This window comes from Martes martes, assembly GCF_963455335.1.
Source record: "Martes martes genome assembly, chromosome: 6".
Classification (NCBI taxonomy): Eukaryota; Metazoa; Chordata; class Mammalia; order Carnivora; family Mustelidae; genus Martes; species Martes martes.
Genome location: NC_137893.1, coordinates 83,394,328 through 83,535,373, shown reverse-complemented (window position 1 = coordinate 83,535,373; position 141,046 = coordinate 83,394,328). Strand labels below are relative to the sequence as shown.

The window sequence follows — 141,046 nt, the reverse complement described above, 5'->3', positions numbered from 1 at the left end:
TGACAGAGTTTCAGAAGTAAGGTGAGGGGAGCTCCCCTCCCAGCCCACTCCCCCACTTCTCCCCATCCAGAGCCTGACTTCCAGGTGGGGAGTTAGTGTGCTGCTGTGATGTTACCTAAGGCTGTGAATGAACCTGATTTTAAGGTTTCTGTTAAGAAAGCTAAATCCGAATCCAGGCAAAGGGAAGTCATTTAGGGTGCTCCTGAGAGCTAAAGGTAGGTTTGATGAAAGTTGTGTTTGAAGAGGAAAATGTGTAACTTGTAAGGCTACAAAGCTTTGTAGTGATTGAGACCAGAAAAGGCCTGGGTAAGAGAGCCCAAGGAGGGGAGAGAGGAAGGGAGGGACGCAGATGGGCAGGATTTGGATGTTGGTAATGTATAGAGTAATGATTGTCAGGAGTGGCAAGGGGGGAGATGGCTTTTTAGGGGAAAAGGTACGAAGAGAGTCAGAGCAGCCTGCAGGAAGCCTGGACCAAGGGGTCAGAAGGCATACCTCTATTCTAAAGAACCTTCCCACGAAGAAGAACACAGAGTAAGTGCCAGATGCCCCACTGCTGTGTCCTTGCAGACTCTGGGATACTCAATTTTTTCCCATATGAACGTTTACTGAGAACCTCCTCTACCAGCAGGGTTGTTGGGGCTGAGAGTGGGCATGATTACAAACAGGGACAGGGTACTTGCTGTAATAAATACCTTCCTCGCAGGGCTATCACGGGGATCTTTTTTTTTTTTTTTTTTAAAGTAGTCTCCACACCCACCATGGAACCTATCGGGGCTGGAACTCACGACCCTGAGATCCAAACCTCAGCGGAGATCAAGGGTCAAGAGCGGGAGGCCTAATCGACTGAGGCACCCAAGGGCCCCCTCCACGATCGTTCTTGAGTTAACGTGTTGCAAAGCACTTCAACATGCCTGGCATATAGTGAGTGTGAGTTGAAGGACAGTTATCATTACCCATTTAAATATTAGACTTTTGTTGCCTAGCTCAGTGCCTGTGTATTCTCCCATTTAAAGATGGATTAAAACCCTCACCCCGTAGTGAGGGAGATACTCAAATACTTTAGGGCAAAATACTTTCCTAACCGTGGGCTCTAAGGAACGTTCAGCTACAAAAGAGGGAGACAACAGTAGCTAAAGGGCTCCTAAATTTGGCACAGTGGGGAGGATAAAGGGGTAAGACAAGACTGGAGAGCGCGGAGGAGCTCAGACTGTGGGAGGAGGCCTCGAAGGCATCAGGGCCTGGGCTCCGGCCCGCAAAGGGGCGGGCCTAGAACTGCGGAGAAAATTCACCAAGCCGGGGAGGGGGCTTGGAAGCGCCTCAGACCGTACTGGGGGCGTCTGGCTGGCACAGCCGTTGAGCCCCGCCCCCGCCGCCTTCGGGGGGGGGTTCCCGGGGGAGCGGCTCGGCAGGCGGCAGGCTTCACACTTCCGGAACCCCCGGCCCGGGCCGCCCGCGACCACTTGAGCCCCGGCCTGCAACCCAGCGTGGGGTCAGTCCCCAATCGCGCCCGAAGGCCACATCCGGCGTGTACCACTAGCCGCGCCACACACCCGCGCTCCCCCGCAATCGCGAGTGGTGCGGCCCCGCCCCGCCCCCTGACGCCTGCTAGGGGCGGGGCGCCCTTCCGTCACGTGACGGGGAGTGACCTCGCCGCCCCGCGCCATGGGGGCTTCGGACCCGGAAGTGGCGCGCTGGGCTCGCGGCGGTGCCGCGGGGATGGCGGGAGCCGGAGCAGGAGCTGGAGCTCGCGGTGGAGCGGCGGCGGGGGTCGAGGCTCGGGCTCGCGATCCGCCGCCTGCACACCGTGCACACCCCCGCCACCCTCGGCCTGCGGCACAGCCCTCCGCCCGCAGGATGGACGGCGCGTCCGGGGGCCTGGGCTCCGGGGACAACGCCCCGACCACCGAGGCTCTTTTCGTGGCGCTGGGAGCGGGCGTGACGGCGCTCAGCCACCCGCTGCTCTACGTGAAGCTGCTTATCCAGGTGCGCGGCCAGGGCGCCGCAGGGAGGTGGGGGCTGATGTGAAGGTGACAGGCCGGGATCTGGAAGAGGATGGGGGCAAGGAATCTATGGCGAAGGATTTGGGGATGGGGCGAGGTCGGCAGGTTTAGTAGGTTGAAGGAGTGAGAGAGAAAGGAAGCGTTGAGGGACTTGGGGGTGCAGGAAAGGGGGCGAAGGGGTGGAAGCGACAGATTTGGGAGAGAATGGAAGGAACAAGGACTTTGGTGGGTGCAGGGGAGGGATCGAAGGAATGGGGAGAGGGATTTGGAGGATGAAGGAACGGAGGCCATGAATTTAGGAGGGAAGGGGCAGCATTTTAGGGCGAGTAAAGAAGCAACAGAAATGGGGGGAGGGGCGGGAAGTTTTGGCGAATGGGCGGGGAGGAGGATTGGGGGCCAAGACAGAGTATTTAGATGAAGAGCGCATACTTAAGGGGGAGGGTAGCAGGAGCTTGGGATTTGATAGAGATGGATTTAAAGCTGTTTGAGGGGACAAAGGACTGGAGGCCAGGGCCAAAAATTTAGGAGAGAAGAAAGGGCATCAGACTCGGGGAAGCGGGGGCGATGGGGGGGAGACGGTGGATTTAATGGTAAGGGGATTTAGTGGGAAAGGGCGAAGGCAAAGGATTAAGCAGGGAAGAGCTATGCGTTTGCAGAAGGGGGCTCTGGATTTGATGGCGACGACAGATTTGGTAGGAGGAGGGGGCTGGGTGACGCGTTTTGAGGGAGGGGAACAGATAGAGCGACGCAGTGGGGGAGGGGTATGATGGCGATTTGTCTGGAGAGGAGACCGAGGAGGAGGAGGCTTTTAGGGGGAAAGGGATGACGCATTTGGAAGAGAAAATGAAAGTCACAGCTGGGGTGGAGAGATGGGACTTACAGTCCTTGTATGGGGGGGAAAGGGTTATGGAGTTTTGGAATTGGGCAGAAGGGGCCGGTGGGACATACTGTGCCAGGATAGGTAGAGGCTGGCAGAAACTGAGGCCAAGGTAGGGACGACTCTGGAATGGAGCCATGCAGGGGCCCTTGGCGTATGGTGGTGGCCGGCAAGGCTTGCAGGTGAAGTGGGCTGCTTGAGAAAGGGAGAGATTGAGCTGGAAGGATGCCGGGTGGAAGGAGTGCGTTTGGCAGAATTAGGTGGACAAGACTGAGATGGGCACTGTTTAGATAGGGGTGGTTCCAGCCGGGACTGATAACTGAAGATTTCGCCTAGAATTTTCTAGTGAGGAAGGGAGGGAATAGGGAGGGTAAAAATTGACATGGAGGCCAACCAAGATTTGAGGTTGGAGTTGAAGCGAATGGGCGCCAGATTTACTGTCTTTGTAACAGGACCGAGAGAGTGGTAGATACAGTTGGCATGGGAGCAGTTGAAATCTGGGGTCCGAGGAATGGGGCAGTAGATTTTTAGGTGTGACTGGGAATATGACAAGGAATGAGGAGATTCAGTCAGGGACACGAAGATGCCTGACTGGCATGTCATGGTGACTGAGATTTGGAAATGGCTGGTGGGGGAAGATTGAGACTGGCATTTGGTTATGACTTGGGAGCTGATTTTCTTAAGGAATTAGGGCTGCGTTTTCAGCAGTAGAGATTACAGACTTGGGAGAGAAAGTGGGGGCTTTGGAACTGATGTTACCTGAGAAGCAAGGGTACCAGGAGCTGAGTTTTTCATCTGACAGAGCAAGATGGGGTGAGGGCTGGGTTTTTAGGGTGGCAGCTAGGAGGATCTCTGGGATAGAGGATGCTGCAGTACATCAGGAATTGGTGGGAGCAGGGAGGGGGTTTCACAGGAACGAAATGAGGAGCGGCTTCATGGTGGATTTGGTGTACAGTGAGAAGAGCATTGAAATAAGAGTGATTTGAAGAGGGAATTGGGCATGAGGGAGACTAGAGGGTGAAAAGAACTAGATGGGTAAAGATGGTGCCCCCAGTCGGGGTGACAGAGGTCGTCTTTGTGATCTGAACCCAGCTGGTGCTGAGTGTAACATGTTTCAAGGTGAAATCTTAATTACGTATACTTTGGGAATCAGCCATAGTTTGCAGAATGGCAGCTCCCAGTCCGGGGGCGGGCAGGTGGCAGGATTGGAGTGGCAGATTTGGGGGTTGGCTAGATCAAGTGGACAAGAACATGGAGTCTCGGATCGGGGTTCGTCCAAGTCAAGTTTCAGGAGTTGAAGGTTTGAGGGTGAGGAACTGGCTCTGCCAGTGTCAGGTGCAGAGCCGCAGCTCTGGCTGGGGGAGGACTGGCTTAAAAGATCTGGGGATGAACTAGGCTGCATGTGACTTGGGCACAAAGAAGGGAAACTTGAGGATGAGGGGAATGGGGCTGAGATATGTGCCTTTGATAACCCCAGGTGGAAGTTAAATAGACTCAGCAGATTTGGGGGCTCTAGGGTGAAGGGACACAGCAGATTTAAAGGTGCGGGTGGAATCGCTAGGACCCCCAGATGGTGACTAGACTGAGTGAGACAGCAACAGAACAGTAGTAGCTCAGACTTGGAGTTGAGGGTGTAAAGAGAATAGCACCTATGGAATGGAACAAAATCAAAACTAAAGGTTTTCCAGTGAGGAGGGGAGGGAATAGGGGATTCTGACACCTTCGAGCATTTGTCCCAGAAGGGGAAAGGTCTAGAGGGGGAGGGCTAACAGCTTGGGTCAGATGGCTCATCCCTTTCCTTCAACTCCCCTGGGCTACAATTTCATTTTTTTGAAAAGAAAGTGGCCATCATGGAGGGGTTTCTTCATGTACAGTCAGTGATCTGTCATTAGCTCAGAATGACGTCCCCAAGTGACAGCCAGAACTTTCAAAAACACTTGACTAAGGTGAGGAAGAGAGGAAATTGGACCAGGAAAACGCTAGAAGCATACCTAGTCCAGTTTTTAAGGCAGAGCTCCCCAACCTTGCCATTTCTGCTCCCTGCTACATCCAAAAGGAGCTGTTCTGGTCCAGGGGCTTGACTGCCTTCCTTAGAGGGACAGGGCTTGTGTCCTGGCCCACTGCCCAGGAAGGGGACTTCTCGCACCCCACTTAGGTGCTGGTCTAGATACCTTGCCTCCTGCCTGGCCATAGAGTCTCTCTCCTGATCAGTTGGCAGCATCATAAATGGCCTCACCCCTCAGGAGAGACACCCCCGCCCCCAAGGGGTGTGGGTGTCTGTGTCCTCTCCTCTCCCCCATGAGTTTAACGGGCACTATAATTATAACCAGCATCTATACAGCAAGAATTACGATAGCCCTACAGAAATGAAGGGGTCATTGTGTCACAGGGATATGAAAGTAATCAAGATTAGAACACAGATGAAGAATTGTTTGAGGAGCGTCCGGGACTGGAGGTAACAGTTTGCTCTGCCTGGGAGCCAGAGGGACAGACTTGTCCGCCTCTCCAGTGGGGGCAGTCAGGAACTTGAGTGTGGGGTGCACCCTGGGGTGGCTTACTAGGAGGTGGGCCATCTGAAGTTCGGGACTGAGATGGGGGTGTAATGTGTTTGGGTGTTGGTGCCTTTGGGATTGAGATCGGACTGAAATGTTAGCCCAGAGATGGGAATTACCTGAGATTTATTCTGAGTTGAGCGCAGGGTTCAAAGTACATAAAAGGGGGTGGGGGCTTTCTGCACTGGAAATGTCTGGAATTTAAAGGTGAGAATGTTGGGGGACAGGGTGACTTGGATTGTGGTAGGGGTGGGGTCTGGGACTAGACATTTCCATTGGTTGGGAGCCTGTGTGATGCTGATGGTTCTAGACTGCCGATGACATTTCTAGTACCTTTTGCCATGGAGAACACCCAACAGGAGCGCCGTTGGAATGTGTGGGCGAAGAGGCAAAGGCCTGGGGGCATGAGCAGCTGTGAGCCGGATCAACAGTGGAATCTGACCTTCCTTCTTGTGTTTGTTGATTCTGAAGGTGGGTCATGAGCCAATGCCCCCCACCATTGGGACCAATGTGCTGGGGAGGAAGGTCCTCTATCTGCCGAGCTTCTTCACCTATGGTGAGTCTGCTTCCCAGGCTGGAAAGCCCACACAGACGAAACGTCAGCCGGGAGCAGGCCCAGCTGGCCCCGGGGCACACGCAGGGGAGCATGACCCTGTGTCCGACGGGTGAGGGGGGCGGAAGGGTTTGAAGTGTGCCCATCGACAGCGAGTCGCTAGGGTGGAAGCAGGTGAACAAGACAGCTTTGGCCCAACTCCACCTCCTGCAGTTCCTGGACACTGGCCCCTGTTATCCCTGCCACCCCAAGTTGTGCCTGAAAATGGGGGTCCAGAGAGGTTTCCCTCTGCTTTCCTAGCATTCTGGCCCTGTTACCAGTGTTTCTGCTTTGCTGCTACGCCAGCAGGAGGCCTTTTCCAGCAGCTTCCTGGGTTCTTTCCCTTCCTCCTCTTTCCCCTGCATTCCCCAGGCGGTGGGGCCCCCTCGAGCATCTTCCCACACTAGGCACAGAGCAGCCAGTGCCTAGGGTGTCGCGGTTCACCTCCGGCCTGCCCTGAGTGGCCGCTGGAGCTTGGCAGATTGTTTTGCTGGCCCCTGCGCTCCTGGTCCGCGAAGCCGTGGCAGCTTCTTTATCCAGGCCCTTCGTGCAAGCACCCCACAGTTCCTACTGTGGCTCTGCTGGCTAGGAGGTCTCTCCCCAGAAGCCCACCCGGGGGAGCTCGGCCTGGGCTGCTGAGCCCACCTGGCTGCCTCTTACTGCTCATGCCCAGGCCTCCAGGCGCCGGCTGGCTCAGGCCATCCCAGTGTACCATCAGTGTCTCCCAGTGCCCACCCTCACTGGACTTCTCTAAATGTGCCCTCGTTCTCCATGTTCACAGTCAGGCTGATGCCCCACCCACCCCACCCCAGGCTTCCTCCACTTCTGCTCTTCATACCTGTTCGGTCAGTCCAGAATGATCTCTGGAAATCTCTCTGCCGAATAACCTGGGGCTTTGCCTCCTGTCACCCTTCTTTTTTTTTTTTTAAGTTTTTTTTTTTTTAACTTTGTATTTTTTCCTTATTTGAAGGAGAATGAGAGCTGGGGAGAGAGCGTGAGCACACACACAGGGCGAAGGAGAAGCAGGCTCCCTGCTGACTAGAAAACCCTACGCAGGACCCTGGGAGCATGACCTGAGCCAAAGGCAGACGTTTAACTGACTGAGCCACCCAGGCGCCCCCTCCCCGCCCCCTGCCATTTTCTTTTTAATTCCACACACTGTTGGCAGAATCTGATGTCATGGCTCTCTTCCATTTTTGCCACCACAGTGTTGAGGAGCCCATGGCCAGGCCAGACATGTCATTTTGTGGGAAAGTGTGTTCACGTTTGATTTTATTTAGAAACAGTCTGGGAAGGGGAGGGGGGGTCACAGAAGTGGGCGGGTGCCCTGACTCGCATGGAGAAGCTATAGGGTACAGAGTAAACACGGGGTTTGTGGGAAGCTGGGGCAGCGAGCTGCCAGCCTCTCCTGGTGGCTTCTGTGCGTGCTCTGGCCATACGAGGGACCAAGGGTCAGAACCCAGACTGCCTTTCCTCGTGTCACACAGTGATTCCCAAAAGCACTCAGGGTGAAGGGATCTTGACCCACATCTTGCATCTTGCAGAGATGAGCAGAGTTCTGTGCCCCCACTCACCCTGAGTGGAGAAATGTTGTTTCCATCCAGATGTAAACAGACAGCCGTTGGGCAGTTGAACATAACCGTGCCTGCTCTCATGTGAGCAAGGGGGCTCAGCTGTCTCCTATCTAGACAATATCTACTCCTCTCCAGGTCGTGATGGAAAGTGCCACAGCTGTCATGATGTTCTTTGGTGTAACAGCCTGGAGAGTTTTTTCCAGGGACTGCAGAGAGACTGTGGAATGACTGAGCCCTGGCTGGGCCATAGGGATATTTTATACCTTTCTCTGCTCTTACTTATTCCTACATCACCTCTGAGATGAAGGGGAAAGGGGTCCTTACTCCTTTTTTTTCTTTTTTAAGATTTTATTAATTTATTTGACAGCAAGAGACAGAGCCAGAGAGCACAAGAGGGGGGAACAGCAGAAGGAGCAGGAGAAGCAGACTTCCCGCTGAGCAGGGAGCCCAATGCGGGGCTCTATCTCAGGACCCCGGGGATCATGTCCTGAGCCGAAGGCAGATGCCTAACTGATTCAGTCACCCAGGCACCCCATCCTTTCTCCTTTTTTACTGGTGGGCAAATCGGATAGAAAGAGGCTAAGTGACTCACTCTTGGTCACACTGAGGCTTTATCCTGCCTGCCTCTCTCGCTGCCTGGAGCTCCCCTCCCCCAAAACAAACCTTCCTCCTGCCTGTTCACTCTGTGAAGCAGGGCACCCTGCCATGTCACCCAGTGTCTGGTCCCCTCCTATTCCTCTCTTTCCAGCCCCACCCTCATCTCAGAAAGCCACATATGCAGGGAACAGGTGCTCTCCGGCCCCACTGAAAGCCTGTTCTAGCAGTGACATTGAATTTGTTGGGTTGGCGGACATGTTGCCTTGGAGAGAAAGGCACTTTTGCTGGTTCCTGCCACTGCGTGGTGCTAAGGAGCTGAAGTTGGGTCTGGGAGGGGAGCAAGGTATCTGGGAGAAAGTTCTGCTAGCTTCTATTCTAGGTATGCAGGTTTATAAGAATACATCACTTTGGGGCGCCTGGGTGGCTCAGTGGGTTAAAGCCTCTGCCTTTGGCTCAGGTCATGATCTCAGGGTCCTGGGATTGAGCCGGCATCGGGCTCTCTGCTCAGCGGGGAGCCTGCTTCCCTTCCTCTCTGCCTGCCTCTCTGCCTACTTGTGATCTCTGTCTGTCAAATAAATAAATAAAATCTTAAAAAAAAAAAAAAGAATACATCACCTTTTTGAACGTAGTTCAAAAGTTTATATTAAAATAATAGAACTTTGGATAGAGCATGTGATTGGCTCAGTTGGTAAAGCACGTGACTCGATCTTGGGGTTAGAAGTTCGAGGCCCACATTGGGTGCAGAGGTTACTTAAAAAAAAATAAAATCTTTAGAGGCACCTGGGTGGCTCAGATGGTTAAGCTTGGTTTTGGCTCAAGTCATGATCTCCAGTTCTGGGATCAACGTGACTTTGGGCTCTAGGCTCAGTGCAGTCTACTTGTCCTTCCTCTGCTTGTCGCCCCCATCTGTTCCCCCTACCCCTCACGTGATCTCACTTTCTGTCTCAAATAAATAAATCTTAAAAAGAAAGAAAAAAAGCACTGACTCATTCAGGTAGGGTCCAACTTTCCTGACTGCTTATGTTTTTCTCTATAGAACAGTTCACTGGTGCCTGTTTTGGTTACTTCTCCACTAGCTGTGTCCCATCCCCCCACCCCCACCTACTCTCCCCACCCCCTGCTGAGATTCATAAATGCTAATGTGTACCAGGTGGGAGCCTGGGCGCAGCACAGGACAGTGACAGGATGAGGACGGCCTTCTCCGTGGTGTGCTCAGGGAATGTTCTTTCTTCCTTTTTCCCTTTCTTCCTCCCTTAGGTTGCAAACTTCATCGTTGCCTGTGGGCACTCTCTGCCTTTTTCCTTTTTTTCTTGCCCCCAAGGAAAACATTTTTTAAAAAATTAATTTATTTTTCCAGTGTGGGGCTTGAACACATGATGCCGAGATCAAGCGCTGAATGCTCCCCTGACCGAGCCAGCCAGGCGCCCCAAGAGAAACATTTTTTATGAGCAACAGAAGTGGTTTCTGGGTTGTAGTACTGAAGTTGCTGAGTTAAAATACCATATCCCAGCTTGCCAAATATTTCTTCAAAGTTAAAATATGTGACTTTGTTGGTTGAAAATACATTCTGAAGGTTTTACCCAGAGAAATGGGCTAGAGAAGACTTTGGAGTTGGGGCCCAATTGCTTCTGGAGTTTTGGATAGAAAGCTGCTCCTTCCGTGACTGAGGGACAGGACACATTTGGTCTGGGAGTGAGTGTGACCTGGAGTGAGTTCGTCTGGCCCCGGACGTGATGCGGCCATCTCTGCTTTCTTATAGCCAAGTACATCGTGCAGGTGGATGGGAAGATAGGGCTCTTCCGAGGCCTTAGCCCCCGACTGATGTCCAACGCCCTCTCCACTGTGACCCGGGGCAGTATGAAGAAGGTGAGCCTGGGGCGAAGCCAGGAGCAGTTGCCTGAGGTTCTCCTCAGCTCCCCGCCAGCCCCAGAGGTGGCTGTGTGCGCCGTAGCCAGGGCTCTGCACCCTGGCGGCCCAGGACTGTGTCTCCTTGATTGGGAGGTATCCTGCCCTGTAGTCCTCCTGCTTGCCCACAACTGTGACACCGTGCCAGCAGGGTCTCTCCCCCAACCCCTGGAGCTCCAGCCCTGGAGTTACTGGAGGTGGACCCAGCTGCAGGGAAGATTGCAGGAGATGGTTCCTGCTATCCCTGTCTCTTAAGTATGACATTTAAAAGATATAGCTATACTTTGCTTTTGGCCCTCCTTTGTTTTATTTTGTTTTGTTTTTAATTAAGTAAGCGTGACGCCCGTTTGGGGCTTGAGCTCGAACTCACAACCCTGAGATTGAGAATTGCATGCTGTCCGACGGAGCCAGCCATGGGCCCCACTCCTTTGTTTTTTGTATCTCAGGTTTTTCCTCCAGATGAGATCGAGCAGGTTTCCAACAAGGATGACATGAAGACTTCTCTGAAGAAAGTAGTGAAAGAGGTGGGTATCTAGAGCTGGGAGAGGGAGGGGCCCTAGGAGGGCAGTCTGATTATTTCTCACTGCAGAGTGGGCTGGGTCATTGAAGAGACACAGATTTGGCTCCTCGTGTGTGTGTGTGTGTGTGTGTGTGTGTGTGTGCGCGCGCACGCGTGCGCACGCACGCGTACACTCACACACGTGGCTAGGGTAGGACATGGAAGGAACCCTGTCTGCATACCGTAAAGAATACCAGAAAGCCTCTTGGTTATCAGGGGGTCTAGTGCAAGACTCAGTAGCACTCCTCGGTGGAGGGAAGGGGGGTTGGCTGATAAGTGGGGTGATCCCAGGTTGTCTGACCCCACCGGGAGCTGTGGGATCCCAGTTTTTCCCTTGTAAGAGCTTGTGGTTCCCCGGGAGTGCCAGGTCCCGAGAGAGGGCAGACCGAGTCCTCACCCTCTGCTTTCTTCCAGACCTCCTACGAGATGATGATGCAGTGTGTGTCCCGCATGCTGGCCCACCCCCTGCATGGTGAGCCACCCCAGGGGAGACGGCTTCTCCGCTGTGGGGTAACCCCTCGTGGGCTGTAGCCAGGCAGGCGGTGGTGGATCACCGGGAAGTACAGTCGTGTGGGGGTCCTTTCCTGGAACCGCACTGAGGAGAGATTGGCGGGGAGTCCTGTCCAGAGGGAGCCAGGGCCCTTCCTGGGCAGAAGAAACGGGATGCCATGGTCATGGGGTGTGATGGGAATCCCTGAGGCCCTCCTGCCCTCCTGCGCTGACACAGGTCATGCACGGTGGCCACGGCAGCAGGCAACCGCCCCCCCTCCACACACACACTGGGTTGCCCTGTGCTTTGGCCACCATGTCACCCTTGTGTGTTTCTTTTTCCTCAGTCATCTCAATGCGCTGCATGGTCCAATTTGTGGGACGGGAGGCCAAGTACAGGTGGGTAATTCTTCAGAACTGGCAGGAGCGGCCACTCAGAGTCTGCTGGGACAGGCCTCGCTGGGGTCAGGTGCTGTCCCTCTTCTGCCCTCGGTCTCATGCTGGCTTCAGGGGAACATGGCAGGGGCTGCTATGGTCGATGTCCCGGGCCTTTGCTCCTCTCCATCGCATGTCCAGGGCTGCCCTGGCTGATTCTGGCAGCCCTGCAGAGGGGGTGAGTGGGAGCGGAGTTGGCTCAGATTGTGCCCCTCGGGACTGAGCGAGGGTTCTCTCCTGGACCCTCCGTTATGCCCTAAACCATTTAGCTCATTTCGTTTTCTGCTAAGAGGCTTTCCCCCTGTGGGCGTGGGCCTGTCCCCTCAGTGGTTCACCGGTAATCACCCAGCATCTGTTGTGCCCGGCCCTGAGCTGGGAGCTGTGGGTACGTAGCTGTGGGGCCATAGCCATGGGGCCGCTTCCCTCCCCTGTGGCAGTTCTGCCCTCCCTGGGCCCCTAAAGCTCAGTGTAGGACAGTGGGTGGAGGCTAAAGGCACATGGCAGGAGGACAGTCTCTGGGACCCTTCCTAAGACTCTCAGTTCCTGGCTTCTGTTGTTTCTATAGCCGTCCTGTGGTTCCACTGCCATGGCCCCATTTGGGTTCACTAGTGGGAAACTGGCCTATTGTCCCAAACTGAAATGTAATGGTGGTAGACAGGAGCCGGAGGGGAGGATGCGGCTCAGAACCCCGGTGGGCCAAGCTGCATTCAGGAAGAAGGGCTGTGGGGCCTGGCAGGGCAGGGGCCTGGGAGCAGCCTAGCACTAGGGCTTTGGCTCCCACCATCTCCAGCTTTCTTTTAGGTTTCCCCTGCTGCCTAGGCTTTGGAGGAGGTCCACGTAGGACAGGCTGCTCGGCATCACTAGCCCCAGGTCCCAGAGATGGCTCTTGAACCTCTTTTGCATTTCATACCTAAGGCGGCAGCCTGTCCTTGGATCTCTGAGCTTCTGCTGGGGGTGGGGGGCGGGGGCTGTGTCTTTTCCCAGGCTGCATCTGGGCTGTCTGGTTCCAGCATCTCCTGCAGGGCCCCCTGTTCCTTCTCTGCCCCATGGGCAGGTGGGTCCCCACTTGCTACCCCTCCTGCTGTCCCGCTGTTGGGCATGCAGGCCTTCTCTGCCGGAAGGCTGCTTCAGACAGAAGGGCTGTTGCCTTTGCAGTAGCCCAGACTGGAAGCCTAATGGCCAAATTCCACCAGATCCCCAGAAAGTAGCAGCAGGGAACCACTAGGCTTCTCCTGGGGTGAGGGCTTTCCCATCTCTGTAAACTGTAAATACCCCTCACCCCGAGACAAGCGCCCTCTCGTCTTCGCTGCTTGGGTTCTGCCTGGTAACAGAGCCTTCCCCCCAACCCACCTACGTCCCCATCCAAGCCAGGACTAGCCGGCTCAGTTCTAAGCAGGATGGTGGGCTCCCCTCTTCACCAGGGGCTGAGCTCCAAGGTGACCGGGGTACCTCATATTCCTGTCTTCCCTTCTTCACAGTGGTGTGCTGAGCTCCATCGGGAAGATTTTCAAAGAGGAGGGTCTGCTGGGATTCTTTGTGTACGTGAGTTTCTGTACCCCATAGCTGGCCTCTTGGCATGGCTCTACTAACAGACACCTTCTCGACTTCTCAGGCCATAGCCGCCAGGCTCAGACTAACCATGGGGCTCTGCCCCTCCCGCGCAGCTGCATTCTGGCTCCGTAGAGCTCCGTGGCATGTGTGAGCCACGGATTACCGGGACCAAAGCTGCTCGGCCCTTTGCAGATCACAGCTCGCACAGACATGGTACTGTTTGTCCAGCACACGGGGTTGGAGGGGGCAGGGGGCGGGGAGACAGACTGACTGGCCCTCTGCCAGACCATGTCCCTTGGTGCTGGGGATGGGAGCGGGCGGATCTTGCTGAGCTGGGCTACCATGTTTAACATGGCAGGTGTTGCACGAAACGATCTGATCTCTGGCTTCTGGAAAGTCAGGACACATGACTCTGCTGGGCCTGTCTTTGTGCCAAGCAGCCAGCAGCAGGGGCCTGTTGCCTCCTGAGGCCCACAGACCCCCACCCTCCTGGGTGTCTCACGCCCACCTTAGGTCACCTATAAAACAGAAAGCTTATACTGAAAAGACCGTGTCCAGATGGAATAAACCACAAGCAGACCTCAGAGCCACGCCGGACAGCTGTCTTTTGTTTTTGCCTTGTTAAGGTCTGGGCTGGGACCGACACGCTGTTATGTACGTAACATACTGGATAATGGGGTTCCCTGTTCATTCACTGTGGTTTGTAGTTGGTCAGGGGTTTCTATGTAGGGTCTCACTTAACCAAGAAATGACCATGTAGGTGCACACGTGTGTATATGGTTCTCACCAGGAGGGGGTTTTGCCCCCAGGAGATGCTTGAAATGTCTAGAGATGGCTTTTGGTTGTCACAATTGGCAGCTGGTGGGTAGAGGCCCCAGATGCTGTTAGCCATCCTGCAGTGCAGAGGTCAGCCCCCCACAGTGAGGCACTATCTGGTCCTCCATGTCGGGAGTGCTAGGACCGCCAGGCCTTGATAAATACACACACACACACGCACACACACTCACACTTAGGTTTTTAAGATTTGATTTATTTGACAGACAGAGATCACAAGTAGGCAGAGAGGCAGGCAGAGAAAGAGAGGGGGAAGCAGGCTCCCTGCTGAGCAGAGAGCTCGATGTGGGGCTCAATCCCAGGACCCTGGGGTCATGACCTGAACCGAAGGCAGAGGCTTTAACCCACTGCGCCACCCAGGTGCCCCTACACTCACACTCTTATATTCATGCACATACATGTACACATACGTATGCATACGTATAAGCCTATGTGAATAAGTATGTGTTTGCATAAAGGGTACATCAGAACATAAAACGACATGTCACCACCTCTGGTCGTTTTCACACTCACTGTATAGAGCCCTCTTTCCGGGTATGAAGGGATTCTGACTCGACACATGCCTGCTTGTCGGGTTCTGTTGTGCTTCACATGTGTGCGGTCCGGGTGACACCTGTACGTGTTACCACACCAAGAAGGCCCCAGAACGCGTGTGAGTGGTTAGTCTGAGCACAGGTGGAGGCATCAAGATTGGCGATGGCATTTGCGAAGTTTCAGTTTCTTCATATCCCTTATCACCTCGATGTGTGGCGCATATTCTTTTTTTATTAATTATTTTTATTAACATATAATGTATTATTTGCCCCAGGGGTACAGGTCTGTGAATCACCAGGTTTACACACTTCACAGCACTCACCGTAGCACATACCTTTCCCAATGTCCATAACCCAACCACCCTCTCCCTACCCCCCACCCCTGGCCACCTTCTGTTTGTTTCCTGAGATAAGAGTCTCTTATGGTTTGTCTCCCTGCCTGGTCCCATCTTGTTTCGTTTTTTCCTCCCCTACCCCCCAGACCCCCTACCCTGCCTCTCAAATTCCTCATATCAGAGAGATCATATCAGAGATGATGATTGTCTTTCTCTGACTGACATATTTCGCTCAGCATCATACCCTCTAGTTCCATCATGGTGCATATTCTTTTGAACTCTTCAAATATTTTGAAATAAGAGTTTTGCATATTCAGAACTCTCTGCCACACCTCCCAAGAGATAGCCATTCTTCTCCTGGAGAGTTTTCCAGGTCGCTCTGTATCTAAACAAGCAAATAAACACATTGAAAGAAACAGCAGCAGCACGTGGGACTCATTGATCTCCGTCTGGCCTTTTGCCTGTATTTTTGGGGTCTTTTGCAGCAATTTGGAGGGCTGTTTCTTCTGAAGGCCATCTCTTTTAACAGTCAGCCCTCCTTGCAGAAGCTTGTATGGAATGTCTTCAGTGGAACATTCTAGGGGTGAAGACAACAGATGCATCAAGCCAAGTGCTTTGTGGGAGTGGATTAGGTAGAGTCCAGGAGAAAATATAAATGTGTAGACCCTATTTCCTAATCTGCATTTGAAAATCCCAGATTTAGCAACATTCATATCTCTGTGGTTGGAAAACCACTTGTGAGACTTTAATTTGTGGCTTCAGATGTGGCCTGCGACAACCCCCCCCCCCATGGAGAAAAGAACCCCTCTCTTCCTGGTGTGGCTAGCTGCCGGCCCACATGGCCCCTGGAGGCTGTTTTCCTGAGGCTGTACTTTGGATATGCTGATGTTTTGAGCTTGGAACATCCTTATCTCCTTCCTGGGCATGGAGCCCCCAAGAAATGGTCCCCTCCCTCCCCCTGCTTATCTTTGCTCACCTTGTTTTTTAGCGGCTTAATCCCTCACCTCCTGGGAGATGTGGTATTCTTGTGGGGCTGTAACCTGCTGGCCCACTTCATCAATGCCTACCTGGTGGATGACAGCGTGAGTGACACCCCAGGGGGGCTGGGAAACGACCAGAATCCAGGTTCCCAGGTTGGTTGGAACAAGGACTTGTCAATTTTCCATGTACTGCTGATACCCAGGGTCTGGGGTAGATTCAGGACCCTGCGATCCTTAGCACCAGGCCCTCAGGGCTAGAGAGGGTCTCTGGGGAGTAGTCCAAGAGGACACCCTTTATTTTTTTTTAAAGATTTATTTTAGAGAGAGAGAGAGCGCGCGCGCGTGCGCGCGCACCCACGAGTTGGGGGAGGGGCAGAGGGAGAAGGAGTCCCAAGCAGATTCCCCACTGAGCTCGGAGCCCGACATGGGGCTCGATTCCCAGGACACTTGAGATCGTGGCCTGAGCTGAAATAAGAATTGGACACTTAACCAACTGAGCCACCCAGGCGCCCCCTAAAAGGACCTCTTGTGCTGGGATCAGCTTTGCCTCTGAGGAGAGTGGGCTCAAGAGAGAGGAGATTCAAGATCCGTAACCAGACCTGGAGGAGTTCATGGAGTGCCCCTCTTGGGCAGCTTTAGAAATAAAACAGACCCCAGCTTTTCCAAGGTGATGACCCAACAGTGAATCCGGAAGTCAGGACACAGACTAGCTCATAACCCTTTAACTTTTGCTTGATGTTTTATGCTTATGTGAACATTACGACATTTGATCCCAACAGCACCCCAGTTGTGAAGGGAACAGTGCAGGTGTAATGTCCCAATTTAGTGGTAAAAAGTTGAGACCCAGAGATTGAAAGGCTCTCCTGAAGCACTTGGCTAGGAATCGACAGGGTTGGGACTAGGTCTTTCCCTGTCCCGGGCCAGGGGCTCCTTGCCCGGCCTTGAGGCTTTCTAGGTTGCCTGGGAAGTGTCCCTGCAGATGTACCCCACTATTTCGGTAGCATTGGTCTATCTATACAGCCTGGTCTGCACAGTCCTTAGCAGCCTGGGTCAGGCACAGGGAAGCGTTAGTTTTGAGATGCTAAAAGGTGCTTGTTTAAGAAAGGTATCTAGAGACCTGATGGATTGAGTGGCTCGGCCTGAGCCAGGATGAGTTGGGAGCAGTGATGGGCGGGAGATTTTTGGGAGCCAGACATTCTAACAGCGTGATTGCAAGCCCCAGGAGGATAAGCAAGCTGGGGACCTGTCTGTCAGAGTTACCTCGTGGGGTGGGGTGGGGGCTCATGGTCTGTGTGCGTCTGTGTCTGGGTATGTGTCTGTGTGGTGAGGAATGTCCCCACCCCAACTGAGAGCCCTCTGCTCAGCGGGAAGTTGGGTCTGGTCATTTGACGTGGGTAGGTGAGTCCTGTTGGCCTTTCAGTGTCAGCAAATTCAACTGGTTCCTTGGAGACCAGCTCCCACATACCTGGGGTCTGCCGCTTTCTTAGGGCCTTGTGGATGGGGGAGCTGCTGCCATCACATACACAGCAAGGCTGGGGCCCTGGGGGTTGTGGTGTCCCACAGCTGATTGGCTTTCTCTAGCTTTATGGAAAGGGGTTTTCAGGTGCTCTTCTCTGTGTGGCTTAAAGGCTCAGATGAGGCTGCCGTTCCCACAGAGGGCTGGGCAAGGCCGTGTCCGAGGTTGCAGGGTATCCGCCTGCTGGGATGGCCACGTGGCACGAGGCTGAGGCACAGGGAGGTCCCCCTTCCTAGTGAGGGGCTGTTTTCTAGGCAAAGTAGGATTCAGATTTTGGGGTCCAAAGGGGGTGAGAGCTTGGTAAGGTAGGGGATGGCCACAAGTTGAGAGTTTCCCCTCTCCTTTTGCTGCAGGACCAGGATTCTGCATCTGGGGAGTTGGGTGGGTATCTGTTTTCTCACTCAGTAAGCACTTACTGAGCACCAAGTGTGTGCTGAGACCTGGACACTGATCAAGGCAGACACAGGCCAGACCTTTGGAACTCACAGCTTGGTGGGATGCACAGGCCAGCAGCTGGTATGATCCTACTTAACGGGGTCTTCACCTCTGCTCCTCACCATCCCAGGCTGGGTCTCGGGAGTCCTATTATTATACTCCCCCTGCTTCTGCCTTTCAGGGGTTCTCTTGGCTCTGGCTCCGGCTCCAAGGCCACCAAAGCCACTGGCAGACCCTAGAAGGGAACACCGTATCTGCTGTGGTGTGAGGGGACCCAAGCCCAGATGGGGTGTGAGGCCAGTGTATGGGGTCAGGCTGGGGGGCCCCAGACCAGGCAGCGTGGGGCCAGAGTGCTTCTCTGAAGGGCCGCCCGCAGTGCCTGTAACAAACTGGTCTTCCTTTCTGTCTCCAGTTCAGCCAGGCCCTGGCCATCCGGAGCTATACCAAATTTGTGATGGGGGTAAGTCAAGCCAGCGGCTCAGCCAGCTGCCCTTTCTCCTTCCCTGCGGGCCCGAGTGGGGCATGGGAGGCTGGCTCTGGTGATAGCTAGAGGCAGGCCCGGGTGTAGGGTATTGGCACAGTATGCCCTTGCTCCCTGAGTCGGGAATGGTGGTCGTGGCGTCACTGCCACTCCGGTCTCCCTGGGTTTCAGATTGCAGTGAGCATGCTGACCTACCCCTTCCTGCTGGTCGGTGACCTCATGGCTGTGAACAACTGCGGGTAGGTGTGCGCCCCTCCTCCAGGCAACCTGCCGGGGCTGTGGGGGGCAGGGCGTCCAGTTCAGCCTGTCCCCGGCGCTCTGCTTTCTCCTGCCTGGTCTGTGCGTAGGCTGGCCACCCCCACCACCCGCCAGGTACCCCAGCATCCTCTGGGATTCACTGCGCCCCCACCCCAGGCTGCGTCCGTGATTTGGGGATGTGGGTGGTGGCAGCTCCAAGACGTTCCTTGAGCTCTCCTTCTCCTTGGCTGAGCCATCTCCCCCCGTTCAGTGGGTCTGATGTGCTCTCCTTCCTGGGTAGGCTGCAGGCCGGGCTTCCCCCGTACTCCCCCGTGTTCAAGTCTTGGATCCACTGTTGGAAATACCTGAGTGTGCAGGTAAGCAAGCTCCCAACAGAGGCGTGTCTCCCCCCCACCCCCACCCGCCATTCTTCCCCCACACCAGTCAGGTCAGTTGGTTTTGAGGGCTTTGCATTGTGCAGAAAGATGAGAGATTGTCTCGGGGCCCGATGTTGTCATAGGGTGCATTAAGAATACAGACGCCTGGTTTAAGGCATTTTCGTTAAATTTTCACTTGATTTTAGAAAGGATGGGAGAGCGCTAGATCTGAATTTCCTTACTGATTTTGTGAAAGAGTCTCCCTTTCTTCAACTCTTAAAGATTCTGAGAAGGAGAACTCTGAGGGAGCCCACGGAGTAGGTGCTAAAGCCCAATATCTTAGCCCTTGAGTAACATCGCTGCCGTGTCTGAGGCCAACCCCTCGCTTCCGCAAGACATCCCCACTGCCCGGGAGAACCTGAGGCTTGAGCTGGGCCACGTGGCGTGGGTGCCAGTCTTGGGATTTTGTGTTCTCTGCCCAAGCACTCTCCTGCCGGCCTGGAGCCCTTGGTCCCAGAGATCACGGATGCAGGCGTCTGGCGCAGGGCAGACCCTTGCCTTGGCCTAGCCTTGGTTTGCCTTGAAGTCAAACCAGCACCCCGACAGGCCTCAGGGCTGAGAAGTGGATGGATGGGAGGGAAGCAGTGGGGGCAAGAGGCAGACCCCGTTCTTCACAGCAGCTTGAGTCAGGCCTCCCTCCTTCACGTCCTATGGGCATTAGGGAGTCCCAGAAGTCTCTGAAGCCAGAAGGGCAACGAGTCTCCTCTTAGCTCCAGCAACACTGGACGCACTTCGACAGGAACCGAACTGCCCCCTCGTGCTTCAGTACAGGGCATATTCTGACCTTGCCCTTTAGGACTGCCAGCCTACGCCCCCCACCCCCGATCCTGGGGTCTCTGAGCCGCTGGTCCCCTCCTTTGGCTCCTGCTGGCCTTGCCCTGGGGCGGGACGAGAAGTGTGACCTCCCTGGTCACTGACCCACCTGTTCCTTCCAATCCAGGGCCAGCTTTTCCGAGGCTCCAGCTTGCTTTTCCGCCGGGTGTCCTCAGGATCGTGCTTTGCCCTGGAGTAACCTGAAGCCCCTGAAAAAAACACAGTGTCTCAGCCTGGCCACCGCAGGTGGGGCGTGGTCATCTTGGGCACCTGTCAGATGAGTCCGACCTAGCAACACCTCGTTGTGCTCCGGCTAGCGGGGTTTTGGTTTCCACGTTTGCCGTGTGTCTATCCAGAAGGGGAGGTTGAGGGGGGAGCCTGCCCCCAGGGGATGGGTTACCCGTTAGACCTGGGAAGGTGCGGGTGAGGCTGGAGAACTGAGGCAGAACCCCCTTCCTTCACAGATTTGCCGAGTCTGCCCTGCGCAAGGGGCCAGAGAGTGGCTCACAGAGGCCCAGCTAGGATGGGAAAAGGCTCACTGGGTCAGATCCCACCCCCCACCCCACTCATACCCACGACAGCCCCAGCCATCATCCTGCAGCTCAGCTGCGAGCACTGCTCTTCTGCTTTGTAAATAGGGCCTGGGCCCCTTGCACGAGGCCATCATTATGTCCAGGCCTGTGCTTGGAAGCTCCCACTAGGTACTGCCTTCATGTTTCTCAACACTACTCCTCTGACACGAAGGTGGCACCTTCCGAAAGGAAATCATGTGACTTCTCTGAATGTGTCTCCCTCCTCAAACGCTCCTCTGGTCAGTTCCATGGTGAGGACTTAGGTGTGGGATCTGCTTCCCTGCGTGCTTGTCAATGCCCGGAAGTTAGGCAGGCCGCGGTCTTTCATACTATTTGGTTTAAAAGTTCCCGATAAGATTTGACCTTGTCTCCCTCCCTCAAATAAAATGTATTGGTGGTGATTTGGAGTTTGGTGGGGAGTGTGTTATTTTTATGACCGTAGCAGCTGTCTGCGGGGTCCTCCTCGGCCGCTGTGCTTGTGTGAGAAAGGGTCACAGGTGGCTCAGCCTGGGGATGAGAAGTGCTGGGCCTTGGCATAGATCAGCCGTGGGGGAGGCCAGTGGCATAGATCAGCTGTGGGGGAGGCCATTGGAGGATCCCGTGAATTAGACAAGGTCAAGGTGCCAGGTTACAGAGCAACAGCGAGGCCATAGACCTACGAGCAGGAAGGCAGTGCCTGTGATGCCCTCCCATGCATCAGAAACTTCCACCCACACCCCTCCTGGTGTCAGAAAGTTCTCCCAGCACCCCTGTTGGCTCAGCCCCGCTTGCCCATGACAGTCTCAGGTTGTGCCAAGAGTTGTTTGGCATAGTGGTCGTGGGGTTACAGCAGAAGGGGGAGAGTGGGCCCAGCCAAAGACTGAGCTCTCCCTTCTCTGGAAAAGGCACAGCTCCTTTAATTTGCTTCTGCCCAACACCCAGGTTTGTAAAACCGGCAGAACTTACAGATGGAACTCCTCTGGCGACCTCAGGTTTTCCATCTAATGGGGACTGAGTACCAGTTGGGGTCCAGCTGGGTTCCTGGAGTGTTTCTCTGCCCTTGCTCTAGGGGAGTGGTTTCGGAGAGCTGGGGGTCTGGTGACTTTGGGCTGGGTCACCCCCAGGGAAGGCCCCCCCCCACGTGCTTTGGCTAAACCAGTTTTCCCCAGGGGCCCTAGTAGCCATTGACTTGAGGGCAGTTTCCTTTGTGTATCCTTGGTCCCTGGGGGTGCAGGAGCATGCCTGTGTGGGCATCCTGTGAGGGACCACTGGTTGAAGCCTCTGAGGTCCCATTCTCACTTCAGATGGCTGAATTGCCAAGGGAAGGGGGTAGCACAGGTGAGCTAGGTGAGCGGGCCGGGCCTGGCTGGCACCATTTCTTTAGAGAAGGAAGGCCCTTCAGAGGCATGTCTGCCTCCCAGCATGTGACCTTTCTCCAGCCCACTGTGGTTTCCCCCCAGCACTGACCACTGGTGGGGGGTGGGGCAACTTTTCTTCCTGTTGCTCTGCCCTTGCATCCTGTTTTATCCATTGATTCCTTCCTGTGGTTCCCCCAGATGTAGGGCACTCTGGAACGTGAGCTGGGCTGGTGCTGAAGAGCCCCTCTGACAGCCATCCCCTCAGACATTTGGAGAGGCTGCCTCTGGTCAAGAGTGCGCCATGGGTGGGCGTGGCAGGTCACCCTGAGCAGAACCAGCGCTGCTACCAAGTAGTCCCTGGGGACTTGCAAATCAGAACGGCGAGAACCAGAACCAGAAATGGCAAGAAAATCCCTTTGATGCTCTGTCTCAGTTTTTAGTTGAGCAAAGTACAGGTTTTACCCCTGATGTTTTTCAGGCCTATATTCAGATGTGGGTATTGTGCGTGTTAAATGCCCCCTTTGCCAGACCCTTCTGTGTTTGAGGGCTGAGATCTCACCTACCGTTGGAGCACCTGGTATTTCACTGTCAAGTCCTGGAAACTAGAGTGGCAGGGTTTTTAGCTGAGAAAGGAGAGGAGTTGAACTGGGGTGGGAAGGGAGCTGAGCCGTCAGCAAAAGGAGGGGTGACAGGAGTGGGAATGTCCTCGTGGGCAATTAGTCTCCATCCACTCCTCCTGGAAAAAGCAATTCTGATGGACAAAACTGGGGAGTCCTCTGGTAAGCCTTTTGGGGCCCCCTGTGGTGAAGCCTGCATTGGTAGTGGTGGCCTTTGCTGGGTCCTAGTGTAGCCCTTGTTGCTTTGCCAGTCCCCAGATGCCTGAGAGCTGTGTGGCAGAGTGCTGGAGCAGAGTGCTCCCCACTGTGGTCCTTGAAGCCTCAAAGTGCCAGCCACCCTCCCCTCTGAACGTGCCCTCCTATTTACCATGGGCTTGTGCTGACATGTCCCCTCTCTGCCCATTTGTCACAGCCTTGCCTGACAACAAGACATGGTACACCATGTCTTGTTTCCCCAAAAATGAACTTCCAAAGAGGTCCCTACTTCTGGTCTTAGGTGGGTTCTCTTCAAGTGACGGTGTCCTGAGGGCTGGCTACAGATGCTCTTGCTTTTCAGGAGGCAAGCAGAGCTCACCCCAAAACCAGAAAAGATGGGTTTGGCCTTTCACAGGCCTGCTCTGCTCAGAGGCAGCCTCCCCTGACTCCCTCCCATGACCTACGGCTAGCTTGAGAAAACAGGCCCAGGAAGGGAGGGACCCCTGTGCTCAGGATCTTAAGTTGGGTCATCCTCTGAAAAACATAATACTCTATATTTAGAAGAAGAAGAAGCAAAAGTATATGACCATCTCAATAGACACAGAAAAAGTATTCGACAAAATTCAACACCCCTTCATGACAACAACATTCAAAAACCCAAGAATATAACTTCCTCACCTGGATAAATGGCATCTCCAAAAGACCCATGATTAACATTAGACTGAATGATGAACACCCTAATTTTTTCCCTCTAAGATCAAGAGCAAGACAAGGAGGTCTGGTCTTGCCATTGCTCAGCATTGTCCTGGAGGGTCCAGCCAGGGCAGTCAGGCAAGAAAATGAAATAAAATTTATCAGGGTTAGAAAGGAAGAAGTAAAACTATTTCTGCAGATGACATGATCTCGTAGATAGAAAATTCTGGGGCACCTGGGTGGCTCAGTTAAGCTTCTGCCTTTGGCTTAGGTAATGCTCTCAGGGTCCTGGGACTGAACCCCATATGGGGCTCCCTGCTCAGCGGGGAGCCTGCTTCTCTCTCTCCCTCTGCCCCTCCTCCCTGCTCATTCTCTCTCTCTCTCAAATAAATAATGTTTTTTAAAAAATCCTAAAGAATCCACTAAAAATACTGTTGTAACTAATAAATGAATTCAGCAAGGGCATAGAATATAAAATTGATAACACAAAAATCAATCATACTTTACATTCACAGATGAACAAAGTAAAGAATAAAATTAATAAAACAATTTCATTTATAATAGCATCAAAAATAAAATATGAACAAATATAACAAAAAGCCCACACAGTTTATACCTTGAAAACTACAGAATATTGTTAAACAAAAGTAAAGACATAAATAAATGGGAAGATAACCCTTGTTCATGGACTGGAAGACCTAGGTGGCAGAATACATAGTTTCCTGTCAAAATCTCAGCTGACTTCTTTGCAGAAATTTGACAAGCTGGCACTAAAATTCAAATGGAAATTCAAGGGATCCAAAATAGCCTAAACAATGTTGAAAAAGAAGAACAAAATTGGAGGACACACACTTCACAATTTCAAAATGTCTTACAAAGTTACAATAATCAAGATGGTGTGATACTGGCATAAGATAGACATAGAGATCAATGCGACAGGATTAAGAGTCCAGAAATAAACTTTCACATTTAAGGTCAATTGATTGTGGACAAAGGCAACAAGACAAGTGGATGGAGGAAGAATCACCTTCAACAAAAAGTGCTTGGACAACTGGATATTCACATGCATTAAGAATGAACTTGGGGGGGGGGGCCTGAGTGGCTCAGTGGGTTAAAGCCTCTGCCTTCGGCTCAGGTCATGGTCTCAGGGTCCTGGGATCGAGCCCCAAATCAGACTGCTCAGCGGGGAGCCTGCTTCCCCCCACCTCTCTCTGCCTGCCTCTCTGCCTACTTGTGATCTCTCTCTGTGTCAAATAAATAAATAAAATCTTAAAAAAAAAAAGAATGAACTTGCACAACTACCTAACACCGCATATGAAAATCATCTAAGAATGGATCAAAGGCATAAAGACAAGAATTGAAACTATTATAAAACTCTTAGAAAAAGCATAGGCTCAAATCTCTGTGACCTCAGATTGGGCAATGGTTTCTTAGATGTAACACCAGAAAGTACAGTAACAAAAGAACAAATAAATTGGATATCATCAAAATTGAAGACTGCGTTCAGAGGACATCCTAAAGAAAAATTGAGAAGACAACTCACAGAATGAGAAAATGTTTTAAAATTACGTATCTGGGGGCACCTGGGTGGCTCAGTGGGTTAAAGCCTCTGCCTTCGGCTCAGGTCATGATCCCAGGGTCCTGGGATCGAGCCCCGCATGCTGAGCTCTCTGCTCAGCAGGGAGCCTGCTTCCTCATCTCTCTCTACCTGCCTCTCTACCTACTTGTGATCTCTGTCTGTCAAATAAATAAATAAAATCTTAAAAAAAAAGTTTAAAAAAATTACATATCTGATAAGGGACTTGTATTTAGACTACATAAAGAATTCCTGCAACTCATAATAATAAGACAAGTATCCCAGTTAAAAAATGGCAAAAAGGGGCACCTGGGTGGCTCAGTGGGTTAAAGCCTCTGCCTTCGGCTCAGGTCATGATCTCAGGGTCCTGGGATTGAGCCCCACAGTGGGCTCTCTGCTCAGCAGGGAGCCTGCTTCCTCCTCTCTCTCTCTGCCTGCCTGTCTACTTGCAATTTCTGTCTGTCAAATAAATAAAATCTTAAAAAAAAAAAATGGGCAAAAGACTTGAATAGATCTCTCTCCATAGACAGAAGGCCAATAAAAAAGCACGTGGAAAGATGCGCTTGGCATCATTAGCCATCAGGGAAGTGAAAATCAAAAAGCACAATGAGATACTACTTCACACTCAACTAGGATGGCTATAATTTTAAGAAGACAGATAATGAGTGTTTGCGAAGATGTGGAGAAATGGAAACTGTGCATTGCTGGTGCGCATGTGCAATGGTGCAGCCACTTTGGAAAGAAGTCTGGCAGTTCTAAAAAAATGTTCACCGGGACGCCTGGGTGGCTCAGTTGGTTAAGCAGCTGCCTTCAGCTCAGGTCATGATCCCAGCGTCCTGGGATCGAGTCCCACATCGGGCTCCTTGCTCCGCAGGGAGCCTGCTTCTACCTCTGCCTCTGCCTACCACTCTGTCTGCCTGTGCTCGCTCTCTCTCTCTCTCTCTAACAAATAAATAAATTTAAAAAAAAAAAATGTTCACCACAGAGTGACCGTAGGATCCGCAGTTACCCTATGATACTGACAAATGGATAAATAAAATGTATTCTATACAAGGGAATAAGGAATAAAGTACCGTCATGTGCTACCTAATGGATAAATCTAGAAAAGATTATGCTAAGTGAAAGAAGCCAGACAGAAAAGGCTGCCTACTCTATGATCCCATTTATACAACATGTCAGAACAGACAACTCCGTAGAGACACTAGATTAGTGGTTGTTTCCGGCTTGGGGTGGAAGGGGAACAGAGAGGGTCTGCTAATGGGGATGGGGTTTCTTTTCGGGCTGTTGGAATGTTCTAAAACTGCTGGTGCTTGCACCATCCTAAAAACCATTGAATGGTACGCTTTAAATGGGTGAATTTTACATGAGTTATATCCTAATTTATATCATTAGGTTGTCTCTTAGTACGTTATGTCACACACACAAACTCTCTCTCTCTCTCTCTCTCTCTCTCTCACACACACACACACACACTGGTGCTTTCCCACCCTGCAGCACCCTGCACAGTCCTGTGCTCCCCTAGGGGAGTGTGTCTGGGACTCCAGAACCCTTCCTCAGGACACCTCCAAGCACCCAGGGCGGGCAAAGTCTCTGGCTTGGTGTACCAGCTGGGCCTGGGCAGCAGCACCCTGTAAAAAGGCTGTGTGCCCCTCCTTGATTTGGGGTCTAAAACCCAATGAAGCCTCCACCAGTGACCCCAGGAGATGGGGGAGTCAGCCCTTGGCCCTCACTCTTTCCTGCTGGCTGCCTGAAGTTTTGAGTTGGGGAGGGGGGCAGTTTAAAGGAAGGAAAAGAAAGGTGCCCCAAAGGACTAGGTGGAGGGTGTAGGGAGAGGAGGTGGGTGGAAGATGGAGCAGGTGCTGGGGGCTGGAAGGGAACCTCTTCAGGGCCTCCCCAAGAGCCCCCCTTCACCCACCAGTCTTCATAAGCACAGACACTCGGTAGGCTTCCAGAGGCTTTATTTGGGAGTCAGGGACTGCTTCCCTTCCCTGGTCCTTGCCTGCCCACCCCCCCGCTGCCTCCATGTAGAACCCCATTCAGTTGGGGCTTGTCCTTCTGCCCCTCATAATCCCCCTCCCCAGCTACACCAGCAAGTAGGGGGAGGGGGCACTCAGGGAGAACCAGCTACCTGCAGAGGCAGAGTCCCAAGCCTGGTAGGCAAGGATCTCCCCTGAATCCCCATCCACCTGGGGAATGAGATGGGAGGGGCAGGAGGGGTCTGGGCCAGGTGGCTGGCCTCATGCCCCCACGGTGTGTCTGCAGTCGAGGCACAGGCCCTGCAGCCTTGCCCATCCAGAGGGCCTTCAGCCAAGAAGCATCTTTGGTGGTGAGGCAGGGTGGTGGGGAGACGACAGCAGGAAGACAGCTGACCTCTTCAGCCTGGGAAGGCAGGAGGTACTCCTGGGAACAGCCCCAGACTCCGATGGCTTAAGGAAGAAGCCAGGGGACGAGGAGGGGTCAAGGGATTTCAGGGAAGCACTGAGATCTTCTGTCCCTGGAAGAGCAGAACCAGGGCCACAGGACAACTGGAGATTGAGCACAAGTGGCCGCAGGAACACTGCCCAGAACAATCTGCAGCTAGCTGAGGCCTGGACCTCCACAGAGGCAGAGGCACTCCTGGGACAGTGCCAGGAATGGGCATTACAGAGGCCTCCGGAGGGGACGAGGTCACTGGCCTGGAGTCTGGCCAGAAGCTGGGGTCAAGGGGGGGCTCCTGGGCCACAGAGCAGGACCTGCCCAGGAGCTCTGTGGAAACTGTGGCCTCTTACTTGGAGAAGAGATAATCCAGAGTGGGCATGAGGCCAGGGTCTCCCCACCAGCCCTTGCCTTTGAGTGGTGACTCCTTCAGAAGATTCCAGCCAGCACCAGGGAAGGCAGCAGCAGCAGTCCCAGAAGGGGCCCCCCGATGTGACCAGGGCCGGAGTTCAGCCCTGAATTGATGCTAGGCTCTGCACCTGTGGGGAGGGAGAGGCTTTGTCTCAGCATGGACACAGTTCTGCCTGACCTCCCGCCCTCCCTGCTAGGCGTGCAAGTGGGGGCCCAGCAGCCAGGGAGGAAGCTCTTATTCAGTGGGTACAACCCACAACACTGATGCTGGGGGCAGGATGATGACCTTCTGGCGACAAGGAGGGAAGGTGGGACGACACTACATGCCTTACCAGGCAAAGATGACTGCAGAGCCAGGGTGCGCCCACCCACAGCCTTAGCAGTGGCAGAGGCATTGGGGGACTTGGAGGAAGTGTGTCCCATGTGGTCCAGTGTGGCCGGCAGCTCTCTTGTCTTGTCCTGGCCTGGAAAAACTGAGGCCAAGACCTCACTGGAAGGAGGCAACTCGGCCTCAGCCTTGCCCGCCTTCTGGGAGTGGGGCAGTGGCTCCTGTGTCCCTGTCAAGAACATCTTGGGGTGCAGAGAACTGTCTGGGCTCTTGGAGGGCACTATTGTCCTGCTGGCCTCTTTGTCTGCCAATTTGAAGATGGGATCATGGGTCGATTTGGGGAAGGTAGCTGGCCCCTCATCCAGGGAGAACAGGCTGTGAGTTGCCAAGAAGGAAGGGACCTCAGTTGTTAAGGAAGGTGGAGCCTCTGTTGCCATGGAGAGGGAATCTTCCGTTGCTAAGGAAGGTGGGGCCTCGGTTTCTGCAGCAGGTAGAGCCTTGGTTGCCAGGGGGCCTGAGACCTCTGTTACCAAGGAGAATGGAGTTTCCGTTGCCAGGAAAGAAGGGACACTGCTTTTCCCAGAGCCTGAAGCTTGGGTTGCCTGGGAAGCTGGGGCCTCGGTTACCGGGTGAGGCAAATCCTGAGCCTCTTCTGGGCCTGTGATGGGTTCTGACAAGAAACAAGGCCCTGCCTTAGTGCTACAGCGGAACTCCACCTCCCTCACCCCACCACAGTCAAGGCGAGGCGACCAAATGTCCTACTATGACAAGCAAACACACATCCCCTCCAGCGACTATGTCCTTCATTGGTAATATTATTTTACTATAATGTTGTTATTTTATTGTAGCATTAAAACAATGTCTCCTCTATCCACCTCCTTGTCCAAATCTTCCTCTCGGCAGTCACACAACCACTTTTTCAGGGGACTCTCCAGCTAGATGCCTGTGCCTATGAAGTCCACCGCTTCCCTTGCTTGCCCCCTTCAAGGACACTTGGCCACGCCCACCATCAGCCCCCCACCCCGGGGGAGCCCTATCCTCTGGCCACGCCCACCTCGCCCGCCGCTTGAGGGCCTCTGTCCTCTACCCTCCGCTCCGAGGATTGAAATCCGGTCACTTTGAATGACTGGGCGCCAAAGTGACTGCGCAAGAAAGGCGAAGTGGCCTTGGGAACTCGGAGAAAGTGGGCCCGCAAAGGGTCCCCGAGGGACAAGTCTCGCCAGCCCTCCCCTTCCCCTTCTTCCCCCTTCCCCGCCCCAGCCGGTGCACCGGCTGCGGGAGTCCTTGGAGGCTCTAAGTCCCTTGCGGCCCCTTCCTACTCCTCCCCACCCCACCCCCAACTCACCACAGAGGGAGTTCTCGCAGCGGTAGCCGGAGGGACATAGTGAGCACGGAGTCCCTTCCTGGTAGGGTCTCTTTCCCTTCACGTTCCCCCTGCGGGAGGCGAGGACGATGCTGGGGGCGGGGCAGTTCCCACAGACCCCTGTCCCGATCCCTCATACACATACCTAGGTCGGAAGTACCCCTGGGTCTTGCTCCCAACTAGCTTGTCGGGCCGATGAGAGTAGACCGCCATCGGTTCCCTCACAGCTCCCCCAAGAGTATGGGGTTCAGGCCCCAGATTAGCCCCCTCCCACATTGTTAGACTGCCCAGCTCAACCCTCCCCTTGGCTGTTCCCATCCTCTACCCGCAGGGCTCCCTGGGCACTCACGGGGGCTCATAGTTGCAAACCAGCAACTGGATATTGATCTCCTCAACACCCTGGAGCTTTTCACAGAAGTGGGAGCCACAGCCAATCCTCTCCGTCTTGGCCCAGACCACCTGAAGAAGGGCAAACCCGACAGTTTAGCCTGGGTGGGACACCAGTCTTGTATGGGTGGGGAGGGGAGGATCCCTACAACCAGTCAGATCCAAGTCTCTGAGGACACACAGCTGCAGGCACAACTGTGAACAGGCAGTTTGGGAAGAATTTGTCCTGAACCACACACAATATTTCACCAGGCTTTTCTCTGAAAAAAATTCCCTTTGTATATACCCTCATGAATTCCTCTTGTGATTTTTTTTTTTTACAACTTCCTGTGCATTTTAAACAAGGGGTATATCCAAAGGAATGGATCTCAAATGCGAGAATCTTAGATATCAGCAACAAACAAAATCCAAGGAAGAGAACAGAAGGAACCATTTTGAACATAGAACTTCCTCCCGCTTCACAAGTGAGCAGGGGTCTGCTCTGCTGTTTCTAAGTCTGGGTCTCCTACCTGCTAGAACGAATTCTGTCTTAAGTATAAAATTTAAAAATCAAAACAGCCTTTGTGCACCACCATGGACCGATACCAGCAGCCTCTCCTTGCTATTTCTAGCCGGGTCTGCTCAGGAGTCACTCAAACGGAGGCAAGTTTTTGTTGTGAGATCTGGCTCCAGCTACTAATTCTGCATACATCCCCCAGACTGGTTTTTTTTCCTGCTTAAGTTAGCTGAGGATACACCACTGTTGAGCATGCCAGGCGCTGACAGCAATCTTTGCAGGAGGACGTGTGTGTGTGTGTGTGTGTGTGTGTGTGTGTTTTGGGGGTGGTAGGGGGTGTGAGAGGTGGCAGGGTATGGAGGGGAGGGGACAGGGAAGGGCTGCTGGGCCCTCACAACTTCTTCATCTGGATGGATGATGTCAGGATTTCCTTCCCCAAAGATTAGCACTAAAAATACCACTCAAAAGAAGCACTGGAAAGTGGAATTGGTGGATATGGGTGGGAAGAAGGTTGATCTTCCTTTTTCTTTTTTTAAAAAAATGTTCTGTTATTGTTTGAACAATAAGCATTGGGTGGAGAAGAACAAGAATTCAATAACACTACTGTTAATTCCCCTACACGTATATACAACCCTACAGCACCCGCACCCAGCATCTCTTATCTGGAAACTCCAACTTTCAAAGTGCAGTGAGAACCCTGACATAAGCAAGAAGTGACTTCGAGGGGCAGAGAATGATCTCGAAGGCTCCCTGAAACCTTCACTGGGTGACGATTTGCTCTTATTTTACACATGGCTTTTAAAAGCAGAAGAAAATTTAAACACACACAATTGTCTATTTGCTTTATCGGTCCCTGGCAGGTTAGAAGCAGACACCATGAGAAATGACGGAAGAGGGGCAGTGAGAGAAGCCAGAAGTCGGGGGCAGTTACCGCGGGGCAAACAGCCCTGCTTGAGGGCAGCTTAGAGGTCGGTCAGTATTGCCTAGCACAATAATCATCCACGACACTGGCTCTGCGAAACCTAACTCAGGTCCCTTCAGTAGGAGGAGGCCGAGAGGGGCCACCTAGATTTTCAAACGATTGTGTTTCTTCAAGAGTCACCTGAAAACCGTTTAGGCAGTTTGAGAAGCAGGCTTCGTCAGAGGCCTGGACAACACAGGAGCTCCTGTCGAAACTTCTACGAAGGGTCTCGGGGGCTTAGAGCGGGGGCTACCTGTACTTGGAGCCCGGAAAGGGAGAGGCAGTCCTTACCCCACCCCGCCCACGGCCCGTGCGGCCCCGCCCACTCGTTGTGTAGCCCCGCCCACCCGGCGGCCACGCACCTGCGTGTAGTGGCCGCACATCTGGCCCTGGTCGCAGGTGGCCGCGCTGAGGTTGTAGTGCTCACGCTCGTGGTGCCACTCCTCCATGGCCAGCGGCACGTCCATGCCCTCTTCCGTGATGGCGAACAGGTTCTCGCCGCGCCGCCCGCGCTCCTTGTTGTGGCCCCACACGCACTGCTGCGCGTAGGCCTTGGCGAAGGCGGCCAGCTCCTCGTCCCACCTCTGCGGGACAGGTCGGAGAGGTGAGCAACGCCTGGCCTCGGCTCGGTGGAGACGGTGGGGGTGGGTGGGAGAGGGAGGTGGGGATGCCCCCAGCTCTGGGGATTAAAGAAGAAGCTTGAAGGTGTCCTGGGGGCCTTTGGAGGCCGGAGACCCTCCCTTCCTGCTGGGTAACTCTTGGCCATGATCGGGAACAGGCCTATGCTCCTGGTGAGCTTCTGCGGGGGAGCTGGGAGGGTTCCACCCCAGGCCATGGAGTTGGCTAAACTTGGGACCATTTACCAGCTGTGTGATTTTAGACAGATTGCCTAACCTTTCTGAACTCTCATGGGGCTTTGTGAAGAATAAATTAGATGATGTTTGTGACAGTGTTATTATTAATTAATATTAATATCCCTCTATATGAGAGGAGGGCAGCTGTGCCCTGCCTACCTCCCAGGGCCACCTGACTGCTCTGAAGACCTCAGAATTTCCAGTGAGATGTTCAAGGGCTGTATTGTTTATCCTGCTATCCTCCACCCCCTTACCCACACACACCATAAATATGACTTGGGGGGGGGCAGGATTCCCCTCTCAGGGGAAGTGGAGGGCTTCCCTCCTTCTCCTTCCTTCCTTCTCCCTTTGGGGTCGCCCAGCCCCCCATGGCTTTACCATTTCCACACTTCCCTCCCATGTGCTCTCAACTCTTCTCAGCTGAAAAACCCTTTCCCCAAGAAGATTGTGTCTCTGCGTGACCCTCACTGAGAGGCCTATTTTCAGAGCCTTGGTGTCTCAAGGAGCTGTCAGTTCCCAAAGGCAGTGTTCTCCAGGGGGGACCTCAGGTGAGGCAGCAGGAGGGAGCATGTTAGGTTAAGGGACCTCTGAGGTTCTGTGTGTCCCTGGCTGGGAGGACAGGCCTAGTGTGGGTGGGAAGAAGGATTAACAAAGGATTGACGAGAAAGGCCTGGATCCCATTAAGCTCTGTCCCTGGCCTCTCCTAGAGAAATGGATGGCCTGGCAACAACTCTTGCTCCACCCTCTGGCGGCCCAGCCAGCTGTGGGAGCCAGACAGCCTCCAGAGCGCCAGGAGCTTGGGTGACCGTGAGAGGAGGGGATAGTGTGGCTCCTCACCCACACACGGTTGTCGGGAACAGTTGCCTGGCGGTGCGGATGGGAACATAGGGCTGGGACCGCCCCACTTTGTGACAGCGGTGAATCCCTTTCCCTCCCTGGGTGTTTTGTCACTGTTCCCTGAAGTTCTCTGGTAGTAAGCGGGTTTGGGGAGTGGGAGCAGGCTGTGGGGGACTAGGATCGGGGGGTCCGGGATGACCTGCAGGGCTCCAGACTGCACCGTGAGCTCCTTTGGGGTAAGACAGTGATGTGGTCCCAGTGTCTGGCACAGTGCTGGTGTATAGCAGGTGCTCTGTAGACATTTGTCAGATGTTGATGACTGAGACAGACTCTGCTTTAAGCGGTCTCCCTTACAGAGCCCGGCTGGGATTCCTATTCCGACTGGATGCATGGAGTTCCACCAGGAGAGTCATTCCTGTGGGTCTCAAGGCTTCTCAGTCTTCCAGAAACCACAGGGGTTTTTGAGAGTCACGGCACCCACCCACACTGGCCACATGGTCACTATCTGAAAACAAGTCCATCCATTCACTCACTCATTCAGCAGTCCGGGGCAATGTGCTAGCCCAGAGCTAAGAGAAAGGACCGAGAAGCCCCAGTTCACATGGCCGTTAACTGCTGATTGGGCCACGATGTGGTCAATGACAGATTTGCAATGGGTGGTGTAGAGGCACTGAGGAGGGCCATTTAGCCCAACCTGACGGTGGAGAAGGAGGCACTAAGCTAAGTGTTGTAACTGCAGCATTAGTCAGGTGGAGGGAACAGAAGGCACAGCATGAGCAAAGGCACAGAAGCGAGAGACAGTGTTTTGGCTGGGGAAGGACAAGCTGTTGAGGTTATGGAGGGAGAAACTGAGCAGGAGAGGAGGCTGGAGGCGTCAGCAGGGGCCAGACACACAGAGAGAGCCTTCTCAGAAGCTGGGGCTTTATCCTGAGGCTGTCAGGAGCCAGTGGGAGCTATTGAAGAGTGTTGAGCAAGGTCAAGCCTGTGTATTGGGTTGTTCATTTGGGGCAGCTAAGGCCAGAGGCTGAGGAAGCAGGTAGTGGCTCTTCTAGGAGTCCTTGGGAGAAGTAATGAAAGTTGTATCTAGGGACAAGGATGGGGGAGTAGGGTTCAAGGAAAATGGAACCTTCTGGAAGGTAAAGGTTGTGACGATTAGATGTGATAGCTAAGGGAGAGAAAAGAGTTCATGATAACTGCCCGGCCTCACCCTGGATCCATTCCCTCTTTTGTTAATCAAATACTGTATAATACTTACTGCATGCCACACACTGTTCTAAATGCTTTCTACATATTCACTCATTTAACCCTCACAACCATCCTACAAGGGACTTACTATGTTGTCATCATTTTCAATTTACAGATGAGGAAGCTGATGCACAGAGAAGTTAAGTAACTTAGCAAAGGTCATGCAGCTAATAAATGGTAGAATCAAGATTTGAACGAAGCCACCTGGCCCCAGAGTTTCTGTATTTACCACTCCTGAGGTTGAAGCTGAGGCTTGTTCCATATTTGTCCCAGTGTCCCAGTCTGTCCCCTCCTCCCATCACTTCCCACCAGACCGCAGCATAACCCCCGAGTATCCAAACTGCTTCCCAGAATTTCACCTCACCACCCGGGTCCACCTCTGTCCCCAAAGCAGCTCCTGGGTGGGTAACCCCCAGCCTCAGCCAACAAGACTGAAGGGCATCAGGGACCTACAAATGGGGAAACTGAGGCTCAGTACTGTATTCCAGGCCTCAGTCAGGGAGCTGTTGGCAGAGCTGGTACCAGCATCCAGTGCTCCGGGTCTGTTGTCCGCAGTTCCTGGTTGCCAGGCAACAGGGCTTGAATGGTGGTGCTGAGTGTGTTTCTAGAGGCCTTTCTTGATCTTTCTGTCTGACTCTCAGCATAGAGATTGCCAGTCCCAAGTGCTAGGTCAGGAAATGGAAGCCTTTGAAGTTAAAAGGAGCCACCCAGAGTCACTTGGCCAGATTGAGCTGAGCTACTGGAACTCCAATCCTGGACCCTCAGGCACGCTGCTGTATTCCCAGGTGTGACCTTGCTCTGGGGCACTAGCTATGGGGTCCCTGGACCTTGTTCCTGAACCTCCCAGGGCACCTGAGTGTGACTAGAGAGGATGGGCTGGCTCAGCCCTCAGGGAGAGCAGGAAGGAAGTTAATTTCTGATTCTCTCTCTCTCTTTTTTTCAAAGATTCTATTTATTTGAGAGAGCAAGAGAGACCGGGAGAGAGAGAGAGAGAGGGAGCGAGAGTGTACGAGCGGCGTGAGGGGCAGAGGGAGAGGGAGAAGCAGGCTCCCCGCTGAGCAGGGAGCCTGATGTGGTGCTGGATCCCAGGACCCTGGGATCATGACCTGATCCGAAGGCAGTCACTTAACCGACTGAGTCACCCAGGCACCCTTTCTTTCTTTTCATCTTGAGCCTAAACATCCCATCCTAACCCTACTGTCAAATAACTCTCCCTCTCGACAGAGGTAACTACCACCCCAAATCTGGCTTCCGTCACCTGTAAGCATGGCTCTGTATTTTTATTACATTTGCATGTGTCCCCACAAGTATGCAGGAGTAGTTTTTTTTTTAATAGTTTTATTCCTTTTTTTTTTAAAGATTTTATTTATTTGACAGATAGCGATCACAAGTAGACAGAGAGGCAGGCAGAGAGAGAGAGAGGAGGAAGCAGGCTCCCCGCCGAGCAGAGAGCCCGATGTGGGGCTCGATCCCAGGACCCTGGGATCATGACCCGAGCTGAAGGCAGAGGCTTTAACCCACTGAGCCACCCAGGTGCCCCTGCAGGAGTAGTTTTTAACCTGTTTTTAAACCTTATATAAATGTGCCCTCCTGTACATATTTCTTGAGATTTCATCCCCGGGCCCCATCAGTGTTCTTTCTGGGAGATTCAATCCTTGTTGCCATATATGTAGCTCTAATGGTGACCCATTTTACAGATGCAGAACTGACAGTCCTTACTAGGTTAAGGGACCCACCCCAAATCGCAGGTCTTGTTGTATGACCGAGACAGAATGGCAGCTGTGTGATGCTGAGCCCTCTCTGCTTCTGATTCCTGTTCTCTCCCACCTCCTTATACATCCCTCCTACCCTCATGCCAGGACCCCTCCTACTCCTCTTGTTTCCTCTCCTCGTTGCCTTGGAAGGCATCTGAAAGACCGTCTTCACCAAGGTGTTAGGAATTTCCTATGTCCCCCCTATGAGGTGCATCGGCATTTTAGGAAGTGCTGGGGAAGGAGCCATTGAGTGGGAAGCTGGGGGCTCCCAGGCCTGGCTCTACCAGCTGTGTGACTTGGAGGGAGCAGTAAGTCCCTCTGGGCCTCAGTTTCCTGATCTGTAGAATGGGGCTGCTTCTGGGAACCTGTGAATTACATAATGTCTCTGTCACTGATCAGAGAGGTGAGTCTTGGAGATAGCTTCAGCTTGGGGATGGGAGGAATTGGGGGACCTAGCCCAGCACCCCATCAGTCCCGGCAGGTGAGTGGCCCCTGGCCACCACACTCACCATATGCAGCATGTCCGCAGCGGGTGGGGACACCTGGGCCCGGTAGAGGTTGTGCAGCTCCACCAATGCGCGCTTCTCATCATCACTGAGGGCGCCGGTGGGACTCACGGTGGCGGCCAGCAGCAGCAGCAGCAGTGGACTGCAGGAGCTGTGCATGGTGGCCAGTCCTCCCAGCCTCTCCCGGCCAGGGGTCTGGCAGCTGGATTTAAAGTCCTTCCCACACAAGCACCACCCTGGCTGGAGACGGCGGGGAGGGGCCGTCTGCAGGCCTGGCCTGGCTCACACAGCGTCTCCAGGAGGGCTGGGTGCTTGGGTCCTGACCAGCGCTGAGTCCACTCCCAGCATTTATCTCCCCTCGGAGTCCTTGGCGAAAGCCTCCTTTCTCTTGGTAACAGGGGCTCAGGCCCAGTGCTGTGTGCATTCCCCAGTCCCTCCTGAGTTGTGGACAGGTCCTCAGGGGCAAAATAGAGTAACCCAGGTCGCACCCACTAGATACTGTGGACAAGTATGAGGACAGAAACCACGTGGACCCTACCCCTGAGGATTGAGCAGGTTGAAGGAGCTGGAGTTGGCTTATGGAAGGATGGGGGAAGACAGGATGTATTTGCTAAAAAAGATGGGCCAACCAAAACCTGAATCCTGGTTCTGCTCCTTTGCTGACTGGGTTTTTGCCAGTTTTCTTAATCAGATCAGTGGAGTAATAGTACCTACCTCACAGGGGTGAAGGAGGATTAAGTGAGGTCAAATGCATGTAAGGTGCCCAGGACAGTACTTGCCACTCAGAAACAGTAGACAACAACTACCCACAGGGCATGGCCTTGGCCAGCTCCCAGTCCCAGGGGAGGAAGGACTCCTGCCCACAGGAGAAGAGACTGCAGTGTTTCCCACTCTAGTTGTATCCTGGAATAGGGCTTTTTGCTATGGATAAAATGTTAGCTTCTGCATACCCTTTGTGAATGCATTGGCTTGGAGTGCTCTTTTGGAAGTGGGACACTGGGATCTTTCCTGCTCTGAATATCTAGGAAATAGAATGTATCTCTTTTTGAAATCAAGAGAGAACAGAAAAGCAGAGGGATGAGTGAGCACTTATCCCTCTGCGGCAGGAGTTCTGAGGGGAGTGTATTAGAAGGGAAGTAGGCCCAGGGGCAAGGACTTCCTCTGTAATGATCATGAAGGGCAGGGACCAAGTTCCTGGCCTTCATGAGGCAGGAAGTTGAAACCAGTACTCTTGGGGCACCTGGGTGGCTCAGTCAGTTAAGCATCTGCCTTCGGCTTGGGTCATAATCCCAGGGTCCTGGATCCAGCCCCAAGTCAGTCTCCCTGCTTGGTGGGGAGTCTGTTTCTCCCTCTACCTCCCCCTCTCCACTTGCCCTTTTGTGCTCTCACTCTGTTTCAAATGCTTTCTTTCTCTCTCTCAAATAAAGAAATAAAATCTTAAAAAGAGAAGGGAAGAGAAGAGAAGAAAAGGAAAGGAAAGGAAAGGAGCCAGTACTCTTGGGTTGAGCTGGGATCCTTAGAGCCTGAGCTCTCAGTGAACAGGGACCTAGAAAAAGCCTACTCACTGGCTTTGAAAGTGGCAGGAAAACTTGTTTCTGTTCAGATCTCTGGGTAAAAACAAAAACAACTCGGATCATACACAACACACACATACACACACACACACACACACACACACCTGTTAGAACTAACAATGAATGGCTCAAAAAGCAAATTAAGGGAACAACCCCATTTACAATAGCAATAAAAAGAATAAAATACTTCGGAGTAAACTTAACCAAGGAGGCAAAAGACTTGCACATTTAAAACTAGAAAACATTGCTGAAAGAAATTAAAGAAGATACAAATAAATGAAAAGACATCCCATGTTCATGGATTAGAAGTCTTAATACTACTGAAAGCAATCTACAGGGTCAGTGCAATCCTTATCAAAATCCCAATGATGTATTTGCAGAAATAAAAAAATCCATCCCAAGAAATCATATGGAATCTTGAAGGACTCCAAACAATCTTGAGAAAGAGAAACAAAGTTGGAGGTCTCACATTTCCCGATTTTAAAACTTACTTCAAAGCTACAGTAATCAAAATAGTGTGGTATTGACATAAAAACAGTCATAGCCCAATGGAATAGACTACAGATCCCAGTAATAAACTCTTGATATATGATCAAATGATTTTTGACAAGGGTGTCAAGACCATTTAAAGGGGAAAGGGCAGTCTTTTCAACAAACTGTGCTGGGGAAACTGGATAGCCACATGCAAAAGAAAGAAATTGGACCTTTACTTTGCACTTTATACAAAAATCAACACAAAATGGATCAGAGACCTATGTATAAGAGCTAAAACTACAAAACAAGAGACGAAAACATAAGGGGAAAACTTCATGATATTGGATTTGGCAAGGATTTTTTTTGGGTGTGACACTAAAATAAAGGCAACAACAGAAAATATAGACAAATTTCATCTCAAAGGATGAAATCAATGGAGTGAAAAGGGAACCCATGGAATAGGAGAAAATGTTATCAAATTATATATCTGATAAGGGATTAATATATACAAAGGACTCCTACAATTCAAGAATAAAACAACCCAAACAATCTGATTTAAAAATGGACAAAGGGGGGCACCTGGGTGGCTCAGTGGGTTAAGCCTTTGCCTTCAGCTCAGGTCATGATCTCAGGGTCCTGGGATCGAGCCCCGCATCGGGCTCTCTGCTCAGCAGGGAGCCTGCTTCCTTCTCTCTCTCTGCCTGCCTCTCTGCCTACTTGTGATCTCTCTCTGTGACAAATAAATAGATAAAATCTTTTAAAAAAATGGACAAACAACTTGGAACAGACATTTCTCCAAAGAAGATATACAAGTGAGCGAAAAGCATGTGAAAAGTGACCAGTCATTAGGGAAATGCAAATCAAAACCACAATAAGATATCACTTCATACCCATTAGGATGGCTATTATAAAAACAACGCTCCCCCCAAAATAGCAAGTGTTGGCAAATATGCAGTGAAATTGACACACTTGTGCATTGCTGCTGAAAATGTAAAATGGTGCAACCACTCTGGAAGATAGCATGGTGGTTACTGAGAAAAACTAAACAGAGTGACATTACGATCCAACAAGTCCACTTCTCGATATATATCCAAAAGAAGTTAAAGCAGAGAGTGACACACCAATGTTTATAGCAGCACTATTCGTAATAGCTAAAAGGTGGAAAGGACCCAAATGGCCATCAATGAACACTGGATAAACAAAATGTGATCCTTGCATACAATGAAATATTATTCAGCCTTAAAAAAGGAAGGGAATCCTGTCACAGGCTACAACATGGATGATCTCTGAAGACATTCTGCTAAGTGAAATAAGCCAGACACGAAAAAGACAAATATTGTATTATTCCACTTATATGAGGGACACAGAGGAGTCAGATTCATAGAGACAGAAAGTAGAATGGTAGTTTCCAGGGGCTGGAGGAGAGGGAGATGAAGAGTCATTTTTTAATGGGTACAGTTTCAGTTTGGGAAGATGAAAAAGTTCTGGAACCAGATGTGGTGAAGCTTCACAACAAGGTGAAGGTAGTTAATGCCACTGAAATCTATGCATAAAAATGGGTAAGATAGTAAATTTTATGGTGTGCATTTTTTACCACAGACAAACCTTGGGAATTCTTTTTTTTTTTTTTAAGATTTTATTTATTTGAGAGAGAATGCATGTAGGCAGGGGAGGGGCAGAGGGAGAGGGTGAAACAGGCTCCCCACTGATCAGGAAACCTGATGCAGGGCTCGATCCCAGGACCCTGGGATCATGACCTGAGCCAAAGGCAGATGCTTAACTGACTGAGCCATCCAGGCTCCCCAAAATTTGGGAATTCTTAAATTGGTCTGGAGTGGGATGGATAGTGAGTAGTGGTGGGGGTGATGGTGGGAGTAGTCTCAGGAGAAATAAGGTAAAATCATGTCTGGAGGGAAATTTCATGACCCAGGCCACTTGGGCCATCCATGAGGGAAACAGCCCCCAGCTTAAGCACACAATCAGAAATTATAAAACACGTGAGGAGCTGGATTCCTGTGAGCAGCATCTTACAACACAAGTGGGAGGATTTGTGTCTCCCAGCTTTGAGAAAATAGAACAATCTGGAAGACTTTCAAATAACTATATTAATGATAATGAAGGAAATAAATAGGTAGCTGGAAAAGGAAGCAGGGAGATTTAGGAGGTAGAGTGGAGCTTGATAGGGAGAGAATTTGAAGAGTTCAGGAAAATGGGTTAATCTGTGGCGAAGAGGAGACCCTTCAGGGTAAAGTTCGAGCAGAGGAGAGAAGGGTAAGAGCGACCAGATCCCAGCACGGCCCAGCCTGCAGGGTCTGCTTTCCCAGCGTGATTAGCTGATGAGCTTCGAGGTGGATATATTTCTCTAGGGACAGGAGAAGGTGGCAAGTGCCTGACAGCAGCTTGGGCTTGAGAGAGAAAGAAGGAAACTTAGAAGAAAATTTCCCAGGGTGAAGTGCTGAGACCCAGCCTGGAAGGGGCAGGACAGAGGTGGGAAGGACAAGGTTCTCAGTTGCCTCCTGGGCAGCAGCAGGCAGGGTGCTCAGTCTGCCCTGTGTGGCCACCCCCAAGACCTCTGCCTGGCCCCTCGATGGCAGGGAAGAGCAGGTTTGTAGGCTCATGACACTGGGCAGCCTTCACTTGCTCCTCATTGATTCAGTCAGCAAAGATTCCCAGAGCTGCTGGGCTGTGCCAGGCACTGAGCCGGGTAAGGTAGAGCAGGTCCCCACTGCCATGGAGGAGGAGACCTGCCAGGAAACACGGGTAGCGTTGTGAAGAGGGTGGGGCTCTCTAGCTAGTTGGCCTTGGGCAAACTATTTCCCTGCTTGCTGGCCTCAGTTTCTTCATCTGTAAATTGGGCTTAGAACAGAACCCACCCCATAGGATGGTTGGGAGCACTAAATGAATTAATACACAGGTAGGTCTTGGGATAGTGTCTGGCACCTTCTAAGTGCTCACTGAGTTAGCCAGTATGAATGTATTCATTACTACTACTACTACTACTACTACAAGTGGGAGAATTAACAGGGCCTCAAGTTGTAGCAGAGAGAAAAAACAACAACAACTAGAGCAGCCTTGCTCACCTTTTCCCCTGGGCAGCTGGAAGAACAGGACACACATAACTCTGAGGGGCCGGGTGAGTTAGGGTTGGGGGGGGCAGAGAAGGAGGAGCCTGGTTTCCCTGAGAGGGAAGGGTGAGTTGGGAACAAAGACTTGGGAGGTTGACCACAGCTAGTCTCCGTTCCTGGGGGACAAGGGCGTGCTGCCAGAAAGGCCTACTCTGCACGTGCACATTCCCGAGAGGTTCTCAGAGCCCTTGACACGTGGGTGATCTCATTGACTCCTCATGTGGCAGCTCTGAGGTGGGTCTCATCATCACCACACACTAGGAAACCTGCTCAGAGAGGTTCTGTCCCTGGTGTTGGGGGCGGGTGGGACAAGAGCCCAGGACCTGCCACTAGGTGGAGGAGGAGAGCGGGAGGTGGTGGGCCTACAGCCCAGGGAGAGAGAAGGGGCGGGGAGGGTGGGAGGTGAAGTTAGGGGAAGGGGAGAGGGAAGGAGGGGGAGGGAAGGGTGACAGAACCAGGCACACTGAGGGCCGGCTGTGGTTTACATCAACTGTGTTTTTAATCTATAAACCAGCATTGGAAAAAAAAATAAACCAGCATTGGGAGGAAATAAATATTTTATTAAAATTTAAAAATAAAATAATAATAAATATATTACAATGATGATGATGATGATGATGATGATGGAGTTATTATCAATACATATTTTAAATCAAGTTTCATTTCGAACAGCAGTATATCTCCACCACAAAATAATTAAGCCAAAGAAGGGAAAACATTCCACCTCTAGTATTTTCTTATCTCTGAGCAGGTGCTCCTCCAAGTGTGGTCTGTGGCCTGGTGCCATTGTGCCAGATGTTCATTACTGCCAGATGTTCGTTACTGCCCCTCGGCACAGCAGGTGCAGAAAACGTTGAGAAACTCCTGCCAGAACCCAGCATAGTTGTTCTGCATCTGTGGAATCTGTGATTTATAAATCGGTGATTGTCTTTTGCAAATCAGCTTTTCATTTCATTTTCCTAATACTTAATTTTTTAACTTTTTATTTTGAAATAATCATAGACTCACAGAAAGCTACAAAAATAACACAGCATTCCATGACTCTTTTGCCGAGTTTCTCCTTACAGGGACATCTTCTGTAACCATGGCCCGATATAAAAATCTGGAAATTGATGTTGGTTCCATACTCGTACTGTTAACTGGATGATGGACTAGCCATGTATGTGTGTGTGCATGCAGGTGTCCGTGTGTGTCCTTCCGTGCAGTTTGCTCTCAGATCCTGTAGGCCTCACAATAACCAAGACACAGAACTTAAAACGGCTCTCTGCTGCTACCCCTAAAAGTCTTGTACGCCACCCCTAACACTGTCCCTGGCAACCATGACTTTGTTCTCCATAGCTAAAGTTTTATCATTTTAAGAAGTCATGTAAATGGGGGCATCTGGGGGGCTCAGTTTGTTAAGCATCTGCCCTCACCTCAGGTCATGGTCCCAGAGTCCCCAGATTGAGCCCTGCGTTGGGCTCCCTGCTTGGTGGGGAGCCTGCTTCTCCCTCTTCCTCCCTCCTCCTGCTCATGCTCTCTCTCACTCTCAAATAAGTAAAAGCAAAATCTTTAAAAGGGGGAGGGAATTCATGTAAATGGAATCACATAGCACGTAGTCTTTTGAGACTGGCTTTTTCACTGAACCTAAGTGTCCTGGAGATCCAGCCAGGTTGTGACAGGTGTCAGCATCTCCCTCCTTCCTGTGGCCAAGCACTAGTCCATGGTAGAGATGCGCCCCGTTTGTTTAACCCTTTTACTGCCCGAGAGACCTTCGAGTGGCTTCCGTGTCTCGTTTACTAGGAATGAAGCTGCTACGAGCATCTCGTGCAGATTTTTGTGTGCACCTGAATTTCCGTTTCTCTGAGAGAAACGCGCAAGACCGTGATCGCTGAGATGTACGGTAAGTACGTATTTAGTTTTATAAGAACCTTCAGATTCTTCTCCAGCTGCAGGGCACGAAGGATCTAGTTCTTCACGTCCTTGTTAGCATTTGTGGTTGACTCTATTTTGTATTCCAGCCACTGTTGTGGGTTGAATTGTGCGTGGCCCCCTCAAAGGTATGTTCAGCTCCTAACCTCCGGTACCTGTGAGTGTGAGCTTGGGTGGGAATAAGGTCTTCGAGGACGCAGTCAAATTAAGGAGAAGTCATCTGGGATTAGGGTGTGCCCAAAATCTAGTGACTGGTGTGCTTCCAAGAAGGCCGTGGGAGGGCACAGACACACAGGGAAGAAGGCCATGTGACAACAGGCAGGGAGACACAGCCTCAAGCCAAGGAACGGGAGGATTGCTAGCAGCCACAGGAGGCTGGAAAAGCCAGGAAGAATTCTTCCCTCGCCTTCACAGGGAGCTGGGCCCTGCCAGCACTTTGATCTCAGTCCTCTAGCTTCCAGAACTGTGAGAGAATACATTTCTGTTGTTTGAAGCCACCCAGTTTGTGGTAATTTGCTATGCAGCCCTAGGAACCTGTTGCAGCCCCCCCCCCTTTTTTAAAGATGTTATTTATTTATTTGAGCCAGAGAGAGAAAGAAAGCACAAGCAGGGGGAGAGGCAGAGGGAGAGGGAGAAGCAGGCTTGATCTCAGGGTCCTGGGATCTCAGGGCTCGATCTCAGGGTTCTAGGATCATGACCTGAGCCAAAGGCAGACGCCTAACTGACTGAACCACCCAGCGCCCCTCGCTGCAGCCCTTCTGATAGATGCGTAGTGAGGCCTCATGAGGTTTTCATTTGCATTTCCCAGTAGAGAAGGGGAGTGAACATGATTTTATTTGCTTATGTGCCATCCTCTTTGGTGAAGGGTTTGTTCGTGTCCAATGCCCATTTCTCGTTGGATTGTTTCGGTGTTTTTCCACTGTTGAATTTTGAGTTTTTATTAGTTTATTTTTCAAGGTTAATTTATTTATTTGAGAGAGAGATCAAGAGACAGTCCTAAGCAGACTCTGCATTGACAAGGAGCTCAATCCCACGATCCTGAAATCATCACCGGAGCTGAAACCAAGAGTCGGACACTCAACCCATTGTGCCACCCACACTCCCCTTGAGAGTTTTTATTTTATTTTTATTTATTTTTTAAAAAGATTTTATTTATTTACGAGGGAGAGAATAAGAGAGAGAGAGCAAGCATGAGGGGGAAGGACAGAGGGAGAAGCAGACTCCCCACCGAGCAGGGAGCCCGAATCGGGACTCGATCCCAGGACTCCAGGATCATGACCTGAGCCGAAGGCAGTTGCCCAACCGACTGAACCACTCAGGCACCAGCCCCCCCACCCGCCTTGAGAGTTTTTAAAAAGACCAGTCCTGGGGCGCCTGGGTGGCTCAGTGGGTTAGGGCCTCTGCCTTTGGCTCAGGTCATGATCCCGGCGTCCTGGGATCGAGCCCCACATCGGGCTCTCTGCTCAGCAGGGAGCAGGGAGCCTGCTTCCTCCCTTCTCTCTCTGCCTGCCTCTCTGCCTACTTGTGATCTGTCAAACAAATAAATAAAATCTTTAAAAATAAAATAAAATAAAATAAAAAGACCAGTCCTTTGACTGGTAATAAAAATAAGTGACAAACACACATCAGTGTTTGTCACTTATTTTTACCGTATTTTACCAAACTGTTGGTTTGTGATGGATGGAAATGTTATAAAAACAAACCAGTCCTTTGCCTCTGATAGTTTCAGAAGTACAGTCCTAGTATGTTTCTCTCCTTTCCTTTTTTTTTTTTTTTTAAGATTTTACTTATTTATTTGAGAGAGAGCACAAGGCGGGGTTGGTCAGAGGGAGAAGCAGACTTCGTGCTGAGCGGACACGATCCTGGGACTCAATGCTGGGACCCTGGGAACATGACCTGAGCTGAAGGCAGTCACTTAACCAACTGAGCCACCCAGGCACCTCTCCCTCTTCTTTCCTTAATGCAACAGTAGCACCCGGACCTTGTTGGCTCTTGACATTTGTCCCTCAGATAGTTTGTTGTAAATAATTTCTCCAACTTGCTTCATATCTTTCTAACCACCACTCATAGTGTTTGCCCCGTATGCCAGAGAAGGGCTGTGTATAGCTTCCTCGGCCAGTCCTCAAGGTCAGACATCAGCCTATTAACCCCTGGTAGATGTAGGGACAAGGGTGACTCACTGGCCTTTGGGCACAAAGCCTTTGGGCCTTTTCTTGTATTTTGAATGTTATCTTTTAGTTCCCATTCTCACCATTGTAACTCAGCTTGCTCTTTTATTAGGGTTCCGGTGTCAGAGTCAGGCTAGCCTGGCACTTTTTTTTGGTAGATTTTATTTATTTATTTGACACACAGAGAGAGAGGGAGCACAAGCAGGGGGAGCAGCAGGCAGAGGGAGAATCAGGCTCCCCTCTGAGCAGGGAGCCTGATGTGGGACTCGATCCCAGGACCCTGAGATCATGACCTGAGCTGAAGGCAGACCCTTAACTGATTGAGACACCCAGGCGCCCAGGTTGGCACATTCATTCTTTGCATGGAAATAAAAGGCCACTGGTGCTGAATGACGACACCCCTCCCCACCCCATCCCAGCCACTCGATGGTACAGCGACAGTGAAACTTTACTTTCATTCCATCACAGTGAATCCAAAGTAGGAAGAGCAGATGGTGAGAAAAACAGAGATCCTTTTAAAGGACAGGCAAGGGTCTCAGAGAGCATCAGAGAACGATATCCAAGGGTGGGAGCCAGTCTGCTCAAAATATTTGAAGGCGGCGGTCCTGAATTAGGGGGTCACAGAGAAGAAAATGCCAGGCCTCCTTCCATCACACCCATTCGATTTGTGCTTCTTCCCCTGTCCCCAGGCCACCAGCTCATGTGGAAAGCAGAGTCCTGGTTTTTCAGACCCATGGGTTGGGCAGCTTCAAACATGCTTTCCCCCCAATTCCCCCTTTGTCCTGAATCAAAGTATTGCCTCTCTTCTGGTTTCCCTTATCTTGTTTCTTACTCTCTTCATCCCAGAGTAAGGCATGCGAGATCTGCAGCTTGTCATGGACCACCTGGGCAGTCCACCCGAACCCCTCCACACCCCCTCTGCCCAGCGTTGTTGGGGAGTGAACGGGTGGGGATGGGCTCCCCCAGGGCTAGTCACTACTCTCCTTATGTGGCTTCTGTGGTGGTGGTGGGGTTGCTCAGGAGACTAGAAGCCTCTCTTATTCCCCTGCCCCTACAGTACCTGGCACTTGCCCAATTTGTGGAGTAGCTCCCTGCCTTTACCTCCCCTTACCCCCAAATCCTGGGCCCCAACACCTCCTTCCTGTCATTCCTGCCTCAAACTAAGTGATACTTGTGTATGGGAACCTTGCCAGCCCCTTAGAGTTCTTCCTTTCTGAAGGAGTTTCAAGACCCCTCTCTTCAGTCTTCCCAAGATGGTGCGGTGTGTGTGGGGTGTCCCCAGGGAAGGGATCCACCATGGAAGGGTCACCTGGCTCCTGGGAGCTGGCAGGCCTGAGTTCCTGAGGGCATGTCCTTCACTCACCTGGAAACCACCGCACCTGCACCTCCAGGCCACTCTGGGAGGCCCACCTTCTCTGGGCGGTGAGTCACCTCTGTGCTTCAGGGTCCCCTTTTCAAGACAGGGCCCAGGTCTTTGTCCTTGGGGGAATTCTTCAAGCCCAGCCAAGACAGGGCAGAATGTAAACTGGGGCTGGGCAGATTTTTTCTAACAGTAAGCAGAAGCTATTTAATTTGGTTTAGGTGTTTTTCAGTTAAAAAAGAAAAAGACATTTGAATGATTGAACTCAGTTAAAAATAAGCATGGTGGGCTCAAAACTTGCCTCTGTAGGTAGGACCAATATGTTAAAGATAATGCGTGCCCACCTCTGGTGATCAGGAAGGAGAAAGGGGAGGAGGGAGTCACACAGATGGAGACCCAGGGAGAGGCCAGGGAGGCAGATAGAGCACCAGAGGAAGACAGAAAGAGCAGGTCAAGGGGGTTCAGAGGCAGAGGCAGTCGGACCCATCCAGGTGCTAAACCTGTCATTCACCAGGTGTGGCAGAGTCATTGACCCCCAGACTTCACATGTGTAAAATGAGATCCTAACACCTGACTCCAGTATTGGTGGGGTGATTAAATAAAAACAAAGACCAAATACTTAGCGCTTGGCAAATGGTAACTGTTTTAACAGATGGAAAGAGGCAAGAAGTTCCAGGTACCTCAGCAGAGGCTGAATGGGATCTACTAACCTGGTCAGGGGTCTCATGGCTCTGGGACGTATTATTCCAAAGAGGAGGGTCTGGCTGCCTAGCTGACACCAAATATTAACCAGGTCCCAGCTCTTCGCAGCCACACAGAGGCTCCCTTCCCCCCGACAGACCAAACTCAGCCAATGACCAAAGCGTGCGGCCCGGAGCCCGTGGCCTCCCAGGGCTGGGCGCCTGGCCCAGACCTCCCCTGGGCCGCTGGCTTCCCGGCGCAGACAAATTCCTGACAGGGCACAGCTGTCCCAGGCCTCACTGGGACTCTCCATGGTACATTAGTGGCCCTCTTTGATGAGGCTGACCTTGCTGTCCCTGCGTCTTCAGTCACCTAGGACCTGTCAATTCAGGATGACTCCGTCCCAGTTCTCTGCTGAAATTTCACAAGCCCCATCACGACTACGCATGCACATTTGGCTTCAAACTTCCCCGGTTCTGGAGAGACACAGCTTTGGGAAACATTCCCCATGTTCTAAGGAAAACTCCCTTTTTCCACTCTTTGGCTTGGTTGTGTCTCTGAGCTTCACACCTACCAAGAAGGGAACCCAATTTGGGGTAACAAATTTTGGCGACCCAGATAGGTCCTGACCCTTTGGGGGTCCTCTAGCTCTCAACAGCTGACAGGGTGGGCAGCTCACCCAGGTAATGCCATCTCTATTGCTGGGGAAGCTGCTGGAAAGGGCACAGAAGGATCCCTCTCAGCCCGATTGGTTGGGTCCTTGTACCTCAACACAATGAATAGACTCAGCGGCGGCTCTGATCATCTTAATCAGAGAGTCCTTCAGAGAGGTGAGTGGCAGTTACCAGCTCTAGGGCTCTGCTCCCATCTCAAGGCGGGAGAAGGAAGGACTCAGAGTCTGTGCAGTTCATCTGGTCTGGTGAGATTGGCTCAGAGAGTCTGAAGGATTTGTCAGGGAGCGGGAATTCCTGTCCCCTATCCAGGGGCCTTGTAGGTGGATGAAGAATCAAGTTGACATGAGACAGATTCACAGGGGGAAAAAATTGAATTTAATAGGGTATGTACGGGGAATCCACACAGACACGGAAATTTCCAAGACAGCAAAGCAAAATAAGGTCAATATGTCATCCTGAACTAAGGAGACAGGGGTAGGGGTCTGGGACTTCAAAGAAAAGGAATGTCATTCACAGGGCTACAAAGAAGAAGAGATGTTTGGTAAGTTAGATGTTTGCCCTGAAATGCAGATGGGTCACTCAGAGAAAATTTATCTCTGGTAATAACCCTTATTCGGGGAAAGACCCCCAATATAGATTCTTCTATGTAATTAAAGGAGGGGCAAAAGTTTCTTTTGAGCCCATAGGATCTCAGTTGCCTTCAGCTCAAAATAATCTTCATGCCAGAGTGGCCCATCTTGGGGCAGCCTGCCCTCAGCCCCTAGAGATTGTAAACTTCCCTGTCTTCCTGTGTCCTGGAGGCTGATTAGGGAGGCCTGATCGTTGAAGGCCTCAGTGAGATAGATCACAAATTCTGGGAAGTATTTGTAGAGAGGCACCAGTGTGGTAAACCTGAGCAACCTGAGAATACACTTTTACATGATCTATTGGAGGGATGCCTGGGTGGCTCAGTTGGTTAAGTGTCTCCCTTCAGATCAGATCCTGATCTCAGGGTCCTGGGATTGAGCCCTGCTTCAGGCTCCTTGGGAGCCTGATTCTCCCTCTGCCTGCCACTCCCCCTGCTTGTGCTTTCTCTCTTCTGACAAATAAATAAAATCTTTAAAAAGAAAGTTTTTTAAAAAATTATCCACTGGAGACAAATAAATAAATAAAATCTTTTTTTAAAAAAAAGTGGTGTGTGTGTGTGTGTGTGTGTGTGTGTGTGTGTGTGTGTGTGTGTGTGTTTTAATTATCCACTGGAGGTTCAGTCAATTGAGCGTCTGCCTTTGGCTCAGGTCATGATCCCAGCATCCTGGGATCGAGCCCCTGCTCAGTCGGGCTCCCTGCTCAGAGGGGAGCCGTCTTCTCCCTCTCCCTCTACCCATCCCTGACTTGTGCTCTCTCTCATTCACTCTCTCTCTCAAATAAGTAAATAAAATGTTAAAAAATAAATTATCAATTGGAAGAGCTTTCTTACCAGCTTTCTGGAGAAGGAAATTTTCAGTGGGCTCAGAGCAGCCGAATCTGTGTCTCCACTAACCCTTATTATAGACCCCTTGGCAGTTGGAGACAAATCCTTTACAGAGATCCAAGGATATGCGGAACCAAACGTCGATCCTGCTGGACAGACTGTTGGGGGGCCTCCTGAGTCATTGCAAGATTTTTGGTATACCCCAATGACAAAGAAAACTTGTTTTCTTTTGTAATCCAGCCTGGCCTCTGTAGGAGGCCAGGAGAAGTGGCCAGAAAACAGCTTGTTAAATTATAATAGCATATTTCAATTAGACCAATTTTGTAAGAAGGAAGAGAAGTGGGATGAGATCCCTCGTAAACAATGCTTTATGGCCTTCCACCAGAATAAGTCATTGCAGAAGATGTGGATTTAAGTCTATCCAACTACTTAACTCAAAGGTAAGACCATGCTCCTTTGGAGGGACCCCTGAAGACCTCTTAGACTTCCCTTTGCCCTAAAGATCCCAAACAGCTCCCCAGCCCTCAGCCCCATCTGCAACTCTGTCCCCTCCAGATCCTGAGTCTTTGCCTGATCTGCCCTATTTCTTCTCCTACCCCATCTAAACTGCCTTCACCTTACTCAGACCAGGGAGAGTAATGGCAGACCGTCTGAGCTCAGCCCTGCCACCACCAGGAGTGGTGGCTCTTATCAGAAAGAGAACTCTTGCCCTCTGACACAGGTCCCAGTTGGGGAAGGCAATTTGAGCACTGTGCAAGTCCTTCTCCCTCTCAGACCTGTACAGCCGGAGACCGGATACTCAAGGACTCAGGGCAGGCCCAGAGGGATCTGTGCATCTGATGAGCACTGTTTTTATGAACCATAACCCCGCCTGGGGAGATAGTCAAAGCATTTAACTGCCCTGCTTTCAAGGGGGAAAGAAGGCAGCTGTCTTGCTCAGAGCTGGGGAGGAAGTGGACAAGCAGCAGGCTACCCAGCCAGACAGTGTGATTTGGAGCCCTGCTGAGGAGTCTAGGCCAGCTGCAGACCCTACTGGGACCCAAATGCCTGAGGGGACAGGGAAAGCCCGGAACATGATAGGAACCTACCCTTGAAAGGTATGAGGGCTGCTGGCTCAGCCAGTGAACTGGGGCAAGGGAGGCGACATACAACAAAGAAAGGATGAAAATCCTTCTGCCTTTTTGGAGAGGAGTGCAGACTGTCTTAGGTAACACACCCTCTGGGACCCTGAGGATCCAGGAAGGACAGTGGTAATAAACATCTATTTCACATTTCAGAGCACTCAGGATACGCACCGCAGACTGCAAAAGACTGCTGTAGGACTCAACCCCGCCACCTCCCAATGGGTTGCGGTGGCCTGTAGGGTCTTCAGTAACCAGGATGTGACAGAAGAAGAAAAGGAAGCAAGGAGAAACAGGCTGCCCTGTGGGCAGTAGCATGGCAGGTCACTCCAGGTGATCCAGGAGAAGAAAATGGGAAAGACACCGAGGGTGAGTGCCCCTTGCCCCCAGCATGGACTGCAGGGCACCAGCAAAGCTGGAACTAACCAGTGTACTTCTTGCAGAAAGGAGGGACCTCGGAAGAGGGGCTACCCTGACCCTTCCCAGAGGGAGGGCCCGAGCTAAAGTCTCCTCCTTCCAGCTCCCGGGAACTGAGGACTAAGATTGACAGGTCCGGGGGCTCCCCACCTGGCTCCCCAAAGCTCCACCCCAATCTCCCCCACGGAGCCCTGGGTTCCCTCAGACATAGAGGGAGAGCCAACTGAATCTTTGCTGGCTACAAGAGCCACATTTTTAGTGTTGAGGGCCTGAAAGGGTCCCCTCTCCAAGAGAGAATGTAACATCAAAATGGTTTCAGGAAAGGGAAATATAAGAAAAGTTTTGGAGCCCCTGACCTGTGAAGTAGGTTCGAAACCTTTAAAACATTCCTTCTTGTGTGTTCCAGAAGGCCCCATCCCTCTGGCAGGGAGAGATCTGGGGGTCAAATTGGGAGCCACTGCACATTTAAACAAAGATCAATTTGGGATCAATGGGCCCAGAGCACAGGGGGGCTACACTTCTGGGGCTCCTCAGTGAAGAGCTCCCTGTGCCAGAACCTGTTCCCACCTGCATCCTTGATCAGGGGAGGCCAGAGGTTTGGGCAGGAGAGAAAGTGGGCTGAGCTGTGAAAGCCCAGCCTGTGAAGGTTTTCAGGAACTCAGTGGATCGCTGGCTGAGAGTCAAGCAATGCTCCCTCCGACCAGAGGCAGAGAAAAAGTTAGACCCAGTAATAAATAAATTGCTAGGCCAAGGCTTAGTAAGACCCTGTCAATCTCCCTGCAACTCCCCGATTTTACCTGTAAAGAAGCCAGGATCTAAGGGCAGTAAATGAGGCTACACAGGATAGGCACCCTGTGGTCCCAACCTTGTGCTCACCTCCCAAGCGATAGCAGGTTTTAAACCATACTGAACCATGAGATGCTTTTTTCCGTACAATACATCCCTAATGGGGGCTCACAAGAGCTGTTCGCTTTTGAGTGGGAAGATCTCCGCTTGCAAAAAAAAAAAAAAAAGCAGTAGTATTGCTGGACTGTTAAACACCTCTTGTGATTTTTTAAATTTTTTAAAAATTTTTCTTTCAAAGATTTTATCTATTTATTTGAGAGAGAAAGAGTAAGAGACAGTGTGCAGAAGCAGGGGAGAGGGGTAGAGGGAGAGGGAGAAACAGACTCCCCACTGAGCAGGAAGCCCAGGACCCCGGGGCCATGATCTGGGCTAAAAGCAGACACTTAGCCAACTGAGTCACCCAGGTGCCCCCTTTTTTTCTTTCAAAGAGTTTATTTTATTTAAAGTAATCTTCACACCTATTGTGGGGCTCGAACCTACAACCTCAAGATCGAGAGTTGCGTGCTCCACCGACCGAGCCAACCAGGCACTCCTCTGGGGAGATCCTGGGTCAGCATTCGAGAGGACTGCACCTAGAAAAGGGGACGGTCCTCCAAGCTGTTAATGACATTCTTATAGCCAGCCCATCAAAGGAGAACTCAGATCAAAATATGATAAAAGTTCTGAATTGTCTAGGAGAGAGGGGGTATAAAGTGTCAAAGACAAAGACCCAGATATCTAAGACAGAGGTCAGGTTTTTTTTTTTTTTTAAAGAGGGAATACAAGCAGGGGGGTTGGGAGAGGGAGAAGCAGGCTTCCCACTGAGCAGGGAGCCTGTTGCAGGGCTCCATCTCAAGACCCTGGGATTGTGACCTGAGCAGAAGGCAGACACTTAACGACTGACCCCCCCAGGTGCCCCAAGGTCAGGTGGTAAGGACACTTAATCTCTGAAGGAGAGGAGACTCATGAGCCAGTGTGCTTACCTCCAGAAAGACACTGTCAATATTAGGGCTTCTGCCCCACCTCTCAAGAGGGCTGTGTAGCCTTGGGGAGCCCAGCAGAGGGAGGGTGGGCAAGAAGATTTTGCTGGGATGCCTCCTGCATCAGGTGGCTTCAAATGTCTCCTGATCCTGGCTGACACTTTTACTGGCTTGGCTTGAAGCTTTCTCTTGCAGAAGAGGAAAAACTGGGGAAGTAGTTAAAGCCCTCCTACAGAATAGTATTGCTAGGCTGGGGCCACCTGGAACAATTCTAAGTGACAGTGGGCCAGCCTTTACCTGGTGCTGGTGGGAGTTTCTCACTCCCTGGGTATAAAATGGAAACTGCAGGGCCCCTGGGTGGCTCAGTTGGTTAAGCATCTGCCTTAGGCTCAGATCATGATCTCAGGGCTCTGGGATCGAGTCCCACATCAGGCTCCCTGCTCAGTGGGGAGTTTGCCTTTCCCTCTGCCTCTCCCTCAGCTCATGCTCTCTCTCATTCTCTGTCTCTCTCAAATAAATAAATGAAATCTTAAAAAAAAAAAAAAAAAAAAGGAAACCACATGCTGCCTGGAAGGCTGCAAGTCTTCAGGCAAAACCGAGCAGGCTAATCAGATCTTGAAAAAGACATTGGCCAAACTGCCAAGAATCCCATGAACCGTGGCTAAACCCAATAAATACCCCATAACTTCAACCCAAAGAAAGTAAAGACTCAGTCCCTTTGAAATGATGAATGGGAGACTATTCCCAGGGACGAACGGGGCCTGGCCTGAAGTAGATGTGGAAACAGAAAATGTTGAAAAGCAAATAGTACAGTGAGGGCAAGTTGTGACCGGACCAGGTTGCCATGCCAAGCTAAGCTTTCGGTCCCCAGTTCATCCTTATGAACTAGGACACGGGGTAAATGTAAAGATGTGGAAAATAGGAACAGCTTCAGCTCAACTAAGCCCATATGGAATGGGTCTAATCTGGCACCACTGGCCACTCACTCTTCCCTTCAGTTGCATCCACCATCCCAGAGTCAAAAGAGCAGCTGAGCCTCCATGAGGCAGCAGAGAAGGGGACCAGGCGAGCTACAGCTGTGAACCAGTATTGGTTCTCAAACTCCTCTTCAGAAAAATCTCAAGCCCCTCTTCAAAGGGATTTCAGTTCCTAAGAGAAAACTATAGCTAAGTTTATAGCCCAAGTCTTCGTGGGAAATGGCTCCTTGCCTATTTTTTTAATGGGACAATATCTTGGAACCTACGGAGGCCCTCTCTTCCTCTTTCCTAGAAAGCCTAGCAAAGAAAGTTAACCTTTCCTCTTGTTGGTTGCATGCTCAATGGAATCACACTGGGGATGAGCCAAATATAGAAATATCCCTCCTGCTAGAGGTCTTTGTAAGTGTTCAGGTTAAGCCAACGGATATAACTATATAACTTCCTCAGTAAAGGGGAGGCTGCCTCTGGGATCTCCTCCCTAGACAGGAGAATCAGATGCAACTTACCACGAAGCAGTGGGAACGGTACACACCTTGCCTTTCGGTGCTGCCATATGCATGCGCAGTCTACGTAGATGGGAACCATCACTTGGACCTTGCCAGCTTCCCTTTGCAGTTATGTGGTACAATCCCACTGACCACTCTCTAGTTCCAGTAAATACAAACATTGAGTATAAGGCTAACACAAGCCTCGCTTTGGGTAATAAAAAATACAATGCCTCTGGAAAATGGGAAGCAGAGTTCATCAGAACTACTCCAAATGGGAGTGAATGAGCTATAGATCTAGAGTCTGGTAACCCTTGGCAGCTTGTAAATGGTTCTCTGAATATGACCTGACCAATTCCACCCATCTCCGTCCAATCCCTCAGCTCATGTTCTACCCTAATCTGCTGCTGAGCCCGTACCTGTCTTCCCGGCCCTTTGTGCAGATGACTCTATGCCTGAAACAAAAATAGAGGGTATAGATCTCTGGAAGCCCAGGGACCCTGCTGTAAACACTGATACTTGATCTGCAGAAAATAATCATACTTGGATCTGGGCCCAAGGGGACCCCAGAGCAATCATCCTAAAGGGTACTGGTTACTTCTTCCTCTGTGGAAGAAATCTCTTGCTTACCCTCTCAAGAAAATAGAGTGGGTCCTGTATGGTGGTCTTTATTCTGCTGGAGGTTTATAACATGACTTCCCTAGGATCAACAGCCCCTATCCCTAACTTGGGATCATGCCTAGCCCCCGCCCTAAATGCGTCAGGAGTCTGATCGGGGGATCTGGGTTAAAAGGGACTTGGATGGCATCTTAAGCACAAACAACCCCATAATAGACCAGAACCGTCTTGGTCATACTATCTGTATGGCCCTTTCTTGGTTCATTGAGACCCCAGAATTAGAAAAGTCCATCAGAAATATATATCCATTCTTATTCAATAATCTTAAAAAGCAATAGTAGTGACAACAGAACACCAGAAAACTGCCCTTGGTTCTCTGGCTTAGATAGTATCACAAAATAGAAGGGCCCTCAATGTCATCCCAGCCTTGGCAGGAGGTCCCTGTGCTCTCCAGGGAGAAGGTTGTTTCTACATCAATACCTCTCACCAAGTTGAAGAAAGCCTAGAGGGCATAAAAGGAAATACAGAAATAGGGGCGCCTGGGTGGCTCCTTCCGTTGCTCATCTGCCTCTTGGTGTCAGCTCAGGTTGTGATCCTATGGGTTGTGGGATTGAGCCCTGCATCGGGCTCCTCACTCAGTGGGGAGTCTGCTTGAAAATTCTCTCCCTCTGCCCCTCCTCCACCCTCTCTCTCTTTTTCTCTCTCAGAAATAAATACATTAAAAAAAAAAGAAAGGAAATACAGAAATATTAGGAAAAAAACTGAGCCGTAGCCCTGGGACTCAATCTTTGTCTATTTAGGGGATGTTTTTCATGGTTATGACCTTTGATGGACCCCTATTAACACTTAACACTACTGTCCTACTTCCATTGTTTGGCCAATGCATCTTCAGACTCCCAGGAGACCTTGTCACAAATGCAACTTCACCTTGTTCTGCTGAAAACTTGTCCAGCTTTAGTGAGAGTCTCACTCTTCTAGCTGGGGAGACCACACGCCCATTCTTGGCAGGAAGCAGCTACAGAAAAATGATCTTCAGTCCGATGCCCCTCAAAAAGGAAGAGTGATATATCTCAAGGCGGTACTTTGTAGGCAGATAGGACTAGGGGTCCCCAGAAGACGAGACACGGCGGGAGAAGTCATTTTAGGCCCACGGCCATTTTGTGATCTAAGCTCGACCAGCACTACTGGCCTAAGCACGTTTCTGGCAGAACTTCCTGGGATATGTAGAAATTGCAGAAGAACAGACCTCAGTAGTTAGGGCTTTTAAGGGAACAAAGGAACATAAGAACAAACAGCCCCTACCAGGCTAGGAGATAGCCTAACCATAGTAGAGACAAGAAATCAGGGGTAAAACTCTCAGCGCTGGTTTTTGTTTTTGTTTTTTTTTAAAGATTTTTATTTATTTATTTGACACAGAGAGATCACAAGTAGGCAGAGAGGCAGGCAGAGAGAGAGCTGGGGAAGCAGGCTCCCTGCTGAGCAGAGAGCCCAATGAGGGGCTCCATCCCAGGACCCTGGGATCGTGACCTGAGTGGAAGACAGAGGCTTTAACCCACTGAGCCACCCAGGCGCCCCTCAGCACTGTTTCAGACGGGAAGATTGACCTGCTGCAATCCTTCAGAAAGGATATGAACCCCTTTGAGCACTCGGAAACCAGTGCTGACCCTTGTTGGTCCTCATGACTTTAATCAACTGAAACCTGTTGACTTAGGATGACTTTTACCCCAGTTCTATGCTGAATTCCCCTTTGTGCAAGCCCCTTCATGAATATGGATGTACCCTTAGCTTAACACTTCCCCAGTGTTGTGTTCGGTGCAATGGAATTAATCACTAAATTCTACCTCTGAAACTAATAATACACTATATGTTCATTCATTGAATTTAAATGAAAAAAAAATTAAATGAAAAAAAAATGTTCCTCAGTGGTGTTGTTTGCAGAGATACTGCTTTGGAAAGATCCCCGGTGTCCTCCTGACTTGTTGGAAGTAAAACCCTTCCTTTTCACGCTCTTCAGTGTGGTTGTGTCTTTGGGCCCAACACCCACCTAGAGGTGAACCCAGGGTTGGGTAACATCCTCAGGAGTATGGGTCCCGGTTTGGTTTTGGAGCTGGGGTTAGGGAGCCTTTGGGAAGGGGTATGTGGTCAGAGTGGTGGGGGTTGTGGCTGGGCAAGTGGGAGGGACACCCAATAGGTGTCTGTGACCAGGGGGAGGCCAGCCTGTGCAGGCGTTTGTGGCTGACTCCATCATAGCTGGCAGGATGCTAGGTAACCACAGCCAAGAGCACCCGAGCAGAGTGTCCATGAGGACAGGACCCCGGTGGTGACAAGGGAACAGCTGAATGGCCCACATGGGATGGCGTGGATACAGGATGAGGAAGGTCAGATGTCCCCACAGCCAGCCCCTTCGCCCAGTCTCCCAGGCAAGAAATCCCAGCCATTTCGGTCTCCTCTCTGTCCTATGCTCAGTCTCCATCTCACTGTGCCAATGTCCAGCCCAGTTCCCTTAGAAATGTTTTATTAGGGGTGCCTGGGTGGCTCAGTCGGTTGAGCATCGACTGGTTTCTGCTCAGGTCATGATGTCAGGGTGGTGAAATCGAGCCCTGTGATGGGCTCCGTGCTCAGCAGGGAGTCTGCTTGACATTCTTTCCCTCTGCCCCGCCCTGCTGCTCTCTCTCTAAAATAAATAAATATATCTTAAAAAATTTTTTACTATGAAGTGGTCATAGTAAAAGTATAAAAGTATAGATAATAAAACATAGATAAAAGTATAGATATAAAAATAAAAGTATAGATAATAAAAAAGATAATAAAGGTAAAAGGAAGAAAGGAAAGATTGGAGGGAGGGAGGGAGGAGGGAAGGAAGGAAGGGAAGGAAGAGAAAGGAAGGAAGGAAGGAAGGAAAGGAGGGAGGAAAGAAAGAGAAACAGAAGGAAAGAAAAAAGAAGGATAGAAGGAAGAAAGAGAAAACAAATTTTAGCAGGATCTGACCTAGGCTATCCAGCACAACAGCCACTACCCACATCTGGGTAATAGAAAAGATAATAAAATAAAGTACAGATAATAATATCTGGCTCCAGAGATAAAACATGGAAGCCCCCAGCATCCCTTTTCTGGACGCAAGCACTCTCACCCTACTAGACAGAACCTTGGTTTGAATGTGTTGTTTGCTATGTGCATGATTTCCACTGTACTTTTACTAAACACTCCGTATCCACAAACATGAATACAGTTTGCATGTTTTAACATTAGCACTGTCCGAAGGACTCTGTGGACGTGTTCTTCATCCGCGCTGTTCAAAACAGTGGCCACTAACAGCATGTGGTTATCAAGCACTTGAAATGGGCCTGGTGTGATTAAAGAACTGCATGTTTTATATTAGTTAATTGAAGTTTAAATAGCCAAATGTAAATCAAAGTAAAAATCAAATCCAAAAGTAAATCAAAGGCTGATGATTCTCAAACACCACTTTCCCATCTGTCTTTCCTTCTCAGGAACCCAATGGCTCCTACCACCTGTCCCATCAGAGCTCAACTCCTCTGCTTGGACCCAGGCCCCCATAACCCGGCCTACCCAATGACACTCTGTGTTTGCCAACCTCCTTCTGATCCTCTGCACTCATCCTGCTGTTCCCACCTCTGTGCCTTCATTTTCCATGTCAGGCTCCCCTCTCATACTGGAATGTCTATCTTCCTGCCCCTCCTTCACATACAGAAGTCCATTCATACCTGTGAGAGCCTTGCTTGGGGCCTCACCTTCTCCAGGAGAATTTTTCACTCCGCAGCATCCATCAGGAAATGCTCATGAAGAGCCTGCCCTCAGGGAGCTCACAGCCTGGTTTTTGCTGGCAACTGCAGTCCACTCAGTTCCCAGCTGTCCGCATTCCCCTTGCAGCTTAGTGTGGACGAAGCTGTGGAATGAAGATGTGTGTGGGTAAGGCCGGTGTTCACCAGGAGTGAGGGGCAGGCCTGGCTGGCTTCCTGGAGGCCTGAAAAGGAAACTGGAGGTGAGAGGACCAACCACAGTGCTGGCCTAGCCCTCAGCTCCCAGCGTCACTGCCGTGGAGGCTTCCCCAGGCTCTGCGAAGAGACCAACGCCTATAACCAGGAAAGCTTGTTCTGGAGACACATCACGCGGGAACCCAAGTATGCTTGCTGTATTTTTTTATATTTACTAGATTTTTGTTAGCATCGTTTTTCAATACTTTCTCTTGGGGAGTGGGTGGAAAAGAAGATTCTTTTTAAAAAATTTTTGTTTATTTATTTGAGACAGAGAGAGTGAGCATCCATGGTAGAGAGGTGTGGGGGTGGGAGAGCAGACCCCCTGCTGAGCAGGGAGCCCAGCTGAGGGCTCCATCCCAGGACTCCGGGATCATGACCTGAGCCGAAGGCAGACACTTAATGAACTAAGCCACCCAGGCACCCCAAGATTCTTTTTTTTTCCTCTTTAAACAAGAGAAAATGGAATATGGTAGGTAGTTAAGAAAATATGAGTTATGATTAGGACAGAGTAAAGAAAAGTTGAGGTCAGGAAGGGAAGGAGAGAGAGTCTCAGCTTTAGCTGGTGAGAAGAGTCCTCAGTGATGAAAGAATAAAAATGGGACTTTTGTAGCAAGTACTAAATGGCTGTGTAGATCAATACTTGGTTAATACATGATAAAATGTTAACATTTGTTAATTTTAGCAGTGGGCACAGATGCTGTTGGAATTGAGAATATACCCAGAGTACAAAGAAAAGATTTCCTGGCCAGAGCAGCCACTTTAAGCACAAGACCTTGAAAAAAAAAATGGTATGGTAGCTACACAAATACATGGGGAAAAAAATGAACGAGAGGAACACGCATATATAACTGATGAAAACCAAGTCTAGAAGAAAATATCATCTAAAGAACAGAAAAAAGGGGGTGCCTGGGTGGCTCAGTGGGTTAAAGCCTCTGTCTTCATCTCGGGTCATGATCCCAGGGTCCTGGGATTGAGCCCCGCATCGGGCTCTCTGTTCAGCAGGGAGCCTGCTTCCCTTCCTCTCTCTCTGCCTGCCTCTCTGCCTACTTGTGATCTCTGTCTGTCAAATAAATAAATAAAATCTTAAAAAAAAAAAAGAACAGAAAAGTCCCTAGAGCGTGCTGAGCTATAGAAAAATTAAATAACAACATGATTTCAAGAAAGTAAGCAAAGAGGAAATGACAGAATGAGATAAGAGAACAAACTGAGTGCACTTTCATAAAACTAATGCATCAGAAATAACAAGAAAGTGGATATGGCTGAAAAAAAATAAATTGATCTAGAGGGAAGGCTTGAGAGAATTAATGGGAAATGAAAAAAAAAAGTATTAAACAGAGAGAACACCATAGTTGTAAAAGATCAAGACCGTGAAACAAAGGAATAAACATAAGAGTTTGAAACAGAAAACCCCACAAATGGAAAAGAAAAAGTATTCATAAAGAACACATACAAGTTGTGAAGAGACTAGACCTAAAGAGTTCTCATCACAAGGAGAGGTTTTTTTCTTCTTGTATCTACACGAGATAGACAGATGTGAACTAAACTTACTGTAGTAATCATTTCACAGTATCTTTAAATCAAACCATCATGCTGGACACCTTAAATTTATACGTGATGCAGTTTGATTATTTCTCAAAAAAACTGGAAGGAAAAAATACAAAGCATCTTCCCCCAAAAGAATGGAAATGCAACTCAAAAGAGCACACTATTTCAGGAAAAACTGACAAAAGACCAGAAAGCTAGACTTCTTCAGGCAGCCAAATTAAAAAGGAGGAAGAACATCACCTTCATTTTAAGGGGGACTCTGAGACTGGCCCATCTTGTCCCTACCAACAATCAATGCTGCTACATGCCCTTGGCGAGATGTCCCCAAAGTTCCAAGCAAAAGAAAGTGTGATGCAGGAATGTTTTACTCAGCCAAGTTGCATTCAAGTATAAAAACCACAGAAACATTCTCAAACACAGAAAATACAGCCTTCGTAAGCCACCCTTGAGGAACTTTATGATGAAATGTAGCCCATTAGGAATTTGAAAAAAATTCAAGGATGAAAAAATGACAGTGAACGTACTACTAGTGAGTCACAAATCAGCTTCAGTATAAGATGAGTGCTACATAACTGTGAATTCGTTTCAGAGCTGAGGGCAATTTGTGAACTTTGAGAATATCAATATACGCACAGATTAACACAAATTAGGAGAAGCAGAGGAGGGGAGAAGGTGAGAAAAGGCAAGTGTGAGGCAAGGGATTTGCTCATCTTCAGAGCCTTGAACCATCATGCCATTGAAAAAGAAAACCTTTTTTAAAAAAAGATTTTATTTATTTATCTTTAGAGAGAGAGATGTGAGCAGGGGGAAGGTCAGAGGGAGAGGGAGAGAGAGAATCCTCAGACTCCCCACTGAGCATGAAGCCCAATTAGAAAACCTTACTAAAAATCATTCCAGTTTCTTGGGATGCCTGGGTGGCTCAGTCAGTTGGGCGTCTGCCTTCAGCTTGTGTCGTGGTCCCAGGGTCCTGGGATCAAGTCCTACATGAGGCTCCCTGCTCAGTGTCCCCACTTCTCCCTCTGCCTGATGCTTCCCCAGCTTGTGCTCTCTCTCTCCATCTCTGAGAAATAAATTAAAAAATCTTTTAAAAAATCATTATAGTTTCTTTTTTTTTTAAGATTCAAACTTTTTTTTCTAAAGATTTTATTTATTTGACAGAGATAGAGAGCACAAGTAGGCAGAACAGCAGGCAGAAGGAGAGGGAGAAGCAGGCTCTCCGTGGAGCAGGGAGCCCAATGCAGGACTCGATCCCAGGACCCTGGGATCATGACCTGAGCTGAAGGCAGCTGCTTAACCAACTGAGCCACCCAGGCACCCAACCCATCATTATGGTTTCTTGATGTTTCTTTTAATCTTAACTTCAGAGAGACCTTTTAGGAACTAACATTTTTTTGTGGAGAAGAAATGCCTACTTCGGTTTCTTTTTCTTCTGTTAGATTCACATAAAATTGTTTTTATTCTTTAAATAGCATGGCTAGTTCCATTTTAATAAAAGCATTTCTATCTCACCTAGCTAGAAGCATCCTAGGGATGCCTTGAATACTGTTCATCTAATGTTATTAATTATCTCTGGGTGGATATTTTCATATAAAATATAATGAAGTGAATTATCTTCAATTTGATGTAAGAAGAATGTATCACTTTGACAAAAATAATAAAGTCATTATTCTGGAAAAAATGAGTGATGAAATATGTCTTCAACATGGTGTCTGGAGGCTTGTCAGTTGGTCTTATTAAGAAAGCCTAAAGGACATGTGTCATATTGGAGGAATGTGCACTACTAAGCTGGAATTCAAACTGAGCAATAGAAAGGACATATCGAAATTCACAAATATTATCATGGGATAGGAATTATAGCTTCAAACTAACAGCAACCCGGATGCAACTTGATCTACAGATTCCACATAACCCCAACCAAAATGTCAGTAAGTTATTTTGTGGATATTGGCAAATTGATTCCAAAGTTTTGTTAAGATTTTTTTTTTTTAAGTAACCTCTGCATCCAACGTGGGGCTTGAAGCTGCCACCCCAAAACCAAGAGTCACATGCTTTACTGACTGAGCCAGCCAGGTGTCCCTGGTTCGAAAATTTATATGGAGAGGCAAAGGGTCCAGACTCGCCAACACAGTATTGAAGGAGAAGCACAAAGTCAGAAAACTGACACCACCTGACTTCAAGACTCAGTAGAAAGCTGCAGTGATCAAAACAATGTGGTATTGGCAAAAGAATAAGAGAAACGACCAACAGAATCAACAGAGAGGCCAGAAATAGACCCATATGAATATAGGCAGCTGGTCTCCGACAAAGGGGCAAAGACAATACAATAAAGTGAGAATTTTCTCAAAAAATATGTTGAAATAACCAGACATCCACATGCAAAAAAAGGAATCTAAACACAGACCTTACAGCCTTCAGAAAAATCAGATCCGGGGCGCCTGGGTGGCTCAGTGGGTTAAAGCCTCTGCCTTCGGCTCGGGTCATGATCCCAGGGTCCTGGGATCGAGCCCCACGTTGGGCTGTCTGCTCAGCAGGGAGCCTGCTTCCCCTCCTCTCTCTCTGCCTGCTTCTCTGCCTACTTGTGATCTCTGTCTGTCAAATAAATAAATAAAATCTTTAAAAAAAAAAAAAAGAAAAATCAGATCCTACACCTAAATGTATAACACACAATTATACACCTAGAAGATAACAAAATAGAGAATTTAGATGACCCAGGGTACAGTGAGGACACCACAGTGTACACCAGAGGCATGATCCATGAGAGACACAATTGAGAAGCTCGACTTTGTTAAAATGTAAAATTTCTGTAGTACAGAAAGCAAGGTCAAGAGAATGCAGAAAAACCACTGAGTGGGAGAAAATGTTTCTAAAAGATATATCTGGGGGTGCCTGGGTTGCTTGGTCGGTTAAACATCTGACTCTTGGTATCAGCTTGGGTCTTGATCTTAGGGTCATGAGTTCAAGCCCTGTATTGGGCTCTACTCTGCGTAGAGCGTACATGAATGAATGAATGAATGAATCAATCAATCAATCAATGGACTGTTATCCAAAATATACAAAGAACACTTAATAACCAACCGTAAGAAAACGAACAACCTGATTACAAAGTGGGCCAAAGACCTGAATGGGCACCTTAAAGAAGAAGCTACAGAGATGGCAAGTAAGCATATGAAATGATGTTCAACATCATCTGTCACAGGGAATTGTAAATTTTTTTTTTTAAATTTTATTTATTTATTTGACAGAGAGAGAGAGAGAGATCACAAGTAGGAAGAGAGGCAGGCAGAGAGAGAGAGGAGGAAGCAGGCTCCCCACTAGCAGAGAGCCCGATGCGGGGCTCGATCCCAGGACCCTGGGACCATGACCTGAGCCGAAGGCAGAGGCTTTAACCCGCTGAGCCACCCAGGTGCCCCAGGGAATTGTAAATTAAGACAACAAGGAGATTTCACTACATCACTCTTAGAATGGCCCAGATCTGGAACACTGACACCACCAAAGGCTGGTGAGGGTGTGGTATAACAGGAACACTCATTCATTTACTGGTGGGAATGCAAAATGGTACAGCCATTTTGGGAAAGTTTGGCAGTTTCCTATAAAACTAAACATTCCTCTTACCATATGATCCATTCTTCATGCTTCTTTGGGTATTTATCCGACAGAATTGAAAACTATGTCCATGAGAAGAGATGCACACAGATGTTTAAAGCAGCTTTATTTATAATTGCCAAATCTTCGAAGCAACTAAGATGTCCTTCAGTAGGTGAATGGATAAATGAACCGTGGTACATCCAGACAATGGATAATCATTCAGCACTAAAAAAAGTGATCTATCGAGCCATGAAGACATGGAAGAAACTTAAATGCATTTTACTAAGTAAAAGGAACCAATTTGGAAAGGCTACATACCGTGTAAATCCAACTATCTGACATCCTGGAAAAGGCAAAACCATGGAGACAGCAAAAAGATCAGTGGTTGCCAGGGGTTAGCAGGGAGGGAGGAATGAATGGGAAGAGCCTAGAGGATTTTGAAATTCTCTGACAATGAAACTATTCTGTTTGATTCTGTAGTGGTGAATACATTTAATTATACATTTGTCCAAACCCATAGAATGTATAACACCAAGAGAACCCTAATGTAAACTGTGGACTTTGGGTGATAAAGATGTGTCAACATAGGTTCATCAATTCTAACAAATGTACCACTCTCACCAGTAGCAAGGGAGGCTGTGTTGGCGGGGTTGGGGTGGGGGGGTGCAGACAGAAGGTTTATAGGAACTCTTTCTGCTCAAATTTGCTGTGAACCTAAAAGTGCTCTAAAAAATAAAGTTTTGTGAGTTTAAAAAAAAAAAAAACAAACCAGCCTAGATGTTTCCAGGAATCAGAGATGGTTCAGTAGAGGTGAGGCACGGTGAAGGAGCAGTGAAATGAGACTGGAGAGGATGGCCGGGACGTATCATGTGGGTAATGGAGTCACAGAGGAATGCTGAGTGAGGAAGGGGGCATGTGCTTTAGCAAGGGCACTGTGGCAGCTCTGTGGATGGTGAATGGAGAGGGTGGGATGTGCATGGGAAACAAGCAACTACCGGCAGAGTCTAGGTAGGAGCGGAACCGCAAGGCTCTAAACCGAGACCGTGGCAATGCGGCTGGATAGGCAACAGGAGGCAGAACTCTCCAGACCTTGGTCCTGATCAGAAGCAGAGGCTGAGAGAAAAGACAGGAGCCCTCCGAGGCTGCTTCAGTCGTTCTGGACACAGGGAAGTAGGGGCGCTTCAGGAATGGAATGAGCTTGTGACACTCAGGTGACACTCAGGTGTACAAATTAGGACTCAGGCAGGAAGTGTGGGCTGCACATGTAGGTTGGAGAGGACTTGGCCCTGGGTGGAGAGGACAACATGGAGTCGAGATCTTGCAGGGAGAGTATCTCTCCCAGGGAGAGTGAAGAGAGGGGAGTCCAAGGCAGGACCAGTAAGGGAGCCCAGCGTTTTGGAGACTGGCAGAAGAAAATGCTACAAAGGAGACAGAAGTGGAAAAGAGAAGGTTCGGGAAGGGAGTCTCAAAGAAGCCAAGGGAAGGAGATGTTTTCTCTGTGTCAGTGTCAAGTGCTAAAGAGAGGGAAGGGGACTGAAAACTAGTGACTTGGTCACCTTTCCACATGCAATCAAGCCCTCCCCACTTTTTTCTTGAAGTCGAGCTTTCAAGTAGGTAAATGAATAGTACTGTGGAATGTGATGATTTTTGAAAAAAATTTAAAAGATTTTTCAGAGAGAGCGAGCAAGAGAGAGCACAAGCAGGGAGAGCTGCATGCAGAGGGAGAAGCAGGTTCCCCACTGAGCAAGGAGCCTAATGTGGGACTCAATCCCTGGACCTTGGGATCATGACCTGAGCCGAAGGCAGATGCTTAACTGCCTGAGAAACTCAGCCACCCCGGAGTTTTGAATTTTTGAAGAACATATATTAGCTGGAGCAAAGAAGGATGAATATACATTTTGTAAAAGAACAAGTTTTTTTTTCTTTTTTTAAAAGATTTTATTTACTTATTTGACAGAGAGAGACAGAGAGAGGGAACACAAGCAGGGGGAGTGGGAGAGGGAGAAGCAGGCTTCCCGCTGAGCAGGGAGCCCGATGTAGGACTTGATCCCAGGACTCTGGGATCATGACCCGAGCTGAAGGCAGACGCTTAAAGACTGAACCACCCAGGTGCCCCCTAAAAACAATTGTTTTTAAAACTAACTCCAAACTTCTTGACTTATAATCCAAATAATCATTGAGCAGGATGTGACTTAGCCTCAATAAGAGAACTGTGGAATAAATGATGGCATAGCCACACCATTAAAAAGAAAGGATTAGAGCTATGCCAGCTGACTAAAGAGAACTCTAGGAGGTACTGAGTAAGCAAAGCAAGAAATGAAGTGTCTGTAATATGATTGGATTTTTGATAAAGCAGTGACAAAATTCTTGATTTTGATGATGATTAGAGAGCATGGAGGAAACTGTGAAAAGACACACAGGAAGGGGACGAGCAATGTGGGGTGAGGGAGAAGTCCGCAACAAGCAATGCAGGAAAGTAAGGACATTAAGCAGCATGTAATGTAAGAAAAAAAATTTTTTTTAGATTTATTTATTTTAGAGAGGAAGAGAGAGAGAGCATGAGTGCGAGGGGCAGAGGGCGAAGGACAGAGGATGTCACGCAGACTCTGCACTGAGCATGGAGCCTGACGTGGGGCTTGATCCCACGACCCAGGGATCAGACCTGAGCCGAAGCCAAAAGTTGGACGCTTAACTGACTGCGTCACCCAGGAGCCCCAAGAAATAGTTCTAGTCATGCATTTATATAAAGCTTGTATGTAGATAAAATAGAAATCACACAAAAAATATGAACACAACAAAATGACTTCACTCAAACCTGCACTGTAAGGTTAACTGAGTGCCAAGAATGGCCCTGATCAGTGGCAGCTGGCTCCCGTGGGCCAGCAGGGGCCTGGTTGACCTCCCTCGAGAACCAAGGATATCCAGAGGAGAGGTGACACTGTGATGGCATCTGGACCATGTGCAGCTGGCTGGGAGACAGAAAAAGGCACCCAGGGTCTCATTTGATTTCTAGGCAAAGTGTAGGGATAGGAAGAAAAGAGAAATCTGGGAAAGTTGAGAGAGAATGTTAGAGAGGACAGGGGCCATCAGGGACAGGTGACCGGGAGGCCCCCAAAGGCACCTCGGGGCTGCCTAATGAGTACGATGTGGCTAGATGTCTCCTGAGTTATGGGGGAAGAGAAACCTGGAAATTTAAGAATGACACCAAGTACAGGAAAGTTCTTATCAACCAACATACACACTTTTAATTGTGAAAGTAAGAGCTTTCATTACATAAAACTTTAATTTACATACATTCTTTACATGGCAGAAGTCTTTACAAGTTTGGAATACATTAAGTTACCGTCAGCATTCTGCACCAAACACATATTAGAACAGCGCACATGCACGGTTGGGACAGGTATCAGTCTCCCTCTGCCTATCGGGACCTTCCCTGGTTCCCTGAAGATGCACAGCAGCTATCCCAAGGCCTGTCCCTGGGCAGGGAAGAGGCTGAGCAGGGGTTGCTGGCTTAGCTCTGCCCTCTAGTCTGCTCCCCCAGCCTAGGCACCTGTTACTGACCCTTCTGCAAGAGAGAGGGAGGAGATCACAGCTGGCACATTTCTGAGGGGGGACACTATGACAAGAAGTTTGGGGGCAAAGTTGACGGTCATGATGAGACTAGGGGTTCTTGGGAATGCCTTGTATCTGTCTGAGCCTGTCATGAATTCTTGTGGGCAAGAGCTTGTTCCTGAAAGGGCCAAAAGTGTCCCGAGGGGCTAGAGTTTGGAGGCTGGGACACAGCTGATCTTTGAGTAAAGGTGGCTTCACAGGGTGACCTCCCCTACCCCACAGAGATGTTGTGAGGAAATGTAAATAAAGCTTGGCACACCCTGATGGCCTGACTCCCCAGTTTCTGTCTGACTCTAGTCTGGTTTCCCTTCTCTGCTCAGGTGTCTGCAGCTGGGGCTCACGCTTGGATCCACACCGACTGAAAGACACACAAAGTGGAGGGGGAATGGTCTCCAGCTCAGCCCCAGCCCCACCATGTCTGGACGGTTCCAGGCCTACACTAGGAGTTACATAACATTTCTTCTCTCCACTTGTCTGAAAAGCTCTGGACATTTCCCAGTCTCTGGAGAGAGGAAAATGACAGATGTACTTAGCTCTAATGCTTAAATTATGCAGGGCAGGGAAACCAGACACTAAGGGACCTGGACGAGAGACAAGCTGGCTGGATAGTTTCTCACCAAGGCCAGCACATAAAACCATACTGCGTCCAAGGGTGGGCCGACTTGGGTGCAGTGCATAACAGGGGAGCACCTGTCCATCTTCTTGGAGATGCTTTTGTGGAAGAAGCTGCTTCTTCGGGAAGGTACCGGGAGGCTGGGGGTGGGGAGGCCGGGGAGACGCATGCTGATGGTGACAGAGCATTATTTCCAGAGCCTCCCATTTTTCATTCGCTACAGGGTTATCCCCATAAGCACTGGCCCCTTCCTGGCCTCCTGGTCCCAACAGCCATCGGTGCTGTGCACAACATACGTAGCTCCAAACACAGAGAGAATGCCAATCTAAAATGCCACTTAAACCAATACTGCACTGTATGTTAACCCAAATTTAAAATTCAAAAAAGTGGGGGTGGGGCGCCTGGGTGGCTCAGTGGGTTAAAGCCTCTGCCTTTGGCTCAGGTCATGGTCTCGGGGTCCTGGGATTGAGCCCCGCATCGGGCTCTCTGCTCAGCAGGGAGCCTGCTTCCCTCTCTCTCTCCCTGCCTCTCTGACTACTTGTGATCTCTCTGTCAAATAAATAAATAAAATCTTTAAAAAAAAAGATTAAAAAAAATAAAAAAGGGGGGAAATGCCATCTAAAGCACATTCTGCATTGCTTTCCTTTGACCAGTTTTAGTCAGGGATGGGTCACCACTAAAAGCTATTGAGTGTGAACTCGTGAGCTCAGGAGAGTTTCTCCTCCATCACTAGGAGAGCTCAAAAGCCTAAAAGACCCTTCTGATTAAGAACTGATTCTCAAAAAGTCATGATCATTTCTCTCCATGCAACCAGAGCGCTCTGGCTCTTTCCCCTACAACTTGGCCGCCTCCTGCGGGCAAGGATTAGGTGAAAAATGAACATTTGCTTTGGGCTTTTGAATGTTCATTATGGAAGCCACTGGTTAAGGAACAAACTCTCATCCCAGACTATATTAAAATGAGTGAGGCCATCACCGGCACTGAAGGAGACTGACAGTTTTTTAAAAAACGAACTGCTCCTACATAGAGGCCTATGCTGGGTTTGGGAAGAAGGGATGAGAAAACGGAGAGCTGAAAAACAAGTGAGGTAAACTCTAAAGGGAGCCACAACTGGAACTGGGCAGAGTCCCTCTTCTGGTCACACATCTGGAAACATGTGTGATGGGAAAATGGCTGGACACAGTTGTGTTCCAGCCACGCTCACTCTAAAGTTTTCAAATGGGGAGGGAGAAAGTGAAAGGATTTTTATAAAAGTCATCTGGTTAGATCCTCTTCTGTTCCCTTTCTGTCTAAAACAATCTTGAAAACAAACCCTGAAGAGTTCCTGACTTGCTGACCCTACCCCGAGGTCCTCTTGACCCAGTGGGGACGTGCCCTAGGCAACCAAACCCACAGCTTGGTTCTTGGGCACTGGGCTGCGCTGAGGCAGTGAAACTGAGTTGCAAAACCAACTATCACTGACCAGCAGGTAACTGTTCTAAGCCCAGGTTTTCCAAAAAATGAGGCTTTAACACCTACTTGACAGGACTGAGTAACGATTAAAGGAGACCACAGAGACTGAGGCCCTCTTAGAATGGACTGGACAAACATTACTATTCTTATCCTTAGAAAACGAGCCCAAACTTGCCCATTTTTTTTTCTTTTAAAGATTTTTATTTATTTATTTGATAGAGAGAGAGAGAGAGATCACAAGTAGGCAGAGAGGGAGGGGGAAGCAGGCTCCCTGCTGAACAGAGAGCTCAATTCGGGGCTCAATCCCAGGACCCCGAGACCATGACCTGAGCAGAAGGCAGAGGCTCAACCCACTAAGCCACTCAGGTGCCCATAACCTGTCCATTTCTTAAAACTGTTTTGTTTCTCACCAAATACGTAGATTCTGTTTGTTAATTTTTAGGATTTTATTGTTAAGTAATCTCTTCACCCAACATGGGTCTCGAACTTATAACCCCTGAGATCAAGAGTGGCATGCTCCCCTGACTGAGCTAGCCAGGTGCCCCTAGATTCTATGCTCAAAACCATATTATTTTACTCCCTCACTTCCCTAAAAAAATTGAGAGTGGGGAGAGGGTAAATTCTGCCTCTTTTTATAAGCCTGAACAGGTATAATGTGTTACCAATATCGGACAAGTATACTTGCCCCCCACCCTTCCACCTCATCTTGATGACTCTCCTCTGCACACGGGGTCATGTGGAGGGACTTCTGCCACTTCCCCAAAAAGCCGAGAACTGGGTGAGCAGCACCCTCACACAAGGCCTTGGGCTGCCAATTAGGCCATTCCTGAGGGAAGCCATTCCTGTATTCTGCTTGTCAGAACTGCCTTGAGAAGAAGGCAAATTACTTCTACGTATCCAGTAATTAAGAGGGGAAAACTCTCTTCGGAAAATTCCTCCGTTAACAGAAATCGACCTCCAACTCTGAACAGGATAGATTTTAAGTTTAGAGTAGGAAATGCACGAAAATCTCTGCTTCTTTGTTGCCACACCATTTTTTGGGTTGAACTGTAGACAGCTCAGGGGCTTAGGGGAGTTTCCAGGAGAGACATCAGAATAGCAACACATGCATGGGTTTCTGTTTTCAAAGTTTTGAGCTGAAGCGGATATTTTATGAACATTGAAGGTATGAAGGGCAGGAGTGAAATGGAGAAGGAACACAGGGTAATTCATAAAGACAAAACAGAAATCTCAGTCACCAAAAGTTTCTTTTTCTTCTAGGAAACCCTCTCTTTTGTTAATCCAAAGGGCCCAAATGAAGAAAACTCTGAAGAACTTGTTTACATAAAATTCTTCTCCATGCGCAGCAGGGATAAGGACACTGCAAAGGCCCTAAAAGCTTGCACAAAGCTGGCCTCAAGATGATCCCTCTGAAATAAAACCTCTTAAATCATAACTGCTTAGCAGCATGACTTTTATATCTACAAAAAATTTTGTTTTGCCTGTATTAACCCACACAAGGCACAGACTTAAGGAAAAATTCCCTCAGGTACCATTTATCCTAATTTCACTCAAGTCCATAGAGGCCAATTAGTTCCACCCTGAGCTCTGTGAACCATTCTTGTCCTTTACAGGCCCACAAACAAGCCTTTCAGTGCCTTGTTGATCCCCAACGCTGCTCAGGAGATGTGCTAAGAGAGAGCCCAGGGATAAGGTCCAAGGCCACCTCCAAGGATGCAGAGGAAGGACCCTGTAAGGAGTCACACCCCCTTCTCTCACCACTGTCTGCCTCTGGTCCACTCTGCCATGGACCCTGTACTCATCTGATTTCTGCGATTCAGAACCAAGGGCCACAGTCAGGCTTTTTTCTTCAGCTTGGCAACAGCGTGACTACAGGCCGGGTATCAAAATAGCAGCATCAATAAAGGAATAAAGGGGGGAAAAAAGAGGAAGAAAAGTATGCCCTTATTTACACCATTTGATTAATATATATTAAAAGCACTTGGAGAAAACAATGAGCATAGGGAATCACCCAACTGAAAGAACATAGCTTTATATTTTTACAAACGATAAAAATACCTCACCTTGTTTCCCAGGAGAAAGAGAGAAATCATTTCAAGACAGAGGATCCCACAGTCGCACACCCAGCTGGCAAACACGTTGGGTCCGGAGTTCCTTCCCCAACCACATTACAACATCAGCTTGACACATCTGTAAAACATCTTCCCTGCAGAAAGCTGGACCCTAAAGATCAAACCCGGGGAGGCACCCTCTCCCCAGGCCAGGACTCTAACTCATCCCCTCTGAAGACACTTGGTAAACCATTCCAGCTGACAGAAACTGTGCCGCCTCAGCAGTCCAGGGCTCTGGATGTGCCAGTGAGGGAGGACGGGGAGTCCAGCTTCTGCGAGCCAAGCGAGAAGGGTTGGGGTGGGGGTAGGCCTAAGAACTTGATCAAATGGAGGCAAGTATTACCTTAGGAATTACCATTTCAATTATAATCACACTCCAACCTGGCATCACTGAGACTCCAAGAGTCACGGACACTGCGAAAGCGGTGCTTTCCTTGAGTGCAATGAGATTACTTAATCCTGTTTCACGGGTTCTAGATTCTGTGCTGCTGGGGAAACTGCAATGACTTCTTTAATCAACCATGGCTTTCAACAGAAGTACAGGGCGGTGTGGCCAGGAAGACAGGACAAGCAGGACCACCTGGTGAGGGATGGCTCTGAAGTCTGGACCTGCTGGCTGCCCTCTCTGTGGCCACGGAGCCAGCAGAAGGGATCATGCCACGCGAGTAAGGGAAGGCACCAATCCTGTTTCCTGCTTGAGGGGCAGCCTCGAGGCTGTGGTTCCAAAAGGTGTGGAAGATGGAAGAGCCCAATCCCTCACAGGTAGGTACTGGCAAAGTCCTGGCCAAGCAATTAGGCTGGAAGAGTTGGGAGGGCCAGGCTCTGGCCATGGCCTCCAGCATATGGCTGGCTCATACACACATGCACAGGGCAGGTAACTAAGTGACCTTGGAAAGTGGTTTCATCGTTTTTATTTCTCCCCTTTCAATCTGATCTTCAGCTCTCGAAGTTGTTCCTCTGTACAGTTCTTCTTTCCTATAGTTCCGAGAGGGTGGTTCCATCACAGATGACCAAAGGCTGGACCCCTCTGGCTATCACGTAGACCTTCCAGTGGGTGGCACCGGCATAGCCTTGAAGGGAAAGAGCAACAGGACAGCAGGTAAATGTCAGGGACCAGGCACACCTGTGGGCAGGAGCAAGGCAGGTCTGCCTCGAGTAACACCCCAGTGTTTGGGCCTCTGTGTAAACTGACATCCGGCAGGAGTCACTGTGAACCAAAGTGCCTCCTTGCCACCACTTGCTGGGGGAACGAGGACTCAATTCAACAGGTTTAAAAGGGCAGGATGTTCCAGATGAGGTTGGAGCTGGGCATCAATTCTCAAGCCCATGTCATCTTTATCAGCAAGAACACAGGATGAGTTCCGAGGGGGAGCAGGACCCCCCCCAGTCCAATTTTTCCTGATGTGATCTCTAACACTATCTTATGATAGAACATCCAGATTAGCTCAAACCAGCATGTCCTAAATCATGTTCTGCAAACAGCATCAGCCTGAAAGATAGTCCAAGGGAAATGGGTTCCATGGTCAAGTCAGTCTGAGAAACACTAGGTTCCACCAAGGCTTCTGGAACCTTTGGCACACTAATGTGTACTATGTAATGACAAGACAGGTGGTTCCCAAAATTAAAGGACCCAAGAGCCCTACTTGCCAAGAGCCTTTCTAAGGGGTTCGTGCTCCCACTCCGAGGTCATGAGTGATCTGAAGAACTCTTCAGGAAACACTGATGTGCTGTAAACTTAAAAGCTTTAAAAACTTGAACATTTCAATAATCTCCCGAAGGAAAAGTCTCTAGAGTATGACGTACCTTACCTATCTTTAAATTGAAAGCACTGAACAGAATTTAACCTCTACTTGGTGACTCAAGAAAGGTCACCATGGGCAGTGACTCCTCAATCACAGCACATGTGCGGGCTCACCAGTGTCAGCCTCTGAGGCCTGACCCCTTACATCGTTCTTGAAAATGCTTCTCAGCACAGGTTTTCTGGTGACATGTGTCCCTGTCCCCTTCCCCTTGGCCTTCAGAAGACAATGCTTATTTTGTCAAAAACCAGAAAACCAGTGTGATTCTTAAGGGTCCCCAAGGTGCTGGAGATGCCCCCATCCTACAAGCAGCACTGAATTATTCCCCTTTGCTGTCAGGTTCTGCTTTTCTGTCCTTGTCTTTATTTATGTATTTTTATAAAGACTTTACTTATTGAGAGAGAGAGACCGCACACAAGCAGGGGGAGGGGCAGAGGGAGAGGGAGAAGCAGACTCTCTGCTGAGCAGGGAGCCTGATGTAGGACTCAACCTCAGGACCCTGGGATCATGACCTGAGCCGAAGGCAGACGCTTAACCGACTGAGCCACCCAGGAGGCCCTCTTGTCCTTGTCTTTAACTGTGGCAGCTGCAGCCATGGCTTCTGTTTCTGCCACTGCTCCAGAAGCCCTCTGTCCTCCCCAACCCCCACCACCCCATTCTTCTCCCAGGCCTGCCCTCTTCCTTTGGTTCTAGTCAAGCCCCCATCCCTTCCCCACGTTGCTGTCCTGTGGCTGGCCTTTCATGGACACTGCTATCCATAGGCCTCCTTTCCTTCTGGTCAGCAAACCAGCCAGTCAGAGCACGACAGGTGATCCCACTCTAGATCTGAGGCTTTTCTGCACTACTCCCACCAGGCTTTGATGCTCAAAGCTTCTTTGGTCACTGCCTGTCCCCCATTTACTCCCCTTAATTCTATAATTGGCATTCTAGATGTCTGTGGGCTCCAGAATCCTAAACTTTGGATAACTGAGGTATTTCTGTAGTTGTCTGAACTGTCAGACTTCTGTGGAACAGAAGACAGAAGCTTTTTCAAGCATCACTCAACCCCAAATGCCACACAGACTTGTGCAATAGTCCTGCCTCACGGAAGGGTCACTCCACTGCAGGAAAATAGCTTCAGAACAATTTCTACACAGAAATCCTCTTTTTTGCAGTAATTCCCAAAGGCCAGGCCAGCTGTGCTCCATTATCAGTTAATGCTTAATTTGCACATTATTTTCATTTCTAAACTGAAACAAGTTACGTAACGTGGATTAAAGCTTGTCATAGTTTGCAGTCTGAACCCTACTTCCAAATGAGGGGAAGTAGGGACCGGGGTCCTCTGTGGAGGTAAAATGAAAAGGAATCAGTTGGGAAAACCAGCCTGGGCTCTGTCATGGGTGCTAAGCTTCCCCTAGGCTTCGTGAGGCAGGAGGAACAGAGAGGGCAATTATGACACTTGGTATTTGCTTCGGCCAAGAAAACTCTACCGTCAAACTGATTGCTATAGACAGCAGTTGATTAAGACCTGTTTTCTTGGAACAGGTTTTTAGAAAATAATGCACAGAACAGGCCACAGTTGGGAAATCATGGAGCCAAGGATGAGTCATGACTGTGAAGGGGGGCCCTGGCTGTGGGAGCCACAGGGAAGGTAATACTCCCCCACGGGGCTGTTGCCCTTGCACACTGCTTGTGTTGTTTTATGAGCAAAACGGGCACAGAAAGGGTTTCCTCAAATTTAGAATTGTACCTCCCCCTGGCCTGACTCTGTTGCAGAAAACACATAAAGCTCAATGCTTTGCTTAGCTGATGGGAACCTGGGATGGTCACCTCTCCTTTCTGGGTCTCAAGCTCCTCATCTGAAAAATAAAGGATTGCTCTCAGTATTTTCTATAATGCCTTCTAACTGGAAACTTCTAAGACTGACAGACACATCATGCATTCTAAACGTATATACAAGGAGGCATTTCTCTGTGCTACGTTCCTTCCTTAGCCTAGTGTTCCACCTAAAGCATAAATATTGACTCTGTCCATAAAAGAAGGCTAGTTTTGACTCTACCTAACTGAAACTTTGTGTCAATTCTCAAGATAGTTCTTGAGTTAAGAACTACAAAGATCCTGTGACTGACCTTGCCCCACCCGGGGCGGGGGCACCTACCAATATCCCCCGGCTCTAGGGGCATTGCTACCGACTGGCAGTGTCTTCGGCACTGGGCGGGAGGAATGAGCTGCAACATGGCCTCACCACTGCCAACGATGAACAGGTCATGCATCCTATACATCTGGAGGGAAGAAAAAAAAGAAAAAAAAAACACAGGAGAAGGAAAAGGAAACAAATTAAAACCAGTGGCACAGGACACTAACATACAACACTCTCTCTCTCTCTCTCTATATATATATATGACTCTGACTTTTCTAGCAGCCTGAGCAAAAAGCAAAAGAGAACCAATGACACCATTCACAATTATGTCCGAAGGATGAAAACAAACTAGTTTCTCCTAAACCTGGCGTCTCCTGGTATTGAGACCAGGGACTCAGTGTCCCTATCTCCTGGCACTGAGATCTCTTCTGCGGGTTCTGCTAAAGAGACATCCTTAGCACCAGCTGCAATGCAGATCTAGCATGAGTTTCATAATTCATGGCTATTTCTAGCCACAGCTCCAAAGCAGGTAGAAGGTAAACCATCTATGTATGATTTAACAAGTCTAGGAGAGGCCAGCACATAGTGGTCAAAGTACACGACCTTCTGAGGGTTGGATCCAGACTTTTCAGAGAAAGAGATGGCCTGCCTTTCCTTTGGGCAATGTTCCATGGAATAGTACTTCTTACTGCCAGGGTCTGGAGGAGAACTGAGCAGCAAGAAGTTCAAGTTTACACTCTTGGGCAAGACCTGGGTGAGCAGATATATCACACTACTGATGAAAAATTAATGGCAGTAAGAATGGCCTTAGATTTCAGACCCTCAGAAGGCAGCCAGGCTCCGCGCCCCCATAGGAACGATTCACTTGGGAGGGCAGACTACTGCCACCAGCAGGCTGTGGGCCAGGTCTGGCTGTGAACCCTGGTATTGATGTGGGCAAGGAGTAGAGACAAAGGGAGAGGTCAGGCTGGTCTTGCTCAGGCTTTTCTTCCTACCTAGATGGTGAGAGAAAACCCCTAGGGCCTCCCTTCCCTATGCCCTCCAGCAAAAGGCTTTCTGTGCCCACAGAAAACAAGGATCTGAAGTCTGACTCTCCTGGCCACATCCTGGTTTTCTCTTCAGCACTGGGCCCCTCCAGAGCTTTGGTTTGGGCCCTATCTTCTCCTATCCCCAGCCCTGGTCTCTCTGTTGCACCCACAGGCCCTGGCCAAAATGCTGTTTCCATGGCAACACCAGAGCCATTCAATTGCCAGTGTCGTGACAGGAGGAGGACTAAGGAGGACGAGTGGCTTACGACTGACTGGCAGAGGCCCAGACACCTGCAGTCTTGAAGAAATCCTAGGACACCAAGACCCAGTGGATGTAGCTCTTTTTCATACAGGCCTGAGAAGGGGCAGGACCATGTGCCTCTACCCCCAGGATGGGAAGAAACAGACAACGGGATGAATCGGGCCAGGCCCCAGGTGACACTGTGGACTGGGTGAAGTGGGCCTGGAAAGCCAGGCTCTCACCTCTTTCCTCCAGTGCCTCTTATAATCGGATCTTCACTGCCCAATTTCTATCCAAGACTGCCTCCACAGACATATGACTTTACCGGGCTCCAGGGCCCAGGGATGTGGACAACAGGGTGGAGTAACGAGGCTGTACAGAAAGGAGAGCCTGGGCCAGGGCGGGGAGCAGATGCTCTAAGAAACCAGACTCTCAGGATTTCTGCCTCTTTGGACCACTCCCCTTCCCAAAACATGCTTGGGAACCACACGATGACTCTGATAGGCGTCTGAGTAACTTAGTATTTACCTTCTGGCTGGGATCCTCTGTGTTCTTGTTAAGAAGACTGGTGAAATTAACTTCAGATTCAAGTGGGAAAACCAAGATAAAGATAAAAGCTCTCGCCCAGAATTGTATCATAACTGAAGATGAAATCATACTAGGGCCCTGAGTTCTAGCCGGGGACAGCAGAATAATCTTTAAAATCTGAGGCAAGAGCCCAGCACCTCCACCCTAATGCTGGCAGACAGAAGTTCTTACTTCTAGACAAAATGATTGTTTTTATAGGCTTTGAAATTCCTTTACCACGATTCAGCAAATTTGGAGCCAAACAATAGTACTGGGAGGTTGAAAACATAACCCAGAGTTGATAGGGGTCACAGTTTGGGAAATTTCATCCTATTAATTCTTCCAAACCAATCTAAACTCAAAAACCTTCCTCAGGAATGAGATTCAACAAAAGAGCAATTCAGAAAAAAGTAAACAAATAACACAAAACAGCCGGCCCCAGAGGGTAATGTGGGCTCTGGGTACTTGGCCATGGACTGAGTAAGAAGTGTTGCTACCCAAACTGGTCTGCCTGCCTTGGGCACAACTGGCAACCCTTTCATCCCTAAACTTCTCAAGCTTTTTGCTTTTAAGGGTTCTCCACCTGAAGATTCTCATTTGTTTATTTCTGGGGAAAGCTAACCTGGGAATGGGGGGTGGGTGGGTAGAGCCCTCCTATTAACTTGCTGTGTCCTTGGGCAAATCATTCACTCTCTCTGGGGCTCAGTGGCCCCATCCACAAAATGAGTAAGTTGAACTGCTTACAGCTTTGCTGCTGTCTACTTTGAGGTAGGGAAGTCAAACTAACTGCATGCTTGGGTCCCTTTAAATTTCAGGATTTTATTTCCTAATGTAGAAAAGTAGATTGACCTCAGGTGTCGAGGGCAGGAAACAGATTTGCAAGGTAAGGAGACTTTCTGTAAGCACATCTTCGTGGAAGGGTGGGCCACTGCAGATCTCCTGGCTAGCAACAGATGGAGAGAACTTTAGATTATGTGGGTGTCCCTTCAATTCACCTTCTGAGTTGACATGCAGGGAAGCAAGGGATTATGACATCAGCCCAGGTGCCAAAAGAGGAAAACTCTACACCCAAATCCTCTCAAAGCGTCCTACCTTACTACCTACGATAGGTTCCGGTTGAAGAAGGAAGCACTTTTTTAAGGAGGCATCTTTTGGAAATGGCAGGTAGGTGAAAACAGGAAAAAGCTCATGTAAAATGCGTGCTCTGTTTAGAGGTCTTCTCCTGTAAAAGTTTGAAAGAGACAAAAGTAATTTAGCTGGGCAAGCCAGCCTCTATCTCCATGACTAAGAGAGAGCTAAGCAAGGGTGGGAAAACTGTGGGCGGTGGGTAAACACGGAAAAGTATCAGGACAATATCTTAAGTATTAGGTTCATGAAGAACAGTCATGCCAAATCAATTAATTGTGACATGCACTCGTACACATGTAACTCCCAGTCGCAATTTGTACATGTGGGTGGGGTATTTATGAAATCCAGCTAAAACAACATATAGAGGAAGAAAAGAAACGGTCCATTCATTCTATCTTGGAAAAGAGACTGAAGTAACTAACAGCAGGCCAGGCAGGAGAACAGAAGGGAGGAGGAGGCGGCAAAAATCACGAACTTTCTTCTAAGGTGGTATGGCATGCAGTGGGAAGCTGACTAGTTAAACCAGAGTATTCAATCAGGCAAATAAATGGCAAATTTTTAAAAAGACCAAAGCACTGAGAAATTATCTAACAAAAAGACCAAAAAAAAAGCAATTTTAATTCTCTTCTGGAATGGTTCTAGATGGAAACTGGCTTTCCTTCTTTTTTTCTAGAGAGCAACCCTCACCCCAAGAAATGGACCATGTTTTCTTTTTTTAGATTTCACTTTTTTTTTTTAAGGAAGCGTGAGTGTGAGCAGGGGGAGGGGCAGAGGGAGAGAAGAAGACTCCCTGATGAGCACGGAGCCTGATGGGAGGCTCAGTCTCAAGACCCGGAGATCATGACCTGAGCCGGTATCCAGGGTTGGACGCTTAACTGATGCACCACCCAGGTGCCCTGACCGTGTCTTCTATAGGACACAGGAAGGAAGAGGGAGACAGATCTGGGTTTCGAGCCTGGCCGGGTGACCTTAAGCAAGGTTCTTAACCTCTCTGATCCCGTTTCTGATCTGAAAAATGACCATGATAGTGCCTACTTTCAGAGCTATTATGAGCATCACCAGTGAGCACCAGACGCTAAGCACTAAGGCACACAGCCTGGCACAAACAAGTGCCAGGAAATGAAGTTGGCCTTCTGTTCTTCATGCTTTCTCTCTAGCCCTCAACACTCAGGAAGCAGTCTGCATAAACACAAATGCTAAACATGTCTTCAGAAATAAATCAGCATGGGGCGCCTGGGTGGCTCAGTGGGTTAAAGCCTCTGCCTTCGGCTCAGGTCATGATCTCAGTGTCCTGGGATCGAGCCCCGCATCGGGCTCTCTGCTCAGCGGGGAGCCTGCTTCCTCCTCTCTCTCTGCCTGCTTCTCTGCCTACTTCTCTGCCTGCTTGTGATCTCTGTCAAATAAATAAATAAAATCTTAAAAAAAAAAAAAAAAAGAAAGAAATCAGCATGCTTTCATCTGACTTGAAGAGTGCTCACCCAGTGCGAGGCTAGGAAGGGTCTCGGTAGCCAGTACTGCTTGGACATCTGCTCTGCCCCCTTCCTACCACATGCAGGCCAAGTGCCCTTTCCCACACTCACCATGGATAAGGAAACGGGAACCACCGGTCGGGAAAGCAGCGCCACCACTTGGTGAAAATCCCTTCGCTGAAGCCTTCCGTGACCTCAGGGTACTGGCACAGAAAATGCTGAAGCTCCTTGGACAACAAGAGCTGTCCGGTCTTGGCAAGGCAGAAAACAAAAGCGGCACAAAAACAAAACAAAACAAAACACGGGATTCCTTCTCAGGAATGTCACAGAGCTTGATGCTTGCTAGCCATTAAATAAATAGCCTAGCCGTGGGAGAATCAGGCTTCTTGCTCACCTTGATCACCAGAGGATGGAGTCTCTCAAATTTCTTCGGGGTATCTTCCAGGAGCATTACCTTGAGGGGTAATTTCTTGGCACAGCCAGTGCAGTTGGCAGGGATGGGGTCTGACTCATTCTGCTCACAGCTGTTTGTCCACCAAGGGTCAAAGTCTGTGCGAGGAAGGGATACGGAGAAGGCAGATACAGAAAGAACACAGCAGGTAAATCCTCAGCCTCAGCAACAAAAGGAAAAAGCAAAGATGTAATGATTTTCAAAAGCTAAGAATGACCTCTGAGAAGGTACATATGGAATAAATAGCCTCTGGGGTGGGAATAGAGGGCACAGGGGATAGGGGTGGGCAGGAGAGGAATGTTCCTCTCTATATTCTTCTACACCTCATGGAAAATAATTTTTAATATGTACATGTATCTCCTAAGTCAAATCAACAATGTCAACCATTTGGAGAAGATAATCAGTGATGTGGGGCTGGAGACAGAGCTCTCCCATTTTCTAACCAGTGACCCAAACGTCTGAAAGTCTACAGCACTTGGGGAGGCAGGAAAGGTGGTCCCACCATCAGTGATGTGCCCCACTGCATGTCTTCTCCAAGTGGAGGTCAGGATGACTCTGGGAAAGAAGAGTGAGAAAAGAAGGCAGACAGAAGCGATGGAGAGGAAATAAGACTTCTCATGGGCCAATCTCTGGTACAAAGTAAATTGTATGTGCCCATTAAAACAGTTCTCTGTGGGGCACCTGGATACACAGCTGGTTAAGCGTGGGACTCTTGGTTTCAGCTCAGATCATGATCTGGGGGTTGTGGGATCAGGCTGAGACAGGCTCTGTGCTCAGCGGGGAGTCTGTCTCTCTCACTCTGCTCCTGCTCCCCACATCCCTTCTCAGGTTCTTTCTCAAATAAATCTTAAAAAAAAAAAAAAAAAAAGGCAGTACTCTGCCCCAGCTCAGACCCCTTTCTCTGGCTGGTCCTCTGCTGAAAGGTTGGTTCCCTCTCTCTATGCAGCCCTTCTCAGTTTCCTTCTGTTCCTTCCCTCTGACACTATTCTGTTTCTAATGTTATTGCATTATTTCTTGTTTGCTTTCTGTTCCACTCTGGGTTTCATCTGTGTTCTCTGAGATATGTGCTTATGATAAACTCTATTTTGGATCCAAAATTTTCACAGATGGTTTCGGATTCAAACCCAATGGAAACCAAATCGGGAGAAAGCTTAGAACAAAAGACAAACAGACAGCCAAATGTGGCTGAAATGAAGTCAATTCTCTGAACCAATAAACACACTTGGAAACTGACTCCTAACCACAAAACACTTGCTACAGTCGACAGCAAGTGCTTTTTCCCTGTTTTCTGAAGGCAACAGTAGTGGGGTGGAGGAAATCCCCACCAGGGAAGGACTGTGTTTGTTCTCAGCTTGTTTCCCGAGTACCCTCCAAACCCCCTCCATCTCTTGCAGAGAGAACCTGTGTTTCCTTGAGGTGGCTGGCACCTCCCCTCATGTGCCTCAGTTGTGGACAGACTGACAGCTAGGGGACCCTGTGCTGCATCCTTCTCCTGCCAGGAGCCTCCAGGCACAGCCAGGAACCTTCCTATGGGACCTGTTTCAGGGGGCACACTGAAGCTACAAAGTTAAGACTTTTTTTTTTTTAAGATTTTATTTATTTATTTGACAGACAGAGATCACAGGTAGGCAGAGAGGCAGGCAGAGAGAGAGGAAGGAAAGCAGGTTCCCTGCTGAGCAGAGAGCCTGATGCGGGGCTCGATCCCAGTACCCTGAGATCATGACCTGAGCTGAAGGCAGAGGCTTTAACCCACTGAGCCACCGAGGTGCCCCTAGACTTTTTTTCTTCTGGGATATTTTCTTTCCTTCTTTTTTTATTTTGAGAGGGAGGAAGAGAGAGAGGAGGAGAGAGAGAGAGAGATCATGAGTGGGGGACAGGGGCAGAGGGAGAGGGATAGAAGGCTCCATGCCCAGCACATATTCTCATGTGCTTAATCTCATGACCCTGAGACCATGGCCTGAGCCGAAATTGAGAGTCGGACACCTTGCCAACTGAGCCACCCAGGTGCCCCTCTTCTGGAATATTTTCAAATGTTCCTAATTACAGGTCAAATACAATGAATTCTTGCCCAAATACAAGCACTTTGGGTAACAGACATACAATGAGGCATAAGTAATCATAACATGTTACATAGCATTTCAGTTTCCAAAGTCCTTGTGAGGGAGTTCTAAGGAAGGAAGAGAAAGGACATTGACGTGTTAAATGCTAGGCCCCATGCTGGTCATGTTTACGTGCTCTATCGTTTACTTTTTACCATAAAATTATTGAGGAGGCGCTGCTCTTCTCCCTTTACAGATGAGCAAGCAGAGAGTGAAGGGCGACAGCAGTGACCAAGGCACCAGAGTGTGGTGGGAAGACCACAGACCGGGTGGCGGCAGAAAGGAAAAGCAGCATGGCTATGATGAGGGCCTCCAGGGAGTGAAGTACTTTTGACTCTGACCAAAACAAGGAACCAGCAAAGGCCTTTGGGTAGGGGTTTCCAATGCTTTAGGAAGGTTATTCTGCGCTGTAACTAGAGGGTCTGAGAAGAGAGAGGCTGGGAAGAGGAAGATTGGATTGTACTTTGTTTTTGTCCTTTTTGGGGGGGGGGGCGGAGGTTGTACTGTGATGAGAGGTGACATATAATGAGAGGTAAACTGAAGCAGTGACAGCACAATCTACAGACCTAAAGAATGCTGTGCGCTGAGATTGCTCGAGCACGCCTTGCCTAAGGGGGCCCGGGTGCGGGAGACACTGGGGACCTGCAGATTCACCATGACATGTTCTTACAGGCATGAATCCTATTCCAACTGAATCAGTTAATTATGGCAATTTCTCCAGGAGATAAGAGTCAAGTGTCCAGAGAAAGGGGTATCTTCTCTTAACACATACAAACGTGCTTTAAGGGCTAGGGGCTAGCAGTGAGCAGTTCTGAACCTAAGGGCACAGAGAGATCATTTTAGCTGTGACTTACTGAATTTCAGTTTTATTTGGAGCTTTAGACACTCCTGGGATTTCCAAGTAGAGGTGCCCTGAAAAAGAGGCAGAGGAAGAAAACCCTGGGAAGGAAAAATTGGGAAAGAAAAAGAGAGACTAGAGTACTACAAAGAGGACTGAATAAAGTGGCAGGATGTAAGGTAAACACACCTAGACACATGAACATCAATTACCTCTTCGTCTCACTGCAAAACTGAAATGGAAGAAGGCCTCATTCATAACTAGCAGTGAGTTTCACAAGAAAGGTAAACTGTAGTATTTGACTGGAGGACATAAAATAAGACCTGAATAAATAAACATATCATACCATGATCCAGGATGGAAGACTAAATATTAAAAAGAGGCCAAGTCTACCCAAAGATCAGAACTTGAATAGTCTCCCATCAGAGTTCTTACTGGTGAAGGTGGGGTGGGGTGGGGTGAGGTGGGGTGAGGCTGTGATAATCCCATTCTGAAGTTCATCTAGAAGAGTACATGTGTGAGAACAGCAACAGGCAGTAATCCATCCCCTGCCCAGATTAACTCTGGAAAGAATTTCAGGGCCAGAGGCGTCCTTGGTAATACAAATGACTTACAAAGTTTGGTCGCTGCTTCAGGTCTATGGAGGATGCCCCCCTCGGGCCCAGTTACCATTAGAGAGCATAGTAAGAGCCTATGTGACGGACCCTGGGCAGACGGTGGACCTGAGGACCCTCACCCCTGACCGCTCATGGGTCACCAGACAGCTCAAGCCTCTCCCCAGGTGGGGCATGAAGGGGGCAGGACTGGAGGGAAGTGGCATTATTTTGCTTTCTCTTTGTAGATAAAACATTAACAAAAAACCAGCTTTACTGAGATATAATTCCTAGACCATAAAATTCATTCACTTAAAGTGTACAATTCAGGGACACCTGGGTGGCTCAGTCAAGGTTAAGCAACTGACTCTTGATTTCGGCTCAGGTAATGATCTCAGGGTCCTGGGACTGAGTCTGGAGATGGGCTCCAGGCTCAGCAGGGAGTGTGCTTGAGATTCTCCCTCATCTTTTGCCCCTCCCTCCCACTCCCACTCGCTCTCAAATCAATAGATCTTTAAAAAAAAACTTTATAATTCAGTAGCTTTTGTATATTCACAGTGTTGTAATAACTATCGCCATTAAAATATTTTCATCACCCTAACGAGAAACCCTATACCTATCAGCAGACACTTTTCCCATTCTAACCCCTCTCCTGCCAGCCCTAAGCAACCACTATTCTTTCAAGTCTCCCTGGATTTGCCTATTCTGATATTTCAAATAAATGGAATTGTGCAATATACGGTCATTTGTGACTGGCTTCTTTAATTTAGCCTAATGTTTTCAAGGTTCATTCATGCTACAGTCTGTGTCAGTTGTCCTTTCCCTTCTATTGCCAAGTAATATTCTGTTACATGGATATACTACATTTTGTTTATTCATTCATATGTTGCTGGACAGTTCTACTTTGGGGCTGTTACGGACAATGCTCCTATGAATACTTGCGTACAAGTTTTTGTGTGGACATGTGTTTTCAATTCTTTTGTGTACATACCTAGGAGTGGAATGACTAGGTCATTTGGTAACTCTGTGTTTAATTTTCTGAGGAACAGCTAAACTGTTTTCCAAAGCAGCTGCATTACTTTATGTTCCTGTCATCTGCATATCTTTTTTTTTTTAAGATTTTTATTTATTTATTTGACAGAGATCACAAGTAGGCAGAGAGGCAGGCAGAGAGAGAGGGGGAGGAAGCAGGCTCCCTGCTGACAAGTAGTTAATTAAAAAAAAAGGCTTCCGGGGCGCCTGGGTGGCTCAGTGAGTTAAAGCCTCTGCCTTCGGCTCAGGTCATGATCCCAGCATCCTGGGATCGAGCCCCACATCGGGCTCTCTGCTCAGCAGGGAGCCTGCTTCCCCCTCTCTCTGCCTGCCGCCCTGCCTACTTGTGTCTCTGTCTGACTTGTGATCTCTGTGAAATAAATAAATAAAATACTTAAAAAAAAAAAAAAAAGGCTTCCAAGCATAGTGCTAAAGTTCTAGCATTCTTAAGTGCAAGCAGGCTGTGATGTGCCTTACAGAGAAAATATATGTGTTACATAAGCTTTGTTTAGGCATGAGTTATAGCGTTGTTGAATGTGAATTCAATGTTAATGAATCAACAATATATGTATTAAATGAGGTATCTTTAAACAAAAACATACATAAAACAAAGTCAAGTATCCATCAATTGATGAAAATGTGGCCAGAGACTCTCAGGAGCACAACTCTGATTTCCCTTAAGGGCAAAGGATCAATATTCACTAATTCACTATTTGTAGGGACTTTATAGAACATAACCATAGCAAATAACAAGAACTATGTTCTTATAAACAGACAAAAAATTTAATAAAACCAAGTAAGAATGTAGTAACAAATCCAGTATACACACCCACATACACACAATGAGAATATTTAATTTATGATAAAGGTCAGTTTTAATTCAGTGAAGAAAGGATGGATATACAGTAAATGATATTGGGACAAGTAGCTATCTATTTGGAAGAAAATAAAGTTTGATCTCTACCTTTCACCATACACTGAAATAAATTCTAGATAAGGACCTAAATGGATAAAACAAAACTTTAAAATAATTAGAGGAAAATATGATTTTTATAATTTTGGGAGAAAATAAAGGCTTCCTAAGCAAGACACAAACCAAGATGCCACGAAGAAAACATGGACAGATTCAACCAATACTTGCATATGAAGCAAAGAACATCTCTAATGTATAATGAACTGCTATTTATTAGAAAATGTTAAACAGGCAAAGACTATGAACAAGTAATTCACAGAAAAAATAAATAAAACAGCCTATAAAGCATATGAAAAGGAATCCAATTCCAGTAATAATCAAAGAAATGCAACTTAAAATAAGACACTGCTCTTTGGTTTTCTAACTGGCAAAACAATGACAATATCACTGCACATATGCTGCTAATGAAAGTATACACTGATATAAGTTCATGAAGAAAATCTGGGTAGTATTTATTAAAATTTAAAATGTGCATGCCCTTTTGACCCAGCTGTTTGACTTCTAAGAATCTCTTACAGAAATAATAGTACATGTATATAAAGATATGTATATCGGAAAGTCCCAGGTACATTTTTTAATAGTAAAAAAAAAAAAGAGAGAGAGATTAAAAAACTCTGTAGAAACTTAAAAAATGGAATATTCACAGAATGGAGTAATATAAAATCTGGAAAAGTATATATACTCAGTTGAATAGGAACCCCCCCCACCAAAATTCAAGTCCTTCTGGAAAGTCAGAATGTGACCACAATTGGAAATAGGGTATTTGCAGATGTAACTAATTAAGATGAAGTCATACTGTAGTAAGGCAGGCCGTAAATCTACTCCAATTGTTATCCCTAATAAGAAGATGAGAGGACCACACAAAGACACACAGAGGAAAAATGGCCAAGTAAAGGTGGGTGCAGAAACGGGGGAAATGTTACCACAGCTAGGGAGCACTACGGATCGTTGGCAACCACCAAAAGCTGGAGGAGGCAAACAAGAACCTTCCCTGGAGGGAGGAGAGCCTTCTGAACATCTTGATTTTGGACTTCAAGCCTACAGAACTGGAAGAGGATGAATTTCTATTGTATTAAGGCACCCAACCTATGGTACTAGCTGGAAGTATGTACATAAGCCAGTCTCCTGTGTACCAAAATATATTTATATGTGTTAAGTGTACCTATCTGTATAGCCATGGAAAAATTCACAAGTATGTATATCAAATTATTACCAGTGGTTGGGTGGGAGGAGGAGTTAGAAGGATTGAGAGAAGTTTCTTTATTAAAACTGTATTTCTTTTTTTTTTTTACAAAAATTTTTACTTATTTATTTGACAGACAGAGATCACAAGTAGGCAGAGAGGCAGGCAAAGAGAGAGAGGAGGAAGCAGGCTCCCCGCTGAGCAGAGCCCGACGGGGGCTCAATCCCAGAACCCTGAGATCATGACCTGAGCCGAAGGCAGAAGCTTTAACCCACTGAGCCACCCAGGCGCCCCTAAAACTGTATTTCTAAAAATAAAAATCTTATGCCCCTTTATTGTCTCTGTATGTGTCTTATATATTTTCCAAATAAATAAAAATGCTGCTGGAGACCATGAAAACTTAAGCTGAGAGTATCAACTACAAAATGTAGAGTTCGGTTATCTTAGAAGGCAGGCCTCTGGAGTGGTACCTGACAGGAGCAGAGACACTGGCCAGGCTGGTGGCCAGCAAAGAAAGAAGGAAAACGATGAGGAAAAATGGATCATTGGAATGGGGTAGCTTATGCCATCCATCTGAATTAGGGGAGCCAAACTTCAAGAGGGAGAGCTACTTTTGATCTCTCTACAGCCTTGAGATCACCTAAGGTGGATAAAGAACGTGCTTATATTTCAGTGGGAAGGGACTGACGAATGGCCAGGTAGTGAATTGTCTGGGTGTATGTGGGGGTGCATGGCTGGGGCTCCTTCCTCCCCTTCCCATAAAATCCCCAACAACAAAAGGAGAAGTACCCAGACTCCCCACCTGGCCTCCATCTACCTGAAAAGGCTTCATCTGATGTGTTCTCTATACAACTGGCTGGAACCATCATACCACAAAGTGAGCAAAATCGTACCCTGGAAAAGAGCCAACAGCACAGAGCAGACCACCCTATGCCATTGCAGTACACAGCTCTTCTTCAGCCCGCTTACATGCTGCATCTCACTTCTCTCCAGTCCTCTTCTATCCCCTCCCTGCAGCACCAGATAAAGCCCTGTGGAATTTGGATAGTCACTTCCTAACTTTTTTAATGTCTAAGGTTTCCTTACTCTAAATAACCTCCTTATCCTAGCTAATTGTTTAAAGATTTTATTTTTTATTTGAAAGACAGAGAATGAGAGAGAGAGATCTCGAACAGGAGGTGTGGTAGAGGAAGAAAGTGACTCCCTGCTCAGCAGGACTCAATCCCGGGACCATGGGATCATGACTTCTGCCAAAGGCAGACACTTAACTGACTGAGCCACCCAGGTGCTGTATGCTAGCTATTTTTTATTTTAAAAAGGTATGTCAGAAGTACTACACACACACACACACACACACACACACACACACACACACACACACAAATACACACAGAGGAATATCACTCAGTCATAAAAAAAGATCGAGATCTTGCCATTTTTAACAACGCAGATAGAGGGTACATTATGCCAGGTGAAGTAAGTCAGGCAAAGATGAATACTATAAGATTTCACTTAGATGTGGAATCGAAAAAATAAAAAGGCAGCAACAGACCCATAAATGCAAACAAACTGATGGTTGCTGCAAGAAAAGGGGGTGAGGGAGGATAGGCAAAATGGGTGAAGGGGACTGGGAGACACAGGCTTCCAGTTATGGAATGAATGAGTCACAGGGAGGAAAGGCACAGCTTAGGGAATGTAGTCAATGGTACTGTAACAGCGCTGTATGATGCGAGATGGTAGCTACCCTAGTGGTGAGTACAGCATGACATACTTGTCTCCTTGTTGTGCTGCACACCTGAAACTAATGTAATATTGTGTGTTAACTAGACTTCAATTTAAAAACATGGTCTCTAACTGTGAGACGTTTAGAACAGTCAATCCCTGGGCACACCAGTCTCCTCATCTTTGAAATGGATATAAAGGGGCGCCTAGGTGGGTCAGCAGGTTAAGCCTCTGCCTTTGGCTCAGGTCATGATCTTAGGGTCCTGGGATCAAGCCCCGTACCAGGCTCTCTGCTCAGCAGGGAGCCTGCTTCCCCCACCTCCCCCTGCCTGCTGCTCTACTTGTGATCTCTCTGCCAAATAAATAAATAAAATCTTAAAAAAAAGAAATGGACATAGAAACGGTAACCACTCTGTGATTGCTGTGACGACTGAGAAAATACACGGCCCAGAGCTTGATACAGAAAGTGCTTCACACAGTTGCTATTATCACCTCAAATTTTATTTGCAAATAAGAGGATGGGACATTCCCTGAGGTCTGAGAATTTCATCTTTGGGCACTGGCTTAGACTCTGATTACGTCCTTAGTTCTAAGTCCATGAATGATCTACTATTCTCAAAACTCCTTGATGTTGCTGGATCTACTTCAACCTTCCCTTGAAAGTTCATGAAGACATGAAGTTCCAATTATGCACTACAGGTCCAGAGAGATACTTTCTCATTGTATATGGGAACTATCCCAGGCCTCCTCAGTAAAAATGGGTGTCATAATTAAAAATTATAGATGCCTGGGGCGCTTGGCTGGCTCATCTCAGGAAAGCGTGCGACTCTTGATTTCAGGGTTGTGGGTTTGAACCCCAAGTTGGATGTAGAGATTACTTAAAAATAAAATCTTAAAAAAAATCACAGATGTCCCAAGTAAACAAAGTAATTGGACCTAACATGGAGGAGCCTGGCTTGGCTGAGGGCAGAGACAGCAGGCCATAAGCGTGGTGTGATGGAAAGAATGCTACACTAAAGTTAAGAAACAAAGGTTCAAGTGCCAGTTTGGTATTTTTAGCTGGGTAAGGAAGTTACTTCACCTCTCTTGTCCTTCATTTCCTCGTTATAAAATGGGGCTATGCACTAGATCAACGCTAAAGTTCCTTTTTAGCTCTAAGACTCCATGATTCCATGGAAGGGTGAAAGCCAAGAGGATGGTTGGTAAGATCAAAGTGGATATAAAGATATGAGGCTGGAGAGGAAATAAGAACTAAGACTGAGATTGTGAAAGAAAACTATGGGTTAGTAAGATAAAGGAGTCAGTCAAACAATAAGTGAAATATTACCCATAAGGGTGCAAACCAGGAAGATGAGCGGGGCTGAATACCTAGGAAAAGACTAGATCAGGAAAATTCTAAAGGACCAAGAGCTTGGCTTATCTTTGGATCTGCAGTACCAGCTGCATAACCTTGTTTCGGGCACTAGGGAGCTGAGAGGAAGCATCTGGTGAGCTAAGAGAGAGTACAGAACTCCAAAATCAAACTTTTCTTTTTCCCCCCAAATCAAACTTAAAGCTAGATTCTTCAGGTACACTGTGTAGCTACACACAACTCCCAGCACAAGGTAAGAGCTTAGACTCTGAGAATAGGATGCCTGGGTTCGAATCATGGTTTGGTGACTTACTAGTCGTGGGACCTTGGGCAAGTGACCTAATGTCATTGTACCTCGGTGTCTCCATCTTTAAAACGTGCATAAAATCAGAACTTCCCTCACAGGAAAATTGTACAGATTAAATGAGGCAATATATGGAAAAACCTTTGAACAGGGCCCGGCATCCGATAAGTACTAAGGAAGTGTCAGCTTATTTATTTTCTGCAGCAGAGTGGGAGGTTGACGTGAGTCACTGGAGAGTCACTTCGCTCCTTCCCATCAAGAGGATTCAGGAGCAGGGTTTCCGATCCAAGGCTGGAACCTAGAGAAAGAATCCCTTTTGTTGCCTTTTGTTCCCTGGGTGGAGTCAAGAAGAAAAAGTACCAGGGGCGCCTGGGTGGCTCAGTGAGTTAAAGCCTCTGCCTTCGGCTCAGGTCATGATCTCAGGGTCCTGGGATCGAGTCCCACATTGGGCTCTCTGCTCTGCGGGGAGCCTGCCTCCCCTCCTCTCTCTCTCTACCTGCCTCTCTGCCTACTTGTGATCTCTGACTGTCAAATAAATAAATAAAATATTTTAAAAAGAAAAAAAAAAAAAAAAGAAAAAGTACCAGAGGTCAGGAGGAAACCTAGCACCACTGGTAGTGCTGCCTGGGGCATATCAGCACAGCTCCCACCATTGCCCTCGGTCATTCCCAAGGTGCCACTGCAAGGAGTGTCAGGGGACTGGGGGGAGGGGGGGGACAGATGACAGGTTAGACAGGGCAGCCCCAATATGCTAGCAGGCTTTCCTTCAGGGAGCCGAATCTGCCCTGCCAGTCTCTCTACATTTACTTCAAAGGTATCACTAAGTAATCCTGAATAAAAGGCAGTTGTTTTTTGGTACCATGAGATTAGGAATGATACCTTGTATTCCTTTTCTAGCCCTCTTACAGGCCCAGCAGTTCCTATTTCTTGCCCAATTCTCCCCAGTATGTTTCTATTTACCCCTTATAATATTATGCATTCTTAAGTTTCCTTCCAAATGCTATGCAAAATGCTGTTCATTCTACATGGCCACCGCTTCCCAGAATGATCACACACAGGAAAATATGGTGCATCAATGTTCACATTTACAAGTAAAAGCAGCACTTTAATAGAGTCAACATTAGAGAGCTAAAACCCCACCCTGCCAAGGCTCTTCTCTTTGGAACTGAGCTCCAAGGACTCATTTTATTTCCATCTGCAAGGCAAATATTCATTTGGAGTGGACCCAATAGTTAGGCTTGTGGATGAGACACTAAGGTTTCTTGAATTACTAGACTCTGACTTAGAGAATAAGCAATCGTGGTCCAATGACTCTCACTTCTTAAATTCAATAGCCTATGGAAATTTCTCTTACAGGAAAGGGAGAAAGAAAGAAACTGCCATCAATTTGGGGCTAAACACTGCTGACTTCATCTCTGTGTGCCAAACAGCAGAAGATGCCTTGAGGGAGGCAGTGAGAGGAAGACTGGAAAGGAGGCTGATGCATATGAGGATGCAGCACAGGCTGTCCTGATTAACAAGTTTCTCTGGATCTTTCCATGTGCTCTGGACCTTCCGTGATAGGGTACTGGAAACGTCGCTTTTTTTTTTTTTTTTTAAGCTTTGATGATGACATTTCAAAAACAACCCTTCCAATAAATACAAGGAAGTTATATCTGGAATTAAAAACTTTCTATACATGAGCTAATGAAAAAAAAAAAACTCATGAGGCTTTTTGTTTTGTAACGTTCCCGTCCTCTGATTTTAGTATAATTTTGGAAATCTTTCCATAATTTCCTCCCTCAAGTGTACAAAAATAGCTTTCAAAGGAAACTCAATCCAAGTAATTTTTTGTGACTGATTAGGTCTTGGCTTAAATAGGGGCATTATAAAGTGTAGTTTCCACTAGGAAATTTTTGCTGAAAGCAAAACAAAGAGAGAACATACTTACTTAACAGTTATGCTGGAACCTAAAGGTTTCAGAACACGGTTAAACAAAAAGTTCTGAAATCCATCTGTGAACTTAATTTACATATTTCTTCATACAGGCAAATAAGATTAACACCGCCAAAATAACAAAATCCCCTTCGTTGTTTCTCAAAGAGTAAATTTCAAGTCTTGTCATGTTATGTTGTTCTCAGAAGGAAAGTGCTCAAATGGTGCATCAGACCAGAAATTCCTGTGGCACCAATGATGCACCATTACTAAGTTAAGTGCTTTTTAAATTCAACTTATTGGCAGAACTCGCTTAGGACCATGAAATAAGCATACTGTGAGACAGAAAAGACTAAACTAAAAGACCATGACAAACTGGGACAAAAACCTAGTCCAACAGGCAAGGACTATTAGAGGATATGGCTAAAAGCAAGCTTGACTCACATGCTTTCAGTAAATCAAGAGATATTTATTAAAATGCCTATTATGAACAGGGAGCACAGGAGAGAAGAGAGTAGAATACGACATTCAGATCCTTTCTATAAACAGAAACACTCATCTCCACTTGTGTGCTTTGGTATTGGAGGGGGTTGAAATTTGGCTCCCCCAGAAGTGTTTTTCTGTTCAGTTTCTTAATCTCTCTGAGCCTCAGTTTCTCAATCTGAAAAACAGGGACAATAAAACCCATCAGTCCCCACTGAATTAAATGAGACAAAATAGGGAAAGTGTCTCTCATTAGATGTCAATACACATTATTTCCTTTCCCATCGTATACTGTCAATAAAGCTCTCTCTCAGAAGTAGTAAAATGCAGCATTCTACCTGGAAAGGGTCTGTCTTCATCACCCCCATGCAGAGGAATTCCCTTGTTTTCTGGCATATACTTCCTGGTAATGGGCAAGGACATCAGCCGGATGTGATGGATGAGTGAGCGCCAGGTGTGAGCTCCAGAAAGCACTGGTTCAGGCGGTAATGGGCTGAAAGGTTGAATCACAAAGTAGGCAGTGAGCAAGATTAATCCCAGGGTTACAAGGACCTACAAGGAAAGACAGGGAAAGGATTAATAATTGTCCCAGCAAAAAAATATTTTAATGCCAAGAAAAAACCCCGCCTCTTCTATTATTTCCAATGTGCCTTAGAACTAATCCATTTTCATAAACAAGTCATTTACATCCACTTCTGAAAGCATTTAAAGTTTGATTTTGAGAACTATGAGGACTGCAATGCTCCCCAAGCTTCTATCATATGAAAAATTATACAAAAAAAACCAGTTTAAAATACACACTAATACAGTTTAACTATAAACATATAGCTTCCATCTAGGATATTTAACAAAATAGTCAAATTTCCTAGTAACACATGATAATGAGAGCAAAGGCCAATTTATTCACAGAAAAACTAAGGTTCAGTGGTGGAATCAGTGGACAGTAGTTTTTGGAGTGAAAGTTGAAGAATTTGTGTTCTATAAGGTATCTCCACATCAGAACACATTTTTACCTTATACATAGCTATCAGGAGAGGATACTGGGGTGGCCCCCTCTGAGGTTCATTCTTTTCCAGGAGCTGTCGGATAAATTTTTCAATTGCCTTCTCTGACATGCCACACTGATGGCCTGTTTGTCTCACCAAATCAACAGTCTCTGAAAGTTTGTCATAAATGCTGAGCTCACTGGCAGCGAGATCCATGTCTTCCAATACAAAATCCCTGGGAGAAAGAAAATAAATGTAAAAACAAAGATGGTTTCTTTCAAGTCCTTCCTCCTCAAAGCTCCTTCCTTCAGAACAGCTCTTCTTGACCATCTGTGTGGGCAGGACCAGCTTTGTGTTTTTCCTAATCCACTGCAGGCCAATGTTTTTGTAAAACAAAATCGATGTCTAGACAATGTCAAGTTGGTGGCATACGGCTTTTAGGTGTTTCTTAATTGTGGGGTAGTAACAAATGGTTTACAGACCAGTACTGGTTCCCAAACACTTTGAGGAATGCTAGTCTAAGAGCACAATAAATAAATGAAATGGGACTCTGAAACACTAGTACCAAAATGATTTCTGAAACCAATCACAAGAGTTCTGTTACCAGTAATTTACTTAAATAAAAAGAAACACAACATGGAGTCTTGTTGATCTTATTTCTTTGCATTTACATCAGATATGCCTTTTAGCAACACAGGAGGAGGAACTAATCACTGAAAGCAAGATTTACTGTGTGGGACATGCTGATACTCTTTGTTATTGTTAGAGCAAGAATTTCAGGCAACACGGAAACCATGGCACTGGGTCTTCAGACCTTGTACATTGCAGTCCTCATGCTTTTCCACAAACACGACTTTAGAAAATAAAGAGCCTTTTATTCGTGTTTTATATACTTAAAAGACCTGAGATCTTTAATTTCAAAATTCAATTTGTTCTCATAGTTACTTCAAAGCCGAACTGTTTCACAGTAGCCATAGAATAAAAGGTAAAAACTAAAGTGGCGAAATATAATACTCTCTTGTAACATTTGTAAAATGCAGTCAAATAGTTCTTTTAAAGACTGCTTGTGTTTAAAAAAAAAAAAAAAAGTACTTCCTTCATTTATAGAAGGAAAAACAGAGGGGCACCTGGATGGCTCAGTCGTTAAGCATCTGCCTTAGGCTCAGGTCATGATCCCAGAGTCCTGGGATAGAGCTCAGCGTCCGGCTCCCTGCTCAGCGGGAAACTTCTTTCTCTCCCACTCCCCCTGCTTGTGTTCCCTCTCTCGCTGTGTCTCTGTCAAATAAATGAATAAATAAATAAAATCTGAAAAAAATAAAAAGAAGGAAAAATAGGGCTTGGGATTTATGTTCTCTTCTATTGGTCTTTTTTCCCCTTAAATGTAGAGGTCCTCTTAATCTCACATACCTTATCCCCAAAGTGCTTCTAACCCCAAAAAGCACTGACAGGATACAATTCAATTTTTTTTTTTAGTAAGGAGATGCTGCCACCTGTAGAGCAGAGGACAACAGTCCTGGAGGTCAGCGGAGAAAAGCAGGCCCACAGTGCCACCAGCCAGCGAGCACCTCAGCCTATCTCCCCTTCCAGCAGAGCCTCTGGGGGACTGACTGACTGGTGCTCTTTATGACTCTTAACCCTTTAGTTCACTAGTTATGAAGTGGGCCTACACATTAGAATCACCTGGACAGTTTTTTTTTTCCTAAGATTTAATTTATTTATTTGACAGACAGAGATTACAAGTAGATAGAGAGGCAGGCAGAGAGAGGAAGGGAAGCAGACTCCCTGCTGAGCAGAGAGCCCTATGTGGGGCTTGATCCCAGGACCCTGGGATCATGACCTGAGCCGAAGGCAGAGGCTTTTAACCCACTGAGCCACCCAGGTGCCCCCCACCCCGGACAGTTTTTAATGAACGCTCATACCAGGACCTCAACCCTAACCAATTAAATCAGAAACAGACTTCTAATGGTGAATTAACAGGCAGGGAATCTAGACTTTGAGGAACTGGCTGGGGGAGGGGAGAAAGCCCCCACACCTAATGAGTCTAAATCCCTTCCCCAAAGTCTTTGCTCTTGCTCAGTGTTTTTAATAGGTCATACAGGCTTTCATTTCAAGGTTCAGATAAAAGGATGGGTAAACTCTATTTAGAAATGTGTATTTTCAGGGTGCCTAGGTGGCTTTGCCTTCGGCTCAAGTCATGATCTCAGGGTCCTGGGATCAAGTCCCGCATCAGGCTCTCTGCTCAGCAAGGAGCCTGCTTCCCCCTCTCTTTGCCTGCCTCTCTGCCTACTTGTGATCTCTCTCTGTCAAATAAATGAATAAAATCTTTTAAAAAAAATAAGTATTTTCAACCAATGGTTCTGGGACAATGAGATATCCACATGCAAAATAATAAAATAGGACCCTTCCTTCTACCATACACAAAAATGAACTCAAAATGGATCAAAGACATAAACTTAAGAACTAAAACTATAAACCCTTAGAAGAAAACGTAGGGGAAAATCTTCACAACACTGGATTAGGCAATGGTTTCTTAGATACGGCAGGAAAAGCATAAGCAGCAAAAGAAAAACTAAATTGGACTACGTTAAAATATAACATTTTTGTACTGCCAATGATACCTTTTAGGAAAGTGAAATGACAACCCACAGAATGGCAGAATGCATATGCAAACCATATATCTGATAAGAGATTGGTATTCAGAGTAAAGAATTAGTACAATTCAATAATAAAAAGACGGCCCAATTTTAAAATGGACAAAGAACGTGAACAGACATTTCTCCAAAGATACACAAATGGCCAATAAATTCATGAAAAGATGTTCAACATCATTAGCCATCAGGGAAATACAAATCAAAACCACAATGAGACACTACTTCACAACCACGGGGATGGCTATAATAAAAAAATCATATAAGCTGGCAAGATGTTCAGCACCTGGAACCCTTGTACACTGCTAGTGGGAATATGGTACAGCTGCTTTGGAAAAGTTTGAGTTTCTCAAAAATTTAAACAGAGTTATCATATGATCCAGTAATTCCACTTGTAAGTATGAACCCAAGAGAATTTAAAACATATTTCCACACACAAACTTGCATACAAATATCCAAGCAGCATTATTCATAATAGCTCAAAAATAGAAGCAATCCAAATGTCCATGAACTACTGAATGGATGAATAAAATGTGGTATACCTACACAATGAAATATTATTGGACAATAAAAAGGAATAAAGTATTGATACATGCTACAACACAGGTGAGACTTGAAAATATTATGCTAAATGGAAGAAGACAGTCACAAAAGATAACATAAGACTTCATTAATAAAATGCAAACAGTCAAGAATAGAGGCAATCTATAGAGACAGGAAGTAGATTCATTAGTAGTTATCCAGTGGAGGGAGGGGAGAATGGGGAGTGACTGTTAGTAGATATAGTGTTTCTTTCTAGAGTGACAAAAACATTCTAAACTTAAATTGTGATGATAGTTGCACAACTCTGTGAATATACTAAAAATGTACACTAAAATTGTACATTTCAAATGGGCGAATTTCATGGCATATAAATTAAAGCTCCAAAAAGACATTTTTAAAATCTGTATTTATAGAATTTCAACATATGCCTGTTGTGGCATTTATTATACTACACTGCTATGATCTGGCTAAGTCACTTGGTCTACTTCATCCAAAAAATAAAAGGACTGTGAAGTAGGAGGTTTTCAAAGTCCCCTCTAGCTCTAAAATTTTAAGAGTAGATGACGACTTCAGGAATTAGAAAAAATTCAATTCATTAGAAATTAAGGACTTATGCCGAATTGCATTCCTACACCACTTCCTGTTATGCCATCCTATATGCTAGGCATCATGCTAAACACTCTAGAAACATTATCTTTGTAAATCATCACAGCAATCCCAGAAGGTAGATGTGACTTTTTTTTTATTAAGTTTTTAATTTTAATTCCAATATAGTTAACATACAGTTCTATCAGTTTCAGGTGTACAATATAATGATTCAACAGTTGTATATGTGACTCAGTGCTCATCAAAGGTAACTACTCTTTTTTTTTTTTTTAAAGATTTTATTTATTTATTTGACAGACAGATCACAAGTAGGCAGAGAGGCAGGCAGAGAGAGAAGGGAGGAAGCAGGCTCCCTGCTGAGCAGAGAGCCGGATGCGGGGCTCGATCCGAGGACGCTGGGATCATGACCAGAGCCGAAGGTAGCGGCTTTAACCCACTGAGCCACCCAGGCGCCCCCACAGGTAACTACTCTTAATCTCCTTCACCTGTTTCCCCCATTCCCTCATCAACCTCCCCTCTGGCAATCATTAGTTTGCTCTCTATAGTTAAGAGTCTGTTCCTTGGTTTGTATCTCTTTGCTTTCAGTTTTGCCAAAAGGTAAGTGTGATTAATCCCATTTCTCAAATATTGAAACTAAGCTCAGAAAGGTTCCATAACTTGCTGGGATGTGAAGTCAAGTGTGCCTGACATCAGGGTTGATGCTTTTAACCTTTATGCATGCTGCCTCCCTTACCAAGTACTTTCCTACTCTGAGCTGGCAGTACAGAAACCACAATACCGTGTCCCTCAATTATCACAACTGAGTGGTTGAGAACTGGAAAAGTGAGCAACTACAATGATTCCTGGAAAAATAAAGCAGTAACTTATAACAATATTTTTCACATCGTGATTTTTTGACTAGTGATTCCAGAGACAATTTTTCTGTTGAAATTAACAGACATTCTAAGCAAGCAAGGATAATGTTCGAACAAACCATAATTAATTACCCAAAAATATCCAGTCAAAATCCATTAAAATTTAGTTAAGAGCCAGAAAAGAGAGCAGTGAGAATATGAGAAAAAATCCCAATAAAAAATTTGGAAGTGTTGGAAGGTGGAGCACATGTAGGTAGCCCTCAGGCAGCAAAGAACATCACATTATTGCGCCTTTAGGAGAACTGTGAAAGGAACAAAAGCGCAAGTGAGGAGAATTAACTACCATCATTTCTAATGACAATGTCACAACCTTCCGTAAACCTCTGCTTACTTTTAATACACATAAACATCTCACCAAACAGAGTTTGTATTGTAAAAAACAACAGGGTTTTTTTTTGTAATTCAAGTATACAATGATATTAAAATACTGAATATATTTTTGCCAACTGTACACCCTTCTTCCTTGAGATTCTGACATACTTCCCAAGTTATGGGATGGATTATTACTAATAATTTCATAAAGTTTCTAAGAGCATATGGGGATCTTCATAATAAGCCCTCCTTTTGGCTTTGGTTAGACCAGTCGTCCTCACCTGGGGGTGATTCAGGACAGGGGACATTTGGAAAGTCTGGAGACATTTTTTATGGTCACACTGGAGGGATACTAGCATCTAGCAAATATGTTAATTAAACACACACAAAAAATGTCCCTTTGGGTTGGGATTTCAGACTAGCAAAGCAGCTCCTTGCTGTGATCTGAAAGTCAGTCCTCAACACAAGGATTTGTATTAAAAAATAATAATAAAAAATCTTGTCCTCTTAAAAAAAAAAAAATCAAACACAGAGTCATGGCTAAGTATCAAGCATGAGGGGACTGACTGAAATCAGTTGAGCCTTGATGGCAATTCCTTTACCTCCAGAAAGAAAGAGAGATCCAACTCTGGCAGGAATAAACTTTGCCACAGAGGGAAGTTCCAAAGAGTGAGCTTGACTTCTAACAGTGGCTTAGACCTGCAAGGGCACAGGCAGGGTCACTAGCAGAATTATGAAAATCAAGGTATCATGCACCACCCTGGACAGAAGGAACTGCTAGAACATCTGGGAGTGGGATCCAGGTGCAGAAGTATTCAAACTCTTCCCTGTTGACTAAAGGCACACTCCCAATTAGGAGACACTGCTTTAGCCAGCAGTTCTCCACTGGGGAAGACTTTGTTCCCCAGGGAACATGTGGCAATGTTTGGAGACACTATAGATTGTCAAAACTGGAAAGGCACCATTAGCATATAGTGGATAAAGACTAAACATCCTACAAGGACGGCCCCCTATAACAAAGAACTGTCCCACTTAAACTGTTAAGAGTGCTGAGGTTAAGAAATTCTCCTTTCAAGGGAGGCCGGGGTGGAGGTGAGGGGAGAGGTAAGCCAGGAGGCTGTTCGCTTCTGAAGGAGCATCTCAGGAAGAGAAGGAAGCCACTGACAGCTCTGATGAGATGTTCTCCACAATTCCTTCTGGGTCTCAGTCTAGGAAAAAAACAGGACAGAGGCATAGCTGACAGAATGACCCTGACAGAAGTTATCAACAAAAATATTTAAAGTAGAAAACAGGTTAAGAGGTCAGAGTAAGGGGCGCCTGGGTGGCTCAGTCAGTTAAGTGTCTGCCTTTGGCTCAGGTCATGATCCCAGGGTCCTGGGATCAAGCCCCACATAGGGGTCCCAGCAGGAAGCCTGCTTCTTCCTCTCCTTCTGCCTCTCCTCCCCGCCACCCCCCCCACTTGTGCTCTCACTCTCGCTAATAAATAAATAAAATCTTTAAAAAAAAGAAAAAAAAAGAGGTCAGACCTAATGTCAACTTCTGCTTTGTGCTGTCTAATACAGAATTCCTTTAGAGTTATAAATATGTCCCAAACACTGATTTGACATCACCCTGGAGGGTCTCGGTTTACCAAACTAAACAGCTGTGCCAGTTAGGCAACTCTGAGATGCCATACTGATGCATCTAGCTAAAACATGAAAGGGAAAATGCTATATTTCAAAAAGAAAGTTTCAAAAGTCCATCTAAATATGTCCCAGGGGTGCCTGGGTGGCTCAGTCGTTAAGTGTCTGCCTTCAGCTCAGATCATGATCCCAGGATCCCGGGATTGAGCCCTGCATCGGGCTCCCTGCTCAGAGGGAAGCCTGCTTCTCCCTTTCCCACTCCCCTTGCTTGTGTTCCCACTCTCACTGTATCTCTCTCTGTCAAATAAACAAACAAATAAGTAAATAAATAAATAAACACGTCATAATCTTCAATAGTGGGAACAACATCCCAAGTAATACTAAATTTTCTTTTTTCAGTACTAGGTTCTTTAGTGCTAGCTATGCAGTATGATAAACCATTCCTTAGTGTTATGAACAAATTCTATTCTATTTTATCCAGTGATTCCCATCAACTGAAGAAGTTCTACTAAAATGAAAAAAATGCGGTCTTTGGTATAATAAAAACCACTAAAAAACCCCTATCATATTTATTTTTTTAATGTATTTTTTAAAAGAGTTTATTTATTTATTTGACAGACAGAGATCACAAGTAGGCGGAGAAGCAGGCAGAGAGTGAGAGGGAAGCAGGCTCCCCGCTGAGCAGAGAGCCCCTTGCAGGGCTCGATCCCAGGACCCCGAGATCATGACCTGAGCTGAAGGCAAAGGCTTAACCCACTGAGCGACCCAGGCACCCCACAAATATAATATTTGAAGAAAAAATAGTTGATGAATATTAAAACAAGAGGATTTAAAAGAGCAGGAATTAAAAATGTAAAAAGTGCTCAAAATTTACAACTGAGGGAATAGTTTTTTGCAGGTTTTTTTTTTTAAGATTTTATTTATTTAAGAGAGAGAGAGACACAGCGAGAGAGGGAACACAAGCAGTGGGAGTGGGAGAGGGAGAAGCAGGCTTCCCGCTGAGCAGGGAGCCCAATGCCAGGCGCTATACGGGACTCCTTCCCAGGACCCTGGGATCACGACCTGAGCTGAAGGCAGCTGCTTAACAACTGAGCCACCGAGGCACACCTACTTTTTTTGCAGTTTTATCATCACTTGACTAAGTCCTCTTTCTGGACATCTCTGTCCAGTGAAACTTGGTGAGTCTGACACTTTCTTTGCTCACTGAAAATATGTCTCTTCCACTTTTTCCAGCTGCTTATTTTTGAAAAATTGTAAGCCTCCAGAAAAATGGAAATACTACAATAAACACTTGTATATCCTTCCCTTAGACTGACTGTTAACATTTGGCCAAATCTGCTTTATCTGTCTCCTCTCTGCTTTTGCCAGAATCATTTAAAAGTTAGTTGCAACACATCATGAAATCACTTCTAAATATTTCAGCATGCATCTCCTCAAAACGAGGACACTGCTCTACTTAATCATAAGCAAAATTATCACACCTACTAAAATAACTCTCTAAGATTATCTAATATCCACACCATAGTCAAATTTCTGTTAATAAAAGGCTATATAGTTTTTTAGAAACCCAAGATCCAATCAATAGTCACACATCACAACTAGCTGTCATGTCTCTTTGGTCTATTTAAATCTAGAACAGATCTTGGCCTTTTTTTTTTTTGGTCCTTTATGATAGGAATATATTTGAAGCAGTAACCCCCATCCCATTTTAAAACTTATTTTCACCTGGTCCTATCCTCACCTTCTCTAGTTTCTGTCATTAAAACAACAACAAACCCTTCCTCTCTAGAATTCCAGTGCTCATGTTCTCCCTCCCTTCTGAGCCAAGTTCCTTTTTTTAAAGGAGGGAGGGGTGCATCACTTCATCTTTTTTCTCAGATCTCCATTTGTTTACTAACCTCTTGAAATTATATTTCTGCCCTGCTCACACCGATAATGCTCTCACTCAGGCCACCAATGGCTCTCTACATGCCAAGTCCAAAGGTTTTGGATGTTTTCTCAACTATCACCTTACCTGACCTCTCTGTAGAACCTGCTGTTGCTATCTACTTTCTCTCTCAAGTCTCTCAAACCTTGGCATAATTCTCTTTTCTCAGAGACTATACCCCTGAATGTGGTATTTATCACAGTTGTCCTTGATCTTCTCATACCCTCTATGGCTTTAACTGCCATCTATTAGTGATTCCAAATCTCTTCTCCAGTCTACAACTTTCCAGAACTCCAGACCCATCCATCCACCTACCTACCAGACACCATGGCCAAAATTTCCTACTGTCTCTTATATGTAATATGTCCATAACTGACTATTTTCCTCCCTGCAACCCATTTATCCTACTATATTGCTTTGTAATTAACAGAAACACCAGTTCTCCAGATTTAAAACTTCTCTTCCACCTTCCTCATCACCACCAATGAACTAATCACTAAAACCTCAATTCCACCCCCTGTATAGTTCCCACCTTCATCATCTCCCCTTTAGCTCTACATTAATGGCAGTTAAGGCCCTCAATATCTCTCCCATGGACCATCACAAAGATATACTTTATTTCTACACTTCCAGTCCTCCTTCTCCTCTCCAACCTGTCCTCTACTCTCTCCACAAATTATTTTTCTGAAACACAAATTAGTTCATGTTACTCATCTATTTAAAGCAATTTCCTTGGGGCACTTAGGTGGCTCAGTGGGTTAAAGCCTCTGCTTTCTGCTCAGTCATGATCCCAGGGTCCTGGGATCAAGCCCCATACTGGCTCTCTGCTGGGCAGGGAGCCTGCTTCCCCCTCTCTCTCTCTGCCTGCCTCTCTTGTGATCTCTGTCTGTCAAATAAACAAATAAAATCTTTAAAATAAATAAACAAAGCAACTTCTTTGAGGGGGTTCCTGGGTGGCACAGCTGGTTAAGTGTCCAACTGTTGATTTTGGCTTAGGTCATTTCCTCAGGGTTGTGAGATCAAGACCCGAGGCCTAGCGTGGAGCCTGCTTAAGATTCTCTCTACCCCTCTCAAACAAACAAACAAACAAACAAATAAATAAAATAAAGCAACTTCCTTGAATCCCCATGACCTGCTATGCAACAGTGTAGAGAGTGGGTTAAGAAGGCAAATGGAGTTGGAAAAAGATGGATAATTACTTGATCTTCCATCTACTGTGTAGCCATAGCAATACCACTTAATCTAAGCCTCAGAGTTTTCATTATTTTATAAAATGTTGTTTAGGGATCATAAGATGATGAATGTAAAACATGTGTCCCAATACCCAAATTTAATACTTAGTAATTGTCATAAGATGAAGCCCAAATTACTTAGCATTGGCCCCTTATGACCTGGTCAACTGTTTACCTGTTCAGTCTCATTTCCCATTGCTTCTTCACATGCTTCACTGCCATACCATTTCACATCTTTTTGCTTTTGCACAAGTAATTTCCTCTGCTACAGAATCTAGCTCCCATACATTCCCAATGAGTGAACTCCTTATTCCAGCCTTGAAGTTTGTCCTTTGAACCTTAAACAGAACTCAATCACTCTATATTATACCTATTTCCATGTCTCCTCACACTGCATTGTTTTTGTTGAAAGAAAATCACAGGGGCACCTGGATAGCTCAGTTGGTTAAGTGTGTGCCTTCAGCTCAGGTCAAGAACTCAGGATCCCAGGATCAAGTCCCACATTGGGTGGTGGGGTGGGGGGGGGTGTCCCTGCTCAGCAGGGTGTCTGCTTCTCCCTCTCCTACTGCTCCCCCCCTTGCTCATGCTCTTTCCCAAATAAATAAAATCTTTTAAAAAAAAGGGGGGGGGGGATGAAAATCACAGGCCCATAATGGTGTCCCTTAGGCAAAGTCAGTAAACCAAGACTTAACACCTAACCTAACTGCAGTTTCAAACCCCCTAGAACTTTAACCAGCCAACAAGGAATTTCTGGTCAGTGCTAGAAAATTTACTGATAAAACTCTTCCCATTTCCCTTAGGTGAATGACCTTGCCAAAAAAAAAGGGGGGGGGCTTTATTCTACTCTACCTTTTTTTTTTAAAGATTATATTTCAGATTTTATTTTTTTATTTTCATTTATTTATTTTTAAAGATTTTATTTATTTATTTGACACACAAAGATCACAAGTAGGCAGAGAGGCAGGCAGAGAGAGAGGAGGAAGCAGGCTTCCCATTGAGCAGAGAGCCCGATTGTGGAGCTTGATCCCAGGACCCTGGGATCATGACCCAAGCTGAAGGCAGAGGCTTTAAGCCACTGAGCCAACCAGGCGCCCCTAGATTTTATTTTTTATTTAACAGAGCACGAACACAAGCACGGAAGTCTGGAGAGGGAGAAGCAGGCTCCCCGATAAGCAGGAAGCCCGATTTCGGGGCTTGATCCCAGGACCCTAGGATCATGACCTAAGCAGAAGGTAGACGCTTAACTGACTGAGCCATCCAGGAGCCCCTATTTATTTTGAGAGAGAGAGAGAAGGAGGGAGGGAGGGAGGGAGGGAGCGAGCGTGTGTGCGTGCATTGGCGGGGGAGGAGTGGGAGAATCTCAAGCAGACTCTCTGCTGAGTGTGGAACCCAACAAGGGGATAGATCTCACAACCCTGAGATCATGACCTGAACCAAAATCAAGAGCTGAATACTTAACCAGCTGAGGCACCCAGGTGCTCCCTCTATGTTTAAAAACCTTTCCTAGGGGTGACTGGGTGGCTCAGTGGGTTAAAACCTCTGCCTTCAGCTCAGGTCATGATCCCAGGGTCCTGGGATCGAGCCCCACATCGGGCTCTCTGCTCGGCCGGAGCCTGCTTCCCCCCCCTTCTCTCTTGCCTGCTTCTCTGCCTACTTGTGATCTGTGTCAAATTAATCTTTTTTAAAAAGTTAAAAAATAAAAAAAAAATAAAAAACTTTCCTTTTCTGTACCCCTTGGGAGCTCCCCTCTACTTGCTAGATGGGATGCTGCCTGATTAATGAATAAAGCCAATTATATCTTTAAAATTTGCTCATTTGAATTTTTGTTATTTAACACTTGAAAGCAAAGATAAATGGAGAAACAGAAGAAACTAAAAGCAGACATGAAATTCATCTCAGGCACATGAAAACTGATCAATGTCTACTAAGCAAATTTACAGAAAGGACCTAAAGTGATCATCCCTTCCCCAAACTAACTGATCTAATACTTGATTCATTTTACCTTTTATTCTTCTTATTCTTAAAAATACATCAACCTAAGAAGGATTTAGATGACATTAGGAACCTCCCATTTAGACAATCTCTGGTGCTGTGGGGCAGCTGTAGAGGACTAGGGATTCAAAGTGGGTCTTGAAAGTTGTTTTGGTCCAAAGCAGAAAGACCTAAGAGGGCAAACAGGGTTACTCTTTGGTATGCAAGTTGGACTATGTGAACTTCAGTCAAAACTTCAATGTAGCAAAAGTTGCATTTCCGTTGTTCTTCAGAAAAAAACTGTGATAAACTCAAATACACACTTTTATTAAGGGAGAAGATTCCACCATGGGAACATCAAATGAGCACCCTGAAGAAGTCAGAATAGTAAGTATCCGGGAGTAGTTTCTATTATAAAGTGATGACTGTACACTTTAAGTGTACTCGCGAATACCAAGGCTATGCAGGTTCTTAAACAGGAAAAGGTGTGCCAACAGGGTTAACGGTCTTAAGACACTACGGAACACGATTTTTGTACTAAAAGGTGATTACAAACAGCTCATCGGGTCAATAAACCAAATCATACAACTTTCTCAAACCCTAGATGCTACTGTTATCACATACCAAGTCCACACTTAAAGAAACTTCCTTAACAACTATTAGAAAAAGATGTTCGGGGTGGGGGGCGCTACTCCCAATACACACAAAAAATCCTAAGTCCGTCGAAAAAGCAGTGGAATCTAGATTTCCAGGCACCAATGTTTTGGACACCAACGTGACGCCTGCGAAACGGGTTCAAGCAGGGTCGACCTCACTTTGCTCGGCCTCTCGGAGCCAAAGAAAGAAAAGGTCTTAAAGGGAGTCAGCCTCGGCTTGGGGTGGGGGTGGGGGGCGGTGGTATGAGGGGAAAGTTGCCGGGGATGCAGGCAGTCTGCGAAACACCTGAGGCTCAAGAAATGGGCTTGCGCAGGGGCAAGGGGCTGCGCGAGGATGTCACAGACGGGCCCGGCGGTGAGGCTGTCACAGCGCGGCCTCCCCCCTCCCGGCCTCGGGGCCCAGTCACTCACATGCGGGGCCCGCGCCCTCTCGGGCTCCTCCCGCCTCGGGGACAGCAGCGGCCCGGCGAGGAGGTTAAGCCGACAACTTCCTGCTTCCGGACACGCAACCCGGAAGCAACTCCCGCGCCACCGGCGAGGCCTTGCGCCCTAGGGTAGCTCCTTCTTCACGCCCCGCGCTTCCGTCAGAAACAGAACCCGTGACGTTGCCGCGCGCGCGAGTGCGCGCGAACTCCCGCGATATCTGGAGAGCACTGGTCCCTGCTCCCCCTGGCGTCAGGTTCTTGCCGTCCGGGTTCTTTTCATTGCATGCCAGGGTCTGTCCTCTGGCTGCGCTCAACCGGGGCTTCGCAGCTGCGCTGATCCGTTCAACAAGCTTTTATTGAGGCCCCTACTACGTGCCGAGCAGCGTGTTAGGCATTAAGGGGCGGGAGTGAGAGGGTTAGGTAATGGGGGGCGAGTCCTTAAAGCCTCCCGGTGCTCTTCGTCTAAAACAAAGACAAACACTGAGGCTTCCAACTTTACCGGGCTAGCAGACCAAACGTCATTGTGATGCGTTTGCCTTGCAGTTTGACCCGCTGCCTAACTCCCGGGGGAGGGCAGGCGGCCTTGACAGTTCCGGTAGAAAACTTTTAGAGGCAAAATTTCTCCCTCCGCATGGGTAGGAGGAGTCTCTAAAGAGTCGGACGCAACCTCCATTAAAGACGACCTCCTCCACAGCTCTACGCCCAGGAAGGAAAAAACTCCCTACAGCCTTGCGGTAGTCGTCAGTCCCCCTCTCCTCCATCTTGATAGTGTACTATTCTTTAATAAAATGCTTTGTGCTTGGTACATTCCTAGTGTCCTTATTCGAGAGCGGATCCTCATACAAATCTTTTGAGGGGAATCCAAGAACCGAGACTTCCATTGACACAATACCAGCTTCCACCGGTAACTCCAGCACAAGGTAAGATAGTCCTCACCCCGCTGGGGCTAGAGGACCCATGTCTGATTTACTTTCTCGGATGTCAGTTCTCACTCACTTTGCAATTTGGCTACTACTGTCTGTATTTCTTCCTTTCCTGCACCTCTTCTGCCATCACTCACTGTGACCCTCAAAACCCGAGGACATGCTGTCCCACCTGCTAGTTCCGTCCATCCTCATACTCATTCAGCCTCCTGGATGATCCATCTAACCAGGAGTTCTACTTTTTCTGTTGCCTCATATCAGACCTCCTCACGTGCCCCCCCTCCCTTTCTGGAAAGATGGTTTCAGTCAGCCTCTAAAACTTAAATCCCAGGTGGGTGCATGATTATCACGGTATCGTGTGGGAGTTTATTTCCAATAAGGCAAGGGCAAATCTTTGTACCTACTCAAACTCAAGTTAATACTTCTGAGAGGGGCCTCGGATGAAATCCGTAAATGGAACTACATCGATGTTGAGGGCCAGGGCATATATCCTGGCACTCGGGGACTCATTAGGGACCATAAAATATACCAATGCCCTCCCTCATGGGCACATCAATTGCGAGGAGGCAGGTAAAGAAACGAGAGGCTGTAGTAATATTAATTAAGGCAGTGGGCCTCTCCTAGGGGGACACCCTCAGGGTTGCTCTTCAAAGCAGTGAGGAAAGGGGCACCTGGGTGGCTCAGTGGGTTAAAGCCTCTGCCTTCGGCTCAGGTCATGATCTCAAGGTCCTGGGATTGAGCCCAGCATCGGGCTCTCTGCTTGGTGGGGAGCCTGCTTCCCCCCCTCTCTCTCTGCCTGCCTCTCTGCCTACTTGTGATCTCTCTCTCTCTGTCAAATAAATAAATAAAATCTTTAAAAAAAAAAAAAAAAAAAGCAGGGAGGAAGGCCATCTCCCTTCCGGATACACAACATTCCAATGGGGACATTCTTGGAATATTGTGTCCACTTCTTCTCCTTCTTTGCTATCCCCTTACAGATGGGAAACTGGTTGTCAGATGTACCCGGAATGCTTCCTTGCTAACTGGAATGTTTGACCCCCAAACTTTAAAGAGGAAACGGTTCATCTTTTCTGCATACAGCATGGCCCCAATATAAACTAAGAGATGGGGCAACAGGGCCCCACAATAGGACAATGGATTATAACGCCATCTTACTAGGTGGCTCAGTCAGTAAGCATCTGCCTTCGGCTCAGGTCATGATTCCAGGGTCCTGGGATCGAGCTCCACATCAGGCTCCCTGCTCAGCGGGGAGTCTGCTTCTCCTTTTCCCTCTGGCCTTCTCCCCTGCTGATGCTCTCTCTCTTGCTCTCTTAATAAAAGAAAATCTTTTAACACCATCTTATAGCTAGACCTCTTTTGTAGAGACTAAGGACAGAGGACTCAGATCCCTTAAATCCAAGACTTCATGTTCCTTAAACAAACCCTAGGCTTTTCAAAACCTGCAATATTGAGCTGTCCTCTTTAGTTCTCCTCACAGACCGAAGCCGTAAGCCCCCTCCCCCACCATCAGAGGCGGCTTCCCAAAGCCCCACTGCCCCACCAAACCCTACCATAGCCCAAAAACAATGATCCAGTATCCCCATATCTGGGACCACCAACCCCCTCAGGTCCAATTCTGTGTCCCCTCCAGGAAATGGCTGGTCCAACTGGAACCACCATGTGGGTGCAAACTCCATTCTCTATGAGTGATCTCCACCAAGTCCAAAAGGACTTGGGAGATTTTTCTGTGGACCCTGACACATATCAGTTTGGCACTAATTTTTGATCTGTCCTGAAGGACACAGTGGTCATTCTCAATCAGACTCTCCAAGGCAGACTGAGATGGAACTGGGGAGCCTACCACCCAGTATGGGGATAAACTTCACAGTTCTGCCAGATACCATGGCAGTGCCAGTCACAGATCCTTTCCAGAACTGTGAGACTCTACAAGGACGATGGTCCCGAGACCATCTTACAATCTATCTAACAAATGGAATAAAAAGATGCCAATCAAAGCCAATTAATTATAATAAGCTGGCTCTCATAAACCAGGGAAAGGAAGAAAACCCTGCAGCCTTTATGGAAAGACTAAGAGAGACTAATTAAACATACCAACCTTGATCCCAGTTCTTATAGTTCTTAATGGCTGACTCATCACTCAGACCACCCCCGATGTAAGGAGGAAACTCCAAAAGTTATCCCTAAGGCGAGATACCCCAAGCTCTGAACTCCTTAAGGTGATCAATTTGGTGTTCTATAGCCGGGATCAGGAGGGAAAAAAAGGGAAAAGAAAAACATAAAGATCAGAGACAGGCTCAATTCCTGGTGGCCGTGCAACACCAGTCATCACCTTAGGGTCACCCCCTCAAAAGAGAGACACCAAAAGGAGCATGCTACCATTGTAAAAAGGAGGGACACTGGAGAGATGAATGTCCTTAAGTCCATAACATGGCCTGTTCTCAATGTCCTCAAATGGGACATTGGAGGAGAGACTGCCCCTCTAGTGGGAGAACCAGAGGTTCAGAATCCCTTCTGTCACCACCATCCCCACTGGCTGTCACTCTGAGGAGCCCTAGGGCACCAACAGGCTCCCCCACTCACTGTTTCCATCACTGCAATGGGGCCCCCAGGTGACCCTTGATGTGGCAAGTAGGACAATTAATTTTCTTTTGTACACAGGAGCCACCTACTCTATCTTAACCTCTTTTATGTATAAGCTTTCCTTCAACTCCTGTCTGGTTATGGGAGTGAACGGCCTACTCACCAAGCTAAAATTCATCTGTTCTTGGGAAAGGGCTTTATTCACTTAGTGCCTTCGAGAGGCCCTATGGGAAAAACAGATCCTATCAAAGCCCCACCACTCAAACCCAACCTCCCCACTCCAACCAGAAGATGAGGTCCTAATTAAATCCTGGAGAGATGGATCTCCTGGATCCCAACTAACTCCTTTACGGAAGGGACCCTCTACTGTTCTTTTATTCAGCCCTACCCTATAGTCAGTCATCAAGGTCCCAGAAACTGCCAGTTGGATCCATCTCTCCTGAGCCAAGCCTGCTTTGACCTCTAATGAAGAGGATGACCCCGATGCCTCTGAACATACTCTTCAAAAAGGGGCCATCTCAGATAAGTCCTAAAATCCTCTATTCTGTTATTTCCAATACCTTAGTGTGGTCAAAGTTCCTCCAGGGGACTTCTAAGACTACACCCTTAAAGAAATCCATGGGTACCTCTTTGACCACACTCACTTCTTCTGCCTGATAATTCTCACACTGCCCTGGACCACACAAGAATGCAACTTTCTAATCCCTTAGCCCCATCACTTAAAACTGCTCAACGCTATCTCAACACCACCAATTCTTCTTGCTGGCTATATGTGGGACCCTACTTAGCCACTGTAACTCCTGTACCTGCTTCATTGTGGGCCACCAACAAGAGCCCCACTAGTTTCACCTATACCTGTCTTTGGACACAAACATGGACCTTGCAGCCCCCTGTAAGTGCAAGAAACCTCCAAAGAAAGGTCACAGAACACAGCAGAAAAATCCTAAATGCTCAGAGGCCCCTCCCAATACCTGCTATTGTGGGACTGCTGTATACTCAACTCAAACTTTTTAATATGACCTTCCCAATCTGAGTTAGTGCTAGCTCATCATCTGGGACTCCAGTAGGTTCTATTCCCTTTTCTCAGTGCCTTGCATTTCAACCTAACTTCGGCAGGGAAAGTGGGAAAGTGTTTCTGATCACTACTTTAACACTGTTAAAATACCCCACTTTTAACCTTCCCCCTAAATTCACCATCAAGCCCCACATTGGGTCCACCATGTCTCAATGTCAGGGCCATCCATCAACCCAAATAACCTTCTTCTTCAGCACAACCTACCAACAGCCCTATCTCCCACTGGAAATACTCCTAGAACATATTCTGGAATCCTCACTGAAGCCACCTCTTTTCTGAACAGCCCAACACAACTGTACAACATCTAGTCAGGACCACCTTGCCTGCCTTCATATTGGCTTCGGTCCCCCTTAGGGCCACTGCTGGACCTCGGAGAACTCCCTCCAAGGAAGTCCCTTTGTTTTCTTTCTTCCCCCTCCCCTCTGAAAGATTTATTTATTTGAGTTGAGGAGGGGAGGAGGAACAGAGGGAGAGAGAATCCCAAGCAGACTCAGCGGAGCATGGAGCCATTGCAGGGCTCAATCTCACAACCCTGAGATCACTACCTGAGCCAAAACCAAGAGTATGACGCTCAACCAACTGTGCCTCCCAGGCGCCCTATTTCCTATCCTAACCAAGGCTTACCTGCATCCTCAGAAGGGACTCTGTGGAACTCAGGCATACCTAGCCCTTCCAAATGGATGGAAGGGCACTTGTTCTTCCACCTGGTTAGCTCCAGATGTAACCCTCATAGGAAGTACTCAAAGAGTTTCCCATTCTATTGTAACTGAAACATCCATATCCAAGCAGGAGGTCCTTACACTCCTCTTACGAGGGGCCCTCTTGGAAACAGCCTCAGGATCGTCCACAGGGATCACTAGTACTGTCCTTTCTTCCCAATTCTCTCAAGAATTAGGCAAATCCGGGGCGCCTGGGTGGCTCAGTGGGATAAAGCCTCTGCCTCTGGCTCAGGTCATGATCCCAGCATCCTGGGATGGAGCCATGCATCAGACTCTCTGCTCAGCAGGGAGCCTGCTTCCCTTCCTCTCTCTGCCTACTTGTGATCTCTGTCAAATAAATAAGTAAAATCTTTAAAAAAAAAAAAAAGAATTAGGCAAATCCATTCAAAAAAGTATGCAAGTCTTGGCAACCTTACACCACCAACTCAGGGATAGTCCTCCAAAATCAAAGGGCATTATTACATATCCTTGCTTTTGCCCAAGGGGGTATATGCGCATTAGCTTAAGAATAATGTTTTTATGTCAAACAATCAGGGTTTGTTCAAGAAGTTCAAGAAGAGACTTCACATTTCCTATCAGGTACATCCACTGCCTCCTTTCTTTGGGTCTTAGGTCATGGATATTTCCCTTCTTCACAGGACCTCTCCTTTGCGTGATCCTTCTTTTGTTTTTTGGACTGTGTCTTCTTCACCTTTTAACGCAGCTCATCTCCTTTCATGTTAGACAGGTCCAACTTCAGCTCTTACTGCAACAAGGGTATCAGCCCCTATCAAGTGAACATCAAAACTACTATAGCCCCTGGACCAGAGTAGTCAAGCCTTCTAAGACCAGGACACAAGCACCCACTCCACCTTAATCTCATACCACTGCCTGATGCCCCAGACAGAGAGCAAAGATTAGGACTCTAACGAAAACATTGCCGTGTTCTGAAGGAAGCAGCTACAGAAGATTGAGTTCCGCCCTCGACTTAAAAGATTTCAGGACCTCACCTTTGAAGGGGGAATGACAGAGTAGGCTATTACATACGAGCTGGAGGCAAGGGCAGCAATAAATGGGTTACATTTAGAGACCTGAGGGCAAACATCTTGGTTTTGTGGTTTCCAACTTCCCAGGACTACAAGACCAAGAGCAGCAGGTGCAGAGCTTGTGCTCTGCTCTTCAACTTCTGCCCCAGGGTAACCCCAGAATTCATTATATTACGTTTGCATTCAGGATTGCCCCCCCCCCCCAAGGAAAGACAGCGAAGACCGGTCCAGCAGGAACCTCGTAGGGCAAAAGTTCTCCCTCCCTACCGGTAGGAGGACTCTCCATTAAAGACTACCTTGTCCACACTCATGACCCCACTTACTTAAAAGGGAAAAAAACTCTGGTAGCCTCGGGGGCAGTTGCCAACCCCAGACTTGCCCACTCCATTCTGAGTGTACTGTCCTTTAATAAACGGCTTTGTGCTTACTACCTTTCTTCTCACTGTCTTTATTCCACTGCGGATCCTCATGTATTAAATCTTTTGTGGGGAATCCAAGAGGGCCTTCCATTGGCACAAGGCAAGCTTCCACCGGTAACAATTACAAAAAGATGTTTCGAAGAGGGGCGGGGAATCTACTCCCAATATACAAGAAAAATCATAAGTCCGTCAAAAGGGCAGTGAAATCTAGACTTCGAGGCGCCAATCGTGTTTTGGACACCGCTGTGACGCCTGCGAACAGGTTCAAGCAGGGTCGACCTCACTTTGCTCGGCCTCTCGGAGCCAAGGAAAGAAAAGAGGTCTTAAAGGAGTCAACTTCGGCGTGGGGAGGGGGGTGGTAAGAAGGGAAAGTTGCCAGGGATGCAGGCAGTCTGCGAAAACACCTGAGACTCAAGAAATGGGCTTGCGCAGGGGCAAGGGGCTGCGCGAGGATGTCACAGACGGGCCCGGCGGTGAGGCTGTCACAGCGCGGCCTCCCCCCTCCTGGCCTCCGGCCCCAGTCACTCACATGCGGGGCCCGCGCCCTCTCGGGCTCCTCCCGCCTCGGGAACAGCAGCCGCTGTCGGCGGAGGGTAAGCCGATAACTTCCTGCTTCCGGACACGCAACCCGGAAGCAACCCCCGCGCCACCGGCGAGGCCTTGCGCCCTGTCCGTCAGAAACAGAACCCGTGACGTTTCCGCGCGCGCGCGAACTCCCGCGATATCTGGAGAGCACTGGTCCCTGCTCCCCCTGGCGTCAGGTTCTTGCCTTGCGGTCCTTCTCATTGCCTGCCAGGGTCTGTCGTCTGGCTGCGCTCAACCCGGGCTTCGCAGCTGTGCTGATCCCATTCAACAAGCTTTTATTGAGGCCCCTACTACGTGCCGAGCAGTGTGTTAGGCATCAAGGGCAGGGAGTGAGAGGGTTAGGTAATGGGGGGCAAGTCCTTAAAGCCTCCGGGAGCTCTTCGTTTTAAACAAAGACAAGCAATCACTCAAATTAACACACATTCAGTCCACTCGTGAATATTTATTGACGCTTACTCTGCCAGACAATACCAAGCCCTTTGTATTCGTGAAACCAATTCAATTACTCTATCATATAAACAGTTTCTGTACGGGCCAAGGTCAGGCCACCCCAGGATGGGGGAATTTAGCATTATGATTATTTTGAACCAAAAGCAATCAGAATCCAGCACTTTTAGGAAAAGCTCTCCACTCCCCGGTCAACTGCCTGCCTGTAGCAAGAAGAGAGCTATTAACACAGATTCCTCTTGACCTGAGAAATTTACAGGACAACTTTTGTTTTTCAAACATCTCCTCTCACCTTCCTGCTAATAGAAGGGGGCCTTTCTCTTCTTTGTATCCCCAGATTCTTGCCCCTCCCCTTAGCTCAGGTTGCCTCCTATAAGCCTTATGTTGGCTGTCTTTGGAGTGTGTGTGTGTGTGTGTGTGTGTGCACGCGCCCTACATATATGAAACTAAATTTGATTTTCCTCTGTTCATATGTTGCAGGTCAATTTGATTCTTTGTCCAGCTGGAAGAACCGTGAAGTGCAAAGTAAATTCTTCCTTCCTGATGCCCAACAACATTTATCTCATACCAACCAAGCTGAGGTTTATGGAAAGGTTAATTTGCTCAAGATTACACAAAGGGTGGTGTGCTCACAATTTGAACCCAGGTTCCTTATTTGGCCCTGTCTTTAGTGCCAAGATCCTAAATGCTTTCTATTAGAGGTCTGCAATCAAAATGCTACTGACTCCAGACTAAAAGCTAACTATAAAGGCAGTGTGATGCTGATGCAGGGATAGGGAAACTAATTAAGCAGAATGGAGAGACCAAAATGAGAACCACACATCTATAGACACTTGCTTTATGACAGAGAGGTACAACAGAGGAGTGAGGAAAGGATAATGCTTCCAATAAATAGTTCTGATAAATAAATAAATAGCTTTTGGTCAGTTGTATATCCATATAGGAAAAAATGAAACTTGACTCCAGTCTTACACCACACACCAACATAAGTTCTATGTGCTTTATAGCTCTACATGAGAAAAGCAAAACAAGAAGACTTTAGAGCAGCTCTGTCCAATACCATGGCCATACAAGTGAACTGAGTACTTAAATGTGGCTAGTCAGAATTGAGATGTTCTGTAAGAGATAAGACACAGTGGACCACATTAAATTTACAAAAACCACCTCTGATCACTAAAAGACACAATTGAGAGAACCAAAAAGATAACCTATAGAATGAAAGAAACCAACAAAGAGCTTGTGTCCAGGATACATAAAGAACTCTACCAATAAGAAAAAAGACAACTGGACAGCCAAACAGAAGAATGAGCAGAAGATCTGAACATAAAAAGATAATACCACAAAACAGGACACCTAAATGGCAAATACATACGTAAAAAAAAAAAAGTGTTCAACTTCACTAATCATTAGTTGTTAGGGAAATGACTATGAGATCTTATACATGCTCCAAAATTGCTTCAACGGAAATGACTAGCAACACTGGGTGTTGATGAGGAAGTGGAGCAAAGCAACTCACACACTGCTGGTAGGGATGTAAATTGCTATAGCCATTTAGGAAAACAGTCTGGTTAACTGTTAATTACAATATACATATAACTTATGGCCCAGCAATTCTACTATGTATATACTCCAAAAAATCCACGTACAGTGCACTAAGATACATACAAAAATATTCATATCAGCACTGTTTGTCATAGACACAATCTGGAAATATTCCAAATGCCCATTAAGAATAGAATGTATAGGGGAGCCTGAGTAGCTCAGTCAGTTGAGTATCCGACTCTTGATCTCAGCTGGTCATGAGTTCAAGCCCTGCACTGGGCTCCATGCCGGGCATGGAGCCTACTTAAAAAAAAAAAAAAGGAATGAAATGTGTAAGTCATATAGTATATTCATGCAACAGAATACTACACAGCCACTGCATACAGCATGGTAATATCTTGCAAAAATGATAAGCAAAAGAAGACAGACACAAAAAAAATACTTCATGACTTCCTTTATGTAAATTTCAAAAACAGAGAAAAATAATCTATGGACTTAGAAGTCATAAAGTGGTTACCTTCGTCGGGGAAGGGAAGGGGTACTGATTGGTAGGGGGAGCTTCTCTGGAGTTGGAAACATTTCTTGATTTAGTGGTGGGTTTACTTCATAATAATTAAACTGTTACACACAGGATCTGTCCACTTTTCTGAATGTATTCAGAATTTAAATTTTTACTTAAAATACTCGGGTGTCTGGGTGGCTCAGGTGCTTAAGCATCTGCCCTTACAGCTCAGGTCATGATCTCAGGGTCCTACGATGGAGCCCCACATCAGGCTCCTTGCTCAGCGTGGAGTCTGCTGCTTCCCCTCCCTCTGCTCCTTCCCACCGCTCATGCTCTCTTTCTCTCAAATAAATAAAATCTTTCTTTTAAAAAAGATTTTATTTATTTATTTACAGAGAAGAGACACAGCGAGAGAGGGAACACAAGTAGGAGAGTGGGAGAGGGAGAAGCAGGCTCCCCTCAGAGCGGGGAGCCCGACGTGGGGCTCAATCCCAGACCCTAGGATCATGACCTGAGCCAAAGGAAGACATTTAATGACTGAGCCACCCACGCACCCCATCAAATAAATAAAATTTTAAAAATACTCTGGGGAGCCCACTGGCTCAAGAAAGCCCATTTTTTCCTGGCCCCTCCTGCCAGTCTCCATACCACAGCCTGAGTGACAACTTTCAATGTACAAAATCTGATTTTGCCACTTCACATGTCCCTATTGCCTCAGAATCAAGTTCTAAGATCCTCTATGATTCCCTCACACTTAGCTCCAGGACGGCCCAAGAAACACTTTCTGACTTCCCAAGCTCTTTATAAAGTTTCAGATCTACAAAGAGAACTCTTCTGGCTTCTGGCCAACTCCATCATTTTCCAGATCTCAGCTCAGTTTATCACTTGCAGAAAAATCTGACTATGCAAAGCCAGCTCTGGAACAACCAGAGGTCAGAAGTACCATGTGCTTCTTTATTATAACTCTCATTCCACTCCCTTGTAGCTGTATTTGTCTCTCGTAGGATATGATTTCCTTTGGGGCCGCACAATGTCGTGACCCATCTTTATTTTCCTCAGTGCCTAGTGGCTGGTAGATGCTCCAGGAAAAGATTTAGGGAGAAAGTGATCTTGGAAGTGGCTGTAAGGATTCAGACATTGGAGGCTGAGAATGGACATTTCAGGCATTAAGACATGGGAGTAAGAAGATTCAGAGGAGGGAAGACAAGAGCATATCTGGAGAACCTAGAATGTTAATCTGAGTGAGACCAAGGCTACTTATAGAAGAAGAAACAATGTTTAAAGATCAGCTTGGCAAAGCCAGGAAGAACTTGATGCTAAGACTTTGATCTGTGGGTGGTGGGGAGCCACTGAAGGTTTTTGAGCAGGGTTGTGACATGATCAGAGTTCTATTATGGCCATATAAATCTGAAAGGTGGCACAGGATTAAAAACCAAGAAGGGAGAAAGTCTACTTAGAGACAGGAAGGGGAGAGAGGTTTCCTGAAGGACTTGGGACAAAGGCACGGGTGAGGTTTGGGAAGCTTTGCAAGGAAAGGAATGGCCTGAGCAAAGGCCTTGAAGTGGGAATGCCCCTGGCACATTTAAGACATGGATGAAATAAGGGATGCCTAGGTGGTATAGTTGGTTAAGACATGGATGAAATAGCAGGAAATCAGGCTGGGGAAGCCATTGAGGGGCCAGTGACCAAGGGCCTTCAAGCCCAGGCCAAGTGGTTTGGGACTTTATTTTAATAGGCAAAGGGAAGCCATTTAACATTTTGTGGCAAAGAAGTGACATACTATATCTTGGGAGGAAAGCTTTGGCTGCTGCTGTGTGTGCTTAGGATGGGTTAGGGGGGAAAAGCCAAAAGGCAGGGAACCCTACAAGGGGGCTTCTAAAATAATCCTGATGTTAAAGGTCTGAAACATCAGTGGGAATAGGAAGGAAGGGATATACTTTGGGTTACCTTGGGAAAAAAGAATTGACAGGTCTTGATGATGTATCCCTTATAGGGAGGAGAAAGAGGATGATCTTCAGTTCTCTAGCCCAAAAAGTAATGTTTCTGTAGAAGTTTATAATTTTGTTTTTAATAAAGGACACTTTTTCAGAAGACACATTAAGCTTAACAGAATACATGAAGTACATATAAGCTACTCTGAGTAATTTCATGTGGACTATTGGTTATAACTCAGGAAAGAAATCTTTTGTCAGTTCTTCCCTGTAGTCATCCAATGTTCTCTTGGGGACAAAAAGGCCAACAAATACTGAGTCTCTTGAGGAAGGGTTTTGGAATGAGACAGCAAGACACTGACCTATTCTTGTGTATAATCCTAGTGCATTCTCACTGTGCCCTAAGCCTTGCAAAATATATAGTAAGGAACTACATAAGGTCCAGAGAAAGGCAACTCAAATAACAGAGGACAGAATAGACCAATGAAGATCACTTTTCTGTCCAGCTCAAGGGTCACAAAGAGAACATGAACACAAGACTGCAGAAGGTGTAAAATTTATTACACCATACATTACCCAGGACTCGTCAGTTTAAAATGTCACTTTCTGCCCATTATTCATTCAACAAACCTGAACACCCTATTCTTAGTGCTCTGCGAGAAGGGGACAGAGATGGAAAGGCCTGGCTTGCTCAATGTCTAATTTGATCTTTACGACATTGTATATACCCTTATTCCTACCTGACAACTAAGGGAGCTAGGGTTGAACTGTGGTTAAACACGGGGGCACACAGCTGTAGTACTTTGAGCAAGTTACTTAAGCTTTGTAAGATTCAATTTCCTTAAAGGAAAAAGAGAATAGTAATATCTACCTCATAAGGTTTTGAAATGTTGTCAAAAGTTCAGAAATAGCAGAAGGAAAACCAATGCACCACTGAAATAGTAATTAGGAAAAGTTCATCATGCACAAAAAATAGTTTGCAAACTGGAACCACTCAAACTGAACATGGGATGAGAGATTCAGAGGTATTATGTCATGAAGCACTTCATATGGTGAGAGGAGGCAGTGGCTTTTTACTCTTCAGATGGGTTATAATATTAGAGTTTCCCTAGTGATAAGGATGGGTTACATCCATTTTGAGAACACTTTAAGTTTCCTTTTTGATTTTCAGAGGCGTTAACAAGAAGTGGCCCAAGTTAAGTTTTGCTTATTTTACAGAACAAGCTAAATTAAGATTTGCTTATATGACTAAACTAGTTTGCCTGCTCAGGAGATTTTCAAGTCTGGTCTCCATTTGTGTTTGATTTTAACCATGTGAAAGTACACACGAGTGCTTAACTCGATGCTTGACATAAAGTAAGAATTCATTGGCTAACATCATTATTACCCAGTGTGCAAAGCATCTAAAACATATGATTACTTACCCCATTTCCTTCTCGTCCTTCCTCCAAACCTCGCAGGACTTCTACTTTGCCTCTCTTTAGTCCTGAACAAACCCTCAACAACCTTCTACCCCATCTATCCCAGCCAGTCACTCTGAGCCCTGCTTTAGCCCTCATCCCTTTGATCTTCGTTCTCCCGTCTCTCTTTTTCCTCCTCATTTTCTTCCTGGCCCTTCCCCTTCCACTCTCCCTAACTCTTTGGAAGCTGGAGGCTCGAGTTTGCTGTATGGCTATGGACAAATGAGCAAGTCACCTCACCGCTGGGTCTCAGTTTTCACACCTCAACAATGGGAACAATATTATCTTCTTTACAGGACTGCTTTGTGGAGTAGATAAGAATAAAGTGTAGTGTTACGCAAATTGTACAGCGCCTTACAAAGGTCAGAAACTAGCAACTCATTCCCATCCCCTTTCAGGACCTTGCCCTTTTGTGGAACTGGGCAATCATTCCAATTGAAAGTTAGGATATTAATTCCAATCGGAGTGCAGATTTGCTGGTTGTTCCCGCCTTCCACGCCTAAACGAACCAATCAGAGCGTCCGGAGAGTGTCGCGGTCTCTTCAACCTAGAGACCACCTCTACGATGGAGCTTGCACTTTTCTCCGTCCTTGCCATCAGCTTCTTCTCGCCTCGCATCCCAGCTTCCCGGCCTTGGAAGGGGGATCCTTCTTCATCCTTGTCTCAGCCCCCCAAATCTTGGCATCGCAAAGGTTGAACGACGGAGACCGGAAGTGTGCGCAGCAGCGGAGGGTCCCCCGGAACCAACACCGGAAGTAGCTTTGCTTCAAGATTCCGTCGGCGGCGCTATGGCGGCGATCCCCCCAGACTCCTGGCAGCCGCCCAACGTATACTTGGAGACCAGGTGAGAGGGGTCGGAACTCTGGGGCTCAGCTGGCTGAGGCAACGCGGAGCCCGGGCTTTGCCACGGGGCAGGGTTCCCCGTGCGCTCCCCCGGGAGCACGGCCTCCTCGTGGGGAAGCGTGCAGGGACGGCCGTGGGGGCCGCCTGTGGGCTGAATGGGGACCGCCAGCGCCCGCGTCCGAGCTCCGCACCGGCTTTCCCTGAAACCTCAGCGACAGCTGCCTGGTTGCCCTCCTTCCACCCCCTGGTTCATTCATCCCTTCGTTCGATGAGCGTGTGTTGAGTCTACAAGCAGGCGACGTCGGGACTGGAATCAGGGTATAGCTGCAGGAGACACGCCGCCTTGCATTTAGGACCTTGAAGTGTAGTGAAAGGGGCAGATCTGTAACTACTAACGTTGTTAATAGTTCAGCTGGATAAACAAATTACTACAAAGGCATAGGAAGAAGCACATTTCCCCACTGTCAAAGAGCGGTATCATTGAGCACCAGCCCTCTAGTCCCCGTCCCCTGACGTACAGCATCTCACTTAGTTTAATCCACTTAGCAACTCAAATCATGCAGGTGTTATTCCACTTTCTCTCCCATTTTAGCAGGGGAAACGACAGAATTCACAGATTAAATGATTTGACCAAACCCGTATATCTAGTAAGTAGGGGAACCTCATCTGGAGCCCGGTCTGTCTGCCTCACTTGCTCCGTTCTTTAGCCCCATTGATTGATTCCATTGCCTCTTTGGAGATAGTCCTATCTTTCGGAAGTAGGACAAATAACCTCAAGTAACTTCTTACTGCTACAGCAATATCAGATTAGTCGTAGTCTGACATTCAAGGTGTTTTTTTTTCTCATCTGGCCTTTGCCTAGCTCTCTAGCTACATCTGCCATCCCCACACCAGTAGCCTAGGTCCAGGCCCTAGTTCTCTACTTTCTGCTTTCCCCCATGCTGTTTTCCTGCAGAACACGGTTCTCAGGTGCTGCTTTTGCTCTCTGGTCATCTTCCCCACCGTGTATGGCAAAATTCTACTTCTTCAAGCCTCAACTTGTAAGTACTTTCTGAATTCACCTGTTAACATTTTTAAGTTACAAAATAAATTGAAATTTAAATCCATGCAGTGTAGAATAAATGAAATCCACCTCTTCCTGTGGAAATAGTTAATAGTTCTTTGGATGACCTACATCTTTCTCTGTGAATGTATAAACATTTTTTTAATGTTCTGTTTCTTAAAAACAGGATCGTGATCATACTGTATATATATTTTTTCCTATAATTTGCTTTCCTTTCAGTTGTTAATATGGCTTCCCATATTATTGCTATTTTGTATTTTAGTCATTTCCTCTTTGAGGGACACTTAAATTGCCTTTTGTTTTTTGTTATGATAAATACTGGAATAAAGACCCTTGCACATACTGGATCCTTAGGCACATCTGTAAGTTTTGCTATAGAATACTTTGAAGTTGAAATTGCTGCCAACAGGTATGCAGATTTCAGAGTTGTATAGGTATTTCCTGATTGCCATTCCAAAAAGTTACTCCCTGTATTTAAAAAAATTTGCACCAGAATATAAGCTCTATGAGGGCAAAAGCACCTAGAACTTGTACAGAGTAGGTGTTAACCCCTGTTGAATTTTAGTAGTGTGAAGGATGAATTGCTGGTAGAAAGGGTTTTAGAAAGCTATGTTCTAGCAGATTTTATACACACACACACACACACACACACACACATTTATAGAGTGCTTACACAGTGCTTGGCACTGGGTATCCAGGCTATCCAGAGTTGCCTCAATTTTCACATTCTTCGAGCTTAAAATCTAGGTGAGTGATGGAGTGGAGGGGAAGGCACCTGTCTAAAGTCTTTTGCTTTTTCCTTTTCCTTTGGTGTACTTCAGGGGGAAAAGTGCTCATCCCATTTGGTAGGTTAGAGATTTGAAATAATCAGGTTTTTCGATTGTTGCACCCCCTCCTAAATACACACGCAAACTGTACTTTTTTTTCCACATTAAAATTTTTACAAATAGGTAATATATTTACTGTTTCAAAAATGCAAAAGTTTAAAAGAAGATACTCATTGAAAGCCTTCCTGTTTCCCATTACCCAGTTTCTACCCCGACCCAGAAACTCATGCATGTATAAATAAGTATAAATTCCTGATATGTTAATGTCCTCCTTAAAAAAAATTACAAATTAAGTGTAATTTTCCCCCCTAATTTAAGAGTTGGTTATATTGGTTTCCCACGACCAAAGATTTTTTTAATATATAAAGCTAGTGCGAATTTTTTTTTAGTTGTCCACAATTATTTTGTTTAAAAGAAGTACCAGAACCTCCTGTGTGTTTTACTCAAAGAAGATATCTGTGTTTATGTTATTTACATTGTGATTGTGATGTTTTCCTTTGCCTGGCGTGAAATCCGATGTGTATTACAATTTCATTACTTAATATAAGCTTGAAAATATAGAGTCCTGGATCAGTCCCATAACATTACTGTTGCTGTGACCTTGTTCCTGACTGGAGCTCTACTTTCCTCTCCCCCTGCAGCATGGGGATCATTGTGCTGGAGTTGTACTGGAAGCATGCTCCGAAGACCTGTAAGAATTTTGCTGAGTTGGCACGTCGAGGTTACTACAATGGCACGAAGTTTCACAGGATCATCAAAGACTTCATGATCCAGGGAGGTGACCCAACAGGAACAGGTATAATTAAGCCGACCTTGGCTGAATTCAGCAAAATAGGGAAGGCTGAGAGAGGAGCACGTGCAGAGGGGAAAAATCAAGAATTTGGTTTTAGTTTTGGATACATTACATTTAAAATACTTGTCAGATCTTCAGGTAGAGATGTTGAATAAGTAAGGGGATACGAGTGTGGAGTTCATGGAAACGTCTAGGATGGAGGTCCAAATCTGGGAGTTACTGTCATTTAGATGGGATTTATTAGTGAAATCAGTGGCTGCTAACGTTAGTTTCAAGTCCCCTTGCTTCTCAGTCTGCATCTTCTTTCCGCTGATTCCTGCTCCTGCTTTTTTGCCTTTAGATAGATTTGATACTCTCTGTGGCAGTCTTTTTTCTTATCCTTGTTCTTCTTTGTCATTGTCAGTTGTTCTCTGTCTATCCTTTATGACCAGAGGCATTCAGTTTCTTTAATGTATATGGACATGTGTAAAAAGTACAGTGTAGGGGCACCTGGGTGGCTCAGTCGGTAGACTTTTTTTTTTTTTTTTTAAGATTTTATTTATTTATTTGACAGAGAGAGATCACAAGTAGGCAAAGAGGCAGGCAGAGAGAGTGGGGAAGCAGGCTCCCCACTGAGCAGAGAGTCCGATGCGGGGCTTGATCCCATACCCTGAGATCATGACCTGAGCTGAAGGCAGAGGCTTAACCCACTGAGCCACCCAGGCACCCCTCAGTAGACTCTTGATTTCGGCTCAGCTCATGATCTCCGGGTGGTAAGATTGAGCCCCATGCAAGCTGTGTATTCTGAGTGGAGTCTGCTTGAGATTCTCTGTCCCTCTGCCCCTCTCCCTGGTTGATCACTCTCTCTCAACATAAATAAGTAAAATCTTTTTTGAAAATACAGTATATATAGGAAACTACAAAAAAGAACACTCATAAATATACTTCTTAAAGATTTCTAACACTATTAGTGATTATTCCTGCAACATTCCCACTTCTTTTTTTTTCTTTTTTTAAGATTTTATTTATTTATTTGAGAGAGAGAGAGCAAGAGAGAGAATACGAGCAGGGGGAGGGGCAGAGGAAGAGGGAGAAGCGTACATCCCGCTGAGCAGAGAGCCTGATGCAGGCCTCCATGTGGGCCTCCATCCCAGGACCCTGGGGTCATGACCTGTGCTGAAGGCAGACACTTAACCAACTGAGACACCCAGGCGCCCCAACATTCCCACTTCTTAGAAACAATTAATGTTAACTCTTGGTGGCCATTATTCTAGACATTTTTCTTTTCAGATACGTAGTCAAAAGGATGGATGGATAACTAGCTAAACGGAAATAATTTCAATAGGCTATGTCATGCATGCTATTTATATATATAATCAAAAAGTTGGTTTCCTGCTATGAAGGATGGGGCAATTAGTACTTAAATTTCTACTCATTCTTGTTGTTTAGGAAGAACTCCATTTTGTCTGCCTTCTGTGTTGGGAGAAACCTAGTTCTTCCCTTTTGTGTTTTTCTCTTACATGTCTCCTTTACTACTCACACAGATCACTTCACTTCTGACACTTCTGGTCACCAAATGCATGGAGGTTTACCCCCAACAAGCAGTTCTGTGACATCAAGTGAGTGTCTTACTATTTAGTTCAGTTCCAACACCATCTAACCAGAGATAGCATCAGATCCCACAGGTTAAGGCCCAGTCCCACAAGACTGCCCCCTGCTCCCTACCCCACTTCAGTCTCAAACCTAGGTTATCAGATGTTCCAATAACCAGCCCCCTCCTTGGGTTCCATTAATTGCCAGAGCAGCTCACAGAACTTGTGGAACCACGTTTACCAGTTTATTAAAGGATATGGTAAAGGATACAGATGAACAACCAGATGAAGAGATAAATAAGGTGAGATCTGGGAGGGTCCCGTGGGCAGGAGCTTTTGTCCCTATGGAATTTGGGTCTGTCATCTTCCTGGAAGGGCTGTGTTTGCCCACCTAGAAGCTCTCTGAACCTGATACTCTTGGGATTTTGCAGAGGCAGCTTCTTGTAGGTATGACCAATCATTACCTCCATTTCCAGCTCTTCTCCCCTCTCTGGAGAAGCAGAGGGTAGTGGGGTTTGAAAATTCTAATCTTAGCTTGGTCTTTCTGGTGACCAGGCCCCACCCAGGGGCCTTTGGTCTTTCTGGTGACCAGTCCCCACCCAGGGGCCATTTGGGAGTCTACCTGCCTCATTAGAACAAAAAATGTTTTTCATGCCCTTATCACTCAGGAATTCAAAAGGGTTTTAGAAGCCCTGTTTCAGGGACAAAGACTAAGTGTGAGAACCACAGATATTCCTAGTGTTCTTATCACTTAGGAAATGACAATAGGAGCTCCTTGCTGTGAACCAGGGACAGGCATATAGATCCATGTAGATATATCCGTATATATTTTATTACCTCACACTCTCCCTTGCTCTTGTTTTTTGTCATTACTATTTTTCCTTGTCAGTACATTTTCCACCCTGTGCATGATTCCCTCGGCTGTAGTACGGGTCCTGCATTTCCGAGGGTTCGGTGCCCACCATTAGGCTTTTCCGTTCCCAGGTGCTGGAGGGCAGAATTTCCTGGTGAGTGGTTTGTATTGCAAGGGCTGCGGGATGTTATATTTGGTAACTCAGTCTGGTTTGAGAATTTGAAAAAGACCATGACTGGGTCTGCTGTTCTTGGGCCACACTCATCCCCTCAGTTTTCAGCAGTTCTGCTCTGTTGCCTTCTGGTTTTAAGTGTGGCTTTGGAGAGTTCTGAGGCCAGAGTAACTCCTTCCTTCAGCTCAGGGAAAATGTTTTGATTTGTGTTTTTGAGTGTTTTCTCTGTTACTTGCTCTGATTTTGTATTTCAGGAAACCAGTTATTCTCTTGTTTCATGACCTCTGCCTTCCCTGTCTATTACATTTCTTCTGAGGGTGTGAGATGATGTTTTTCTATTTTTTCCCCCGCATCCACTGAATTAGTATCAGACCTTTACTCTGTGCCTTATTCAACTTTTAGTCATGTCTGTTCTGTTCTTTACTGCTCTGTGTGATTGATTAGCTCCGTATTGCTGTCATTGGGCTCTCACTGTTTCCTTAGCTCCGCAATCTTTTCACCTTGATCTGTTGATTTATTATGTTGTCTTTGAGCTCTTGTTTTATTGGATTCTTCTTTCGTTTTATAAGATTTTACTTATTTGAGAGAGAGAGAGAGCACGAGAAAGAAGAGTGGGGTGGGGGTGGGCAGAGTGAGAAGGGCAGAAGCAGAGGGAGAAGCAGGCTCCCCACTGAGCAGGGAGCCCAATGCAGGGCTTGATCCCAGGACCCTGAGATCAGGACCTGAGCTGAAGGCAGACGCTTAACCCACTGAGCCACCCAGGCACCCCTGGATTCTTATTTCTGTTGAAGCATCTCTAGTTTTGAGACAACTGTGGAGAAGCCCTTTGTGGACTCTCTTTTCTCCCAGACTGAGTTCCTGAGGTGTGTGTTTTGTTTTGTTTTGTTTTTTACTTACACGCTTTCTTTTTCTCCTTCCGTTTGTCATATGTTTGCATAGTTTCTGTGCCATCTCTTTTCATCTTATCCATGCTTAATGTCGGCACTGATGCTGTCCCTACTTTTTATCTGCTCAGATACACTGTAAGTGGATTCTCTTTGTCCTTGTCCCCACCTTTGTTGGGGCGGGGTGGGGAAGACAATTGTCTTCCCCGTTCCAGATGCTAGGTTGCTTTCTTTCCATTTTATTCCAGCCTGATGAGGTGGGGAGGAGAGCTAAGGCTGAACGCACCTTGGGAGGGCTAGCTTCTGGTTTTCCCAGCCTCCATTAAAGGGCATCCCTCCATTAAAGGGATACCAACCAGTGGTATCCCTCTCCCCCAACCTGGGACTCTGGGTGGTCCCCTGAGAATAGCTGTGGCGGAGGAAAAAGATCCTCCTACCCTTTTTCATTCATAGCTGGGTCTCTGTAACCAAATAGATTAATGAGAGAAAAGCATACGTATCTGTTTGCTAAGTTTTTTTTTGTTTTTAAAGATTTTGTTTATTTGCAAGAGAGAGCAAGAGGGAGAGAGTACGCGTGCACGCACAGGCATTTGCGCACAAGCATTTGTGCACAAGCAGGGGGGAGGGGCAGAAGGGGAGGGAGAAGCACACTCCCCGCTGAGCAAGGAGCTTGAGGCTGGTCTCCATCCCAGGACATTAGGACCTGAGCCAAAGACAGACGCTGAACCGACTGAGCCACCCACGTGCCCCTGTTTGCTGTTAAGTTTTGATGACACTGTGGCCTTGATAAAGAAATGAAGACCCAAAGAAGTGGCTGTACCTGAGTGTTTTTGTGCTAGGTTTGACGAAGAGTGGAAATTTATGGGAATATGTGATAGGATGAAGGGAGTCTAAAAAAATAAACTGAGGGAAGCAGCAGGGCCTGTTCTTTCAGATTCCTCCGGGGGTCCTTCTGTCTTAGAGATGAGATGTTCTTTTCCCCCAGCTATAGGGACAGCACCTCTTACATGAGGGTCTTAGGACCTACTTCCGGGGAAGGTCAGAATGTCCTTCTTGTACCTGATGTTTCTCAGATTCCTTGAACTTGACAGTCAGTATGCCAAAGCACCATATTTGGGGGTAGTTTGACCTGAACCCCATCACGGCCCAGGGCTCCCCCACGCCCCACAAGTTGCCTGGTGCTGGTAGCCTGCCATGTTGCTCCCAAGCCCTGGTAGTATGCACAGGCTTCTGCCCTCAGGGACTGCTCTAACTTTTCCAGCCTCGCCAGCCCATCCACCCTCCTACTGGCTTCTCAGCATTGGAGGGTATTTGTAAGAATCCTCTGGGTTACACTCCTTCTTTCCTGATTACCACTTTTAGGGAGTGCAGGCAGAAGAAACTCTCATTTCTTTCCTTGGTGACTCTTTTCAGGATGTTTGTAATAAGTTTGTTTCCTTTTTATTTGGTTGATGCTGGTGAATTTGGGGCTTGGAAACAAATGAAATTTTGTGTGTTTGTGTCATCAGGTATTAGGGGAGGCAGGGGCTAAGCCTGCCTCACTCCACCTTTTTTTTTTTTTTTTTTTTTTAAGATTTCTTTACTTATTTTAGAGAGGGAGAGAGAGCACACAGGGGATGGGAGGGAGAGGGGCAGAGAGAGAGAGGGAGGGAAGCAGACCCCATGCTAAGCACAGAGCCCAGGGGGCTGGATCCCAGGACCCTGAGATCATGATCTGAGCAGACGCTTAACTGACTGAGCCTCCTAGGTGGCCCTCCACTTCTTTATCTGAAAGTGTCCTGTAAACACTTTGATGTATTTCTTTCTTGTCTTCGTCTTCTCTCTTGTCATAAGATAAAATTTTAATTCATAATACTGGTAAGCTGAGAGAGTCCATGATGAGGGTACAAGAATTGGAAGTGACTTCCGATGTGAGTTGCTCATGGCAGAGCTCCCCTATATTTCTATAATTGGTTTGTAATCCTTCATAATGTCACATTTCCATGAAGCAATTTTTTTTAAGATATTGTTTATTCATTTGACAGAGACACAGCGAGAGGGAACACGAGCAGGGGGAGAGGCAGAGAGAGAGGGAGAAGCAGGCTCCCCATGAAGTAGGGAGTCCGATTCAGGGCTCAATCCCAGGACCCTGGGATCACGACCCAAGCCGAAGGCAGACGCTTCACGACTGAGTCACCCAGGCGCCCCACCATGATGCGATTTAATGAGATTGAATCAGTCAAAAGATTTCCAAGTAATTTTTATCCAGCCTCAAGTATAATGAATGATGGAGCTGGCAGGTCTGCTGTAGAAGGCAAACAAGAGTTAGGCCCTCCTGGGTCACTGATGTGAACCACTCACTGATTAGGTGACACGTTTTTTGCTAAACATCTTAAATGAGCAGCATGAGGCATCCTGGGCTCATCAACAAGCCAGTGTACTATTTCTGTCCCCACCTGTCCCTCCGTCTGGCTACTCTGCAGCCGTTCTTTCCACAGTTTTTTCTTACATGCCTTTGCTGGGGGTTTTCTCAATTTGAATACCTTTGATTGCCTGCTGGATTTTAAACCATTTTCCTGCTTTTAAATTTCTCTTCTTCTAAGAATTGTACGCCAGCTTTTTCCTTAGCTGTCCGAATGTCTTTTTATGTGCTTCTACTGACTTCTTCGCTTTCTCTCCTCCCTGTAAGACGTGGCAGCCTGTCAAGCCCTTCTTTTGGCTCTTCGTGCTCTGCGCTGTGGCTCTCAGTGCTCCCCAGCTGGCGTGATTGTGGTGATTAATTACGTGCTGATTATGTCGTGCATTACCCTCCCTCTGATTTCACGTCTCCTCTTGGTAGCCCCGGAAACACCTGAGATTGAACGTGGTGAACAGCAAGCTCATTGTTAATTTTATTCATTTGATGACTATTTGCTAAGAGTCCGCTGGGTATCCTGTGCTATTCTAAGTCCCATGAAGAAACTTAAGCATTCGAAGCCAAGGCATTCTCTTTTCCTTGTAGTGCTCCCTTCTCTGCCAGGAAGACAAGATAGTTCTTATAAGAAACAACTCGAAAGTAATAATATGCTATGCAAATTTATGGCGGCACGCTCTAGGTAATGCATATAACAGAGGTTGGACTAATTCATCAAAAGAGAAAAAGTACAGTGGAGTGGGATTAGCATGGAATGGAGGCATATTGTGAGGTGAGCCTTGAAGGAAATGTGGAATTTTTTTTTTTTTTTCAAAAAATTTTTAATAGACTTTTTTTATTTCAGAAAGAGAGAGAGAGTGTGAGTGAGAGAGCTTGAGAGGGGAGAGGGTCAGAGGGAGAAGCAGACTCCCCACTGACCAGGGAGCCTGATGTGGGACTTGATCCCAGGACTCCACGATCATGACCTGAGCTGAAGGCAGTCGCCCAACCAACTGAGCCACCCAGGCACCCAGGAAATGTAGAATTTTAACTCTTAGGAGGACAGGGAAAGGCATTTTAGATTTAGGAAGAAAGAATACAGAGCAGAGGCACAAGTGATGGGGAGACCTGTCGAGGGTGAAGGAGAGCCCAGTACTCCACATGTTGTGTCTCACATGCTAGACTGGCTCTGTGACATCATCTAGCCACCTCTTCATGTCCAGGACAAATGTTTAGGAAACAGTTAAGGGGCAACTGGGGACAAAGTGCAGAGAGTAATTAGCATGGTGCCTAAGCTCAGACCAGTTCATGGAGACACCCAGACAGGAGTTCAGATTTGATCTAACATCATTCTGGAACCGTTTTGGGTTCCAGAGTTTCTTGGGTCTGGGATAAGAAAAATATGTGGGGAAATGTAACTCAGCAGTAGTGTATGGCAAGGTCCCATAGCATGGGGTGAACAACCTGGGTTGCAGAGCCCGGTGGGTTTGGGGTTGACTCTGAACTTCACAGGAACACTTATTAAATGTAGACATAACATAAATCACTGAGCCTTCTGAGCTATAAATGCAGAGTGCGGTTTGGTTGTGTGAGCTGTAAATGAGCTGGTGTTTGTAAAATGGCCGCTACAGGCATGACACAAAATAGGAGCTTAAAAAGATGTCATTTATTATTTATTTTGGTTGTTATTTAATAAATGTCTTTTGGACTCCTGCCATATTCCAGGCATTGTTCTAAGAGCTGGGGAGAGAAAACAGTAAATAAGACAGCCCCTGTGAAGCTCAAGTTCTGGCAGGAAAGACAGTGAACAACTAAGTACATGATATTACTATCAGGTCATGACACGTGATATGGAAGAAATACTGTATAAGCAGGGATTCTCAGCCCTGGCACTATTGACGTCTTGGGCTGGATAATTCTTAGCTGTAGAGGGCTGTCTGTGCATTGTAGGATGTTTAGCTATATCCCTGACCTCACCATGCTGGATGCCAGTAGAACCCCTCCATGTGACAACTAAAAATGTCTCCACACATGTTAGTAAGGGGCAAAGTCACCCTGAGTTGAGAATCCCTGCGACAGAGCGAGAGAGGTGCTATTTCGGATAGTGCGATTAGGGAAGACCTCTCTGATAAGATGGCATTTGAGCAGAGCTCTGAATAAAGTGAAGTAGTGAGCCTGAGAGTGTCAGGGGCAAGGACACTCCAGGGGGTACAGCAGTCAGAGGCCTTAGAGCAGAGTGTGCTTGGCAAGAAGCAGCAACAGACCAGGGGCGCCTGGGTGGCTCAGTTGTTAAGTGTCTGCCTTCGGCTCAGGTCATGATCCCAGGGGCCTGGAATCGAGCCCCACATTGGGCTCTCTGCTTAGCGAGAGGCCTGCTTCTCCCTCTCCCACTGCCCGCTGCTTGTGTTCCCTCTCTGACTGTCTCTCTCTCTGTCAAATAAATAAATAAAATCTTTTAAAAAAGAAAGAAAGAGCATAGACCAGTGTGGCTAGACAGGTGAATGAGGGGAAGAGTGGTAAGAGACGCCTTTGGAGGGTAGCAGAGCACCAGGTCTTGGAGTCTCATACGTTGTCATGAAGACTTTGGATATTGTACTAATTGTGATGAAATGTCACTGGAGGATTTTGAGCAGAGGACTGCTCTGATGAGGCTTGTTCTAAAAGAATCCTCCTGGCTTCCATGTGGAGAATCAACTGGCGTGGAAAGGAGGAGACAAGCCTGGAAGCAAGGAGACCAATTGAGAGCTTTCGTTGTTGTCAAAGCCACAGCTTTTTGTATTTGGACTAGGTTTTCTTTTGGTTCTGGTCCTCTGGGAAGCAGATGCGAAGACAGAGCTAGACATTCAGTACATTGGTTGGGGTAACACCATGAAAGTTAAAGGGGCAAGGGAGCAGGTTTGGAAGGGGAGGTCTTCAGACATCAGTGCAGGTCTAATTTATGCAAGGAGAGGGGGCAGAAGAGAAGGAGCCAGTAGAGAAAAGGGGGAGCCACCAGTAAGGTGGGATCTCAAGAGGGGTGACATCAGCTGTTAGATGCTGCTCGTGGAGCAGGCAAGGTGGGGCCCGAGGATTGACCATTGAATTTAATGACATGGCGGTCACTGATGGCTTTGACAAGAGCCAGGTTGTGGAGCGGTAAGGGCAAAAGTCTGAACGGATAGTGAACGTTGAGAGGCAGGAGAGGAAGCCAAGACACCAAGTGCTGACAGCTTTTTTTTGAGTTTTTCTGTGAAGGGATGCGGAGACATAGGGGGATGGATACTTGGAGATGGAGCTTTATGTTTATTTTTTAAGACAGGAAATATTAATACCACTTTTTTTTTTATGCTGACAGGAATGATCCACTAGAAAGAAAACTTGATACAGGACTGGGAGGAATTATAGTTGCAAAGTTCCTTAAAGGTGAATGGGATTGATTTGATAGGTAATGATGGGTTGGCTGGATGAACAGCAAATTCATACAATGTATCAATAAGGGAGGAAGGATGGTAAATGGATGGACCCATAGGAAGGGAAGTGGATTTGGTGGTGAGAGGCCTCTGCTTTTGCGTCAGTAAGGTAAGAAGCAGAGTTACACTCACAGGGTCTGTCAGTGAAATAAGAAGCAGAGTTACACTCACAGAGCCGGGAGAGCGAGGGAGTGGTGGTGGTTTGCCGACGGAGGAACTGCAGCAAACCCAGGCAGGCCAGCCCCCAGGGTGAACTGTTCGTCTCTATCTGCAGTTCCCTCTCCCAGAAGATGCCTAGGTTATCTGAGTGCACAGAAATCCCCATAGTGTAAAACATGAAGCAAATGCAGTATTATCAGTGATGATGAGCTTCCTTTAACTGTCTCCTAACAAGCCTGTGAGACAGAGGCACTACCGCTATTCCTATTTTTCAGATAAGGAAACTGAGGCTTGAAGAGGGTCGGTATCTTGCTTAAGGTTACACAGCCAGTAAGTAATGGAGTTGGAAGAGAAATCTGAAACTCTTTGGCCCCACGGGCAAGTGAGGAAGAGAGTACTCCTAAGAACTACAAAGCCTCTTGGTAGCATCATTTCCTATGGTAGATCTGGTATCTGGCATTTGCCCTGGTAAACCCAACAGCAGCTCTACCAATTAGTTCTCCCTTCTGAAGACTCTGTACTAATAGATTGTATCAGTTTGAGATGCTTTTGGCTACAAGTAACACAACTCCACAGCAAGGACTTAAAGGAGGAGAGCTTTTGTTTTTTCCTCACATAACAAATGTCTGAAGGTAAGTAGTTTCAGGCATTGGTTCAGCTGCCCAGCAGAGTTGTCAGGGACCCAGGTTTGCTATGTCTCTCCATTCCACCATTGTGAATGTGTTGCCTTTGATCTCAAACTTGTCTTATGGTTGCAAGATGGCTGCTGCTGCTCCTGACATCACCTCTGCTTTCAAAGAAGGAAGATGGGGAAAGAGCTACGGGTGAAAGACAATAGGAGTGTGTTTGTCCCTTTTTATCAGGAAAGCTGTAGCTTTCCCAGAAACTACTGAGCAGGTTTCTCTTTGTTTCAGTAGGTCAGAGCTGGGTCATCTGACCACTCTTAGTTGCGAAAGGAATTGGTTAGTACCTGCCTCCCTTGTCTCTGAAGTTGAGGCAGAGCATGGAGAAGGTGTTAGAAATCCTCAGAGGACAGCTAACCTGCAGTTAGATGCTCTCTTGCCAGAAGAGAGATTTTTGGTTGGTTTGGTCAATTGCCTTCTGGTGTCAGGTGCCTCAGGCAGAGCTTTCACCTAGGCCTCCTAATGGGCCATTGGCCCACCCGTGACCACTTTGGGGCTAGATATTAATCCGTGGTCCCATCAGCTGTGGCATGGGACCGGAGGGGATAAGTAGCACCAAGTGTGGTAATCTTTGTGTGAGAGACCACCATGCATGGCTTAGGGGCCACTCCAGTTCACTGTGAGAGGTTTCCACAGGTAGTGAGCAGGAAAAGGAGACCTCAGAGGAGTCCGGGGGATAAGAGAAATTTTTTTTAGAGCAGAAGCACAGACCATAAAAAGATGAATGAGGGACGCCTGGGTGGCTCAGTTGGTTAAGCAGCTGCCTTCGGCTCAGGTCATGATCCCAGCGTCCTGGGATCGAGTCCCACATCGGGCTCCTTGCTTGGCGGGGAGCCTGCTTCTCCCTCTGCCTCTGCCTGTGCTCGCTCTCTCTCTCTCTCCCTCTCTCTCTCTCTCTCTCTGACAAATAAATAAATAAAGTCTTAAAAAAAAAAAAAAGAATGAATTTCACCTGCAAAAAATTCTGTGCATCAGAAGACCCCAAAAAGAGTGAAAAAAAATCCACTGGAAGAAAGTATTTGCAAAAGCAGTCACTGACCAAGGATTAGTATCCAGAATACGAATCCTAATAATACACCAATTTTGTATGTGTGAGTGTGTGTATGTATACGTACATACATACATATATATATGTATATGTATGTGTGTATGTATACATACATACATATATATACACACATACATATATATATAAAAATGTCAAACCACTCAGTAGATAAGTGGCTGTTCCCAGAGGTCGAAAGGTAAATAGTCAGTAAACATGAAATTCTGCACACCTTCAAGGACATGCAGGTTAAAACACAAGCAGTCTGACACCTCTCAGGCTGACAAATGTTAGAAAGTCTGGCTGGAGGACCTAGAGCAGTAAGAGTGAACAGTGTAGATAGGCCACTTCTGGCAAGATATTCGAGGACATGTCATAATGGGGAGCTGTTCAAGCTGTGACCCCGCCTGTCCGCCGTGAGGCGTAACCCCTGAGTGCCTGTATGTGCATCTGGGAGACAGTACGAGCGTGGTTACTGTAGCGTGGTTCATAACAGCAAAAACACCCAGAAAGGATCCTGAATATCCATCGGCATAGAGAAGACTGGTGTTAACAGTCATGTAGTGGAATGAATACTAGAGAGAGCTGCTCAGAGCCAAATGTGTAAACATCACTTAGAGTGGTAAACACAGAAAAGCTCATTGCAGAAGAACACATCGAGTCTAATAGCATTTGTGTAACCCTAAAAACATGCAGAGCAACAATACATTTGTTTAGGGACGCATACAGAGGTGGTAGAAGGGAGAATGCATGGAGGTGACAGACTCTTGGTCACCGCAGTGGTTCCCCGAGGCCAAGATGTGATTCTTTGAGGCCGTTGTTAGCTGCAGGAGTGGGGGGAGCACAGAGTTCAGGGGCTACGGACATGGGCTCTGGGACTGGATTTGCTACACTGTTCCCTGAGGGGAAGGTGCCGTTGTTCCTCATGTTCTTTGTCTCCTTCGTAGGTCTGAAACACTAAGTACAGAGACTAGGTGTCAAAAACAAGGGACAGAAGAATAAAAGAACTTCCAGGGTACAGAGTTCAGAAACCCGATCAGTGCCTAGTTCCTGTCGTACCCACACCAGATGAGGCACATGGTAAAATTTTGATGGCGAAGCCTCCAGATGGTCGGCTTTGTATGTGATCGTTGGCATCTGTGTAGCCCTCTCCACACGATCAAACTCTTAGATCGCTGTGGCCCCGCTCCCATCTCTCCCCTATTCCACGCACCCATAGGAGTGTTTTGATTAGAAGTGTTTGACATTCTGGTGCAAACCCTACTGACTTGAATTAGGTTATGAAACCATAACATATTTAGAAATGGTGCTATAGAGCCCCCTGAACTGGTTGCAGCTGGTCCGACTCTTCCTAGTGAGTACAGGGGGACCTCTGGGCCCTTCCTCCCATCTCCTGATGACTGCAAACCCCCGGCTTCGTCTGTGACTCCTGACCGGCCCATCCCTTAGCCCTCTTGTTCACAGGGCCGTTTATGTGATGGCTTTCAGTTCCTAGAGGGCAGGGACCCTGCACTTTCATCCTGGTGGCCCCCAGCTTACAGGGATCACATTTCCAAGGATCAGCCCCCAATGGACAGCCCATTCCTGAACTTCACCCTCCACTTGCTACTTGCCCACTCAAGCCCCAGGCTTAGGGCTTGAGCACAGTTGGCCCCCTCAGCCTTCTCTTTCATCTTCAGACCTAGCACTCTCACTCACCACCCCTTCTGCCCCCAGTCTCGGGCAGGAGCTCCGTAGTCAGAGAGCATGTGCTGGTCACCTAATTGCTGTTTAGAAGTATGCTAGCAGGTTGGAATTTGGGAAATGAATTTTTACAAAGTTCGGTAGTTGGGTACTTTTCCAGAAGCATAGGTAGCTGGGCTAGGCAGGAGATTTCACCCCTAATTCCTCTTCGCATGAGAAGTGTTTTCTTCCATCTGAGCCATCCAGGCACCTCTTAGAAGTGTTTTCTTCCAGGGGCGCCTGGGTGGCTCGGTCAACCAGTTAAGCATCTGCCTTTGGCTCAGGTTGTGATCCCAGGGTCAATCTTTAAAAAAAAAAAAAAAGACAAAGTGTTTTCTTCCAGAATCAGGGGCTATGACAGGCTGTCTTTGGTGGAACATCCTAAAAGGTAATGGCAAGGATTTTCACTGGGAGGGCCTGGGAGAGAAGGGGGATGTGGTGCTTTTCACATCCTACTTTCACAGAAGACTGTAGAAGGAGGAGCTCCCTGTGGCCTGGCGTTTGCAAGCGGAGAATGCTGATAAACACAGTGTTCATTTTGTTCCAGGCTGTTTTGTCATCTTGGAGAAACCAAAGTAGTTCAACCAGTCATATTTATTTTACTAAATAATTGACTAAGAGTTGTCTCCTGTTGGGACATTTTTTTCCACTGGGAAAACCGTATTTGTTATATCATTTTGTGCTAAGAACAGACCCTGGGTGCACAGCACCACACTCTTGTGGACATAATATAAATAGCATGTGGTGGTGATGTTGCCAGCAAATCATTCCTAATGCCATGTTTCCTCACGGTATCCTTGTGATATACCACCTCTCCTCTCAATGGACTCCACCTACTGTGATAGGATTCCTCTTTGCCACTTGCCACTGGCCACCGTCTCTGTTCTCCTTAAGCTGGATATCTTTGACCAAAATGAATGTTATTTTCTTTCCTTAAGCTGGATATCTTTGACCAAAATGAATGTTATTTTCCTTCATTGACATCAAGGACAGCAAATAGGTTTTAATTCTTGTGCCGTCTCTAATCCATTAAAAATGGATCCCTGGAGTTCCGAGTTGGTGGGATACAGATGGAAGCTCAGCGGTGAGGAATGCTGATTGATGAACAGTATCTGTGATGGGCACATAGTTAAGTCCTGGGGCACTCCTGTCTAAAATACTCCTAAAAAAGGGGCGCCTGGGTAGCTCAGTCGTTAAGCATCTGCCTTCAGCTCAGGTAGGTTGTGATCCGGATTGAGCCCCACATCAGGCTCCTTGCTCAGCAGGAAGCCTGCTTCTCCCTCTCCCATTCTCTCTGCTTGTGTTCCCTCTCACTGTGTCTCTCTCTGTCAAATAAATAAATAAAATCTTTTTTAAAAAATTAATTAATTTAATTAAATACTCCTTAAAAAGTTAAAAATTCAGAAATCTATCAATACATCCACTTAAAAATGGTAGTTATCTATAGATGGTTAGATTCTGTGGAACTTTAATGTTCTTCTGATAATGTTCTATGCTTTCTGCATGTTTGACAGTGAATATGTATTACTCTGGTACCCAGGAGAAAACACTCTTGGTGTTATTTTGAAAGGAAACCTCTTACCCGAACGAAACCAGGGGTTCGAATGTGGCGTGCCAGTGCTGGACTCCGCCGCTGGGCTCTGTATTTGCGGCATATGCTTTGCAGGGGGACTAGGCATGCTCACTGCTTCTTGCTGAGAGGGAGTCCATGGGACTGATGGATGGTCTCTTGTCTTCTAATCTGGCAGGTCGAGGTGGTGCATCTATCTATGGCAAGCAGTTTGAGGATGAACTTCACCCAGACTTGAAATTCACGGGTAAGTATGTAATCTGGCTGTGCTGGGTGGGGGGAAGGGGGAGTGGATTTGGAAAGCTCACTCTTGGGTGTGATTCCGGGGTCATGCCTGACACCGTGGCAGGGTGCCACGGAGCTGCCCAGCTGTGGCGCCACAAAGAGCCCTGGTGGGTTCGAGAGAGTGATACCTCTCTCTCCTGCGTAATTCACAGTGCTGGTCCGAATGTTCTAGACTCTGTCGAATGTTGTTGCTCTTACAAACTATAGGATAAGCAAAAGCTTCCTCAAAGAAGCCGGAGACCTTGCTGGGTTTTTGCAGGGCATCGGGGACATGGTCCAACGGTTAGTGGGGATCATCATGGATAGAGAAGCTGGGGAGTAGGCCAATACTAGGAAGGTGCAGTTGTTGGGGTAGGTCGGTGACAGGCCGTTGTGTAAAGGCAGGGCCTGCCCTCGGGGGAAGAGTGTCCGGGTCCTGTGGTTAATGGTGGAGGCCAGAATAAAGTCTGGGATGGTGGGACATGCTCCCAGCTAGAGCTCTGGGGGTTATTCTTACTTTCTTTCATTACCCACCAGGGGCTGGAATCCTCGCCATGGCCAATGCAGGGCCAGACACCAACGGCAGCCAGTTTTTCGTGACACTTGCCCCTACCCAGTGGCTTGATGGCAAGCACACCATTTTTGGCCGCGTCTGCCAAGGTATAGGAATGGTGAATCGAGTAGGAATGGTGGAAACAAACTCCCAGGACCGCCCTGTGGACGACGTGAAGATCGTTAAGGCGTACCCTTCTGGGTAGGCTTGCTGCTCTCGAGGGCACGCCTGGATCTTCCGGGATGGCCCCAGTGAACCAGCTTCTGGATGACCTAGAGTGACATGTACTTAAACTTCATTTTGGCCTTGCGAATCACAGAGCTAAGGAGACCTGGGGTCTTGGTGAGTTAGAGCTGGAAGTATATTTTAAGAGGATGCTTCTTTTCTCTTTCCCTGGTGCCTAGGTTTGACAGAGGGTTTGCAGAAATGCTCATAAGTGATCACTTACAGTGAACCTCTCATTGCAAATGAGCATATACTGCTCCTCCTCGCGCGTGTCTGTGCTGATGCACTTGGAACAAGAGGAAGCCGACTGTCATTCCATAGTGCCGAACCAAACTTCTTCCTGCAGGGATTTCTATTCTGGCCTACACCGCAGGCTTTGGTGGCTGACAGCCACAAAATTCAAAACCAAGTAGTGTCTATCAGCCTTCTTAACTCTGTGCACACCCTATTTCAGTCTCCTACATTTGTTCTTCCGGGAATGTATGCATCTCTATATATATTTTCCCTCTCAAAACCAGAACGTCAACACTGCTGTTTCTGACACTGAGACATCCCACGCAAAGCCACATTGAATTTTTGCCAAATGAAAAATGCATCCAACAATCAAGTTTCTAAGAAGGTGTCAAGTGGGGAATGATAATGTGTAATAATCAAGAAAGGAATTTATTAAAAGGCAGCAGAAACATTGACCATTTTTTCCCCAGGAAGGAGTAGAAATCTGTAGCGAGCTTAAGGACAGACTATGAATTCTCCTTAAAAAGCAGTATTGTATAAAGGGGAGGCCCCACTGAAGTTTTTTTAACCTAAGACTAGAGAAACTAGGTAAGAGATTTTTTATGTTAAGTTTTTTAAGTCTTTCTGATTTTTTTTTTTTTTTACGAGGGGGGAGGGTGGTAAGAGAAAGGAAGTGAATGTCTATGGAATACATAGAAACTTTCCAAATAAAATGCCACTGATGGTTGACATTGCTGCTGTGGTCTGATTTGAAATACTGTATGAAGCTTTAACAGTCATTTTAACCTGTAAACCATCTGAAGTTGTGTTGCAGGGCTCAGCTTCAAGATTCCAGTTTCGGGCTTGTGCATCTCCAGTGGACTTCTATTCAAGAGCAGGTCTGACTTTAAAAAAGCAGTGCTAGGGGTATCTGGGTGGCCCAATCAGTTAGGCTCCTGACTTCAGCTCAGGTCATGATCTCAGGGTCCTGGGATCAAGCCCCATGTTGGGTTCCTCGTTCAGCAGGCAGCCTGCTTCTCTCTCTGCCCCTACCCCTGCTCGTGTGTGCTCTTGCTCTTCTCTCTCTCTCCCTCACAGATACATAAAATCTTTTTTAAAATTTAAAAAATAAAAAATAAAAAGGCAATACCAAAGACAGAATCTCAGTGATGGCGGTTGGCGGTTCTGGGGGAGGGAGAAGCAGCCGTACAGGAGCCAGGCGGATGTGCTAAGAGACCTAAAGCATCCCTGAACTTGCAGGAAATCTACCTTCCTGTGGTTGCAGAACCAGAGTCAGTATGTACTGTGCCTTCCTTAAATTGATATCTCCTTGACTGAAGAGAGGATTGTAGCTTTAATGTTCTTATTTATCAGTCCATAAATCTGGGAAATGATGATTGACTGTAT

At 47.4% G+C, this 141,046-nt stretch overlaps 4 protein-coding genes across 18 annotated transcripts; 2 read left to right on the top strand and 2 right to left on the bottom strand.

The window, feature by feature from the left end:
• The first annotated feature begins 1,618 nt into the window (after positions 1-1,618).
• Positions 1,619-20,705, top strand: MTCH1 (mitochondrial carrier 1). 4 transcript variants are annotated; one of them, XM_080806322.1, is made up of 13 exons: positions 1,636-1,983; positions 5,901-5,985; positions 9,952-10,058; positions 10,544-10,621; positions 11,071-11,128; positions 11,493-11,544; positions 13,059-13,118; positions 15,822-15,915; positions 18,177-18,224; positions 18,417-18,484; positions 18,784-18,859; positions 19,860-19,978; positions 20,197-20,705. In XM_080806322.1, exons 1-12 carry the CDS (start codon positions 1,663-1,665, stop codon positions 19,929-19,931), a joined length of 1,119 nt encoding a protein of 372 aa, XP_080662448.1. In that variant the 5' UTR covers positions 1,636-1,662; the 3' UTR covers positions 19,932-19,978; positions 20,197-20,705. The 4 variants fall into 4 exon arrangements, with proteins under 4 accessions (XP_080662447.1, XP_080662448.1, XP_080662445.1 ...); XM_080806320.1 differs by having other exon boundaries at positions 1,652-1,983; positions 15,822-15,966; XM_080806321.1 differs by having other exon boundaries at positions 1,619-1,983; positions 19,860-20,705.
• Positions 20,706-26,664: 5,959 nt separating this feature from the next.
• Positions 26,665-36,578, bottom strand: PI16 (peptidase inhibitor 16). 6 transcript variants are annotated; one of them, XM_080806689.1, is made up of 7 exons: positions 36,283-36,578; positions 31,446-31,667; positions 29,589-29,698; positions 29,222-29,310; positions 27,881-28,546; positions 27,549-27,676; positions 26,665-27,216 (listed from the first exon to the last, which is right to left on the bottom strand). In XM_080806689.1, exons 1-6 carry the CDS (start codon positions 36,436-36,438, stop codon positions 27,567-27,569), a joined length of 1,353 nt encoding a protein of 450 aa, XP_080662815.1. In that variant the 5' UTR covers positions 36,439-36,578; the 3' UTR covers positions 26,665-27,216; positions 27,549-27,566. The 6 variants fall into 6 exon arrangements, with proteins under 6 accessions (XP_080662815.1, XP_080662811.1, XP_080662810.1 ...); XM_080806685.1 differs by having other exon boundaries at positions 26,665-27,148; positions 36,283-36,456; XM_080806684.1 differs by having other exon boundaries at positions 26,665-27,101; positions 36,283-36,456.
• A 35,362-nt stretch (positions 36,579-71,940) lies between these two features.
• Positions 71,941-114,523, bottom strand: LOC308343927 (bombesin receptor-activated protein C6orf89 homolog). Of its 6 annotated transcripts, XM_080805167.1 has the most exons (10): positions 107,158-107,200; positions 100,504-100,546; positions 99,941-100,037; positions 94,343-94,550; positions 93,668-93,881; positions 80,781-80,935; positions 80,498-80,637; positions 78,882-79,011; positions 75,972-76,095; positions 71,941-73,105 (listed from the first exon to the last, which is right to left on the bottom strand). In XM_080805167.1, exons 4-10 carry the CDS (start codon positions 94,529-94,531, stop codon positions 73,011-73,013), a joined length of 1,047 nt encoding a protein of 348 aa, XP_080661293.1. In that variant the 5' UTR covers positions 94,532-94,550; positions 99,941-100,037; positions 100,504-100,546; positions 107,158-107,200; the 3' UTR covers positions 71,941-73,010. The 6 variants fall into 6 exon arrangements, with proteins under 6 accessions (XP_080661293.1, XP_080661292.1, XP_080661290.1 ...); XM_080805166.1 differs by lacking the exon at positions 107,158-107,200 and having other exon boundaries at positions 100,371-100,546; XM_080805164.1 differs by lacking the exons at positions 99,941-100,037; positions 100,504-100,546; positions 107,158-107,200 and adding an exon at positions 114,442-114,523.
• A 6,382-nt stretch (positions 114,524-120,905) lies between these two features.
• Positions 120,906-140,391, top strand: PPIL1 (peptidylprolyl isomerase like 1). Of its 2 annotated transcripts, XM_080807105.1 has the most exons (5): positions 121,128-121,223; positions 122,178-122,262; positions 123,754-123,908; positions 138,563-138,631; positions 139,186-140,391. In XM_080807105.1, the coding sequence occupies exons 3-5, from the start codon at positions 123,755-123,757 to the stop codon at positions 139,404-139,406; spliced, it is 444 nt and encodes a 147-aa protein (XP_080663231.1). In that variant the 5' UTR covers positions 121,128-121,223; positions 122,178-122,262; position 123,754; the 3' UTR covers positions 139,407-140,391. The 2 variants fall into 2 exon arrangements, with proteins under 2 accessions (XP_080663230.1, XP_080663231.1); XM_080807104.1 differs by lacking the exon at positions 122,178-122,262 and having other exon boundaries at positions 120,906-121,223.
• The last annotated feature ends 655 nt before the right edge of the window (positions 140,392-141,046 follow it).

Bases quoted from the DNA above. Each gene is read 5' to 3' on its own strand.
- MTCH1 (XM_080806319.1), top strand. From the start codon at position 1,663: ATGGGGGCTTCGGACCCGGAAGTGGCGCGCTGGGCTCGCGGCGGTGCC. The intron at 10,622-11,070 runs GTGGGTATCTAG...GCTTTCTTCCAG, and splicing joins TGAAGAAAGTAGTGAAAGAG to ACCTCCTACGAGATGATGAT. The intron at 18,860-19,859 runs GTAAGCAAGCTC...CTTCCAATCCAG, and splicing joins GGAAATACCTGAGTGTGCAG to GGCCAGCTTTTCCGAGGCTC.
- PPIL1 (XM_080807104.1), top strand. From the start codon at position 121,168: ATGGCGGCGATCCCCCCAGACTCCTGGCAGCCGCCCAACGTATACTTG. The intron at 121,224-123,753 runs GTGAGAGGGGTC...CTCCCCCTGCAG, and splicing joins AACGTATACTTGGAGACCAG to CATGGGGATCATTGTGCTGG. The intron at 123,909-138,562 runs GTATAATTAAGC...CTAATCTGGCAG, and splicing joins AGGTGACCCAACAGGAACAG to GTCGAGGTGGTGCATCTATC.
- LOC308343927 (XM_080805164.1), bottom strand. The intron at 79,012-80,497 runs GTGAGTGTGGGA...AAACTTTTACAG, and splicing joins TTCCCGTTTCCTTATCCATG to GAGAAGACCTCTAAACAGAG. The intron at 73,106-75,971 runs GTAGGTGCCCCC...TTTCCCTTCAAG, and splicing joins CCTAGAGCCGGGGGATATTG to GCTATGCCGGTGCCACCCAC.
- PI16 (XM_080806686.1), bottom strand. From the start codon at position 36,438: ATGCACAGCTCCTGCAGTCCACTGCTGCTGCTGCTGCTGGCCGCCACC. The intron at 29,699-31,445 runs GTGCGTGGCCGC...GCCCTTCTTCAG, and splicing joins TGTGCGGCCACTACACGCAG to GTGGTCTGGGCCAAGACGGA. The intron at 28,547-29,221 runs GTGAGTTGGGGG...GTTTCTTGTCAG, and splicing joins CTGCGAGAACTCCCTCTGTG to AACCCATCACAGGCCCAGAA.